The sequence below is a fragment of the Aulostomus chinensis genome, chromosome 5 (genome assembly GCF_037954235.1).
Source record: "Aulostomus chinensis isolate RoL2024-O1b breed Wild chromosome 5, RoL_Achi_v1.0, whole genome shotgun sequence".
Taxonomy (NCBI): Eukaryota; Metazoa; Chordata; class Actinopteri; order Syngnathiformes; family Aulostomidae; genus Aulostomus; species Aulostomus chinensis.
In genome coordinates this window covers 29,762,145-29,884,040 of record NC_141324.1, presented here as the reverse complement: position 1 = coordinate 29,884,040, position 121,896 = coordinate 29,762,145, and the positions used below count along the sequence as shown (strand labels likewise).

Sequence of the window (121,896 nt, the reverse complement as noted above, 5' to 3'; positions counted from 1 at the left end):
CCACATACGGAGTCCTGAATGCACCACGCAGGGAACGCAAGTGACTTGCATGTGCAGTGTCTTTAGTCTCAGGGCGGCCTGGAAAAGAAACGAAAGTGTGAACCACCGGAGTTCATGATCCTGTTGTCTCTGTGTGACTGCTTGGGTTCTCTTGATGACGTTCCACACACACAGACCTTTACACTCCAAACTCTTTGTCTCTCGTGATGTGGGTCTGTTAGTCCTGGTGCTCCGCGTGGATGTGGAACCGAGAGAGCAGCAGAACTTGAGGCTCAAATGTCGCCCCCCCCCTGGACTGAGGCTCGTTCTCCTGGACCCTTGCTCCCTCCTGCAGCTCCGCCCTCCGGGTCCTTGCTGCCTCTGCCTCCCTGGACTGCTGCTCGGCCTCCAAGGCCCTCGCTCCCTCTGCCCCTGGGTCTCCATGACTCAGGACCCTCTCTGTCTCCTTGGCCCTCCAGGACCCTCCCTGCTGCAGAGCCATGATACTGACCCCCCCCCCCACACACACACACACACACACACACGCACACGCATGCACACTGCGGGATGGTCTTTGCTGTCTCCAGCTCATCCTTCCACTCGAGATTCAGAAATTAAAGACTGAACCCGGAGATCAGTCGGATCAAAGTGAAACCAGGGGTCAGAGATTAAAGAGAGAGCCCAGAGATCAAAGTGAGACATGTAAGACCACACCAGCATCACAAAAAGCCATGGCCACGCCCCTAAAAACTGATCCTGTGGGTGAAAAAATAATCAATGGGCAGCACAGTTGCTGCTGATGTTCCATCATAGTTTTGTATATTATTGTTATGATGATTATTATTATTTTGTGTAGCCTCTACATTCACCACGTCAAGGTCTCATCTCAGTCTGTTCAAAGAGGAAGTTGAACATCTTTGAGGAAGTGAACCAAATCACGTGATGTAGTCGTCCTGTCGATTAAAAAAAACCAAAAACCTTTGAAATAAGGACTGAGTTCTCAGCCGGTCCGGCTCGCGGGCCCAGGCTGGGACGAGCCCTCCGCTCCATGTGAGCGTCGTCAGCGGTGGCAGGAGGGACGAAGCTGCCGAGCAGGAGTGGAAACCAGCAGGTTCGCTCCCACTTTTCTCTGTTTGATTTGCCTAATTGTGCTCCTCATTGGGGGTTCAGATAAATGTGCTGTAATCGAGTACAAATACTCAGTTACCAGCAGCCACTGGTGACGCGGGTGTCAGTCACGCCTCCTCTGACGGGTCCAGGCTGCCCGGTACCGAGCGGAACCGGACGGATCGCCTAAGTGGAATCTTACCAACACCACGTTGGGTCGGATGTGTCTGACACTGACGGGGTGAGAGGACGAGAGGGAGGGGGTGCATGTGACAGCGTAGCCCCCCCTCACTCTCTCCCTCCCTCACTCTCTCCCTCCCTCTCTCCCCCTCTCCCTCCCTCACTCTCTCTCTCTTCCTCACTCCCGCTCTCTCTCACTCTCATTCTCTCTCCCTCACTCTCTCTCTCTTCCTCACTCCCGCTCTCTCTCACTCTCATTCTCTCTCCCTCTCTCTCTCTCTCTCTCTCTCTCTCTCCCTCACTCTCTCTCACACACACACACACCCTCCCTCCCTCCTCCCGTCGTTCCCTCGCTCAGTCCGTGTGGCTTCCTCTCGGAGCTGGAGAGAGGAGAGTTGCCCGTCCCTCTCCTCCGTGCTCCTGCCGGGCTTCCCTCCAGCTCCCCGTCGCTTCATCATGGATCCGGGGACTAACAGACTCGCTGGGATTATCGCTCAAGTCGCGCTGCTTCTCTCCAGTTCGTGCGGGACGACCGGGGAAGGTGAGCGGGCTGCGCGCTTGTCATTCTTACCGGAGGAGACGGAGCCCCGGAGAGGCTGCGGGTTTAATTCTCCTGTTTTACCGAGATGAATTCACGGGTTCTGTCAGAGTGAGCGGAGCTGTTCCGGTGCTTCCCTCCGTGACTTGGGAAGCGCAGCCCGCCGTGATGCGGGGTTTTTACGCGCCTGAGTTGCGCACCAGCGGTCGGTTGCAGAGGACGAGGGAGAGTTGACGGAGGTCTTCAGTTCCCTCAACGAGCACCTCGTTGAGGATAAGCTTGTAAGAGCGGGTCCGGTGTGGTCAGGGTGACTGGATTGTCAGAGCTTCATTCATGTCTCCAGGTTGGTGATGCGCAGGTTTCATGGGACCTGAGTTCACTTTGGAGCTTTGCGGAACGCAGCTGCGCAAAAAGCAGCAGTTAGCGGCTCGGCCGAGAACGTGCGGCAGTAAATGATTGTTTTTATCATTGGAGGACTTCCGCTGCGCTCGTGAGACAGGGGCCACGTCTGTGCTGTGTGTGTGTGTGTGTGTGTGTGTGTGTGTGTGTGTGTGTGTGTGTGCGCGCGCGCGCGCATCCACCGCGCACGCCGGAGTGCAGGTGTGTGTGTGTGTGTGTTGCTCTGTGACTTGTGAGTGGAGCCGCTGCAGGAGAAACGGATCTACCTTCAGGTGTGTTGCTGCGCATCACCGCTGGGTTTGTTTCCAGGTCTGAACTGTGTGTCAGTGTGAAGCAGCGTTGCTATTGTTTGTGTGTGTGTGTGGGTGTGTGTGTGCGTGTGTGTGTGTGTGTGAGAGAGAGAGACAGAGAGAGAGAGAGAGAGAGAGAAGTGCAAGTGGAGAGATGGACAGAAGCAGGGTGAAGGGAGGAGAGGAATTGGCTGACGTCTGTTACTGTAGCAGATGGCTGTAAAAGTCTTCCATCCCTCCGCTGTGTCGTTCACTTGTGCACCTGCTTCTTGTCCTCATTTTCTTTATTGGATCGCCCCCCCCCCCCGTAATGACGTAACTGTGCAGAATTTCTTCTCCATGCTCCCTCCTGACAGCCATCAAACCCTGAAGACCCAAACCAGCCTACAAACTCCTCACAGGTCTTTGAGTTTTGTAGTTGGGTTGAGGTCACCACATCAGAACCACCCAGAGATGCTCGTCGCTGGCCAGTCAGGACGTTAGCGCCTCCACCGCTGGGGTTGTCGCGTTGCTATGGAAAATCAGCTCAGACGAACGTTTCTGAGACTCCTGCATTTTGTTCACTAACAACGTTTTCATGAACAAACACAACTTTAAAAAAAAAATTGGAAGCATAAATGCACTTCTTAGAACTACAAAGCTAACGTTAGCCTACAAAAGGACTACAACAGGGATGCAGGATTCATGGTCACCACAGCTGATGTTCCCGCCCCTTCCATTTGTGACACTTGTTACTCTTGTAACTGCCAAGTCAAAGAGGCATCAAGAGCTGAAACGGCCAAACGTGGCGTTCAGTGACATGTTTCATGCTGCACAACAGAACTCTCATGTATCTCAACCCTGCGTGAACCACAGACTCCATTTGGTCCCCCTGGCTGAGACCAGGCCCCTGGGCGCTCACCTGCGCTAACTCACGTCCAGGTTTCAGGACTCCCTCAGGACTTGTAGAGTTTGTCAACTGATGTTTTGGACAGTTTTGCTGTTGCTTGTGTTCACTCTCCATTAGCGTCACGCTAGTAAATGACTGTCGCTGTCTGACTCCTGCAGACTCCCAGAAGTCACGCATGGGGAGTGAAACACGGAACTGAACTTGAGAGGCAAATGACGCCTTCTGAGTGAAGCAACGCTTTAGGAACCTGGGAAATTATTCACACTGCAGGGCGACCCGATGGTGTGAGCGCTGCTCAGTGAGGGTCATGGCGGTGGCGCATAATGTGCTAAAATAATGTTTTGGCACCTCAGCAACAGTTTCAGCTGGAGTGCCACTGCTCGCTTCAGCTGAATGAAGACACCGAGGGCAGTGAGAGATGTTGGTGCTGTCCCTCATCCGTCCTTCCCTTCTTCTCCTTCTCGAACATTTCTTCCCTCCTGTTTTTCTTCTGCTTTTCCTCTTTCCCTCTGTTCCAGACTCTGTTCTGCAGCAGATATTCTTTCTGCTCCTTGCACTTCTCCCTCGGTCTTGGCTTGCTGTTTTCCATCAGCTTTCCTCTGTTTTTTTTCCCCTCTCATCTCTCGCTCCCAGTCCTTCCCCTCCTTTTGTTTCGCTCCTCACTTCCCCACCTCTCTCCCTGGATTTCTGCCCTGCTGCTTTATCTGAATCAGAGAGCTACCGCTGTGTCGCTGACTCTTTCTTCCTGATTTTCCCTCTTTACATTCCTCCCTGTGCCTTTCTAGTCTCCCTCTCTCTCTTGCCTCAACCTGTTTCTGCCTCTTTCATGTCCACATTTCTTCATCCTTCTCGCTCTCCGGGGTCTTTCTCCTGCTGTTCCCTCCTTTCCTACAGTGCAGTTTTGCATGTATATAGTATTTGAACATGCTAGTATCCATGTTCCCTTTAATCCTAAAAGTGCATCTTGTCATCGCGGCTTTGTTTACGTGGACGGCAATAAACACACGAGTTTCTTCTGGGATGCTGAATTCCTCCTCCTGTTGACAAGCTAGAGCAGCACCACCCGGCGGTGTTCCCTCTGATACCTGGCATGAAACCGTCTCTGTCGCTCTGTGGCTGTGAGAAACTCTATTTAGAGTGTTTTCTTGCTAATAGTGCAGGACACTGAGCTTCCAGTTGAGTTTTCACACTTGATGGAAGCTGGATTGTGGGTTGTGAAGTCGTTGGATTGCTGCTGAAAAGAAAATGCTGCGAAAACTCTTGTGGGACTTGTAGGAGTGAGTGTATGTGAAGAAGATCCGAATGCTCCACACGTCCTGATCCAATCATTGCTGACAGCGCCACCTGAGGAGGGCTGAGGCGGTTGGAGGAATCTGCAGCTCATTCAGTTTCATGTCTTAATCAGGTCAATATCAGAATGTTGCCTTGTAAACAACATAGTCTGATGTTCTTTATCAGACTATGAGAAAAACCCAAAGTTATTTATTTGACATATTTAGTTTTTTAAATCTGTGCATATGTGGACACGCTGCCAGAAACCCAGAAGAAGAAGAAGAAGAAGCAGAAGAGGAAGAAAGCAAATGTTGTTCAAACGGAATCATTTTGGGAGCAAAGCAGAGACAGAGTTCATGTTCAGTGCTCCAGCAAGCAGCGTTTGCTGACAGTGAGTCAGAATGTTATCGTTTCAGTATCAACTTAAACATTTCAGTTCTACTTTGTGCACTAAAGCTGGACCACTGAGATCGACTATCAGCAGAGGGAACCCTCGCTTCAGTCATTTCAAGTCTGCTTGTAAAATTAGGAGTTGCTGCAGGGCCACGCGTGTGGGAAACACATGAAGTCAGGAACAAAAGCTGTGACCCCATTTACCCCGAGTTTGTCTGCCTCTGTGTTTATCTCGCCCAGTCTGACTCACCAGCACACCCATCATCCACGGCCCATAAACCACAGCCATATAATAAGATCCGACGAGGAGGGATCCCAGCGGCGGCGGCCTCGCGTCTCCTGCACAAACACTTCACGGCTCCTTATGGAGGTAGTACTGAATCACAGCGGGCGCACAGATACATATTTCAACAGCCACAGATGGCGCTCCAATGTCTTGTTAGCTGGAGCAGCAAATGAGTAAATCACTGGTGATGAGATTGAGGGAAGTCGGCGACGCAGCAACCCGCAGGGCTGCGAAGTCCCTGTGTGTTTAATGGCCCTCCGATGCTACGACACGTGTGTTGTGTGTGTCATCGGCTGGCAGCCAAACGACTCAGACGTCCATGTAAATGAGCTTTTCAACTGCAGGAGAAACAGATTTGCAGGTTTGTTTTGTTTGGCATTGAAGCTGAAGAAAGAAAACATATTTATTTTACCGATTTTCTAGAGAAACCCTATTAGCAGTGTGTCTTGTGTTGCACTCCTGTGTCGTTTCTGCGTTGCAGTAAAAAAATGATTTATTTTTCCAGTAAATGAAAAAATCCATTTTGCACGAACATATTAATACAAAATATAAGAGGCAATAAAATGCAAGAAAAAAGTCGAGCGTCCAATATTTCCAGTGTAGCTGTAAAATATGGTCCTAATTTTTCTGGCCCCTGGTCACATGATGTGGATACGATTGGGGGAAAAAGACGTATTCAGTATAAGAAAATGAATGAGAATGTTGAACTAAAATATTCATATAAAATATATGAGGCAATAAAAAGAGGTGGGTCTCATGTTTCCAGGCTAGCATGATCACCCGGCACTGTTTGCAGTCCCCAGATCACATGATGTTATTAAGAAAGGGAAAAAAAAAACATTTAATTTGACAATATCTGAAAAGAATATCTGTTTTTAAAATTAGAATCACGCAGGAGGAGATGAAAACGAACGTGTTAGAATATCTGCGCCGCTTCATTTCCACATGAAAGTGAGGCTGTTGTCTGCTTTATGTCTCCGTGTTCTCTGACTGAACAGCAAGACAGAAGCGCTTTCCGACGCAGATATCCTCTCCAAACCCTAATGAAATGAAATGTTTGTTCCAACAGTTTAAGTTCTCCGTCTCCTCTCATCCGCCGTCTCTGACATTATGAGAAACCTTGAGTGTCGAAAGGCTTTGTACTGTAAATATCTCGCTTGTGATTGTGTGGATTTGATGCAAATTTATGCTGAAAAACAGCAAAAGTGTTTAGCGAAGCTTCCCTGAATAACATTAACTCCATTCGAGCCTTTGTTCTGTCGTCCTCTCACAGAGACGCTGCTACTGACGTGTTCCTTCTTTATTTTATCGTGTATTTGTTGTTTCTCTAATTGTGCCCTGAGGACGTTTTGTCCCATGACTTGTTTTGTTTAGATACAATAGATTCACTGTTCAGCACAGTTTGGATACTGCAGTGTTGGGAATCTATTTCTTTATTAATTACTGGATTTAATTAGTTTCACTGTATGCTTGGATGGTGGCTTTCCTCCGCTGAATTAATGGCATTGATTCTTTGATTACGCTGCTTTATCCTTCTGGATAGTTCACCATATGAACGTATAAATGATGTCAGCTTTGGCTGTGCTTCTTCAAAGCCTGAGGCATCGCAGATTTGGAGAGCAAAATAAATCAGGCCGTCCTCGCCGGGAGAACCAGCGGAGGAAGCAGGTACATCCATGTACAGGTGGTGAGAACAACCGGCAGTCATGTGACCACATGAACGTCGGAAGTGGTGTGGAGTGAATTGGATGAAGTGTACCTCCGTATCAGGAGGTGGAGGGAGCTGCTCTGACAGCTGCTGCTGTTTACTGCGGCTCCGGCTCTTTCCTGACTCTCTTGATGAAAGCTGATGCTGTTTTGACGTGTTGTGACTGTTCAGACGGAATCTAAGGCTGTTTCGTGACTGTTTAGACGGAATTTTAAACCTTGTTTCGAGGCTGTTTTGACAGGATGTGTGGGTACTGCAACAGTGGACACAGTGAACACCGTGTTTTGACACAAGTACGGGGACATGGCTGTTTGAGCACCGAGCAGCTGCAGTGGTTGATTGACTTACAACCGAACCGTGCAAAATATCAGAGTATTGGAACACGCGACACAGAGCACACGGTACACACGGACCTTTTTGTAAAATGCCTGACCGCTTAATGCATCTTTGAACTCACGTAACCCAGCGATAGGCGTGCGTGCTTGCGTGTGTGTGTGTGTTGGTTTTATCCTTACACTTCCATACTGGCTTTCACGGGAGCCTCAGCTAGTTGTCAGTGGTCGTCTTGCGCAGGTGGGCGGCGTGATTGCTGCGAGATAGCGGGTTTCCAGAGGGGAGACGGTGTGAGCTGCTTTAGGAGAGAACAAGGTGGTAGCACGCTGTTCCTGCCAGTGAAAACCCTAAAAGCCTTTTTAAGAGGCAACTTTTCATTGGTAATTGGTCTCCCGCTTCTTCTTCGATGAATATCGATCTGCTTTGTATCATTTTCGTGCAGTGGTGCAAATTGATCCCCGGGAATGAGCTCTTGCTGTTTAATTGTTGAGCACAACATCACAAGCTGATGGTTGTTGATTGCGGAATCATTTTCCACTCTAAAAGCCATCGCTGAAGCACATTGCAACACGCTGAGTCAGAAATTCCAACTTTCATACTTCAGGAGCTCGTGTCAGATTGACACTGCTTATGTATGTGACGTTTTACAGATTTCTATGCTGCGTCTTTATATTTTGACGCAAGGATGAGATAAGTTGAACTCCAAATGTTACTGTCACTGTAGATGGAAAGTGGATAAATGCATTGCAGATGTAGTGCAACAGAAACCAAGAACAAAAAGATGATGTGTATTTGTTATTGAAGTCGAAGGTTACGGCTCTCGAAACTGCAGTTATACATGCAGGTTCAGTAAATAATGGCTGACCACATTCCCGTGTGTCCCAGCGGGTCACGTTTGTGTTCCTGTCACCAAAATCTTTCCAAATCATCTTTGAGGCCTCGTGGATGTTTTCACCCAATCTGAAGATGTTTCCTGCAGGCGCTCAAGGCCTCAAGGTCGAGATCAACTTTATTATCCCCAGAAGAGGACATTCAGCCAGCTGAGGATGAAGGAGAGCAGCAGCAGTCTCTCTCTCTCCCTCTCTGTCTCTCACACTCACACACACACAAAACTAGACAGTGCAAATTCAGACATGAAAACTACATGAAGCCATTTATGAGGCCTACATTTATGAGATGCAGTGTTCCTGTGTGGTGACCTTGACCTCTGACCACCAAAGACGACGCCAGGCCCGCTGTGGCCACCGGTGGCAGAGGGAAGGTCCTGACGGTGGTTCTGTGGGCGATGATGAGCTGTGGTTAAAACAAAAAAGCGACCGTCGTTGCCAGTTGAACCCTGACGACTCATCCTATGTGGGTCTGAGACCAGAACCAGAAGCCTGATGGGGGGTTAGACTCTGTGCGTGCAGCCGTGTAATCATGCTGTAATTACGGCTGAGACGGCTGGAAATGAAGAGAGTGAGCGCAGGGCAGGTGAACGTTTAGAAAGATGAGGGCGCTGATGGACTTTTATTGACGCTACGCAAAGGAGAAGCCATTTACAGTTGGATTGGATTGAGAGTGGAGGAGCAGTGACAGCTGGGAGGAGACGAGTGCAGTCATCAGACGCAGCGGTGAGCCAAATTAAAACCAAATACCTCATCGCCTGGATGCAAACGCTTTACCTGGCAGGAGTGGCAGCCATTTAAAAGCCATAACCCAAAACAAATAAACCACAGCGCCCTGAAAACAGCATATTGTCCTTCAGCCATTGAGCCCTCAGAGAGCCCACCTATAACCATCATTTATTTAATCATCCACGCCGACGTCGCTCCACATTGTTCCAGTGCGGCGCCGCCGGCAAGGTCTGGCTCCAGCTCTTCATCTGAGTGAGTTTAATGAGCTGAGGCAAGTCCCACGTATTTTCACTTTAAGTCGGCATCTGTTTGGATGATGGTGGAAATCTCCTTTATTACAATTACGTTGAAAATGTGCAAGAATTACTCAGTACACACCCCCCCACGATAAACTTAAATTGAACGATTAAAACAACAAGCGGCAGCAAAGCCAGCGTTCTAGCAGGAAGACCCACAAACAGAAATTCAAATTCTACATGAGCTATGAGTTTATCAATATTAGATTTTGTATTAAATGGCTGCTGAGTGCTCAGAGGACCGGCTCCAGAACTCCGTTGATTACGAAGTTCCTCTGATGGCGGAGGTTTTTCCGTGATGTCACCTTGGGCGTCTCCCACGGAAGGTTTTTCCAGGCGCGCCACGCTGGGCCGCGGCCGCGGGGCAGACTGAGGACCAGCTGGACCGATTACGTCTCCACGCTGCCACGTCCCCCCCCCCCCCCCCCCCCTTCAATCTGACAACATTTCTACTGAAGTCAGAAATATTACTGAACAGCTCGTCCTTAAAACTGAACACATTAAACAGTCTTTAACCACAATTTTACCAAAACTGTAAAAAGTAAATTACGAGCATTGAAATTTCCCACATAGGACCTTCACTACTGTTAAATACATTTCATGATGCATTTGAAAATGCAGAGTGGCCTGAAAATGATGTCATGTTGCGGAACGTGACCAACACTTGACGTAGAGAGACAGAGGGAAGCGACAGGTGCCGGCCATTCTGAGCAACATTCAAGCATTTATTTTATTTTTTGAGCTGATTTGAGGATTTCATTATTGAACAAGTGCATTTCATGTTCTAGTATATTAGTTTTACATCAAATAATATACAATAGTAACTGTGTTGCAACCTCCTGTATATTAATAAAGCTAATATGGCCCAAGAAAGGGGAGTCTGGGGCCCCCTGCTGGATGGACGTGGACTCCATTCAGAGGTGGCAGGTGTAGTTTTGGTCTCCTCCATGTTTCTGAGTATCATTTTGGCCGCGTGAGGAACCACTGACTTCACATCAGCAGCTCTCATTCTCCGTGTTGTAGTTTTCATCTGAACTCTCCGTCTGTGTCGTTCTGTTCCATCTGAGCGGATTTACAGCCGGTCCAGTGTTTTATAATCACAGCCTAATGGCAGATGATGCCTCCTGTTGCCTCGGCACACCTCTGCTGATCCCCGTGTTCCCCTCATCCCTGAAGGCTCGGGCTCCGGTGACTCACTGGTTCCCTGAAGAAGAAGAAGAAGAAGAAGAAGAAGAAGGAAAGCCCTGCGCTCCCTTTTCCCTTCTCTTTCTTCTGGTGTCCATGTTGCGGTCAAGCATCAGCAGGAAGGGTTCAAATGTTTTCGTCCAGGAAGTGACATCATGGCCTCTCTACTCCACAATCAGAGTGGAGGAAAAAAAGAAGAGAGGAAAAAACAAATTCATCAGATTGAAGTAAAATAGAGATCATATTATCATATTTTCCATGATAGAAGCTATGCCATGATGTCACTTCCTGCAGCACGGGGGACAGTTGTTTGGTGGTGGAACAGGAAACTGTGCTGCAGTTTTAAACAGTGATTGGGTCGCTGAAAATCATCCCCCTTGTTTCAGGAAGTGACATCACGGCATCTAATCACGAAAGAAGAAAAAAGAGGAGGGGAGCGGGAAAGAGAGACATAAATACATAAATAGTTCTAAAAAAAAAAAGGAAAGCAAATTTTGTAAATATTAAATAAAAAATTATTGTTTTATTTTTTTTCCCCTCTGATTACGGCAGTCGTGTCGTGATGTCACTTCCTGAGCCGAGGGGTGTTTCTTTTGATGAGGGTTCACACCAAAATACAGAGGTGATGATATGGATGATAGAAAGGATAAAAATAAGCCTCGGGGCAGTTTATTGTGGCCCCAGACGGGCAGACCTGCTGACTGAAGCGTGAGTCAAACCGCTGAGGGGCTGAAGGCGGAACTCATTAACATCCCCGCAAATTCTCACCAGTTGCCGTGCAAGGGCAGACTTGATGGACAGGTGTTCACTTCGCCTCGAATCAACCAGTGTCTCCTCTAATTCGGCTCCTCTCACGCTCGGTGTTGAAGGGAGAGTTTGATTATCCAGTGGCTGCAGGCTGTGGACGGATTCTTATGAGTTACCATAAATTATTGAGATGCTGGAGGCTGAATGGTGAATTCGGGGCTGTTATTACTCACCCAACGAGGGCTACAGGGTTCCCTCTCCCAGGGTTGGAGCTGTGGAGCTGCTGGGGGAACATTAGGAGCGCTTGATTAAATCTCCGAGCTCATGAAGGAACCCTGCGCTCTTCAAGGACTGAACTAGGAAAGTGTGAACTCAGCAGCCTACTTCAGGTGAGCTGCAGCTCTGCCTCATGGGACTTGATGGTTTTTCACTCAGCTGGTTGTTTGCATTGAAGAACATAAACCTTTGAATATAAACTATAGAACGTGGCGAGGCTCCTTTACGATTCATGAGACGGCAGCATTAGTGAGAGCCAGGATGAGGGAAAAAGGGACGTAGCGGAGGATAAATGCCCTCCATATTTCTTCTTTAGTGTCATTTATGGAAATATGTGAAGGCAAAGTAGAGGCATGATGGGAGCCATGGGGTCTGATGAAGTCAAGGTGACAGGATTAATGTGGAGCCACCAGTCATGAATCTGGGTTTATTAACCCAGGAACAGTTTACGTGAATGTGGAACACATTTGATATCAGGACCTGCTGGACTTCTGTATGTTCAAGGCTGCTCCCAGAGGAAACCTGCCCCCCCCCCCCCCCCCAAAAAAAGAATTCATCCAATGGAGTAGGCGTCATTAAAGATGACTTGTTGTCGCCTCAAATATCCGCTACCACGAGCTGAGGTGGAGACACTCCATCACTCTGAGACAGCTTCGATAAATGGATTTTGCTCTTTACAACCTAATTTGTAGGCGTGGATACGAGCAGCGACTGTAACTGACATTGTATCCGGGGGGGGGGGGGGGGTGTTTAAATATGTCAAGCGTAAAAGCAGCAGCGCTGTGCTCTCCTTTGTTGGTCCAAACTCAAGAAGATTTGAATGAAAACAATACAACCGACACAAACACTCCTCTGAGTGCCACTTTTCACTGAGTTTATCAGATTTTACCCAAAATGTAACGGTTTCCTCCTCGACTCACACTCCTACTACCGACCCTGCCAGGTGAAAACTGTCCTGATAGTTTGTGTGTAGTCCTGCTCACAGTACTGAGTAAACAGTAGTAGTAGTAGTAGTAGTACTAGTAATGGTAAATGGAGCAGAAAAGACCATTGAGAGAATCACGGGTCGTCTCTGGGGAACCCCGCAGGAGTTCTGGTTGAACTGTTGACCTTATTTATTGACCTCAGTTGTACTACAAGAACAGGCAACACTTTCAATATCCTTATAAGTTTAAAATGTTAAACGTAAACCCCAGATGTGGTCCTTTTAAACCTGCAACACGAGCAACATGGAGCGGGAAGGCTGATAAAGAAGCACCTGCAGGGAGCTTTCGTCCATGTCTGGTTTTGACGGGCTCCGATTATTCCTGCCTGGTAACATCTCGGAAAAGATCCCTCCAGAAATAGACGTGTGTTGAACATAAAACAGAAGTCAGGAGGGAGAAGTCTCGCCGTGAAAGTTTGGGGCGGTGATTTGTCAGGAAGTCAGGAGTGTAAATGTGAGATAGAGAGCCGTCTGGGGAAGAGCGGAGAACAGAGTTGAAGTACTGAAAGTGTCGTGTGCTCTCATTTTAAAGGGTGAAAATGAACAATTGTTTGTTTTGGGGTTAGACTGGAAAAAAAAACACGAGGAGGGAGGGAGGGAATCCTAAAACCAGGAATGAAGGGAGCATTGACAGCGGATTTTTGAACGGGCTTTTGGTTTAAATGCTTGAAATAAAATCCATGATTCCTGCAGTTCCAAGTTTACTTCCTTGGTGTTTTGCAAAAATATGTCATCCCCGCGGTACCCGTCTATACTGCCTCCACTCCAACCAACGCCAATCATTTTTGTCTCTATTAATCAACCCTCAACATATCAGATAAAAATACCAGATTTGAACTTTAACTCTGTGTCACACGTGTACACGCCAAACACGTGTAGTCAGCAAACTGATAATCTGCAGTCCGGTTTTCTCCTCACCATGGAAGCTGCAGTTCGGTCTTATGTCCTCCGCGGTGTAGTTCTCTTTGAACCGTGTGGCCACGAACGGCCGCTCTGATATTCGGCGGGGATTCCTGATGAGAAGGAGCAGGGCCAGTCAACTCGTGTTAGAGCGGAGCACACGGCTCAGTCAGAGGCTATTAACCAATGAGGCGGACGGCTGAACCCCAACACAAGGCGACAGAGCTAACTGAGCTACTTGGAGGCAGGAGGAGGAGGAGGAGGAGGGTTGAAAGAAGAGGAGCAATATAAATTATGAGATGATCATCTTCGGGGGTCCGCAGGCTGTCTGGCAGCAGAATTCCCTCTCCGCTCCTCACAACTGCAGTGACATTTTCTATTGTCTGTCCCATTTTACCCCCCGTTGGTTTTGCTGCATGTGTATGGGCCGCCATCTGCTTTCTGGCTGCACCGCCACACATTTTAGAGATAATTTGATGTATAAGATGAAGCAGGGGCCGTTGGAGGAAGTGGAGGAGGAGGTGTAGAAGAAATAAGGCAGGGAGAGAAATCAGCTGAACAAAAGAGTGTAGCAAAGAGAGGAGGAAGAAAAGTAAGGACGATTAAGGTGAGGAGGATAAGAAAGTGTGTCGAGCTAATAATTTCCCCGTCAGTCCCCCTGCAGTGGTGACACTCTCAACTGCCTCTACAATTTCAGCCCCGCTGGCGTTTCGGAGTGCACGTTTATCTCAGTTCTGCTGAGTCCCAACAGCGCTGAGGTTCTGACCGACGGCCCCGGTGTCAATATGACAGTTAAAGGTGCAGCTTGTCGCTTTCACTTTTAAACATTCGTTAACCAAATGATCTCCAGCTCAAACGCGCTCTTTTTTTCCTTGGGTCAGACGCCAGATAAAATGTTGCGAACTGCCAACACGTTTCAGAAGAAGCAGCGTGTCAGGTCATGAGTGGTGACTCAGCCTCGTGTGGGACAACTGGGAACGCCACCAACAAACAATCCTCACACTTCGGCCCACGGACGTGTTCGTGTGTTGGGGTGAGAGGTGAATTTTGTCTGTTTTTTGGCACCGTAATGTGAGGAAAATCCTCATGCACCTCAGGGGTAGCGGACGCCTGTTATTTAGCTCCCTTGTAGCCTGTTAGCTCGTTTAGGCTGGTGCACGGTCAATATGATATCGACAAATGGAAAGAGTTCTCCATGGGCTTGAGTGGGCTGCTGATCCAAAACACTGCACTGGCTTGCATGTGATCGCCGGAGGTCAGAGGTCACAGGGTCGCTTTGTGAAAAACAGGCCTGGTCACCGCCCATCCTCGGCCTGCCGGCCTCCATCTCCATGAAGAACTTGACCCGATGGCTTCAAATGTAGTTCTGTCGGGGGCTCGGTCCTGAACTCTCAAAATAATCCTGCGCTATCTTGTATTTTTGCCATTTTCTGCCATATTTTCCCATTTCATTGTTCAACAAATGAAATATTTCATGGTCGCGATTCATTTGCTTTCTAATTTGTTTGTTGCCTGGATGAAAACTCGTTCTATCGGGGTTTTCTGAAATGTCAACAGAGGAAATTAATCAGAGCTGCTGTTGTCACTGTTGAATTCTGTTGCCTTGTTATCTCTGAGCTGTTTAGTTTATTCACAACCTGAGTATCAATCAAGTTTGACAGGAAACAATGCTGTATTAACGGTGCTGGCAATGGAGACGAGTCCTCCTCCTAATAATCAGCAGTTAGAAAATAGAGGGGGAGAGAAAAACATGTTGTTATTATGGTGACAGGGAAATAAGTGTAAGAAAATGTGAAGGCCTGGGGACCTGACACGACTCACTGTGAGCTGGTTGTTAAAGACCTTTGGGGTGGAGGGAGGGCGCTCCAGGATATGTCACCTTTTCAACGTGATGCGCCACTGACGCTCAGCGGGATGTGAGATGGAAATCCATGAAATGGGAAGTTCTCCCAGCTCGTCGGTGAAGGCGGTTCTGGACGAGCAGCCGAAAGGAGCTGCAGGAGGTTTGAAGGCCTCGACCCGGACGTATCCCAACAACGTGATCAACCCCGGCAAACAAACAACCCAAAAAACAATGAATTTCCACGAAGCGCACGAACAAGATGGACCACGCCGAGCTACAGGGGGAGATTAAATTTGTAGCCGGCGGAGAACAAATGGGTGTAATGGAGGTCTGGAGTGCTGCTTTGGCGCTGGAGTCTTTGTGCATGGGAGGTGGAGGGTCTCTCAGGTGTGAAGAGGCTGGCTGGTCAGTGGTTCCACATCTGCTGCAGAGGTTATGAGCCTCTTTTTCACAAGAGCTTTCTGTCCTGCTTTTATATCAGCCTTCCTGTTCCATCAAACTCTCAGGGAAGCATGTGACTGAATGACAGATTACTCACCACCGTGTCCTTCAATTCTGCAGTGCCCTAATTGGGGTGCCAGAACTTTTCTGCCGGCTACCCCCCAATTATGCCGTCCTGTGAAGGTCTGGCAGTCAGGGTAGAAGTTCTGTGTCGAGGACAGAAACTCACTCCTGTTAGCTGAAGTCATCTAAGTGATGTTTGTGTTTCCAGCAGCGAGCAGCATGGGCAGATGGAGAACATCAAATTATCTGCAGAGAACTTTTTTAAGGAGCACTTATCCGCTAATGTCTCTTGAGGGAGGGGAGCTATAAAACAAAGTGTAACTGCAGCTCCTATTGTGGTTTTGTGAATCTGTTAAAGAGGCCGCACACACAGATAGATCCAGCTCCATAGATGCCTTCAGTCACGACATCCAATTTCTCTCTTTTGGCCCTAATATAAAATGTGTTATTGCAGTGCCAGTGCAAAGTGTTCGGATCCCGAGAGAGCGGCTGTTATAGTGCAGGTTTAGAGGGGCTGTCTGTGGTGTGATCTTCATAATGTAGCTGTTCCAGGCGCTTCAGCTCCCCACACCTCAACAATACACTCCAGATAAATCTCTCTTTCTCTGCCCGGCAGCTCCCCAGTGGTCCAGCGTGGTGCCGCCTGTGCTGTATCTTCACAGGTTAGCGATGCATATGAAAGCTTTTAAGTAGCAGAAGTAAAGACGGGCAGTACGGCCTTGTGTTGTTAGGATGGTTACCGCTCTAATTTATATTCTACCCTAGAGCAAAAAAAAAAACCTCTGCTACTTTTAGTGTTCTTCTACTGCAGAACTGACATAGATCCAAATTAATATCAAAGTACAACTTCTAAAATATTTAAGAGGCACTCGACAAGTTCCACCTGGGGACGACCTGTCCCCTACAGGTGCAGTCACTGCATGTTCATTAGAGGCTTTATAAATTGCTTTCCTCCATTTGTTGTGGCCCGTAAGCTAATTTCCGGGATTCCAATAATTATTGTCTATTTAAATTAAGATGAAAATACATTTCCCTGCACTCATGGGATGGTTTTCCTGCTCAGAGGACCCACAGGGACATGCCATACACACACACACACATATATATATATATATATATATATATATATATATATATACTCACTCACTCACACACACACACACACACACACACACACACACACACACACACACGCCTCTGGCTCCCTTCACCAGACAATGGGAATGAATCTAACCGCTGCCAACATCGTACAATCAGACGCCACTATGATGCGTTTAAGGAAAAAACAACTCGGTCGCCATTTTAATGTAATATTATCACGTCAAACCCTGGAGATTCAAAAAGCTTTGAACGCCCAGTCAGCACTGAGTCCATCTGGACTGTCGTCCACTAGAGGGCTCAGCAGCTGCAGGACGCCAGGATGAGGAAGGTGAAGATGGCAACGACGCGTTTTAGCGAGGGGACGCGGGGTTCGTCAGGCCTGCAGGCCTGCGATGCATTAACACGGCTCTCGTCTCCATCTGCACCAGCTCAACTCCGCTTTCCCATCATTTTCCGATGGGTTTGGACAGAACTGCCTTGGAATCGTTTCCCTTTAATGTTGCAGGTTTTCATGACAACTTGAAAAAGACCTGATCTCACACCAGATACACTGACGAGCGCATTTGTCTGTGTTCAGCGGTGACGACACATCCTGGCGTAGCGAGTCATTCTCGACTTAAAACTCTCTCGTCGGATCCCCACTGCCTCTTCACTGCCCCCTACAGTCCATGTGAGTATTGCAGCTTGAATCTGTGTAGCGTTCATTCTCAAAGGGGTCACCCGGATGCTGGCATGAAACATTTGATGTATTTTAGTGGTGTTTACTTTAAGATAACCTCAAAAAACTAAGAAAATAAATCAAAATTTCCATTTCAAACATGAATGTCTCATAACAGCAAACCTGCTTGATCAAATCAGGCATTTGTGGATGTGAAATCCACCTGAAACTCGTAGCTCAAAGATTAAACTGTGGAAAAGAGGCTTGGCTGCCTGAGAAACGGGGCCGTTCCCCAGGAGCTGCTGTGGGGATCGATGGCCAGCGTAAAAAGCATTTGGGTGGTCGGGTACCTGCTCCTCATTAACAAAAACCAAACAGAAGACATACTGCGCTGTTCAGGCACCAATTTGCATAAAAATAGTTTGTGGTATTAACTCAATAATGCAGTGCAGAGTTTTTCAATTTTCTGTGTCCCGTGTGTCCAATTCACTGTTTCATTTCTGGAATGAATTGGATTTGCTGAGACGCTCGGATGATGTGAATATCCTGTGTGTTTTATTTGAATGACAGGACGAAATTACATTTTCATTTTTCCCCATTGAGACCTGTTGGTTTGAGACATTTACAGGCAAATATATTCCGATTATTTACTTAGTGCAGCAGGTGAATTAGTAGATATTCCATTATACATATCTCCCCGCTGAGCCATTAGTGCAAGTGATGTAGCCTGCAGCATTCCCTCTAAATCTGCATAATTCAGGCATAATAATTCACAGTGAATGTTTGGGGTTTACAGTCTCATTTCTGCAGCGTTTGAACTGAACTCATCATCGGCTTGGAGTTAAACCTGGCAGTTTAAAGATGAAGGGGTTTTAAATGCTGCAGCGATGTGACTCGTCCCTGTTTGGATCCCTTCATTGAGCTCCCACAAAACCTCCCACATTGTTGCTCAGTGTGATGAGCCACAAAGAGGATGATTGTTCCCGTCTTTGAAATGCAGCGGTAGACGGCTGCAGGGGTGTGTGGGCCGGAGGCACGCGCGCACAGATGCTCCACGTAATAAGCTAATGATGTGGCGTTTCCTGGCTGGATGAGGCCCGGATGCCAACTGGAACATGTTCTTGCAGCTGGACGAAGAAATAAGGAACAAATATTCTTCGTGTTGTCAGCAGCCAGACACATCAGGTGCCTGCGCATCTGCTCGGTAGCTGTCAGACTGATTTCTAGCCAGAGGCATCTGCCGAGAGGGCGGGCGGTGGGGAAGGGGAGGAAGTTGCAACTGAAGTGATCTTCAAAACTCTGGAAGAGACGTAGTTTGAGGTGTTTGTGTGCTGTACTGTCAAGATGACAGCCTCAATACTTTCTGCACTGAAGCTTATCTTCGTATCAGGGAAGTCCCTTTCACCAACGTGGGGGTCGTCTTGAAAGCAGCACGAAGAACTTTCGCCAAAGGAAAACAAACGAGCAAAAAAATGAAATCGGTGAATTTTGTTTTCAACTTTGACACTGGAGGAAGCAGCAGCATTCAAGACGATGCAACCATGGGAGACCTCGTAGTCACGGCTGAGACTTCATCTGCAGTTTGGTTCGGTTTCTTTTGCGCTGCAACGCACAAATGCCTGTCGCTGACGACGCCACTCCGCCTTCATGCTCGTTTCCATCCCGTATGCACACACGTGACCGCTCGTGGTTCTGTGAGATGAAGTCCCTGGAATCGCCTGGCTGTGTGTGCGTGTGTGTGTGTGTCTTCGTGTGTTAAACATGCTGAAAGACTCTTCAATCAACAAGACTACTGATTATTTTCATTTCTGATTATTCTGCTGATTATTTTTTAATGCTTGATTGGTGGAAAAATATAAAAAATAAACCCAGCAAAATTCTGAGAGCCCAAAGTGAAAAAGTTGTTTCTTTTGTCCTTCCAATGGTCCAAAATCTTGATTTTGTTTCATCAGTAATTAAGAAAAAAGTTGCTTGAAAAAAACAATGGAGTTCTGAATTGATTGTCAAAATAATTGGTGATTAATTTTCTTTTGATTTTAAATACAAATTCCGTCAAATTTCTCATTCTGTCAGAGGTTTTTCACTTTTTAAAAAAACCACATCTTTCAAAAGGAGAAAATCTTCAGTTGAGCCCGACCTTGGACTTGGTTTCTTCTTCTACCGGGGGGTCAGCCTGGATATCCGGACCTGGAGGCTCCATCAGGCTGAGACTTCATCTCATTCTGTTTCCAAGCTTTCATTGTTTGTGTATTTCTCCAGCACGTCAGGCCGGATGCCTCTGGGTCAAACTGGAGGGAAAAGTCGAGCGCATTAGTGAAATGAAAATTGATGTTTTCTGCTTGAGGATGATTGTTAGTGTTCGGCAGTGAAGAAAAGCATCAGTGGAGCCTCATTATCCTGCACGCTGTGAATGGCTAAGCAGGTCAGCTCAGCTGGTATTGAGTAGCCCTGAACTCTGGGGCCGTGGGCCTTGCTGAGCTCTGAAGTGCAGGACCTTCTGTTCGCCGCTGTTTGTTGAGGTGATGGATGGAGCTCATCTGTATTCAGGGTCTCCAGCTCTGTCACCGACTCTCTGGACACTTGGTTTTTCAGGAAGAAGAAAAAAAAAAAACAGTAAAGATGCAAACAATGCAGGTAAATGAGACGTGCTCTCCTTCACGCATCGGTCAAGTGGCCGGTGATTAAATATGTTTGACAGGGGGAGAAAGCCTCCATCATCCATAGGTTTTTCCCACTGTCAGAAAATTGATATCTGTCATTTAAGAAAAAGGATAAAATTGAAGGCTGAGTGATGGGTGTCCAGGAGGAGGATGGTTGGACGAAACTCTATGTCCATCACTCAATGTCTTCCCTCTCCTCTCTGCTTCCATTATTTTATTTTGTTTCACCTGCAGCAGAACCCACTTATATAAGTCCATTCATCTGAATCAGTCGATCCTCTCTACAATCTACGCTTCTGGTTTTGCGTTTTTCCAAAGTAAACAAACAAACTTGTTATGCGTTACGCCTCCGTGATGTGAGCCTGTCACAGTGACCCTGACCTGTCGACCACCAGCATCTTTCCAGTTCATCCTTGAGTCCCAGTGGACATTGAAAGCAAATTCGAAGCGATTTCTTCCAGGCGCTGCAGAGATATTGTGTTAACAAGAAAATTATGGGCAGACGCACAACCAACCAGCATTTTATGACTTTGAAATGTGAGAAACTGGGAGCATAAGGAGTCAAACTGGGGCCCCGCTGAGGACACTTGTGCCCCCGTGTTTGCACCCTAACTGAGGAAACTCCTCCCTGTTGTACTTTTGAACCCTCGAGCTCCTCCAAGCCTCTTTCAGCCGTTTAGCTGGACGCCTCAAACCAAGATGCCTGCGGAGGGTTTTTGTAAGTTTACCTTCACGCTAACGCAAAGTGAAAGGAGGTGCATTTGTTTTCGAGCAGTATTCGTGTGCGTCGGGGAGGGAGGTGCGGTAGTTTAATATTCCAGGAAGCTCTCTGTCAAACACGGCCAGGTCAGCGTCCAGGTTCACGGCTGCAGGTATTCAACATTTTGCTCTATTTTCCTGCGGGCCGTCGGGGTTTATGCTCCACTAGACCCGTGGCCAAGGACGGCCACTCTTAAATGCCAAAGCTCTGCTGAGGAAAAGTGACCCGATGTTTTCACGTTCCTCTGCTCTCTCTCTCTCTTCATGTGAGCGTTTTCCTCAGCGAGGCTTTGCTCTGACCACACACTCTCTCCCCGGGGATTACAGCACTCTGCATTGGAGAGCCGTCCCTCTAAATCGGACCTGGGCATTTTACAGCCGTCATACATCAGACATAAACACAAAGGAAGTGTTGATGCTGTGCATGCACTACAACTGTGTTGCCTCTATTCTGAAAAGCCTTGTGTTTTCATAATTGTCGTCTCAACGCACGTATCTGTGTCTGTCTGCACGGCGACAGGGGACGCTAGCCAGCGACCCCTGGCCCCCTTAAAATGTCGTCTCACATTAAAAAAAGAAAAGTTGATTCTGAATGCCGCGTTTTTTTCCCCAAGACACGGACTGCTAGATATTTCTTTACAGAGGTCAAAGGTCAGCAGGTCAATCTGAACCGCCGCTATGCCACAGACTGGATTTTTCTCACTGAACAAGTAAACAGAACTGAAAGCTTCGAACGCACTCATTGCTTTTGGATGATGTTGATCACCTGCTTGTCTTTAACTGCAAAACTCCTTTTCATTATTTGTGAAAATTAACAAGTTAAAAGTGAAATGAAATGGTGACGTAACGATTGTTCTCGTTCAGAACTGTTGGTTTCTTGAAAAGTATTCTTTTCCTCTTGGACCGACAACAGAATTCACAAATTTGCTGAAACATGTACAGAATATTCTTGTACTTCTGATTACCAGGAGCAGCTAATCTAAGTATGTCATTTACAGCTGTTTCACAATTGGAGAAAATTAATATTGAGAAGAATGAAGTTCTGCTTTACATTCACCTCTTCAGACCACTGTCCCCCCTCCCACCACCACCACCCAACGATGGCTCAGAGAGCTGGACCGGGTTTAAACCCACCGGCTGTCTCACTGGATAATCAGGTGGAACCTGCTCTCTCACTAGCAGACCGAACGTTACCTTTAACCAGTAAAAGTCTGTGTCACACAGAGAAACAGTGACCGGCAAATGAGTCAGTAATTTCACGTCATTCACATCTGAAGCCTTCCTCTCTACTGGCCCACGTCGTTCTCGTCTCCTCTTTTAAGCAGCTTCCTCCACATCTGACCCACCTCCATCCAGACTCCATCCAAACTCCTTCTCCGCGAGCCCGTGGCCTGGACATGGAGGGGAAGGTGCTGTAGCTGCCAGGGCACAGCCACACTGGATTCAACTGAATGCGATGGCGATTAAGATTTCCTTTTGACAAAGTGGCCCTGACTGAACTTTATTTACAGCTCACCTCAGGCTCGTACTGCAAAATGTATGAGCTGCAGTAATTATGCCTTCTCAGCCATGACATTCTCCTCAGTTATTATTTTCCTGCCTCCGTGCCGGCGTTAGCTGGGGTTATTATGTTCTCAGGTTGTTCCTCTGTCGGTCCTGTTCTGGTTAAACAGACATCTTAACTACAACTCCAGGGAATTCAAATTTGACACAAATGCTCAATGGGACTCGAGAAGGGAATTCAGATGGGGGGGGGTCAAAGGTCATTGTTGCTGTAGCAAGAGCACATGCAGTATTTTATTATACTTATAAAACGTAGCGTTCAAGCCAAAAATCAATGATTTACAATTAATTTACAATAACATGAGCAGACAGTCGTCCATTACAGGTTGTGCTCACTTGGATCGGTGCAGGTTTCTGGGCCAGACTGGTTGGCCCTGTTGAAGGTCATGTGACTGGAAACTCTGCCTTCTATGAAAGGACCCTGCACTTGGTTCCAAGGGTACCCAACATAGCAAAACAGCTGATGACGACAGTCAGCCCTGATGTTTGTTTAATGCCGGGTTTTGCTCTCCTGAGGTTCTGGGAGATCTCGCGTCCCAGCACTCTGAGGCCGTGTCAGCCGGGCGCATGATCCCAGGTCCAGGATTTAAAACCCCTCTTGAGTGCAGCGGTTAGATTATCTAAATCAGTGAGAGAAGATTAGATCATTTTTGAAATCACATGTTGCAAAGCCCCATGACAGAAATCCTGAAGTCAACGTGGATCTGTAATTACCAGGTTACAAGTGAGAGACAATTAAATGAGGGATTTTCCTGGCTGACCGGCAGCTATCCTGTTCTTTCTCTCTAAATGTTGAGTGGGCAGCGATCTTGACATCCTTAAACACTGTAATTACACCAGAGTACCTCATTTCTGCTGGTTAATCCATAATAGTGATTAAAAAGGGAAAGGTTGCAGCGCTAATTTCATGCCTATTATGGACACGTGATTGGCAGCCTGAGATGGAGTCGAACTCGCCTGACAGAATTCAACACACCAGCCTGCAGAAGTTACCGAGGCAGAGGGAGACCTTGTGCATACCAACACTGACAGAGCGCATGACGCTGACGCCATGTTGTCAGGGCGGCGATGGGCCTGCACCCGACTGCAGCGTGAATCATAATAATTGGCTCTGGTCTGAGTGGTGGAGAGCGTTAACAGAGCGGCTTGAGATGGAGGCAGCGTTAGTCTGGCTTTAGCTTAGTTTGAGGGGAAACTACGAATATTCTTTGAGTGAAATGTGTGTTTTTCTGTGCCGATCAAACGGCTGACCACAGACCAACCCATGAAACAAATATAACTGCCTCCTCTGTTTACCACTTGATATGATAGTGCTCCAAAACATGCAGTGAAAAAAAATAGGATCGAAAAAATGTGCATCAATTTATGTTGCGTGTTTACGAGTGAGAGACAGAGGCCAATTAAAACGAGCCCAATTACTGTTATTGATCACATCATGCATTACGCATGATGTTTTTATTGCAGCCAATCACTGATAAAGCATGTGGAACTTGTTTCATCTGACAACACGCATTCATTTTCACGAGTATCCAGGATGCCATTCATCCCTGCAAAACTGTCACACCTCCAGCTACATTCCAGCTGAAACATTAACCCTGCTTCTGGATGACGGGACGTCACTGTGCCGCTCATCTTCTAACATGAAACTCACCATTGATTGTCACTTGCGCATGGTAAAAGCTGAAGCCTCTGTGGGGAACTGGACAGTGAGAGACATTTGAGGCTTGTTAGCATCCGTTAGCTCTCGTCTCGCTGTTTCCTTTCATGCCTCCTCACAGGTATCAGCTGATATGCCTGGAATGCTGTCATATTTGCTGGGGGAGGATGGACCCAAACGCACAGCAGAGGAAGCAGGGCAGGACTTAAAAAAATTGATGATGTTTAACAGCAAAATAACATGAACTTTAAAGAACTGAAAAGCTAACCTGAGAGCTAACGTTATAATGAGCTGTTAATATAACTGAAAAGATAAGATTGTTGCAATAGCAACATTTTAATCAGACAAAAAATAGAATTACACAGAAAAGTCCTACTCTAGAAGGTTCATGGGCTCTGCCGTTTTTTTGAAAATGCCATCAAACGACATCACAACTCTTGAATGTGTTAAACTCGCGTAGCAAAGTTGTGTACAGGAAAAGCCTGGCGAAGCGGCAACTGCATAAAAACACCAAAGGATGGCTTTATATTGGTGACATATTTTATATGTGAGGCCACTTTTCTGAGAGTCCCCTGTCCCCGTTTTCTTTCTTTCACTTTGAAGAAGAGAAGAAAGATGTTTTCATTTTCAGTTCAAAATTCTGTCGGTCCTCCGATGTGGGAGTTGTTGTTGCGAGTTGTGTTTGGCTGTAACAGTAAAGGTTGCAACAGATGGTTAAAATATTTGCTGCCTGAAATCAATACTGGGTCTGAATGTGTCCTCTGTGGACAGTTAGATTATTGAGATCTGCTCACCATGTCCACACTTGATGCCCACCGACGGGGCTCGTTGGTGCATGAAGCTGGAGGAAACGTCACAGTGTTTCAGCTCCTTCTGCACCAGTTCAGGAGGATTCTGCTGCTGCTCAAACATCGTAATGACTTAATGATATTTTGCTCCAGTGCGTCACATCCTGGAAGTTGTAATTGATGTGATGAAGGAAGGTTAATGTTTATTTGAGGACTGCATTAAGTTTCGGTGGACCAAATGTGACGGCAGTCCACACGACACGTCACTCAAACACACAAAGGTGAATAATTGCTGGAGGAGGAAATGACAACAAGTCACCAAAGTCAGAGGGACTCCCTTGGGAATAATTAATACCTGGGCCAAATTTTATGGCAGTCTATTTGAAACTGTAGTGGAACATGACACTGGAACGTAGATCGCTGAAGGCTGCTCTGTTGTGACAGATTTACCCATCAAAATAGCAGATTAATTGCACTGCGTGACACGTACCTGGCAGAATGACTCGTTTTCAATATTGGAATTTGTTCCGTTTGGTCTGATATTATTTGGGAAATCTTTAAGTGATGCATGACTATATTATTTATCCTCATTCAAGTTAGTAGCAGGCTAACGGCTGTTAGCTGGCGCCGGACCAGCACACAGCACGTGACCACATGACAAAAGCGGAAGACCAAACAGACCAACGTTCCCTTTCAACATCGGGATATAAGGACTGTGAAACCTTACCTCTTTGGTTGTGTTCATTCCAAACCAGAAAGACATCAAAGGTGTTTTTTTCTGCTTTGTGATTGGTTGACAGATGTGTGTGACAGCGCTTTGGTGTCCAGTCTGCCGCCATCGGCCTTCAGAAGCTCCTCCCAGCTGTCCAGCAGTCACGGGCCGGGCTTCGCCAAACTCAACAGGAGAGAAGGTGAGGTGGTGTTTCTTCTATTGTTTACTCTGCATGCTGCTCCTCTATTGGAGAGCGAGAGAGACGACAGGAAGCGATGCGGATCAAAGGTCCCATGTGAACCCGGAACGTCTGGGTTAAACTTCCAGGGGGGAGGTTTAATATCAGAGCTCACAATTGTTTGCTAACTCGTATTCACTTTATGGCGAGGTGTCGGGCGGTAGTGGAGATTTGCCGCGTTACCTGACCACCTGCCTTCCTTTTTTTCCGACACATGCCGTGCCTGGTTACCATAGCAACAGGGACAGGCAGCAGAGGTGACATGAATTTTGAAATAACTTTGCGTAGGAGAGGGTGAATCATCGTAATCTAGAATTTAGATCACATCGATGTGGGAAGTGAGAAAGGGATTTTTTTGTTGTTGTTGTTGTTTTTGCCATCGATCCTGCAGCCCTCGCACCAACCAGACAGTGGGCTTGACTTCATTGCTGTCGTATTAATTGTATAAGAATGGCGTGTTGTGTAATCAGACGCTTCTCCATCAGCCGGGCTAAATGGAAGATTTATCAGATTTGAAGAGGTGCAGCAGTTTTCTAAATTACTTAGTAGCTCTGCGGCAGTGTAGCTAAGAGACTTTTGTTGTGCCGTGGACACCGAGGACAATACGCCACCCTTTCTTTTTTACTGGATTCACAAAGACTGACCGATAGCTGACCAGTGACTGAGAGGCAGACCTGAAGGGTCAGAATTATCTCTGACGGTTGAGATAAAATAACCGAGAGGAGAAGCAGTAGGTGACCTGTCGCGTCTTTATTCTCTTTGAGTGCTTTTGTGTTGAAGGTTTATGGAAAAGAGATAAGAGTGAGTTGTGTTGGTTGGTTCAGCCTAATCACTCAGGGAGTCCTGTCCTGGAGGCTTTGACAAAATGAAGATTAGGGTTGGGTTTTTTTTGTCAAGCTTTCTGCAGGGAACGGACTTCCCTGCTTTATCCAGACATCAAAGCCCAAAATCAGCTGGGAGGGCGAGATGAGTTTAATCTGATGGATTTTCACCACCTGGGAACTTCAAGATATTGGAGTCTTCGGAATGTTGCTCTGCAGGGACGGAGCCAGACGTTGAAAACCTCTGCGATACCATGTGAAACGATGGATATTGCAATACTGTGTATAATTTACTGAGAACTTCACAGTAGAGATGGACTTGCTATGTGCCAGTCTAATAATACCCACGTCACATATTGATAACTCAACAGAGGGAAACTGTTACAGTCAAAATTCCCATCCAAATTCACTACAATTTGCAAAGTTGAATACTTTGACCGACGGCGCGGAAATATATCTGTCATAACGATATACTGCAATACGCTGCAGTATCAGTCGCAGGAACTGGAAAATCGAGGCAGCATTGAAAGAAAAACAACAACAATTTATATTGATTTTTAGATTTTACCCCTCAGCCTCACAGCCCAAACTCAGTATTCGACTCTTGGTGGGGGTTTGGTAGCTGAGCAGCAAAGATGGCACACAGGATGGATCCCAGCATCCCAATGACCTCCCGGAAGGTTCTGGACAACGGCTGATGATGCACGCTGGGACTGCACATCAGCTTTTTGCCTCCACAGCAAAAAAAAAAGGTTCAACAAATAGCTGCATTAGAGCGGTCACACTCATGCATTTGTGTACTGCCAGTGTGTGTTTGGTAGATTAGGGAAAGCTGTGTGTCACATTTGGCCCTCAGCAACATTCATGATACACAATCCCATAGAGCGATCCCAGGTACTCGCGGAGGAAATCGATGAATAAATAAATGTGCCTCATTTCCATCTCTGGCTGCCGCTGCTCCTCTCCACGCCTCCTCCAGTTGTTCTCCCAGGACCAGCCTCAGTCTCACTTCATTTACCCGCTAAATGACCAGAGATTATCAGAGTCTTGGAACGCCACCTACACAATGTACCTTTACAATTGATTTAATCAGTCCACCCTGCACATATTTAACCTCGTTGTTGTTGATATCCAGAATAAATATGCTTCCGTTAGCTGAAAAACTGATGTGGATGTGTAGTACAGCAAAGTTTACCTCCGACAAGCCAAACTCAGACGGAAGCATTAAGACGCTAGTCCAGCTTTAGCGACGCAATGAACAAACAGCACGGAGAGTGCGAGTTGTCACGGAAAACAATAAACAGCTAATCTCTTTGGCAAATTGAAAAAGGCTTCTCGCACATAATTGCATCGTCACACAAACTCTGTGTGTGTGTGTGTGTGTGTGTGTGTGTGCGCGCGCGCTTTAGTAGAATCTGATGCTACCCCCCCCCCCCCCGTCTTACCATACAGAAATGGCGCGGAAGCCAAATCCTGAGGGCATAGACAGACATGGCCAAGAAACCAAGGTATGAGCTTCTCAAGACACTCCATGGCAGCGACATCGGCTGCTTGGAAAATATTCTGTTCCTTCTCCCGTTTACTTGCTATGCAGCAGCCTGAATGGTGAATGAAGCCACGCCCACGTTCCCCCCGTTTATGACCTCCACCTGCTTCCGCCATGGTGCTCCTGAGTGTTTTCTTGCTAATGTTAAAAAAAACCTTTTGCTCCGGGGCAGGTTTGAAACGCGGTGGACATCATCGTGGAGCGGTTCGACTGCTGCAGGTGTTGTAAAACGCTGCAAATATTCATACTATGTACTATGAGTACAACACACCTCAACTGTACGAAGACGACCAGAACCTTCCACCTGAAGCTCAGCGGATCTGTGACCTCACTGGAGTTGTCGCCTGATGGTGCTGACTTCCACTGAACTTGTGTGAGGGACTGAGAAATCAAACACAACTTCTTTTTTTTTTTTAAATTTGGTTGGTTTCCTCTGCCAAGGAGGTCATGTGATCACCTGCCTTGATTTTTTAGTTAGCAGCATGACGCTAAAAGTTGAGGATGGATTTTGGTTGACGCTGGTTAGGTTGAGCTACCAAGGAGAGGACGGGACCCCTCATGAATGAGACTCCTCATGGACAGGGACTCCTCATGGACAGGGACTCCTCATGAAGAGACTCGTCATGGACAGGGACTCGTCATGGACAGGGACTCCTCATGGACAGGGACTCCTCGTGGACGGGGACTCCTCATGGACAGGGACTCCTCATGGACGGGGACTCCTCATGGACGGGGACTCCTCATGGACAGGGACTTGTCATGGACAGGGACTCGTCATGGACAGGGACTCCTCATGAAGAGACTCGTCATGGACAGGGACTCGTCATGGACAGGGACTCCTCATGGACAGGGACTCCTCATGGACGGGGATTCTGTCGAGCAAAAGCAACAACCTTTTTTAAGCTCTTTTCTCTCGGCTCACTTTTCTGAACTCGGACGTTTCCCACCGTGGTTGTGTAACTGAGGCCAGAGGTGGACAGGAGGTCTTGATGCTACTGGTGGGATCGTCTCCTCATCTCTTCCCCTTCCTCACACTCTAGCAGTCTTCTCTGCTTTCTCCCTCCGTCATTGTCTTGCCTCCATCTCCGTCTCGCCTCCACTCCTCCTCCTCCTCTCCACCTCCACCATCTTCATTAATGGTAATTATACCTGTCTGTCTCCTGTCCACATGTTCCGTCTGTATTCTGTTGTCATCATTAGTTCCACTCAGTCTTCCGTCACATTTTCATTTTCATGGGGAAAAACTAATTTAGCCGAGTCTATCTTCTTGCCAAATATCTTCATGTTTAAACATTTTCTTTCTGCAGTTGGCGACGCTGACAGTTATCAGTGACGCTGCTGCAATTATGCCAGAGCAGACTTAAAAAGAACGATTGTGCTGAAGCAAGAATTTTTCCAAAGAGTGCGATTTGAAGGTGGAATTAAACTTTAATTGGAGTGTCTAGGTTTGGACCGGCCGTGTAAGAAAATCGCAGGTATTGATCTTCACATTCGTCTGAACCTCCCAGATAGTTCCACTGGTTTCCACAAGCATTACACTGAGAAATCAAGGGACTCATTTCTCTTGTGCAAAGTTTTAGGACTTTGTTAGATTTTAGGGTGTGAAATGGTCACATGACTCAAGTCAAAATAACTGCTGGGAATCTTCCAAAAACCCCCCCCCCCAAAAAAAACAAACCTAATTTGCAAAAACCTCATGAGTCAAAAAAGAAGGTCTTAGAAATTCCGTCCACTCTCATATTTTTGCCTTCAGCTTCTTCTACCAAGGGAAGTTTTTGGGTTGTTTTATTGTTTCTGTTCAGAACCCGACTCATCCTCATCTGGTGCTCCACCAGTCCTTCTGCTTGTTGAAATGTTAAATTTAATGACAAAGCGACGCTGGAGTCAAGTAAACAAACCGGCGTGTGCTTGGTTGTAGTTTTTTTTGGCTGATTTCTGTGTTAAAGGTGAATCTGTTGGGTTTTTCAACCTTGATCCTATTTTCTTCACTGTTTTAGACCAAGTGAGTGATGGAAACAACCATTTTTTAAATCGCTCCAGTACCAAGCAAAGGCCCCCCGAGGGCACTATAATAGAAACCAATGGGTCAACTGGCTCCCGTCAAATTGCACCCACTTAAAGTGCATTTTTTTCTTTTTGACAGGCTCAGATTGTTGTTAGAATTGTCTGACAACATGATCAACAGGTCTGTACTTTTAGCTTGATGCATCGCTTTTGTGTCCAACGCTCACTCGGGGAGCATGAAGTAGAGCCCATTCGTGGCACAGAAGCACTCAAGTTGTGCGGCGCAACGATGCTAACGCCCCTGCTGGTACGCTGCACCTCGCCATTCTCAGGTTTCTCGGAATGTCTGCTGCCAGTCAAAGGTGAGAACAAAACCTCTGCACCTTTTCCTAAAGCAAAATGTTGCTCTGAGAGGCGAGAGCCGTGCTGCAGACACTAATTTCTCCTTTCCATTAAGTTGTCGGACAATTATGATACCAATCTGCACACGTAGTGTTGTAACATGGGGAAAGGGATATTTTGACCTGCTTGAATTGCCCCCTTTTCAAAGTGTGGCGTTTGGAGAAATGAAACTGTGCTGCCTCACCTGTAGAGAACTTTCTCCAGCCTGCTGTCAGCGCTGCCTTGAGCCCATTAGCTTCCTGTTGGACTGGTTGTCCGACTGACATGTTATCAGGCTGCTGAAATTACCCTCCATACTCTGCATTATCATGCAAATGACCAGCGCTCATTGTGGGCCTCACATTAACCAGAGTGTCTGTCACTTTTCTTCCAAGTGCCTGTCTAGCCCTTAAAGCTGCCCGTCTAACCGCCTTTACTTCCTGTTTGCCTTTCAAATTGTCTGTTTCTGTGCTACCTGGTATCCTTCCTGCCTGCCTCTTTCTTCACCTCCTTTCTCTTATTTCTATGGAGCTGCCCACAGGTCATACTGTAGACAAGAAATCCCACAGTAGACCGTGCACAGTGTGTTTGATCAGACCGACAGACCCGCAGTGAACCCTCCGGGTTTGACGACTGAGTTTCCTTGTTCATCCTCCATTTTGGCCTGACAGTGCGGCGTTTCTGGATGCATCTCTTAAGACTCTCGTCCTTTTTTATAAAACCTGAACTTAAAGCAATAGAGCACCCAAAAAGTGTATTTTGCCCTTTTAAGTAATCAAAAATACACATGTTGAACTCACAAAGATATTTTCACCCGCCCCGTCGCTTCTTTGCTACTCCAGAATACAGGAAGAACCAGCCACGCATGTTGCTTGAAGCTAATAGCTGCCAACTATTAACACAAGTGAAACTGTCCAAAAATGTCCGTTTACAAACTCAAGTGCTTCCTCTGCTATAATCCTCGTTCTGCTGTATGTCCAGTAATCTACACTTGGAGCTAAAAACAGAGCAGGTACGTATGGACGGGCGCGAGGATGCTTCTTGTCCATCCAACAAGCGCTCCAGTTGTTTATGTCTTTATATATTCGGGTGAATTGTATCCCTGACTCATTTTACAGCGTGTGGTGCTTTGCTTTTACACTCCTACGCTTCCTTCTGCTGTTGGGTCTCAGTGTCCCCGAGGCCAGATTACTAATTTCATCCTCTGTTTGACCATCAGAGCAGCGATGTCGCGCTCCTGACCTCCATTAACCTGGAATTTTCCCCATGTGTGTTGGATCTGCCGGCGTGACAGACAGCGAGGGAGAGATTACAGGGAGATCCCTTTGATTCTGAATGACAATCGTGACAAAAAAATCAGCCGTCATTTCACCTCAGTTATATTCGTTTCACTTAGTCTTGACAGGATGGAGTCTTTGTACCACCTACTGGTCTTTGAGTTCTTTCCCTCTAATCTCTCTCCTCTCCTCGCTGGTTTAATATTCATGAGTAAGGGTCAGTTTGTCTGCTCTTTTCTAATCTGCTGTCACAGGACGCGTCTGTTAGTCAAGTGCTTATTAGCTTTGGTTCTGTGCTCTTTAAAGATCAGCCTCCGTCTGATTTTCAGATCGATATTGATTCATTTTTTTTCCTCTGACAGCCACCAGACATTGTTTGACTGCTGTACAAAATAAAAAAGTAGATAACGTTCTCACTGTTGAGGTTCGGCGCTTATATCGAATGATCCATAACACGAACAGTGTGACGACACCAGACATCCCTCCCATGCGCCGTGTCAGCACAGGAGAGACCTCAGGCTTAACCTGCTGCTTGAAAATAGCTGCAGACGAGGCAAGTAAACGCCTTAGCATGCTAGCTTGTTTTAGCTAGCAGAGAGTCAACGGTCTGTCCCAACTCTGCGGCAAATACTGAGCGGAAGGAGTGGAAGGAGTTTGGAAATGGGAGGTTTCCCGCGGAAAGGAATGGATTCCTTAGTGTGTCACTGGCCCAAAGGTCCATGAAGGGAAAGGAGGCAGATAAAAAAATTTTAAAAAGCACAATCAATCTATCGTGAGTGACGCTAAGCTGGGGATGCAGAAACAGTGTAAAATAAGATGGGGTTTAAACTGCATCGTATTGAAGAAGCTTGTTCATACGTTCATATTCTTCAAGAAGCGAGAGGTTCTGCTTTATTGCATGAGCCACATCTTTGTCAAAACTTGCCACTGTCAGCGTGCAGGTCGCTACTAGCTGGCTAGCTCAGACCTTGTTGTCATTAATGATGTTAGCCAAATCATCAGCTGGTTATCTTGATTTTAAATAACCAGTGTGTCCACAGAGTTAATATTTCAGCTTAAAGGGTGGAATTAAATTACTTTCTTGGGTGGCACGAGTTTGTTTAGTAGATTTAATTGCTAATTAGTCATTTCAGTTGATATTTTGTTGAAGTATAAAAAGCCTGAGGCATGAATGACAGCTATGTTGACATTTAAAGAAGTAAAGAGTTTGTCCTTATCATCTTTGTAGCCTGATTATCTATGGCAAATAACAATGGGGGCGAAAAACAATTAGTGGAGTAATTGCTGAGATAATCAACAGCAATTATAATTGATTTAAGCTGTTTAACTATCATAAGCATTTGCCGGCTCCAGTAAAGTGAGGATTTGTTTCATAGCTCTGTTTTGTATCAAAGTAAATTCTAATATCCTCTAGTTTCTAATGGCTGACGCCACAGTATATGAATAAACATTACAATTTGAAGTCATTCAGGTTCAGTAGGGAACTGCGATGGATGTTTTCCAGAGGTTCTTGGGTAGACATGAAATTAATATCCACAGCAAATTTCATGAGTGAGGAGACGATCGGGGGTCTGGGAGTGTGCGACTCCAGAATGCAGGAGTGATAGTGCTAAAAAAAAGTACTCACAGCAGCAGAAACGTCCAGGAAAACTTTGATTTTGATTAAAAACCAGCCGTCAGCTTTGGGGTTCACTGCTGTTCACCCAGTATTGGAGGGGTCTTAATTTGTCATACTTAACAAATCCTGTGTGTTTCTGGATTACTGAGCATGCGGCTGTGGATTTTACTGCACTATGAGCTTGAGAGTTTGTCAACGGGTGCCGTTGGACAGGTTTGACGTTGTTAGCCGCCAGTCTCCATTAGCTTCAACGTGCCCGGCCCTTTCTGCTTTCTGGAGTCACACAGAAATGATGCAGGAGGGGAAAACACATCCTCAGAACCAAAGATACCTACTTTGAAAAGGGAAAACACACTTCTGAGGTAAAGTACTGCTTTAATAGGACACCCTGTTGATGTCGCCCACTCACCACACACACCTCCTCCAGTGCATAAATATGCAAAAACCAAGAGCTTTCATCGGTGGGCTGCAGGCTCATTCTGTTACCTCATGCAGCGATAGTGACTTAAAGACTTTATTTAAATGAAAATTATGACTTTAAAGTCAAGTGGCATTTAAGATGCCTTACAGTGTTTTTGTTCTGCAAAGAGCTCCCACTGCCTGTGTGTGCTTGCGCGCGCACACACACGCGAGCAGTTGGAGACTGGTCGACAGCCTCCTCCTTCAGAATCCGTCCATCTGTTGTTTGAGCTCTGAGGCATCGTTTTGGCCTGACAAAGCGTTTTCTCTCTCTTACACACCGCCTGTCTCTTCGCTATCTGAGGCATCATTACCACGTAGCAGCCCGCTCTGCCGACCCCAGTTTATCTGCCCAGGCTGGTATACTCAAAACCCTCCACATTGGAAACATATGATGTTCAGTCTTGGCAGTGTGTATGGTCTCACTCACACACACATTCACACACGCACACACACTCTGTTGTTTGTCCGTCTGATCCAGCTAATGCTGTGACCTTGGATGACTTTAATCTGAGGAAATCAGGTAATAGTGTTCCTCCTTGGGTGTCCCAGCCGCGTCCGCGTGTATTTGACAGTTCTGCAAATTTCCATTTCAAAATGAGAACTGTAAAATGCTGGTGTTTCTCCTAATTATGAAAAGACACATATTCATGATGCCTGCGAGTCACAGAGCAATCTGTTTAATTTAAATTCCCCAGGAAAGTTCCTGAAGTGAGATTTATATCCCATTATAGCCTCGCTGGTGGATTTCAAAGTGTTTGCTGTTAACAGAGAAGTGTGATTTAGTTCAGATTGAAAGGTCAAGCAATGCAATTCATTTTCCTGCCTCTACCAAAGCTTGTTTCATCCCCCGCCAGACGGACGGAGATGAAATCAATCTCATATATGCGTTTATTTATTTCTCTCTGCAGGAGCTGGAGGTTGGTCCCCGCTCACCTCAGACAGGTATCAGTGGTTGGAGGTTGACCTGGGCGAGCGAACCAAGATCACAGCCGTCGCCACGCAGGGTCGCTACGGAAGCTCCGATTGGCTGACGTCCTACCTCCTGATGTTCAGCGACACGGGACACAACTGGAAGCAGTACCGGCAGGAGGACAGCATCGGGGTGAGCCCACGCGACCCTCAACCGTCCTGACTCTCATACTCGAGTCAGCTTAGTAGCACAGAACCTAACGTGGCTAAATACAAGTTAAAACAAGCGACAGAGGAAATCCCACATCGTGGTTGTTTGTCACAGTGACCTTGACCTTTGACCACCAAAATCTTTTCACTCCATCCTGAAATTCCAGTGGAGGTTTGTGGCGAATTTGAAGAAATCCCCCTTTTCCTGAAACCCCGCGTTCATGAGAACAAAGCATGAAAACGTGGGGGTCGAAGCACGGTGACATCATTCTGACTGTGTAAAAGGCAGGTGACTGTGAGAGTGACTGCTGCTGGATCCACGTCTGGCCGAAGGAACCTTCCCTTCAGTTCCACACTTGATAAACAGTGGTTATATGATTCCAATAACTCCCATCCTGGGCACGGCGCCCGGATCTTCATTTTGGATTGGCCCAAGTAATTTTGGCTGGGTTGTCACTGGGCTTAATACTGTTTGCATTCCTTTGATGTATTCCATCTGCTAGTCTCAATACAATTAAAATGATTGACGTGCTGTGGCAACTGGTGCTTCTGGTTCACTCTGACACTTTAAAATCTTTTTAAAACCTGAGACAGCTTCTTATTTACCCATGATGGTATTTGTTTATTGCAAAGTGACACACGTGGGTTCATTCCTCAGACTGTGTGACAGTGAAATATGGGATTCATCTGTCATGATCAGTTCTTGCTGTGGGTTTTGTCAACCAACACATTAATCAATTTAGACCACATTCCAAAAAAACCAACGAACAAACAAAAAACATTGTTTGGATGACGTGGGTGAGTTTTTAATTGGCTGAGTTGATTGCAGGGTGCAAGTACAAACAAGAGTCATGTGTGTTTCCCTGCAGACTGCGTGATCAAACCATCAACATTTTTAGACAACAGAGGCAGAATTACAGCAAAGCTGCACCACCTCGTCATCATCATGACTAAAAAAAAAAAGCTTGTCAGTGCCATACAGATGTTGCAGTCAGGCAGATGTTGCTGCTGCAGTTTCAGTGCAGATGGAAGGGGGAAGTCTTTGTCTCCTCCTCTGTGAGAACTGCTGTGAGTCTTGACTGCTCCGCCTTCTTTGTGAGCATCGACTCTTCGTTTGCCTCCATCAGCCGCATTCGCCATCTCGTAGTTTTTGCAGAGTGTAAGTTGAAAGTTAAGTCAGTATTCCAGAGGTGACACAGGATGGATAGAAAAACCCGGGCACGGTTCACTGTCACCTCACCTCACAAGCACGATATCCCGCCCTCTCTGATAACACAATACGTCAGTAGCAACGTAGGGAATTCCCGCAGATTTGCCGAAGATGAGCACTGGGACTCGCACAAAATCGGTCAGAGGTCAAGGTTGCTGTGACAGCTTCACATCATCTTGATAAATGGGCCTTTGTCTTTTTCAGTGAAAGTGCCTGGCTTTGACTGCAACCTCCAGCTGTCCCGCGCAGCAGAAATCTCTCCAGTGAAGGGACTGTCCCGGGTTCAAACGTCTTAGCTTCACGTTAAGACAAGTCCCAGACGTGCGCCTGCTAGCTTTAGCAAGGACGTTAAAAACAATCACAGAGCGTCATGGGTCCCACCAACTGAGCAGGTTTAATACGAAGCTTTAAAAAAATGTGACATGAGGACGCTGATGCAGTGACCAGCAAAGTTTCTCTGACGCCTCTTTTCCCTCACGGCGACTCTGAAGTGACACGACTCCTCAAATACGGGAGGATTCTGAATCACGATGTTCCGATGGCAGTGACGACATCGACCCCTGGCCCCACCCTTCCCCTCAGCTCTGATAGCCCTCAGTATCGACTTGTGTGGAGAGTTGCATCCTTCAAATTTAAGACACGCTAATCACTGTGAGTCACTACTGCCCCATAAGCAACTCAGATGATGTGTGTGTCACGTAACGCTACGGTTCTTTGGATTGTCATGACAGCTATAAACAACCTTTATGTGAATATTTTACTGGTTAGATGGACGTGATTCAGTAAATCCCCCAGCACGTGTGATTCCACATTAGTGGGATATTTGTGCCGTCATTCCACCGCTAAGCTCAAGCGGAAGCACGGTCGATCCGCGCTACACCTGAGTCCGACTTTGACGAAGCTCCGCTGGCCCCTGCTGCGCTGATGGATGAAGGACTCAGTCAGATGGACAGCAGAGGCAGCCGCGCGTCACCTCTAACCTCCCGGTAAACACAGTAAACATAACTCTCCCCCTCAGTGATTTCCCATCGCAAAAGTGTTGTGTTGGACTCGTGCTTGTCCCACTGTGGTGCTGTTGCACGCTTCAGTATACAGCCACTGGAATACTAAGCAGTTTTAATCTTGTTTGAGAAGGCAGCAAACAGTGTTGAATCCCGTCAGCTGGTTCAATGTGTGTTTATCACCTGCACGCCTCTCGTGAGTCCAACACCGCATCAAATAGGCCTGCAAACATTAAAAAGTGTAATATTCTCCCCGTGTAAGTGTGGACGTTTATCCAGAGTGAGAGCGCGTTTGTTACAGAGCAGCTTGTGATTACAAGTTGAGGCGAGGAAATTTCCTCATGCAGAGGGAATCCAGCTAATCGCAGCGCTGAGGATCGCCTCTGAGGGCTCAGAGAACAGCTTCCCACAGCTTAAAAGATGGTGATGTGACTCCTCATAAACTGTGCACGATCCCAGTCACATTTCAGAGCGTTTCACGTGTATTATGCTGTCGGGATTACAGAGTTTGTCAGAGGGGAAAGTTCAAGCCTCTCAAACCTCTTCCTGCTTTCTGTTAGAGGGCGGTGGATGAGGGCGGTGGATGAGGGCGGTGGATGAGGACGCTGGTGCAACGGAACCCAGTGAAAGAGCTACGCTCAGTTTGGGGTTCATCTTGCTACAAATTTCCCAGATTGTTGTTGTAACGATCTCATTTTACAACGCTTGTTTCCCAACATTTCTGAGGTGAGAAATAGAAAAAAGTGGTAACAAAATCATTATATAATTCTGTTTTATAACTATTATAGATAATATTTAAGTCTCCTGAGCAGCCACACTGTATTCATTCGGTGCGTTGATACCTGATGGCATCGGCCACCAACAATCAGGGATTTCAGCTACTTGGCTACTTGGCGCCCACCTCCCACTTAGCATGCAATAGGATAGTTTGACAGTGACTTCTGTGGTTAAAGCAATACTTTAATAAGGTGTTTTACCTCTCAAGTACTCACAAAAAGGTATCATGAGTTCATGAAGATGTTTTCCCTCGCCCCGGCGTCGTGTCTTTATTCTGTCAGAATGATCAAAAAGCCCATCACGAGTGTTTAGCTTGAGGCAACCACTAACAACAGCAAAAACATCCGTTTGCAAACTCTCAAGCGCATCGTCCGGTGTCGTCCACGTCGTCTTTAACCAGCCGTATGCTCCGCAAGCCACAAATGCACTGAGCCGAGCTAAACACAAACCATAGCACGTCCAGTTTGTGCTACCATGGTCAATCGGGAGCGAGTTGGCGAAACTGAACGTGCCAGCTGGTCACACTCCGGTGAACGAGCGTGAAACCAAGTAACAGTTGGTTATTTTTACTCCAAATCCAAGTGCTGGTGGATTACTGGGCATGCAGGTGGACCAAGAAGTGTCGGTCGCACTGGATGGTGCAGTGTAGTTGGTAAAGGGACATTTTTGGCTTTGTTTTGCTCGTGGCTGACTCTCTGTGGAGACAAGAAGTGATGCAGGAGGGGAAAGAAAAAGGAAAACACACATACTGCTTGAAAGTTTGGTTAAAGAAAAAGATGAACAATGGCTGAAAACACCAGAAACGCGGCTGCAAATTTCCCAACCATCCCACGAAACACGAGGCTGTAAATTCCCCACCGTCCCGCTCCTTCTCCCTCTGCCCCACAATGACACGGGCATGGTACCAGTGATTTTGCAGTGCTTCTCATAAGAGCGAATGTTTCCTCCTCTTCCTCTCTCTCTCTGTCCTTTATTCCGTCTCCTGCCAGGAGGCCTGTGGCTACTTGGAAATGTTGCCATCCATCTTTTCTTTAGTGTTGCTCTCCCCTTTATCTGTTTGTTTCCTCCTGCCTGGAGGTCTGACGATGAGGAGCTGCCCTTTTTGCTTGTGAAATTTTGCTGTCTCATTTTCCTTCTGTACTATTTATCTGCTTCGTTCTTCTAACTATGTAAATTTCTTTCCACTTTTTGTCCGTCTGTCATTTCCCTTTGATGCTCTTTCTCGTTCTCGCTCTCCCTCCTCTCTCTGTTCTTTTCTGCTTTTACGTTTCTTTTTTTTTCTTTTCAGTTAATCTTGCCGTCCATGTCTCTTTCATTGCCTGTCGAAGGCTGATGTTGAAGAATCATCTTTCATACAGTTAATGAGATTCTGTCCTCACCATAACCTTAACCAAAGCTACAGAGATTAAAGTCCTCAGCCGACAGACAAGCATGTAAACTCTCTAAGCAATAACAATCACGGCTGGAGACTTTACAAGGTTGTCGTACTCTTCCACACCTCCCCTCCTCTGCAGTTCAAAACAAGATCTCGCTTCATTACACAAGGAGCTCTAACTCAACTCTCTTATGATTACACAGAAATTAATAAGTTAATTATGTGTCTAAGCTTTTATTAAGTGGTGGGAGTGCCAGTTAACCCTCATGTCAACTTCAAGGAAGGGATGTAATTAGGATGGATTGCCAGATGGAAAAGATGGCAAGGGATCCATGGAGCGATCCATCAGGCATTCAGCCCGGAGTCCAGGAGAAACTGAGGAGCGATTCTCTGTTCCTACGCCAGAGCGGGACGTTCCGTTAGGACACTCTGAAACCCTCCGGCGGGTTTGAAACGCAACTTCCCCCCTCAACCATTTTCCAGCATTTTGGACTGAACTCAAGACTCACTGCAACACAAGAGAACAAAAGAATAGGGGATGATTTACAGTGAGAAGCTGCATCCCCCACAGGCCCAACTTCAAACTTAGCTCAAACGTTCACAGGGACCTGAGGATTTGGCGCTCAAAGGTCAGAGGTTACCCTCCCCTTCATTTGTTCACTGAGGTCACTGTAACAGGCATCCTTTGTGGAGACACACTTCTGAAATGCAGTACTTCAGTACTGCAACACCTGCTCCTGCTGTCTGTGTCTGTGTACAAATAATGTCTTTGATATTGAAGGGCCTGACTGACATTTTTGAGAGGAATGACATTGAATCAGAAAGTGGACAAAGCTGGACAATTAGAATGGGCTGTTAATTACTGCTGTTATTTTTACAATGAGGACACATTTTTGTCAAACATATTCAGTAGTTTGTATTGTATTTGTACAGTAGTTGAGCTGAAGTGGAGCGTAGCCTTGGTTCAGGCAGGGAGAGCAGTGGCGCGTGTTGACATGTTCATGGAAGAGGTGGCGCTCCTCGAACAGCCACACTGCCAAACTGAACGTTTTCGCATGGAAATGAAGCTCTCTTTGACAGAAGTGCTCATGGCTGACCTGTCTATGATGGTGACAGGATGCAACGGTGAGGACGGCACTTTAACTGGGCCCGTGTGTGTCTTCAGTCTTTTCCAGGTAACAGTAATGCCGACAGCGTGGTTCAGTACAAGCTGCAGCAGCCAGCGGTCGCTCGCTTCCTCCGCCTCATTCCTCTGGGCTGGAATCCCAACGGACGGATCGGACTCCGGCTGGAGACCTACGGCTGCCCCCACAGTGAGTCCCTCCTCCTTCTGCATGGGCCAGGCTGGACTGATGCAACAACGTCCCCAGAATATTCACTTCTTTCCAGAGGAGATAAGAAATCTGTCAAGCAAGAGCACAGAGCCTCTAGTTGATACGCAGAAACATTTTCTTAAACATTCATCTGTTCCTTTGGCTCCCAAGGCTAAGACTTGAAACGAGAGCAGAATATCAACTCCATCGTTGTAGTTTTTTAGCATGTTTGCCAGCTTGTAACATTATGACGACCATCCATGTCCTGGCCGCAGGGGACGTCCTCATCCCAGCCACGGCAGCATTTGTCCTGGTCAGATGGTGTGTAACAACGCCCCTCGTCAATGTTACCGTGACAACACTGATTAGTGGAGAACCTCAGTTAAAGGGCAGGGAAGGTCACATTTTCAAGGAGGTTTGTAAATGCTCGTAAGCAACTGAGAATATCACAACAGGTTTGTGTGTTTGTTTGTTTTTAAATTAAAGGCACATTCACATCTCCTTCGGTGAAACCATCACAGATAAATACGAACGTTCCATGACGGATTTTACCTGGAAATATTTTCGTATTTTACAGTCGGTGTGAAATCTCACCTCTTTTAATTTGAGTGTGAACGACAGCCCCAGTGTGAATCTTGCTGTTGTTTTATTCACACCAATGACACTGTGTTAACTAATTTCTCTTTGTTGCTTGAAAAGCACATCACTTATTGGCGTTATCAGCCCTGGCACAAGCGCCATGCCACCCAGCCAACAGCTCGTTCTTTCCCTGAGAATCACAATCTGGAGCAGCATCCAAATTAATATTGAAGAAAATGGGAGGTTGCTTTAGATGAGGGCAAAATCCACAACCAAGAAGGCATTTAGTTCATTACGGAGGACTTTTATGGACAGAATTAGTGAGCCTAGAACGTCCTCTCACTTATTCATGCCGTTCGTCCCCGAGCTGGAACGATGACGTATGATGAAAAGCCTTCATTGCACCTTAAAACTGCATTTTTTTTCCCCTGCTAGAAGTCGATGGATTAGAAACATTAAATGCTGACTTTGATGAACAGCCTGGAGTAGTTTGGAAATATTTCCGAGTTATTTAAGGACACAGTAGATATACTTGTTTACTGCGTTTATCAGTCGGTATGACATTTGGCAGGGGAAGCTTTTGCTGTTCCACCAAACTAATGCAATGTAGTGTGAGGAGCTGAAATATAGCTCTCCGTAGTAAATAGTTTACTGCACGCATCAAGTATTACAGCGGTTTGGGTGTTAACCTGATAGCCTGGCAACACCATAACTCATTCCAGACATGAAAATATCAGCATTGTTCACTTGTAAAATGTGAATTTACCCGAGGCAACACTTCCGACCTTAAGACCTCATGCAGCATCGACACCATTTCAAGTGTAAGTTTAATTATCTACTGAACAGTCGAGAAAAGGCAGGGCGCTGTAACGCAGAAGCCAAAGTTCTGACCTTTTCTGTTTTTAATTCCAAATGTCTTTCTGCTACAGAGGAGGAGAAAAAAAAAGGGAACAGTTCTACCAAGTTTCTCAGGAGGTCTTCAGGAATTTGATATGGAGACGAGGGAGCCAGCCATTCGGCCGTGCTAGCGTCAGAGATATCAGAGATATCAGAACTGGAGAATACTTCAAGAGTGGCTAATCCAGTCACCTGCCAAGAGTCGTCTGCCCTTTCCCAAATGGTTTCTATGGGCAACTTCTGAGATCGTTCAATGAAACCAACCAACCGTGTGACATGTGAGGTTAATGAGCTGGAAAAAAGCGCAGATGGAGTCTAGGGATTCTAGCAGGGCTCACTACAACTCCTCAGGAGGTAATATTTAAAGACTGGAAGCTGGATGTCCTCCTTGCAAGGAGGTGCTACTGTAAATCACAGTGAAATTGTCACTGCTAGTTTCCCATAGATTCAGTTGTCAAATTCCTGTCCGGTGTCTGTTTTCAGCAAATACACACTGGCACCCATCCATGTGCGTCATTGCAAGCTGCCTGTTCCATGCGCCTAAGTTTGCGCCCGGGTTATGCATCATTTAACTAATTTAAATGGATGGGACACGCCCCACATGCACTTCAGACCAGGAGCTACAGCTCGTTTAAACAGAGCCATTAAGTTTAGTGGGCTGATAGTATAGCAGATATAGACTAATGTGTAAGACTCTGCTCTGGAGCTCCGCTGCTCTGTAATCAGCAAGAAATTTACTGCTCAATGCAATAGGTGCGTAAGTGTAAGCAAAGTGGCTGGTGATTGTGTGAGTCGTGGGATTCAGGAGCCAAAAGACTCACAGAGTTCATTAAAAAACGTTCAGTGAGAGAAAACACAGCACAGCTTCTCCTGAGAGGGGATTGTTGCCGAACTCAGCTGGAGGAGCTCTAAACAATTCAGGATCCGCAGTCCATTCTTTACCGCCAGCTACACACACACACACACACACACACACACACACACACACACACACACACACACACAGGTTACCTCACTTCACCGCAGTCCAAATCCCCAAATGAACATCGAGCTCTAAGATGAAATGTATTGATTAAAAAGTGATGATCAAAGTAGAGATTCTGGCTTCATCGTCTACCGTTTTAACACAAAGGTCAGGTGGTTGTTGAGGTGTTGTGGGGACCTGATTTAAAGACTGTTACTTTGACCGCAGTCCTATTTGATGTAAGGTAGATTGAGTCGTCTGGTCGGGGGACCTCACGCTCCTGGCTAAGCTGTCTTCATAATCCTTGAGGTGTAGATGCTTCACTTCTCTGGAACGGCACCTCGCTGGCCAACTGTGTCCATTCTGAGTAAAGTCTTTAGGGTTATTGGCCTTTAGGTCCAACTTCCTGTCTCCCCGTTCTGATTTTCAGCCTCTGATGTGATGAGTTTCGACGGCAGCAGCAGCAGTCTGGTGTATCAGTCGAGTGCCGGGTCGAGGCGGACGTCCAGAGAGGTCATCTCCCTGACGTTTAAAACCCTGAGGAATTCTGGGACACTGCTGCATGCGGAGGGACAGAAGGGACTCCGCCTGAGCCTGGAGTTGGACCGAGGGAAGCTGCTGCTGCTGCTCACACGAGGTACAGCACCACACGTAGTGCTTGAACTTGTGTGTATTTTTATCAATCACATGCAAACAACCAGTTTAAATCAGATGCTTTTTGTGGAGCGACATTAGGGGCATAGAATTGGTATTCAGCTGATGATCTTCAGAGAGGAGTGTCACTTCTACAGGACAGACATTTCAAAATTACCCACAGCATCTTTTTTTTCTGCTAACATAAATGCTACTGCTAGAATAGCTGTCAAGGCTCAATATGGGTGACTAAAATCGTCCAGACAATGCACCGGTCATACGTTGCAGCAAAGGCACATTAAGTGACTCTGTTCTCGCTCTGCTACTGAACATCCGGTGAAGCTCTTTGTTGTTTTAAAGCTCTCAGATTGGTTTTGGTTGGCTGAGACGGACGATTGGTTCAAATCTTGGCTGGCGCTCTGCTGGTGCATCTTTTTGTGGTTGCACACTTGATGGATGGGACCTGTTAACTGTAGCATGTGTTAGGGCTGGACTCTTGCTCTTGATGTATGGCCTAGTAGAGTGTTTGCGTGCGTGCGTGTGTGTGTGTGTACGGGGTTTAACCAGAGGTTGCAGGGGTTATCACCCTGCCATGTTGAATCATCACCATATGGTTTGGATTTCTCCAGGCTATCAAGTGTCTGTTTCTAACGCACGCGTGCTTGCTACAAACCCCTCGTGAACCACGACGAGATGCACGCCAAACGTTTCAGTAACGAACACAAAAGAACAGTGATGGCGGTGGGCTTGTGCGTTGATGCAACCGCTAGCATGAGGCGCATCTTTTATAGTGTGAGTAACGTAAAAGACAGGCGGGATGATGATGGATCATTTCACCAGCTGAGGAGAACGCCTGACCTGCACCCAGTCGGGACCTGAACCGGTCAGGACCACAACGATAAACCCAAGTTTTATTGTTTGTTTTTACCTCCAATCAGAGTCTTTGTGGGTTACTGCGCATCTGACTGGAGGAAGAAGGCGTGAATTTATACCAGACGACGCATCTGACACAGTTTTGCTTTTGTTATGGGCTGTTAGCTTCAGGCTAACAGATGGCTGGTTCTTTCTACATTCTGGAGTGTCAAAGAAGCGATGCAGGATGTAAATAAAAACCTCTTTGTTAGCTCGAGACGATCTGTGAGCGCTGGAAAGGCAAAACGCACATTTCTGTGAGGGATCAGTTAAAAGGAAACTGTCTCCGTCAGAGACGCCCTGAAAAAAACCACGTGATTAAAGTGGCGATCTTTTAACAGAGTTGTCTTATAGGACGGCAGTTCCGTCATCTTAAAGAGAGGTTATATCACCATAAATACAGGCTAGTGCCCAGTGAGGGGAAATTCAAACTGTCCTTTGAAATGAGAACAGAGAATGGGAGGAGCTCTGCTTCCTCTGCAACAGACCGACTGCAAAAACATCGGGCAGTCTTTCTTCCTCCTCTCTTTCATCTTCATCTCCATGTCTGCCTCCCTCTGCTGCTCCGTTTTCCCAGCGTGATTCTTTGCTTCTTCAGTTTTCCTCCTTTTCCCTCGTAATTGATGTTGTTTGTCTCCTCTGATTTCCCGGTCTTTTATTTTCATGTATCAGAGGAGACAATTTGTGTTGTTTTTTTTTCCTGCTGTACCTCTCATTTCTCTGTCTCCTCTCTGTTTCTGACTCAAGCACCATTAGACATTCCCCTCAGCCGTCGTTTTTATTTCTCTCTCTCTCTACGTTGTTATGTACCGCAGCCTTTCGGAGATGACTCTTATGTTTTTGTCAAAGACAGCCATAAGCCTTTTTTAAGCTCAGCGACCTTCAACTTTTTCCTCTCCTTTTTTCTTTCTTACCCTCTCTGTCTCTTTGTGCATTTTAATTGTTACTCATTGTGTAATTTAGGTCATCTGCCTTGCGCACTGACCCTGAGCTCTCGCACGCTCCGCTCAGCTGCGCTAACTCAACACATCCAGGTCAGTACCCCGGGCAGATGTAGTTCGCTTTATGAGGCAACTCGGAGCAACAACAACACTGTCCTGGATATCAGAGGAACCAGAACCCTCCCAGGAGGAGACTTGAGAGGGTAGACATCATCATCCACCGTCGTCGACTGAATGAGTGACGCCGCTCATCAGTTTGTGGATTTGAATCCTCTGGTTTGGCATTGTGGCGGCCGCCATCTTGTTTTTCTGCAGTTGGAGATGATCATATTTGGATTTGTCCTGTTTCGGCTTCTCCTCCCCTGTAGCGGTCCCTCTGAACCAAACCCTGCTCTGTCGGCAACCTTCCTCGGGAGGGGACAGTGTTCTACAGAAACTACTGGCACTGAATGATGGGGACAACAAGACTTTCTGTTCCCGCACCACATACGTTTGACAGCAATGGACGCAGAAACACTAGAGGAGGTAGAGCTTCAACAATTATGTCCTCTTGATGATTAGAGGAAGGAGTGAAGTGTACTTCTACCAACCAACACGCAGGTCTGCCTGCCGCCCTCACAGTGGGGCGGTTCTGGAGCGAGGAAACCACAGAGTCTGCAGGAGATGGAGCAAACTGATGGAGATCCAGCAAGAACTTCATGAAGGCCTGGTGGAATGCAGGGCAGCTGCTCTAAAGTGGCTACAGAAGACCAGGAACATCATCAAGTGGAGGCGTGAAGCTCGGTGCATCCGCAACTATTTGTGCGTCGGCTTTGTCCTTCCATCGATTCCATTTATGCTTCAGATATTGAGTGTGGAAACCCCACTGGCTTCTGGTCAAGGGAACCCGTGGAGACGAGTCCGTCCTCCAGCACTCCATTCTTATATCTTTGTTGCATGCGGACCTGCTCAGGCACCACATGGGCTCGACTGGCTCCTGCTGCCTCCCTCAGATAGGGAGACGCCAACGGACGCGGTCGTGGCGCTGGCGCATATGGCCGATTCTTTTCTAGTGAGTTGAGGGTGGGGGGCACTTTGAAATGATCCACCTGTTACTGGTGCTCCGCTTGTCTTTAGCACTGAAGAACTCACTGCTTCCTTTGAAATGATGGAGGAGTTGACGATGTCATCAGAAGGAGGCCTGACCACACCTCCCAGCTACGGCTGCGGTGAACTATCGCCAGACCAACTTCTCCCTCTCTGACCAAAGTTGTGAATCACCGCACGGCCTCTGCTTTGGGTTGATTATGTGACAGCACTTTGTGAGATCGAATTGCTGAAATAATTAAACCAGTCTGTTCTGTAATAGGAGCTGTCAGAATATAATCAGATTTTTAGCTGCGCCGGTAGAAGAGCAGATAAGATACAATGAGGTGTCGTGAGGACATGGCGGGAATGATAACAAGAAAACGAGTCGGGCCTGAGCTGGGGATGTGGTGTTGAGACCAGCGCACGCAGGTCGAAGCGGCGCGACCAGATGGACGTGGCTGGAGACGGTTGTTAGCGATTAGCTGGAGTCGTTAGCAACTTGTTTTAAGTTTTCAAAGCTTTTTTGTAACGTTTGTGACAAACATTTGTCACGATGTCAATCATGGCGTGAGGTCGCATGGTGGAACCGGAACAAAACACAGGAAGCAGGCAGGACTTGGAGAAAACCTGAAGCTTATTAATAGCAAATGAATAAAAAGCACTACATGGCTAACTAAGTCCCTCCCACACAATGAATAGGGTTCGTTTTAGGTAAAAAATGTAACAAGAAGTTGTTTAAATGTTTTAAAAATCATATAATCCATCCACGATGAACACTTAGGTTCTACAGAATGTGCTCTTACGTGATGTTACCTTTCGTCACTGCATCGACCTTTAGCTTTGTTTTTCTTTTCTTTTTTCTTTATTTGAAATGAATTTCATCTACTTCTCAAGACACACATTTTATTTGATCAATTTATCCACCTTTTGAATGTGCACAACAACACAGCACTCAGGGTAATGAGCCGAAAACCTACTTTGAAACTCGGTAAGATATGAATGTTTAACAAACTCTTTAAAGAAAGGGGGAAATATAATTCATTTTATATAGACACCTTTTTTATTTTTCATGTTTCTATCTGCTTCAGAGGAAGACTGTTAAATGTTTAAGTGGAAGTTTGCCAATTTTCTTAATTTTTTTCAGGTTATTTATAGAATTTCCAATATTTTAAGGGTTTATTTTTTCAAGGCGCTGTTTTTTTAAAAAAAAAAACTTTCATTTCTAAACCGAAGAATTTCATTGCACATGTTTTATTCAAGGAACCCCCAAAGGTTGAAAATCAGATGATACTGTGTAAATGTTTGAAGAAATCAAAACTCCATCCGCTTTGATGCTGTGAGTCCAAACTGTCACTGCTGAAGAAGCGGAGATGAGGAGACGAGGGACTGTCCTGCAGGTTAGTTTTAAAAAAGAGGGCTGCTCTGTTTGTAGCGTCTCTCTCTCTCTCTCTCTCTCTCTCTCTCTCTCTCTCTCTCTCTCTCTCTCTCTCGTCAGAGCACCCACCCATGACACACTCGGTCATGCGGCCCTCTCCCTCTCTCCTCCACCTCCCACCAGGTAATAATTGTCCCAGTAATCAATGCCAATAAAGCCATCTTGCTGTCGCGTCTCTGATATTGATCGCTGTCTCTTCTCACTCCGGCTGTAATATCACACGTCAGCCGACAGGACAAACTCCTCTGCTCATGACACCCGCAACGTTCTCTCTCTCTGGACAAAGTTGTTTCATCTAACCAAAGATATGTGTCCATCAAGTCCACCCCCCCCTCCTCCTCCTCCTCCTCTCTGTCTCCATTTCCCTCTCTGAAGTTGGAATTGTCTCTCCCTAAGGAATTTATGATACATTTTTAATGACTGACTGTATTTAGCTATTTCTGCAGTTCCTTGTCTCAGCAGAAACACAGCACTTTTGGGGATGGACCCACTTATTTGGACTCTAAATCATTAATGATGTCTCACTGTTTCCTCAGCGCCGTTTCATTACCACATACAGTATTTGCCTTCAGTTATCCAGCAGTACATATTGAAATGAGCGAGGATGACCTCGCCGCTCTCCTCACAGCAGGATAATGAGAATATTCAGACACAATATGGAGGCCGGTGTGTCGGAGCTGTCGTCAGGCTGGCATCGCCGAGCGCCGGGTCAAAAGAACCAGACTGGCAGGTCAGATAATGAGGAGACAAACTAACAGGTAGAAAAGGAGAAAACAGACTGACAGAAATGGCAAATCTGCTGTAAGACTGAGAAATTCTGCATATCAAACCACGAGAAGGTGATAAACACAAAGACTAGCTTGAGGAAAACTTTGGTCATGTTGTGCGAGGTTTCCCTCCATCTTCTCTCGTTTATGCCCGAGAATCCATCTTCATTTTGTTTCATTTCAAGTTTAATTACAGTGGAGATTTGTTGATTAAAAATCTGTAATATCAATTTCTCACGATGTGATTAGTCTTCAGTAATTGTCTATTTGTGTTTCTCCTCCTTTGCTGTCTCTCCATCCTCTTTCTTGGTATCCAATCTTGCCTCATCTTCTATTCCGCCTTATTTTCTAATTTTTTCATCTTTGTCCTCGCTTTTTTATTTAACTTTTCTGCTCTTCATACTGGAAACTGACTCCTCTTTATCTTTCACCTTTCTCTTCTTCCTTTTATCCTTCCCTATTATTATCTCAAATGTCTGTCCTCCTCCTCCTACGACCTCCAATCTGATCCTTTTCCCCACCCCTTCTCTGTTCCAGGTCGGACTTGGTCTCCTGAAGCCCAGCGTCTGGCCTCCCTCGGCAGCCTGTTGGATGACCAGCACTGGCACCAAGTCGCAGTGGAGCGGCGCGGCGCTCACCTCAACCTCACCGTGGACAAACACACCGAGAGAGTTCAGATTCCTGCAGAGTTCAACCACTGGGACATGGAGAAGGTGGGAGGAAGCACACCAGTCTGGCACAGACGCACACACACACACACACACACACACACACACACACACACACACACACACACACACACACACACATACATATTTAAACATGTCTGCATGTATATGTTTGTCTCCCTGCAGTTGACTGCTGGTGCTGTCCACACTCAGAAACTAGTCGGGACCCAGAGGAACTTCCATGGCTGCCTGGAGAACCTGCTGTTTAATGGAGTCAACCTGATAGAACTAGCAAAACACAACGACCACCGAGTTACAGCAATGGTAAGTTTGCCCTTCATATATACAGTATATATTTATATATATATGAACTGAAAATAAGTTACATTATTATCAGAAACAATATAAACTCTGTTGCTCTATCTCAGCCTCTCTTCGTTTTCTTCTTCTTCTACTTTTAGCTTAATGGTAGGTTGCAACTATGACTCAGCCTTTCTGTTCCGCATGCTAGCAGCTAAGTTCCCTCAGCTTCTCTACAGTGTATTGCACTTGCCCTATTACTTTCTTTCATTTTTTCCTGCAGAAAACAATAATATGACACAAATCTTCATGCCAGTTTGTTCATTTCTGTTAAATTTAATAAATTGTTTGATTTTGTTACGTGTACCACCAATAATGATGGTGTAACTGTTAGCTTTGCAGCACAAGTTAGTATGATACTAAGTAGCTTACTAAGTAGCTAAATATCCAGCACCCTACCATGTTATACACATTGTTCCAAAAGGATAAAGTGAAGAAGCAGTTGTAAAAATAATTACTAATAAAACAAACAAAAAAATGTAACTATGTTGTAACGTTAGCTCACTGGTCATGATGTAGCTATACAGTAATGCTAACCAGCGTTCCGTTAATGCCAGTGGCCACCTCCTGAGACTAGCTGCACCTGAACCTGCCAGTGTTTTGCCCACTGGAGGAGACAGGCTGTGGTTTGAAAAGCAAACAGTTGCTTAGTTACACATCCAGCAGTTAAAGGACAACATCAGCATTCATTTTGAGTTATACTTCTTTTGTCTGGTGAGTGCCAAAGCCCCATTCCCACCGACCAAAAAAACCTGCAAACGCTTGCTCACGTCTCTTTTTGTTTTTCTTTTTTCAGTAGAGTTAACAGGTTTAATCTTCATTTACTCCGGGATCAAATGACCCGCCGGTAGAGTCGAGTATTTGTCAGGTCAGGTCAGCATCAATGGGCACACACATCACGGCTGAACCTGGCAACTCGCATCCCACGTTTGTGTCCCCTCACAGAAACGTCTGTGACTTTTTTCATCCATGTCCAACCTGTCTGCACTGAAGCAGCTCCCAGTCAGTGTCCAGTTAAAACAACCAGACCTTTCACTTCTTTCCAGCGTGCTGTGTGTTTGCCACATAAAATGTGATGCACCAGAGAGAAAAATCAGAAGGCAACTCCTCGTCTACTGACTATAGTGCCAGGGTCATCCTGCTTTTTAAAGCTGGTTTACGAGGGTTCAAAAAAACCTGCGTGTACGTGGGTGTGTGCAGCGGGAAAGTGATTTCTAAGCATCAACTATTGCCGCTTTAAAGTCATATTAATGATTTTATAATTAAATTCCCAATGTAATGTGAAAAGGGTCATTTGAAGCAACAAAACGCAGAGACATTTATCACCGTCTCGCTTGACTTGATGGTTTCTGGCATCGGTTAGTCATAAACCAGGTCCAGACCCTCATCATTCTAATAGAGACAGCTCAGTAGCCGGGGGGAAGATGTTTTGAACCACTGACTCTTCTGACTTTCATGAAACTGCGTGGAAAAAAAAGCTCGTGCTCTATCTGTGTTTGCTCTACATCTCCTTCCTGATCCTGTCTGTCTGGTTTGAGCTGCTAGTTGGCGGATGCTCAGAAAGCCTTTCATCCTCGTATTAGCCTGCATTAAACATCTCAAAGAATTGTTTTTTTCTTAGATGACAGATTACGTAAATCATTTGGGGGAAGTAAAGAGCTTTGATGTTCCTCTGCTCCAACTGTCTGGGCTCTGGGCTTTTATATGTGAGAGAGAATACATGATCAATAGATGGACCCGGGCCACCTAGAATAAAAACTGCAGGTTTAACTCGTCCTCCAAAAAAAGTGATAAAACAATTGACTTTTCTGAGACTACAGGCCTATTAAGGAGGGTCCTAACAAAGACCAGGAGGACACGAGGCAGTCACTGCACGCGTTTCCATATGAACCAATCGTTCGGCTCAGTGCAACGATAAACAACCAGGGGTCAACGTGTGGAGTCCATGTGGGTGTTTGTACATGCACCTACACGCGTGTGTGTACATTTATATGTATATTGACATCCATGTGGAACCACTGGGAATCATCCGGCTCCTGCCAGTGCTGCTAATGAGCTGCTAGCTGTTTAATGACGCTAACAAGGTCATTAGAACTTGTCATTAGTAGCTAACAAGAACAGTGAGTAATAAGAGAACAGGCAAGTGCAGACAGTGGTGAGACTTTCAATAGCGCTTCTTTGTCTTTCGCACCATTTTTTTTTTTCCCCCGTCGATGACACAATGACCGGAGCGAGCCGAGCCGAGCTGAGAGAGGAGTTTAAAAAAAAAGCTTTCTCATTACAGTAAAGAACCGGAGAGCAAAATGAGTCATAATGCGGCTCAAAGATTCCCATGCATGGCTGAAGATGTAATAGAGACTGTTTTACAAGAGGGCTTCAGGTAGCATTAGGAAAGTTATAGTCTGTTTTAATATACTTGTGGCCACACTTGGAACCATGATAACAAAATTAAGTGGAGCCTTCAGAGATGTGTAGGTGTATGAGGTTTTTATGGTTGTGTACTGGTGAGTGGCGCTTTGGGGATTTTATAGCTCACTGCTCATTTTTTGCAGAGGTGCTACATCCACCAGCGAGCACGCCGGTGTATATTTTAACGGCTCTACAAAGGGCTTTCTAGATGTCGTCTGTGTTTCTGCTGCATTGTAAAGTTAGCGGGCCGATATTCCCAGCAGAAAGCCGCGACTCCACCGGAGTGACCATTTGTCACAACCACGACTCAACACAATGGACCACAGCAGAGACATCTACAGTTAGCACGACTGTTCTCACACGTAAGCCGCGTCTCTTCACTCCACCAAGCTGACATTAACATTCCGGTTCGTGGCTTTTATTCTCAAGGAGACTTGCTGATGAGATCACTGCGACATGAGGTCGCGTCGACACGCCCTCTGCTGCTAATTAATATTCATGTTTTCTGTTGCTTTATCTCTCTGGTGATCATATTTCCTCTCTGTCTCAGGGCAATGTCACCTTTTCTTGTGCTGAGCCAGTTTCCGCCGCCGTGACGTTCCCCGGCCTCCAGAGCTTCCTCCAGTTGCCAGGGGCGACTGCTTCCACCTTAGGGGGTGTGTCCGTGGGGTTTCAGTTCAGGACGTGGAACAAGGCGGGGCTGCTGCTCACCTTTGACCTTCCTCAGCAAGCGGGTGTGGTCTGGATGTACCTGAGCGAGGCCAGGCTCCGGCTACAGATTCACAAAGGTGGCAGGGTGATGCTGGAGCTCAGCACAGGTCAGTGTCACAGCCTGTAGAATCAATTTCTGACCTGCCCCTGGCCTTTAAAACTAATTACCAAGGTTGGCTAAAAGCACCACAGTCCCGTAGCTTTAGCTGGAAGCTAATAATCACTGACAACAGCAAAAATGTCCAAGAACGTGCGTCAGTGGTCCACAATGCTGGGGTTCAGCTCTCCACTGGACAATAAAGGTCAAGCTCAACAGATGGCGAGGAGATTCTTATTCAGAAATAAAAAGCTGAGATGATTCTGATAAAACTTGATTCCTCTTTCCACTTTTCATGCACTTCTTTTTTTCCAATACCTCATATGTTTGTTTTACGCGCCCCCCCCCCCCCCCCCCTCAAAAATACATCCAAATACTGGTATTTTAATCTTGTGATTAATCAGGACTGGGATATTATTTTGATCAACCCACTCGTGTTTTCACAGCCCTATAATAATCAGTCAATTATTATAATAATTATAATCTACAGATGTGCAACATCTGCTGTATTTTCCCAGGCTCTAATCTCAGTGACGGTCAGTGGCACGCAGTGGAGCTGAACTCCAGGAGAGGTCGTCTGACCATCGCTGTAGATAAAGAAGAAGGCGGCGTCGCTCATGGCAGCCCTTCATTTCCTGTCGCGGTGGGAAGTCAGCTCTTTTTCGGTGGTAAGACTGCAGCATGTGTGTTATCAACAGCGTCCCCGTAAACAATTCAGTTGTGTCATCAATCACCGAAGATGGTGATCGCCTTGTGCTGCACTGAAAAGGTCCCTCAATATCAGCATTCAGACATAGTTTTTGCACGTACAAATACTGCAACTAGTGCAGTAGCTGGGCCCTCGTTAACGGGTCTGAGACAAGCGAGTTTTCGTAGAGGCTGAATTTAATTTCCCTCATCTTTCCTGAATAGAACTCCTCATTAGAACATTTATATTTCCAATCAAAAATTCTGTTTAAATCGTGTCTTTTTGCGAAAGGGTGAATATTTTCTTTACCCTGAAACTGTAGTCCAGAGCTGCAGTGTGTGGCTTTGACACTGGACATGTGAATGAACAGCCTGTGACTACGGAGCACTGAAGGGGACAAAAAAGGGGGAACTTTTTCCGGCAGAAACCCTCTTTAGCTGTAGGTTTCAGTTTAAAACACCGTGATTTCTGTTTCAGTGGTTTAAAAGAACCTGTCAACATTCTCCTTTTTTTTCTTTCCACTCTTGGTGCTTCTTTTTATTCTTACTTCCTTCTCCACTCTGCTTCCCTGCTGCCTTTTCTTAAATATCATCTGCTTTGTCCTTTCTCTGCTCAGCAGTATTGCAGTGCTGGCATGTTCTGTAACTGCCTGAGGCTTTTTATTATCCACATATGTATTATATAGTGCAAATTACATTGTGCTCTACCGCACAGCGAGTGGAGGCTCCCTGGCACATTTACCACAGCTCTGCCCTCCACGCTGACCCTGAGAAAAGCTCTTTACTGCTGTACATCGCTGTTTCATGAATTAAGACAAAACAATCGGGTTAAGTTAGCTGTGCACTTGTGAAGATGACAGTCGTGTCGGGCTTGGTCACTGAGCCTGTCACTGAGCCTGTCACTGTGCCCTCTCTCTCTCCTCCATGTCGTTCTACTGTTTAAGGGCTCTTTTCCTTCTCGTTCAGGTTGCCCTCCTGAGGAAGACGGTCAGGAATGCAAGAATCCCTTCGACATCTTCCAGGGCTGCATGCGTCTCCTAATTGTGGAAAACCAGCCGGTGAACCTGATCATGGTGCAGCAAAGACTGCTGGGAAACTACAGTCAGCTGCAGATCGACATGTGTGGCATCATTGACAGGTCAGTCTACCCATTCACCTGGTCGGAAAGCTGCAGGCCAGATGTAGGCCCCCCGCAGGCTCCTTTGACCAGAAGGCGATGGGATTTTTGCATTGGATTTTCGATGAGATGAACACCTAATGTTAAGCATCGGTGCAGTCAACAGGAGTAAAAAACAAAGGTTAGGCTGTGAAGAAACTACGTCTCTGAAACACGATTAACTGCAACTATGACGAAGTTTCACACTGCTTCTTTCTTCTTCTCCGTTTCTTTGCAAGGACACATTTGGTGTCCACGACGACCTCTGCAGTCTTGTGTCACGGATTGTTATCAACTGCAATTTTGAAGCTTTAAGATCCACAGGAGTGGTACCTGATGACATATTTTATCTTGTAGAACGAAACTTGTGTGAACGACAGACTTTATGTCAGCCATTGAAATCCTCCGGTGTTTGAATCCAGGGAAGTAGAACTTCAACAATGCTTATTTCTGGGTTTATGTCTCAATTCTGTGCAACTTTACAAACCTCTGAGAAGCGTTAGTGTGACTAAATAGAGGATTTGGAAAAGTACACCTTTTACTCAGGGTGGTGTTTCTGTCTGAGAGGGCAGGCATTGAACCCACGTGGCCACAGTTACATCTGCAGTTCATCTTTGAGTCTCACACACACACACACACACACACACACACACACACACACACACACACACACACACACAGTAAAGATGGTAATGTGATGTGAGCAGCAGCCATATCCTCCTTGAGAAAAACTCTCTGAAAAACTCAAAAGGCTGGTATGCAGCTTTATAAAACCCAGAATCCCAGACTGACCTGATATCTCAGTGGCAACCATGGCAGTGGAACAACATCGTGGCTGTCAGCTGACTTCAATCCCCAAAGAAGGAAAAAAAAAACACAAGAAAAACAGGCCAACGTTTCTCTTTACCCCTCATATTCTCCAGACCTTCAGTCACTCTAATGTCTTTGAGCAATTCTCAGTGAGAGCGGAACTGCTGGGAACACAAAGCTGTGAAGCTGCAGACGTACAGGAGTGAGGAGAGACAGAGAAATGTTGACCGTCTTAAATTGCAGTGTGGTGAACCTTGTGTGGTCTTGGCATCGCCGGCTACACCGCAGAACAAAAGCCAGAGCCATCAGTCAGCAGATAGTTGCATTTTTGTATTTCCATTCTGAGTTGTCTTGATTGTTTTGTCATTCAGCTTTATGCAGTATGACACGCAACCTTTGTTGAAGTGAAATGTAATTTTTCTGTTTTCTGATTTTTTGACAGAGTAATTTATTTGTGAGATGAAACTGTATTAGTTCAAGGAAAGACACAGCAAGTACACACAAAGATTCAAAAGTACGTGTGTGTGCTTACTCGCAGTGCGTAAGGACAATCACTTCAGACAGGCTTCCCCGTTTGCTTGAGTCTCCTACAAATCAAGTTTTCCCCCTCATCATTTGTTTATTTCCTCCCAAAATGATGTTTAGATTTTCACTGTTTGAGATTCTGCCTTTTTTTCAAGGCGGTTTTTAGTTGAAACCTCAGCAAGCAAGCCTTGGTCAGTCTAGTCTCGTTACTACTTTGCTCCTCAAGAGGTGACATTGAGTCACTTCACCGTGAGGCAGCTGCACCAGAGGGACGCAGCCCGCCGATGCAACTCGAGGTTATGATGCTCTGCTCGGAGGTCGACTGGAAAAGTTTCATCCTCAGCTCACACTAAGGAAGTGTTTTTCTTTCTAACAATCGGTGCGAGCACCCCAACTTCCTGGTCACATGCATCCCCCCTCTTGATTCGGAGTTTGAAATAAGATGTGCCCGCTTGTTCAGTTCACCTACAAATTGCAGCTGTAAAGTGTGAATCATGAGCCGTGAGTTGTGTCATTTGACACTGATATTTTTGTTGTCATCTCTCTCCCGCTGTCAGACGCTGGTGGTAAGAGAGCTAAAAAAAACAGATTTGTTGCAGTGAAACAAACATGCTCTGAAGCTACAGCAGTGCCAACTGTAACACACACACACACACACACACACACGCGCGCGCGCGCGCATATCTTCACGAGAGACACAGAATCTGCTTCAGCGGGTTTAATTGAATATCCTCCTCCTTATCAGATTATTATTTATTTGAACGCACTTTCTGCTCAGATCTGACTTCTCGCTGGAACAAAGCAAGAGAAAAATCATAGCTCCCTCTGCACTTCGCCTCGCTGAAACTCTGTTGATTAAATTTTGGGTCCTTGGGATACAGTTGGAAAGAAAATGGAGTTACTGACACATTTTCCCTTCACCACATCGTCTGCTTCAGAGCAGTTTAGCGCATCTTCTTCGCCTGTGGTGTAGCAAGGACCAAGAAGAACCTCCTGAGTTATGATGTAGAACACTTCAACACAGCCTGAGCGCAGATTTAATCTGCTTAATTTACTGTCGTTATTTTATCAGCTGAGCTTCTCTTCAAACCGATATTCAAAAGTCAACTGTATGAAGGTAGTTTTGTAGGTCATTTTTCTCTTGATGTGGGCAAACTGCTACTCTTCTCGGACGTTTTCATCTCTGTGGGCCCGTCTGCTTCGGTCTCAGCCGGTGTGCTGTTCTGAAAACGTGATGTCAGAGCTTCAGACTTCAGGGACACTGCGGCGTACCGGAGTTTGGCTTTGGGTGCCAGCCAGCTGGCATCCCGTGGGCTCCCTGACTTTGATATCAGGCTCTGGCCTTGATCTTGGTGGGGGTGTGGGAGCCCGATGTTGTCTGGGGGGTGTTCCAGGAGCTTGCTGACTCAGAGTGACTCAGTCGATCCCCTGGTGCGTTTCTGGGCCTGTTCTGGTTCCTGGGGCTGCAGGGGGATCAGAGCAACTCAGTAGTATTAGTACGATCCCACCAGGGGTGATGAATGGATTCAGAGCCACTGAAGTTCCATTTAAAAGCCCTTGTAATGTAAAGTCTTAGGCTTCTTCCTCTGTCTGCTGCTCCTGCTGGGGGGTCGCCACAGCTGATCATTGATCAGTATTATTTCACCCTCCCTATTTTCTGGGCATTAAAGCTGCGCTCACTTGTGTGTTCCCTGTGGTTAGGGATGGAGGCAATTAAGGGTTCCCTGTCTTGGTCAAGGACTCTTCAGTGCAGTCACCAGTGACCCTTTGGTTATTAGACGGCCACTCTCCCACTCTCCGAGCCGCCCCCCACCGATGTCAGGAGCAAGAGGTCAGAAACGGGCTAAAAAAAAGTTTTCCCTCGCCTCTTTCATTTCAGAGGAGAAAAGGGCAACTGAACATAGTCCAGTGTGTTTTCTTCTTTCTCCTCTTATACAGTTATAGGTTGCAGTTGTCAAGACACTGAGATTTCGGATACTTCACTCGTTCGTACTGCCTGTGGTTAATATCTCTAATGTTCTTAATCCGGTGCAGTGACCCTCACTGGTCTTTGAGAACCCAGAGGTGAAAACTGCAGCGACTTTGTTAGGGTTTTGTTGTGAACTTATTCCACCCTGAGTAATTGGATTACTCATTACAGCACAATAAACTAGTTATTTGGACTGAACAGGCAGAATAATCAGACACTGAATTTATTCATAAAAACTCTGTTAAATCCTTTGAATTTTGCTCACGTGACACTAATGCGTGCATTTAAATAAAAAAGCAGATATTTTAGTGTCTAGCTTGTGTGGTAATTTGAATGTAAATTGAATGTAAGTGTTTTATCTCGAGAGTTCAGCTTACTTTCGATTCAAGCAGCATCGAGATAAATGGAGGTGGACTCCCACTGTAGCAGCCTGGCGGACGTCTGACTCAGTAGTTTTATCCAAATAAACAGGAGGTTGCAGATCTCTACAGTCATCGGCCTCTTTGACTCTCCTGCCAGGGGTCGGCCCAACACTCTCAAAACAACGCAAGTGGAAATCAAAATGTGCATTTATAAATGCAGCGTGGCTGGGAGAGCCAATGGTTGTGTGTCTCTATGTGTCCAGGGTGAACCCCGCCTCTCACCTGAAGGCTGCTGGGATAGGCTCCACCCCCCACCCCTTAACAGGATAAGAAGTGGAAAACGGATGGACTGTTACCAGCTCTGCGGTTCACTGGCTTTATGACATTTTATTCTACATCATCAAATACATCAGTCAGCGCTGAACAAGAGCAGAGACTCTGTTGAAGTCATGTGCCTGTGGTTTGGTTTGCTCAGCAGTTTAACGTTAGCTTTGAAACGCTAACAGCTCTGTTTCTGCTTCGAAAATCTTTTAAACGGTGTTTGCTGGTGACGATATCCTGCTGGGCAAAATCAGTCTCCCCATTTTTCCGTCCGCCACACAGCTTCTTTTCTGTAAAAATCTGAAGATTCCGCTGGCTGCTGGCTTTTCCCAGGGTGATGCTAACTTCCGGGTTGGACTACAAAACGGCCTCTTCCCTTTAAGCACTCGTGCCTTGATTTGCTGCGCCTAAAGAGGCATCGCGATTGTTGACCATTTTAATGGTGCAGAAACAACAAGCAAGCAAACTTAAGCAGAAACCAATGAAATACACCAATGTGTTTATTAGTTGACAAACTAATACAATTTCATAGATTTACATGAATGCTGGGGCATTTATAACAAAACTCATTACACCAAATCAAGCAATACTTGATGGGCACCAGCTGAGCGTAGGGTTCCATCAAGGCACTCGCGGGGATCAATGAAGGATTAAGTGGGAAAACGGATGGATAGAGATAGAAGACGACAAACTGTGAGTGCGTGTTCTCCTTCCTCTGTATCAAGTATATGTCCAGCTATGCAGATAAAGAAAAACATACATTGGAATCTCTTGTCATAGGTCACCTCTACTGTCCATGTCAGAATTGCTTTGTCCCAGTGTCAGCATCCCTCCCTCCCTCCTCCCCCACAGGACCGGCGGTGTGCAGGTTAGCACCACCTGATAGTTTCCTATAAATGACAGGGAGAGCTTCAGTGGCGTCTTCTGGGAGAAGGATTCATTTAAAGAACTTCGTCAAACAGTCTGGAAGCACTTAAGAAGAGCAGCTCAGTTCAGAGGACTTCTTTCTTTTATATAAAATGAAAGAAAATGCAAAGAAAGACATCTGTGAAGTCATGAAAGCATTCTTTTGATCTTTCTAAGGAAGGGTGAATGGTGCAATGAATAGTCATATTCCCCGTCAACACAAGGTTTCTTTCATATTTTTAAACCACGATCTTCCGCAGTTTGAGCTAAGTACGACCCAATATTCAAATGAAAGATGTTCTATTTGGAGTCCTTGTCACCTGCACTTCTTTCCAGCCGTGTATTTAGGCGAACTAATGGCCATCAGATACAAAACCTTGAAGTTCTTTGACTAAAAGCATCCAAAGCAAATGTAGAAAGATGCCATGAAGTAAGAAGTCTTTTATTTTAATGAAAATATTTTCTTTCTGGAGTTTGAAAGCATGTTTCCGCCATTCATCTCACTTCTACAGATGCCGCTTGATTGCCTCGTCCTTTTAGATTATTGATGAACTGAGCTAATCGTGGTTAATGGAAGATCCTGAAGGAGGCAGTGGCGGTCAAACTTATCATATGTCATATTATTTTGTGATGAAGGCAAACTCAACATCGGCAAGTTTGAGCTGGAACTGAAGAATCTCAGTCGACCCGGCATGCACACGGTTAATGCTGAGCCCAGAGCTTTCTGTGCAGCCGCCATGATTGTGCAACTGCAGATTTATCTCAGGTCTGCAGTTGCACACAAATCTATGGTTTGTCTGTGCATAATGTGACATATTCCCTATTAGAAGTCCAAATAATAGTTTTGTGTCCGAACTCCAAATCAATCAGTGCACTCGAGTCTTTTCTCTACAGCTAAAGCTGATTTAATAATAAGGATTTATTCGCTATCCTATAGGCTATGATTCATTAATCTTTGAAATTACCCCAGAGGTTGGAGTATGTAGCAGGAATGCTTTCTTTTCCACTCCAGATTCTATTATCTCAGCTGAGGGTTTCTGCCATAAAACTGTAAAAGATAACACAGTCATTACACAGTCGATGGAATCAGCCGGTGCATATTTCTGGTTTGATGCTGGCGCTCCCTTTTCCCTGCGCCTGCTGCATACTGGAGGATTACTGCCACGGTGTTCCAGCAGGAAGTCAGCAGGTTCAACCAGAGGAGATGGTTTATTGGCCCAAAAGCTTGAAAACCTGGAAACTTAAGCCGAATGTGCCCTGAGAGCAACTGTCACTGTAATGAATGGGAGCAAATTTGGCTCCTTTTACAACACAAAAAGTGCTCTTAAGCCGAACGCAGATTCAGCTAAATATTTCATGTAAATGTTCTCTCTTTGCCACGTTACAAACGAGCAGTGTTTGCAGATGACGAGCTCCTTAGTAATGTTTGTAAAATTGGGTTCCCCTTCCTCCCTCCCTCTCTCTCTCTCTCTCTCTCTCCCTCTCTCTCTCGCTCGCTCAGGTGTTCTCCCAGTCGATGTGAACATGGCGGCAGCTGCAGTCAGTCCTGGACCATCTTCCACTGCAACTGTACCGGCAGCGGCTACAGCGGAGCGACCTGCCACAGCTGTAAGTCAAACACAGGAACTTGAAAGGGGGGGAGTAAAGCTGAAGACTGTTGCTGCGGTTACAGCCCACCGCCGGTTTAAAGGTGTAAAGCGAGGCAGCAACTGCGAGCTGAGATGGAGATTTACGAGTTTCTGTGCCCTTTTCCCTTAAGACCAAAATACTTCTCCACACAGTTTATCTCCACTAAATCTGTTTTATCTTGGCTGAGGAAACGTCTCAGGGCTTCTGGTCTGTTCGCAGGATTATGCAAAACAAGTCAACGTTTCTTGAACCTCGCTGGGAGGATGGGATACGGTCCAAGAAAGAGCCACTTCAAGTTTGGAGTTGATCAAAGATTTTCTCCTTGTTTGAGTGATATTCAAATCAGGTTTTTGTGTTTGATGGCAGGATATCTCTCAAAATGATGGAGGGATTTTGATCAGAATTGGCAGTAAGATAGTAAATATTACAAAAAAATTGTCTGTTCTAGGCCACTGGCAGGATATTACTCTGACAGTGGTACGTTTCTTCCTGGTGGAGGTCAAGTTTTCAGGGGAGCTTTTCCCTCTCTCAGCAGTTTGAAGGAAACATTTTCATCACACTCGGTGGAGGGCTGTCGTATGAGCCAAGGAAGACTCCACCACATTTTGAGCCAGATTGGTCGTAGCGCCACCGCGTCGAGACATAAACTAGTATGCTATTGATTACTCTTGACCGCCCCCCTCAGAGGGGTCAACACGATCATCTCTAGTATGACCAGAAGCACCCGAAGAACTTGATGAAGGGTTGATGCTGAAGGGAAGTCATAGCGCCCCCTTGAAGTTACAGGAAGAACGGCTGATGTAGCAAACATTTCATTTCCCTCATGGAAAATCTAAATATGATCAGGTTTCACGTCCTTCAACGGAACATCCACACACTCCAACATGCGTGGGTGCGCGAGGGTCCACACACACCACTTGCAAATTTGATTAGGGCCCGAGCTTGAAAGTTTGCCTCGTGGAGGTACGCGGTGCCCTGTCAGTGCCTCCTACTTCCTGATGTTTCTAACCGCACCGAGGGAATATGATGAATTAAAGGCCTTTGGCTGTGGAGAAGAAGAAAGATAAACAGTTGAGCAGAGAGTGTAAACCTTCAGATATGGATTTGACTGGAAGGGCTTGATTCTGTGACTGTAGAGGCTGGAGGAACAGAGGGAGAGAGAAACTGATAGAGATGGAGGTCCAAAGTTTTAGTTACTGGTTCTTGTTTTTCCATCTGTCGTTACTGTCCTGGCTGATCTTTGCTGCTGCAAAAACACAATCCCTCATGATTTCTCCGGCGCGGTTATGAGACGGTGATTCAGTGCTGTCAGACCCCCATGAAGCAGCGACCGTGGTCCTCCTCCAGCCACGGCCGCGTGATCGCCATCGCCACCTCCTTCCTGTGTCCTCCAGTGTTGTCGCTGCGATTCATGTCGATTCAAGCTGGTCTGGTTATTTTCCTCTCAGCTGTGTACCAACAGTCCTGCGAGGCGTACAAACACAACGGCAACACGTCGGGGCAGTTCTACATCGACGTGGACGGCAGCGGACCAATCAAACCACAGCTGGTTTACTGCAACATGACAGGTGACGCACTCTCCGTCATCCTCCTGCATCACTCCGCGTTTTCTGTGATTATCTTTGACATAATTGCAAAAGATGAAACTCTGAACCAATTATCTATTATTCATTTTCCTGCGAGACAACCTCCCCCATCCTCCTGTGTCTTAGTCCTTCATGTCACTGCTCCAATCATATAAACATGCATATCCACGACACTCACTGCCTCATACAATATTTACAGCCTCTGTTTTTCTCGCTCATTTGTTAATTGACAATCAAATATCTGTCGCTTTAGTCATTCATTCATAAAACAGGTCTTTACAGTCTTGCTAGTAGTAAAATAAAAGAAACTTAGAACATAAAATTATTGATTTTTGAACAAAATCCTCTCAGCACAACTAATGCAGGTATGGTTACTTCCTGTGCTGGTGATGTGTGACCTGTGGTGACTCGATCCACAAGACAAACAGAGAGAGACAATGATTTGTGGTGCTGCTTCACAATCAGGAGGAGTCATGAACAAGTCGTTGTGATACCAACAACCAACCTGTGTCTCTCACCCCACACCAGCGGAGAACACATGGATGGTCATCCAGCACAACAACACGGAGCTGACCAGAGTCCGACCGTCTCCCGGAGGAGACGCTACTCCGGTCCAGTTTGACTACTTGACTGAGGAGGAGCAGCTGCTGGCTGTCATCAGCCAATCAGAACACTGCGAACAAGAACTGTCCTACCAATGCAGGAAGTCCCGCCTCCTCAATACGCCAGGTGAGGCCTGTTCATTTATCAAGAAAGGTGTGCTGCTTGCATTAGTTATCAGGCTGTTCCCTAATTATACCATCAGACACTAAAATGCTGGGATTCAAAGTCAATGCAGCTTTTAAAAAGAGTAAGAATATAATGACTCGCTTTCCTTCATCAACCTTATGAAGGTGGGGATTTTTAAAAGCCACAATGAGATATTTCTTACATATTCGCCCCTGAATAGGTTAGACCTTAATATGTCCTCTGTAAATGGGAAGAATCAGCAAATCGGTTCACAAACCAAAGCATAACAAGACGAAGACTCATCCCCTGTGCTTGCAGCTCCTTTATGGAGGCGTGATGGTGCGATCTGCCTCCCTGCTGAGAACTGCAGCACCCGCAGGAGCTGGAAGGCTTTGTTGTCATGTTTTTTAAAGAAAAGTAAAGCTTACAGATGATACAAATGTCTTCATGATGTTCATGGATGATGGTAAAAGTATCAGCTTATCACCTACTTCGGTTACTTTTTCCTGTGCTGTGCTGTTCATCATCGTGCTGTTGTTCACCTCTACGGCATTCATGCTCTCTGGAGAGCCTGTGCAGTGGATTATGGGTCCAGCATGGCGATGAATCTCCATTCAAATGATCCATCGATGTTATGTGGCAGTGCGACTCGACTATTTGTCACCTCAGATGTCCTCAGAAACACGCTTAAATCCACTAAATGAGAGTGTTGCCACCATAACGGGTCCGCAGTGGCATCAGCGCTGTGAATACGAGGCTCCACACCCTGACCACTGACCGATGTTGCTCCTGTGATCGCCCAGATGGTCACGAGCCAGGCTTGAGCCTCCTGCCTCCCCAGAAATAGTCCAGCGCTTTCCAGGTGCCGGTCGGCTGCTAGCAAGAGATTTAGAACGAGAAACTAACAAACAGGTACGATGTCTTGGCCTGGACTTTCTCCTGGTTGCCTCACAGCTCCTCAGAGCCAAGAAACAGCCCAGCACCTGACTCCTGTATACAGTAGGAGGCTTGCTGCAGGCTGGGTGGACACGGACCGTCCGCCAGGAACACGTCCCATACCAGACTGTTCCTCCAAGCTCTCCTCCCAACATGAAGTCATCTCTGCTCTGATCTCATCTCCGCCGGCTGGGAGTCTCTGAGCAGGAACTGTGTTATGGTTCACTGTGGCATTTAAATCTACAAAGACAACTTTACCACTGGAACCAAAGTAGGATTTTATTTAGTTTGTGATGATACGTTTATAATTAAAAAGTAGATTTCACTTTATTAAATCTTATCTCAACTTAATCCTTTTAATCTTTTAATCCCATTTAAGCTTTTGGTGGGGATAAAACTAGACATTTATTTATACAATCCTCCTCAAAGCCCCCATTAAAGCACTTTAGACTCAGAAACTTGTTCTTGATTGACTTGTTGGGTTAAATAAATGCTAATGAAAGCTCGGTTAAGCGCATCTATTCACATCTTATTGTATTTCCCAGCCACCAGCAACAAAAATCATTATACTCCGTGTTCCAAACTTATTGAGCCGGCAGGAGTTTTCTCCCCTGTTACAAATGACTCAGACCCATTGATTGGTTAGGATTACCTCATCCTGGTGTGTTGAGTCATTCAGTGTTTTCTCTGTTCGCGATGCTGGGGACATGAATGATAACCACCGAGTTGCGTAAGACGTGTTTCCGTAGCGGCGGATGCAGCCGATTATGGTGTCTGGTAACAGAACGGAGCATCGTTTTTGGATTGCATCATTTGCAGCGTGCGTGGTTTTATGAGGGATCCTGATGGAGTCTGAACAGAATGTTGATGGCTTTTATTTTCAGGGCTTTGGTTCACTTGTTAATGACGGTACTTGAACGACACATGGCAGGTGTGAGATGAGATGAACAGAAGAATCTATGAACTATTAGATGTGTATTAATCTTTTCCTTGCCAGTTATTAGGTTTTATTGAGACGTGTCCAGAGTTTCTACTTCCTGTGGAACCACCGAGGCGGTACGAGAGAGGTTTACCGGGCGTATAAAAGCCACAGCTATGAGTGGTGACAACTTTTTTGGGGGGACTGAGGCTAATAAAATGATGGATGAAAGTAATGAAAGTAGTAGAAAAGGATGAATGGGTAGAAAAATAGAAGTACCACTTTACACTCTGGGAAAATAAAGTGCTGACTCAGCAGAGACCTTTCCAATTACCTTCTCTCATTTTTCTCCACCTATGCACTCTCACAATGTGAGATGTATTTCTGGCTGTACAGAACCATTGCCCTGCATCCAAAAACAGTATATTCAGTGTTATGGTATTATAGTAGGAGCTGGCAAGATTCCCTCGCTTTCATCATGGGTGGCTGAAAGATGCAGACTCCTTAAAAAAAGATAACTTTCTCCACAGCAGCCCCCCCACCCCCACCCCACGGTAAAGTTCCCCTCAGGACACCATGGCATGACGCACAAAGAGACTGAATCCAGATGCTCTGCAGAAGTAACATGTAGGAATCAGGAAAGTTCCTTTTCAAGGCTGCCTAACGATCGGATGCTGCGTTCGTGTGACGTCGGAATGTCTGAGTTTCTGCGTGGGGGTGGGGTCTGACGTCCTCATGAGCTTTGTGGCTCAGCTGTACCGCCGTTTGTAAGGTGTCATCATCTTGACTTTAGGAGACTTTGGTGTTGCAGTGTAACAGTTTCGTCTTGTCGTAATCTGCTGTTACAGCTACAGGTCGGTACCATGTGTAACGATGTGACTTGACGTCGTCACAACATTATGCTTTTATTCATTTATGAACTATTATTTAAATGAGCTCCTGAGATGAAATGATGTCAAATTAACACCTCAACCTCTCTTTGTCTGTCGTCCGACAGATGAGACGGAATGTCAGCGAGTTCGATTAGCACAATGAACAGTTGTGGATGCTAAGTGGTAGCATACCTCCATCAAAGGACCTCATATTTATCTTCCACGATTAGTGGCAGCAGTTCAAGTCATCAACCAAGGTTTATGTGTCTGATTCTGAATAAGAACTTGATAATCTGAAATTAATGCAACGGTACCTTTGGAGAAAAGTACATTTGATAACTTTAGATGGAGGCATGCTAACCCTTCACATCCTCAGATATTCTAAGCAAGGCCTGGGATGTTGGAAAATGTGTGTATTTAAAAAAAGTTGATTTGTTCCTAAAGCTAAACCAAGGTGCTGTGTGTGTGTGTGTGTGTGTGTGTGTGTGTGTGTGTGTGTGTGTGTGTGTGTTCCAGAGGGTTCTCCGTTCAGCTGGTGGCTTGGTGGTCCCGGTCCCGGTCACCTCCAGACTTACTGGGGCGGCGCTCATCCAGGCAGCCAGCAGTGTGCCTGCGGCCTGCAGGGCGACTGTGTGGACCCCCAGCACTACTGCAACTGTGACGCCGACCGCGTGGAGTGGTACTGACCCGACACATGCTGAACACAACAGCTTCTCAGTGGCGCCGTAGCTCTTCTCCAACTGTGGTGGTTGTGGCTTTGGTATTTGAAGGTTGTGCGTGCTCGGACGCTGACGCACTCTCATTGGCATTGGCAGGTTTTGTTTTGACTTTTTTAAGTTTATACAGTTTTCGCCGCCCTTCAATTACAATGAATCGAAGTGATGCCTTAAGTGCAGGTGGGTTTTCTGAGAGCTAAGAGAGCGTTTGTCCACGCTGTCAGAAATCAAGCGTTAATCGCTGTTCTGAATGGCTACACTTTTAGGTGGATTGAAAAGCCACTAGTGTCATGAGCTAAATTTGAGATTAACGACATGTATTTTTAGACTCTGCTGGTAGTGTTGCACGTGGTTGTTCATGTGAAAAGTGACAGAAATAGTTGTGTCAAGAATGAAAAAAAAGCTAGTTAGAAAGAGAGAGGGAGAACAGGCTGTGGGTGGGGTTTTTTTTTTCCTCACCTCTGCACGCCTCGGCAATCACTGCAAGGAGGGATTGGACAGAAAAGTGTAGGAGTGTGTGCGTGTGTTTGTGAGTCTGTGTGTGCGTGCGTGCGTGCGTGCATGCGTGTGTGTGTGTCTTGGGGGGTGAAACGACCTTCAGAAGCAGTTCTAAGTAAGAATACTGGCCCCTTCAAGAAAAAAGACAACGTGTTCTGGATAAAATAAACTGAGTGGAATGGAATATAATCCACAAGACGAAACAGGAAGCTGCTCTCGTGATGAATTCCAACATAATGAGAAGCAACACAATACGTGATTGTGAGGCAGGAGGGGAACGGCGTAAGACTTAGGAGGGTTCCAGCGAATCTCTCAATGTTCAAGCCACGTAGGGACGTTATTGTCATGATTCAGCGGAAGAAAGTGAATGTGCAAGACGATCGGGACATTTTCAGGCGTGTCTCTGGAGACAAGACGGAGTGTTTAGGGAGAGATGTCACGTCATTTTGAGCCCTTAACGCGACCTTTACGTCAGTGTTGTCAAGGGTTCGCCTCTGATGATGTCTTTGCAGAGGAGCAGATGATCCCTGCGATCTACAGCCAGCCTGTCGTGCTCTGTTCTCACGGTCTCTCCATCCAAGCGAGAGGCGAGTGTGCGACCATGAAGACCGGCTAGCAGCTTTTGCTCTTCATCTTTGTAGGCTGTTCTGAACAATCTAACTGTGCAGCGCTGAGCAATGTTGAAATGTCTTCAGAAACATAGGTGTAGAGTTCTGCTGGCTTGTAAAATGAGACTGTGTGTTAGATGGGCGCCGTGTTGGAAACCAGGGCAGTGCCCAATAGTGTAGGACGCCAACAATGACATCATCTGCTCTTTGAATATGCTCAGATTTACTGGATGTAATAATTTTTAAGAAATCCTGCCAATGTTTCCTGAGAATACGTTGAACTGACGTGACCCCCGGTCACCCTCTTGCAGGACTGAGGACTCGGGCTTGCTCACCCACAAGGAGAGCCTCCCTGTGAGGTCTCTGCTTCTCGGTGACATCCAGAGGCCGGGGTCGGAGGCCGCCTACAGGGTGGGACCCCTTCGTTGTCATGGAGACAGTAAGTCCTGCTGCGGTTGCTTGGTTACATTTGATGGTGACACACAGGAAACGCAACTCCAAGGGTTGTTTTTGAGAAACAAATTTGTAAATGAGTCAGTATTTCTGGGAGACTAATTCTCTCAGGTCTACTGCTGATATGGAAATACAAGAAAATATGTTCCTCCCGTCTCACGTCCACGCAAAACACAAACTGTTTAATGAACAATAAGTCAGTATTGGGTTGCTAATTATCAGTAGCATTTAAGTCATTTTTCCTTGTCAGTTTTCACACCTCTTCTCATTAACAGCAGGAGTCGATACATCAGAGTAGCGCCACTTTTTCTTCCGTCAGTTATTTAAAGTTGCAGCCTTTTAATAACTAAACGTGCTTCATAACAAGTTTGGAAGTTTGTTTACGCCAGGATTTCCCTCTGAAAATCTCCATTTTTCTCTTTCTCAGAGAGTTTCTGGAACGCCGCGTTTTTCGACAAGGAGACGTCGTACCTTCACTTTCCCACCTTCCACGGAGAGCTTAGCGCAGATGTTTCCTTCCTGTTCAAAACCACAGCTTCGTCTGGTGTGTTCCTGGAAAACCTGGGGATCAAAGATTTCATCCGTATCGAACTGAGCTGTGAGTAAGAGCCGCAGGGTGAAGATTTAATCCGGATTAAAGGGATGTGTCAGTGAAACCTGGGAGTCAACGTCTTAAAGCGTTTCTGTGTAAAACCCAAAGGTTGCAGACTTTCTCTCTATCAATCCATCCTGAAGGGGAAATTATTTATTTAAAGTTGAACTTGCCTGCCTTGACTTAAGTTGTGAATGTCACAAAAACAGAGCCACTCCAACTAAACGAAAGGTGTTAATCTGCCTCTGCAATGGGTTGAAACAGAAAAGGGCTTTTTACAAGCTGTTGCTCCTCAGCTGCACATTGCAGTCTAAAAGCCTCTGCATTATATTTTGTTCTACGAGGCTTTGCCATGATTTGAGTGAGGAACTTAATGTGTTTACAGTATATTTGGACAGCTATTGAACGATGTGTAACAGAAGATGTGAGTGTTATGAAATGAAAAACTGCTCTCCCAGTTACAATTCTGTGTTAACTGTCCTTTTGCCTCTTGACGGATGCCAAATCTAATATGTGAAATGAATAAAAATCAATCACAAAGTCTTTTGCTGACTCATCCTGCTCTCCGGGGGCGTGTGCTATTTGGGCGTCCAGTCCCCGCCTCTTTCATCTGTCAGCCTCTAACTCGCTCCTAATTTTATCATCCGCGGCTCTCTGTTGACCTGAACTCTTAAGATAATCATTCAGCATCCAGTGCTCAGTGAGTCCTCCCTCCGTTTGAGTGCTAAGAACAGAGCTGGTTGAGTTCAGCTTAGTTTAGCATAAAAACAGGAAGCAGGAGAGCAAAAGCTCACCTGGTACTGTCCAGACTGAGTAGTTAACCATTTTTTAATCTTGCACGTGTAAGCAGAACACAAAAGGAAATTAAAAAATTGACACGTTGCATCTTTTCAGGAATCTGAAAGGCCCGTGGAGCATTTAGTTGGAGGTGGTTGTGGAAGTGAGAGCGGAGGAGACTGAAATGGTTCGCTTCGATGCTGGAGTCTTCTTTCATTACTGCGCTGTGATAGTATGTAGTACTTTTCAGTGTAGTTACCGAGCAGTCATTTTGAGTTTGATGTTGTTAACTTTTTTGCAACAACGTGGCTGGAGTTTTAATGTCGTATCTTCACAACTTAAAACGCAGTCTTATCCACGTGGCTCTTGAAGCTCCCTCAGCCCACTTCCCCTGTTTGGTTTGCTGTTTTTGTTTTTGTTCTATATTTTGCCTTTTTCCCAGAGATGGGATTTGAAGGGACACGGAGAAGCTGATACAGGGACACAGCTGCACCTCGGGGGAAATCATAGTCATTGTGGTTGTTCCAGCTCTGAATACTGCTGCTCTGTTGTCTCAGATCGCAAGTTACTGTCGGAAGCCGAGATATTGTTTCATCTTGGTCTGTGCTCACAGTAATACGTCTGCTCCGACCAAAGCATGAAGAACGAGGGTTTGTTTTGGAGAAGCCTAAACCAACCAAAATCCTCCTCTTCTGTTGGAATGAACATAATGAACATAAACAGGAATTTTATGAGCTGAGGTGACCTTTTTAGTAAAGGTTTAACGATCTGTAGTGTAGTGACATGTGGGAGGGTTGCTGTTGGCGATGCTTTTTATTCAGTGCTGGTATTGTGATATTAATTTATTATCCTTCCTCTCAACCCCCTCAGCCTCCACTCAGGTGGTCTTCTCCTTCGATGTTGGTAACGGGCCTCTGGAGGTTGGCGTGGAATCGAGCGTCCCGCTGAACGACAACCGGTGGCATCGAGTCCGAGCTGAGCGCAACGTCAAGGAGGCGTCGCTACGATTGGACGAACTTCCTGCCGCCACTCAGGAGGCTCCAGCTGACGGACACTTCCACCTGCAGCTCAACAGCCAGCTGTTCATAGGTGAGGAGGTGACCAAGGTGTTGGGTTGACACCTAATTCGTCTCTGCATGAGTTATGTGTGCGTTTTGGCTGTGGCATGAGCGTAACCTTTCCCAGCCAGCTGATACTTTAAATGGTGTATCCAGCAAAGTTTGAGAAACAAATGTTTTTCTGCTCTTTTCTTGTTTGTCTGTCTAAAAGATAATAGAACTCTTTTCCCCCTGTGAGTCTCCTCATAACCGAGAGTCTTAACTCTGTCTGACACACCGTAAAAACAACAGCAGTTATTACTGCAAGGAGCATTATTACTTTTGTGCACAAAAAGGGTTGTAATGAGGTTTAATTGCGAAATCGGAGAGGCTATAGTTAAAGTGACTGCATGTTTGGTTTTAAAGAGATTATAAACAAATCACTACAGTTTGATGGCACGAAAAGCTGCATTACAAAATGCTTGTAAATGTAGTAGTCTGATGCATTTCATGGAGAGAGAACCCACTGCACGTTCCCTCCACCAAACCCATAAGAACATATCATGTTTGGGGATTAGTAGCCGGCTGTATCGTGGCTCGTGGTCCTCCAGACTTGGATGAAATCTTCAGAAAAGGGATCCTTTTATTCCCATGCTAATCTGCTATTGGCAAAATCCTGCTGTCTGATCAGCAGTATTGGACACGAGGAATCCTGAGTCTACACATTCATTGTTCAGGGCTTTGACTACCTCTTTATCCACACTATAAACACTTGGTAAACTGGCAGTGAAGCACCGCGACGGCACATTGAGCAGCTCTGACCTCAGACACCGTTGCAGGGAATTCTGAAGTGCTAAATGACAGCAGCTGCTCAGCACTTCTTGGTATAAAAGCACTGAGTTGATGGTTTTTGATCAGTAAATAAGAATCTTTGAACAAATAAGCACCCAGCAGGGAACGGTGATATGTGAACACACACAGCACAGAGAAATGTTTCAACTCAACCACCAACGTTTTCCACCAGTTTGATAACTTCAGCTAAAATTAACTTCAACCAACAAACTAGTTTTGTCCCCTCTATAATCAAAGATATGTCAGTTACATCCTACCACGAAATACAAAAACTCGTTCAACTTTAGTTCTTCCAACCAGTTTTTTTCCGTATTGTTTTATAAATTAAGCGTTTGATTACAGCACCTTTAATTTGTTGTCTTACAACTCCTTCTGCAAGTGCATGACAGAAGAAAAAGTGAGCGTTCAGCCAACAAAGAAAGAGTTCTCCTGCACTCCTCACTTATTTGGATCAAAAAATAACTCTTCTACAGGTTCATCAATCTACGTGAATTCAAATGTGTCCGTGAAATAATCTCTACATGTAGATGAATAAACAATAACGGAGGTTTTTACCCTCCGCTGAACAAATTAAACGGCCTCCCTGGAAAACCTATTGTTCTTATTCGCTGCTGTTCTCAGGAGTATGAGGACTACACTACTTCTAGATACGACCGGCGGCGTGCCGCGATACAACATCCCAACCTCCGCTACTGGTCACAACACAGTCGAGAATAAATCCAACGCTTCGAGTTTATTTAATATTCTCGGTGTAAAGGTCCCTTTTATTGTATTTGCTCATCTTACAGGTACTCAAATACACTTCCCCTTACTGTCTGATTTATTTTCCAAGCGTGTTATGTGAGTAGGGAAGGTGATTCAAAATCCTGAACCAAGGTGGAGGAAAATTGAGTTGTCAAGCCAAATTTATTAAAGTTACTCCAACTTCAATTTAGTTTCAAATCAGCCAAAGCATTAAAACCTCTGGCAGGTTTTGTACTGAGTAAGAGCCCTGCAATAAATCCCCCTTCATGAGCTTTAGGGTATATAATTGTGTATTTTTTCTTTTTAACGTGTCCTTTTGGAGGCTGTAGTTTGTGGTACTGGCTTATACTGGGAGGGGTTCTTAATATTTGACAGTTAAACCCAGTACAGTTCAACAACACGCCGTCTAAATGACCATCAGAATACATCAACACGTCTCTCAAACAGAGCTGAACTTGAACTGCATGATGTGATTGATTCCTGTACATCGGAGAGTGAAGCAGAAGGTCAGTCGCGTGGTCGTCCGTCAACCTTCCCAGACTCTTCCAAACAAACTTCATCGGTTCTGCAGACCCGCTTACCTCCACCCCATCACCTCCATTCTCATTGCTCTCTCTGTTTTTACATCTGTCAGGATTGAAAAAACTAAATCCAGTCATTTTCAAGCTTTATTGTTTTCTGAATATTATGTGTTTCACCACATATCAGTAAACACACACGGTGGAGTGAAAACAAACCAGCCAGCAGTGATGAGATTGGAAGGCGGCGGCGGCGGCTGGGAACCGAGGTGCATATTGATCGGCCGAATATACTCGATCGATAACAGCAGCCGGTTACAGAACAGCCAGCAGGTGTCCAGCATCAGAATGAATATAAATATCGTCACCTTCTTAAAATAACTGCCTAAGTCGTTTTTGACAAAACTAACATTTGTTTTTTGCCCAAAACAACTTCTCATAATGTTTTGTCTCCAGTTTTTTTGTGTTTTCTGAAAAACTTGAATGAAACGACTTATTAGGGATTATTTTAAGAGGAAGATGATGTGTTTTCCCGTGATGAGCAGCACAGCACGCTGGAACAAGGCTGAGGACTTGCATGTGTTGGAATGGAAATGTGCTGCTATTCATCCCAGGGTTGTTTCCTGTGACTGTACACCTCCGTCCCTCAGCAGCGCCGCGCTGTCTTACAGTGCCCTTGAGGAACCAGTAAACCCGAGTGAGCAAAACCTGTCGGTTAGAATGACTCCATTGATGAGTGAAAATCTTTACTAAAGTCATAACTAGAGGTTTCTAACCTCAGAGATTAAGAATGAAAAAGTAAACCCAACACCAGAATGATCCTTTAAACGCAGACTGAGGAAATGTTTGGAATTCAACGGATAGAAGTCGAGTTGTAAAAGAAACGGGACGCCGCAGAGGCTGGAGTATCTCGACTCATTGTCAAGCTTGACAGCGAAACCTTGACATATCTTTTAAAGCTCTTAGTTACTAAAGCAGCCTCTCTCTTTCAAAATGTGCTCAAACCAGAACAGGGTACCTGAGCGATGCCTCGAACCTGATCCGACTCCCTGCAGACTCTCACCAGATGATGCAACTGTTCTTGCAGTATCCCTGGAGGGGCTGCAGGGAAACCAGAGTGCTGTTACATCTCATTTCTGTGTTCCAGGCTTGTTGTGCATCTGACCAGCTGCACAAATTGATTATTACTATACACACTTTCCCTGCTTATTTGCGAGCACACAATCCCTCCCTCTACACACACACACACACACGCGCCGCTGACTTGTGTGGACTCACAAGCTTTAGCAGAGACTTGTTTAAATTCAAATAATCTCATTGTATTTGTGTCTTGTGAAGCAAACTGTTCCACTGTTTGAATTCTAAGCCACTGTGTTGCTGTGTATAAATTCTTAAGCCATATTTCAATGTACACTATTTATGAGCTTTAATCCTACCTTTATTTATAAGGCAGTTAATTCCGTTGTTTTAATAAGCCTTGCATGGATTTCCACGGCGTCGGTTCATCCTCCAGCTGCTTTATGGCGGTGAATATTGCATGTGTTATTGTCCACGTGCAGCAGTTTTGCTGGAGATTGCAGTGAATGCAGAAATCACTTCCTTTGTGAAGGGTTATCACAATCAGGTTTCTTTTCCCCCTGGTTTGCAGTCTTTCTTCATTGGTGCTGCTGTTTAATGATGGATGTGCTCCTTCCGCTCCGCCTCGGCGTGCAGACAAAGCCCTTGCCCCTGTACAGTAGCTGGATTATGATGATTTCCTTTGTCTTGGCTGCTCATATATCTATATATCCCTGGAAGAGTCGATGTGTGATGATTCGGCAGGATCCAGGCGAGTCAGGGCTAGCTGGTTATCCGTGTTGACTGATGTGTTCTCTCCTCCTGCCGTCTTTGCTTTGCTACTAAACACATGTTTACACAGTTTTTGTGGAAATTGGCTGTCAGTAGCCTACATGTGAGCTTCCTTTTGGATTTTATACAAAACAAACCCTTCAAATCAGAGAGAACCTGGTACTGGTGCACTGGAACCAGCGTGATTGAAGTACTGATATTTTCTTGGTGTGTGTGTGCAGCATCAGAACCTGACCGCTGGTTGATCAGATGATCTGCCCGTCAGGATGTTATCGACGTGGCCGAGGCTCTCGATGCTTCCGATTCTCTAATTTTGCCCTGTTTTCTTTCTTCGAATGCATTCAGAATTAAAACACATTTTCTTCTCAGCGACTGTCGCAGAAAGAAACATGAAACAAAGAGATTTAAAAAAAAAAACACTTCACATCTTTGTCTCTGTCCTTGGGTTCATCAAATGCTTTCTTTCTTTTTAATCAATAAAAAGGGTCTGAAAAAAAACAAACTCCTTAACCGCCATCCGGTCTTAAAGGAAGGAGAATCCGTACGCCACATCAGGGCAGGACTACTTTGTATGCGCAGTCACGTAAGCTCCAACACACAAACAGTACTACTCAGTACACACTTCTCATGTTGGGAGTACAAACTGAGCTGGTGGGTTCTCTAATGCTGCTGCCCCGCTGGTGTTCCTCCGGTCAGAGGAGGAGTTCCTCTGTATTGGGATTCTTTGATGTATTCTTTCATCTCCACATAACAAGTGTGATTAAATATTCACATGATAATGTACTTCTCCACAGAAGATACGAGTACTATGTACATACACACTACATAGAACCGATAGAAGTCGCAATGGTGGGAAGAAAGTTATTCTTGGACAGCAGGAACGCTTTTTCCCTTCAATGTGTGTCTAATGGATGAGGTTTGAAGAAGCTGTTCTCCTCGTTCCTTCTTGGGTTCTGTGCAGGTTCTACGGCTTCCTCCCACAGATGATAGTGGGACTGGAAACCTGTCCAGGGTGTCCCACTTCACTAGACTGTGTCCTGAACACAATCTAGTACATAGAGAATCAAGTATTCCATGAGGCTCACACCGTACAGACGGCTGCAATTAAAGACTTGTTTAAGGAGGGAACTGAAGAATGAGGTGGAATAAAAACAAAAGTGTGGATTTGTATTTATTCATTGAACCTACAATGAACGAGGTTCGTTCCAGCCAGATTACAAGATCTCCAGATGAGGGCTGTCGGCGTGTCACCTCCATCAAACACGATTAATTCAAAGAGTCCCAGAATCTGCACCCCGATGTTAACACCTGCTTGCTTTCAGTGGGCTTCAGAAAATCACTCCTGGTCCTGTTGTGTCAGAGGAAATTTCATATCTTGTGTTGCCATACTGGCTCATTAATTTAAATTAATCCAATCAAAGCCGAGAGAGGAGGCCTAGAGGAGGGTTTAACAGCGCTCGGTGATTTATGGTTGGGAAAAAGCTGCTGCTGCTCTGCTGCTGCTGAACCACAGCAAGTGTGTCAGCTTCAAACTTGGAGAACAAAGAGCTGCCAAGTTTGTTCTCTGAGCACAATAAGAGGCTCAATCTATGATCTGCTACAGAAAGATGAGGTTGTCATCCCTGAACAAAGCAAACAATACTGGCTGTGCTTCCTCTTAGCGAGTGTGTACCATGTCGGACATCGACATTTGTGGTTGAAGTACTGAGAAATAAGCATATAGCAGAATGAGTGCTGGACGGGCTGACAGACGTACAGGTACCAGCCAGCAGCCAGCGTGGCATTATCTGACAGATAGCTGATGAAAGTCCTGTCCCCAAAAATGATTCCACCCACAGCCTGCCGTCTCACTGCTCTTTCATTGTGTTATTTCAAGAGAAGTGTTGACAGTTTCAAGCTTCTGGAGAAGCAGAGGCGGCGTGAGGATCTTCTGCAGATACTGGGAGGAGAAATGAGAAAGGGAGGGAAGCAAATATACGATGCAGAACAAAAAGAAATGAGAGGAAGCCTGTGACAAAGAGGACACAGTCAGCTATGGAACACTTGATGCTTCTTGGTTGGACAAATATTTACATCCTGTAAATGCATGCGATGGTTGTGTGTTGTAGGAGGCACGGCGTCCAGGCAGAAGGGCTTCCGGGGTTGTATTCGCTCTCTGCAGCTGAACGGCGTGACCCTGGACCTGGAGGAGAGGGCCAAGATCACACCGGGCGTCCAGCCCGGCTGCCCGGGTCACTGCAGCAGCTACGGCTCGCTCTGCCAGAACCGCGGCCGCTGTGTGGAGAGAGAGAACGGCTTCGACTGTGACTGCAGCCTGTCAGCCTACACCGGAGTCTTCTGTCACACAGGTACGCCCGCATGTCCATCCTGCACAGAGGGACAGACTGTGGTTTTGCTGGTAATTAAATCTGCAGCCATTCTGACAAGACTACTAATAACAGGGAAGTTAACAATTCATGTGCACACAAATAGTCTTGTCTAAAGCTCCCAGATGTGTTTGTTCCTCCCGCGTTACTTCTCTGGGACTCCAGAATGCAGAAAGAGCCAGCCACGTGTATCCAGCTTGGAGATAATGGCAGCAGAACTGCGAAGAAATGTCAGTGTACAAACCCTCAATAACATCGTCCGCTATAATTCACGTCTTCTTTAAGCTCTGTAACCTGGAGCTCAGCTAAAAACGAGCTAACTAGAACACCTTTGGTTGGGTCCTAGCATAAACTAGCGACCACCTGACGCATTCAGCAGAACCAAGTCACTCGTGCTAGTCCACGTCTTTTATGTTAGCGCCCAACTGTGATTGTTGTAGTTCTTTGTTTAGTCAAATGGATTATACCAGACAATTAGTCTGAAAGTTTGGAAAAAGACATTGCTGGATAGTTTTTCGGTTGTTAGCCAACAGTCTTAACTCATATTTAGCCTCAAGCTAAACATACATGGCTGTCTCTTTCTGCATTGTGGAGTCACAAGGCGGTAATGCAGGAGGGAAAAAAGGACTTTGTAAGCTCACAAGACCTATTTGTGAGTACACAATATACTTTTTGGGTGAAGTATGGCTGTAAGGCTCGTCTCTAAATGGAACAGAACCTTTATGAATGCCATTAGCGCCCGAGTTTACCTGTTAATGGCCGCGGTGAAAAAGGTCGGTTGGGTTTTTGGCCGCTTGACAGCAGAGTAACTGCTTCCCATTTGTAGGCCCAGTAGAAGATCATTAGCAGTAAAGTGCGCTTTTCTTTTTGTCTATTTGGCAAATGTATCCAATATTAACTCTAAAGATATTTTGGTCTCCACCAACTCTCTTTAGCTGCTAGTTGCTCGATGCACCTTCCTCACTAACTAATTGCCGACTTTATCATACTGTTGCTGGTGGTCAGGTAGCACACGGGGGGGGGGGGTATCAAAGCTTGTTGTCTGAAATCAGATGAAAGGTGATTGATAGCAGCTGCAGGCGAAAGAGAAACGAGCTCAAATGGCTTGTTGTGACAGAGGATGAACTTAGGGGCTGCATAAAGGGCCAGTATCGGCATAGAGGGATAATTTTACACTGTCACCTTAGATCCGTCTTGCCTCTAATTACATTTTCTGGCCATCTACCTGCAGTAGATGGCGCTACTGAGCCCCTTGTGAGAGAGAACTGCATCTCTAGGTCCAACAACAAGGCAGACTTAGGAGCACTGTAGTCAGGTAGAGGAGGAGGAGGGTGAGCTGGTCACCTGATCGAGTATTTTTTTTTATCGTATGCAGTAAAAGTAATAATATGGGGCGAGTGAAATATGCAGAAATTAGATTCACCTGATAATGAGCTTATGGTGTTAAACATGTATTTTAACAAGCTGAGTCAATCACCCAAGAAAAAAATGGTCTCCAAGTGTTGACATGCAGTTTGACGCTCCGTCACCTCAATGAAACGTCATGTCTGATCCGCGGTGTTCCTCCTCCAGAGGTGTCGGCCAGCTTCAGCTCAGAAACCTCCGTCAGCTACACCTTCAAGGAGCCCTACGAGCTGAGCAGGAACAGCAGCGCCCTGCCGTCCTCCATCTTCTCCGACACGACCCTGAGGGGGGAGAACGTCTCGCTGAGCTTCAGGACCAACCAGAGTCCCACCCTGCTGCTCTACGTCAGCTCCTACTACAGGGAGTACCTGGCCCTGCTCATCAACAAGCACGGTGAGGAGGAAGCTCACAAGGCTTTCACTTTGAGGGACTTTGTTTGTGGCTGTTGAGGCTTGAAGTGGACTCTTCAACTTCTTTGTCGGCTCCCTGCTCTGTTTTGTTCCTCTTGCTGGTAGTTGTTCGACGGAAGATTAATGCTCTGGCGTGTGGAGTTTCCTGCTCCTCCTCCTCTCCTCCTCAATCTTTCACCTTTCACAACTCCCACAGTTTTCCTGTGTCTCTCCTCACTTTGCCTTGTTGTTTTCTCCTCTCAGTTTTGCCCTTTTTGTTGGTGAATTACTCCATAATACACAAATAAAACCAAACCATGTATATGACTAACACCAGGAGGCAAACATGTACAAACGTAACGATACAAGTTGCAACTCACATATTACATGGTATGTACACACAGCTATACAAGCATGCATACAAGAACATACATGACAAATACTATCGATAATTGCAATACAAAAATGACAGAAAATTTTCGTGATTATTTAAATTTAATATTTCATCCTTTAGCGGAAAATATAGAGGACTTTTAAACTACGATATTACAGCTTAATCACATCTCAGGAGCCCAACTTCCCTGCAGGTTCAACTCCATTTTTTATCTAAATGTGTTTAAATAATCATGTTTAAATAAATAAACTCCAAACCGACTTATCCGAAGAACCAGTCTGCGCATCTTAAAGTAGTCTGGAAAGTGTCGTTTTTCCCTCAAATTTTTTTATTTATTTATAGGCTCCTCCTCCGCTATGCTCCCCGGGTTTACCAGATCCATACGGATCCCTGAGATCCTTCTTCTCCCCAGGTTCACGCCGTCAGCCTCTACTGCTTTTTAATCTGTCCACCTTGGCCAGCCATTATGTTTTATCTCTGGCTGACTACAGAAAAGCTCTCCGGCCTTATGGTGGAGACCTGATGAGCGATACTGTGGGGGTGGTCTGTTAATGTAATACTGCAGAATAAAACAGCTGAAAACTTGCTTATGTGTTCTAGTAGCTTTTGTATTCAATGATTATGCCCGGCTTTTAGGAGAAGAAGGAGGCACTTTGAATTTAAATTTACATTTTCAGCATTTGGGACTCTAATAAAACTGGCACTTTGCAGCTAGATTAGCTGTAAATTGATTTTTTTTTCTTCCTGGTGTTAATGGCTCGGAGAACGCTGATGGACAGCGAGGCATTAAGGTTTCATGCTGACCGTGAAGTCATCAGGTAAAGGCACTTGTCCTGAAGTGTCCAATTAAATCCCTGAGAGCTTGTTCTTGTTTGTCCTAAGATGGCTCATTTTGTTTTAAACCCCACAGCAGTTGCACCTCCTCCCCAACGCAACCTCTTAAAGCCCCTTCTCAAGAACTGTTATCAGAGCAGCAGCAGGTAGCCAAGGGTCCTCTCACAATAGACAATTAATTCTCTCTACCTTTGTAGGAAAAGCAGGCGTTATTGTGCACATAATACCTGCTATAAAAAGCCACTTTCGAACAATCCGTATTCCTTATCCTCAGACACGACCGGGCTTTTGTTCAATCTGCCATTAATACGTAACACTTAATGAGTTGGATTCAATCAGATTAGCGGTGTTATCTTCATTGTCAAATCTTAGTACATCCACATCTTTAGAGTATTCAGATTTATCTTCGAAGGATTAAAAAGTGTTTAGATGAATCACAGCAGATATAAACCAAATTTGTGCTTCGCCAAACATGCTTCAAATGCTTTTGTTTGGGACTGAAATCTTGCGTATTAGTTCAAAATGTTTGTAACCTTGGTGAGTCTGGAACATTTGTTGAATTTAAAAATGATAATGCCCAGAACAGAAAAGATTTTGATAAACAAAATAAGCCTGAAAATGTTGGAAAAGTCCTTGAAATGTCCTTCATCTTGAATATTAGCGGAGTAAAGTGTTTTTGGCTCAGTTATGACCAACAGGGAGGTTGGGTTTATTTTTTTGGGCAATATTTTCTTACTTCAATACACGTCGATGTATCCAACCACGTAGCTTGTCATTAATTTTAGTTAAACATAGGTTTTGTTTTAGAAAAAATACATAAGACGTCTTTATTGTTTGTGTGAAGATGAGCTGGAGGTGAGATACAAGTTGGACAGCAGCAGAGAGGCCGAAGTGTTGCGGAGCAGAGTGAGGAGCCTAGCTAACGGACAGCTACACACCGTTAGCATCAGGAGACTGGCCGACTCTGTATCTGTTCAGGTAACACACACACACACACACACACACACACACACGGTTCTAATTAAATATGAAGACACTCACCAGTCTTTGCAAGTACTTGTCCGTGACAGTTTCTGCTATTATAAGTGGTAAAAAAGGAGACGCTGGTGCCTTCAAAACTGTTCATCTGGCGTTAAACTGTCCTGGTAGCTCATCATAGGAGGGGCCGAGATTGGAACGGTGTTCACCTTGGTTTTGCGTTCCTATCGATGTTGATCAGAACCGACAAATAGGCTCGTCTGCTGCCCAGGAGAGAATGCTGATTAACTCCTTCCCATTCCAGACAAAAGCACGTTGTTAGTGGAGCTAATGTGGCGCAATTCTCCTTATCACAAGTCAGTACATAATAACCACAATGATTAGCAGTTAATTTAAGCTGAAAATTGATTTATAATGTTGCTCTAAGTATTTGAGTCATAAACAGATGTTGTTGACTTTCTAGTACAGACAGTTTTTTTCCCCTTTTGTCCAGAAAATACAAAACACACGCTTCAGTTGCTTTAGAGAGTCCAAGCATGAGAAACATCCGCTACTTCTCAAGGGCGCACATTATATTCTTTCCTGATAAATGAATGGCACTGGAACAGATGTAGAGTCCAGGCCCAGCAGTTCATCGCCTCCGAGTGTGTTGTGGAACCGTCATATTCATCTCTGTAATAAATCCCCAGTCAGCACTTTGTTCAGCCACCAACAGCTGCTGACCTGAGTTCAGCTGCAGCAGGGCAGCGGAGACAAACTGCACATTTAAAGAGTCAGAGATATATGAAGCATCTTCATCATATCTCGATCTACCCAATCGCTTCATCTTGTTTCCAGCAGCCTTAGGTGATATATGGAGTAAACCGCCGCTAACCAGGCCTCCATAGCACGAATGTGTTTATAATCGTCCGCAGCGCGGGATGGAACGCAAGGTGACCCGGTGCGTTTGCAGCCACCTGATTCACCGAGTGGAGATGCTACAGTGAAATATGAGGCGCCGCTCAGCTTATCAGTTCCTCATCATACTGAATCATTACATTGTTAGTACCTCATAGCGGGGAGGTCAGTCTGGAACAAGATCTTTCTGCTGCTGCACGGCCAGATTTAGATCAAATAGTTTAGCTCTCAACCTCTCAACTTTTTGTTTTTTTTTCGGAAGCCCTCAATGAGCTTCCTTCCCGCTCTACTTGTTATTCTTGCGTGATTAACAACAATCTTATTAAAAGCAAAGACTTGAGAGTTGTTGTTTTTTTTTTTTGTCAGATTATCTTAGACCAATTGTTGTCTGCTGTTTCTCAACAGGAACACGCAGTACAGGCAGATGGTGTTGATTGTTTTTTTTGTCTTTGGTTCACAAATACAGTTTTTCACATGATGGCATCAATCGTCCCACATCGTAAATGGATCCATCATAATGTTGTAGTGTGTGTGTGTGTGTGTGTGTGTGTTGGCAGGCTAATGTGTCCTGTGCAAAACCCAAAACAAAAGGTTTAGTTTTTTTCCCAAGTCAACAAAACACTACAGGAGTTTAACAGTAAGAGGAGTCGCTTGGATCTCCCTCACAACTGAAGTCAATGAAGACCAGTATTTTAAAGATTAAAAAAAAAAATCTATATAAAACCACAAAACTGCTCGGTACTGCTGATCTGACTCGGCCGTGTCATAACACAAAAGGGGTTTGTGAGATGTTTGAAGTTTTCAACAAAATACCAACTTTGCTCTGCCTCATTGGAATGAGCCTATTTGCACAGCTTCTCACACGCTGCACTGGGCACCAAAATACCACAAAGCCAAGAAAAGCAAGCTTGTCACCGCCAGGAAACGCCAAGCTGCCGGAGCGCTGTTTGCACTGTATTGTTGTGCAGCCCCAGCCTCCACTCACACCACACAGACTATAATTTCAAAACCCACTGGTACAATTGCCATGAAATTTGCTGAGCAACTTTGTCCTCTGCAGCGATGGAACTTGTTCTAGCATCACCCCATGAGCCTTTTCCTTTGTGTCGGCTCATTGCTAGAAATCCTATCTAAAGGTGCAACAGGAAACAAGGTTTGCTAAAATCAATTTTAAATAATTACCTCCTTACAGATCGACCAAAATGCCAGAGAAGACTTCAATCTGACGTCCGACAGAGACTTCGGCGGCATCAAGTCTTTGGTGATGGGCAGAGTTCACGGTAAGTGTGGAGGAATAAAAGCAGATTCCAGCCTTTATAGCTACGGAGCAATCAGACTCACACTCGTTTTTACAGCAGCTCTGAGCCGCACCGCCTCGTCTCCTACACGGCTCGGGAATATTTGGAGAACTAAATGTAGCTGCAGCTGTGTGAGATGAAAATATTATGCAAATCGTATAAAAGAGAAGTCGGAGGCAAACTAATAGGAAAGTGAATCCTCCCACTGAAGTTGCCTATATTGTGTATAATTGCTTTAAAAAAAAAAAGCACATGATCAAGTGACTGAAGCTTTAGTGGGTTACTGTGAATATTGTGAAGCTGAATCAAGTCACAACTGCTAAATCTGTCACTTACCGACCTGATGACACCCCAAAAATGCCATCCGTTTGTGGACTATTTTGAAGTTAAGAGGGATAATTCACCCTAGAATGAAATATTCTGTCATTGTCTGCTCACTCTCCCGCTGATGGAGGTTCTGGTGAAGTACTTGAATCCAGTAATACTGCTGTTTGCAGTGTCACAGGAAAATGTGTTGCAATAATGTCCGGAAGAGGTGAGTGGCGCATTTACCAAACGTGAAAATTATTCCAAAACAAAACCACAATGGCAGGGAGCTCCGGTGACAAGTGAGGCTGCTTCATGGTCTAATTTTTCGGTGGCTTTGGTGCCAGAGAGCAACAAAGAGGGAAGAGGTCGGCTGGATTCTGTCCTGTAGCCCGTCTGCTGTGATCGGCTGGTGCGTACTCTCGTGAAACACTCGTAGACGTTCACTCGACTCCGCCCTCCCACCTGAAACTGATGACCTGAGTAACTGAAACTGGCAAATAGAAAAGGAAATCTGAATATCGCCCTGGCTGCACCTGACACCTTTTCAATGGTATCCTGAAAGATATGTGTTGAAAAAGCTGCTAATATTTCAAAAAAATAAAAACTGCAGGGCTCCAAACAGACGAATTGCTGCTTGTTTACTGGATTTATTCTTGTAGAAATGAGCCTGGGTGTTCCTGCCGTGTGGTGGTTTGAGTGTTGTGAACATCACGTACGGTAAACAACCCTGTGTAGTAACAGAGCGAGGAAGGAAAAAAAAATGCGCGGTTGCTAAGCAGGGAATGTCGGTGTTGAAGTGTGAAGACGCTTCACTGTGAAGCACCTGAGGAGATTTTCCTCTCCCCGTCGGAGGGTTAAACCGCTGCTTCGTGGTGAGTCCTGGAGAGCGACTTGTAACAGAGTGGAGTGATACAGTAATTGGTTCTGTCATGACTTATTCATATTCTCTTTGAGCGGATCCACCGCGGACGGGCTCAGATATCAGCCGCTAATAAGATGAGGTGCTGAGGGTCTGCAGGCCTCTGAGAAGACATCGAGTACAGCAGTCAGGGACAGGCTGGTCACCAGGGTCACATGACCACAGAAAGACCAGGATTTTAAGACTGAAATGGAAAAACAGTTCTTGGAATTTTGAGGTTTTACTCAGGTTGGTACTTCCAGAGAACCTCTTAGTCGTTTAACGATTCATTCATGTAATGACAATTTCAATTTGTGTAATTAAAAAGATTTTAAATGAAATCCAAACATTTTTTTCCTCTTTTTGTCAAACAATATTGCACAAGCTTAATTAGTTTAATCAGAAAATGTTATCTGGTAAATTCAGACCCTGTATATGATTGAAAACTGCATTTCCAATTCCTACCTAAGCTGTTTCCTCACCTGAACGTTTGTAGTGACAGGTGACAGGCAGGTGATTTTCATCGTCGTTCTACCTCAGCAGCGCTCAAAACGCTTCCCAGTGTTGCCTCATTCTTCCGTTCCCACGAATGCTGCCACAGAAGGTACCAACCAGGACTGAACCAGCAACCCTTCGGTTACTCGACACTCACTGTTCTTCAGTGAAAGTAGGCTAAGCTAAACTAGCTAGCTACTCAAGTGAAACACTGCTGACAAACTTGAACCCTGAAAGCACTGATTTGTTTTGCTCATGAAATGAAATATGAATAATTTTAGCCACAAAATTTGAATAGAAACGGAAAAAAAAAAAGATTAGTGGTAGAAAATAATCACATTCAAACATTTTCTGAGTTCAAATCTTGACCATTTAGGCCAGTTTGTTGTCCTTGCTGAGAGCCGTAGACAGCCGTCCTAAACAAACAGCTCTGCCGAGCCCAGAAGCAGACTTGAATCACGTTCCCTCCCTTTAATTGAGCCATCCAAACACACGCAGAGACACAAAGTGATGGATACCTCTCCCTTTCTCATCGCATTACTCTAGAGAAACATCAGTCACTGCTGAAAGTGTAAAACATAATGAAAAAACAATGTTTTAGTATACAGCGGAACATAAACTGAACTTTATTGTGAAAGAGCAGCATTATTTGTCATGATAAGACTGCAGATGGCAGGAAATGGCACTTTTAGATGTTTGCTAAATTGAAATGTACCTGCTTTCCTCCCCATGCCTGTCAATAATCTTGCAACTTCATTCTTGATAATAACCAGGCGTTTGTGCTTGCGGCGTAACCTCTCCAGATTCCCCTTTACGTTCTTACTCAGCTCCATGTGTCTTAACCCCGTCATGTCAACATGTGACCGCACCTCCCATCTGCCAGATGAGAATCAGAAAAGCAGCAGGAAAGTGGATATTCTGTCGCATCCTGCCAGTGCCGTCATCCATCAGCCTAGTTAATGGACCTGGAAGGAATACAGCGGGGGGGAGGTGGAGGAGTTGGTGGGGGGGTGATGGAGTGAAGTGCTGTAGCCGCGTGTTGCCTCTCGCTCTGCTGCTGCTGCTTGATTCAGCCGATCTCATCAACATGCAGATGTGTCCTGGTAGAAGCGCCGTCGCCTATCAGTCATGTGAGCAGACACTGATGCAGCTGGTTACAGTGGTGATGTCGACTTCCCCGGCTGCTGTTGAGGAGGAGTGGGGGTGAATAATGAATGAATTTAAGTCAATAAAATGAGCAGACAGGCGCCAGTGTACACATCTGACTTGTGGAGTGATAAAGTGCTGAATCATTGATAATCTGTCTACTGTAATATGGGTGTATATGAGGTTATGTGCGAGTACTAATCGTTAAAATCAATAAACTGCCACTTTTGCACATCAGTATTACAAGGAAAGGAGCAGCAGTCAATGAAGCTGTCTGTGATTCACAAAGGAGGTGACGCGCCATCACTGGAGAATTCACTGTGACTCCATACTAAAGAACCTGGCGTCGAACGGGTTTTGGGTTCTAAACTTGGTCCCTTATCGTGCTATAAGACCATGTCCCTACACATATTTAGAGAACAGCGCCTCCGAAATATTGCTGCCGTTCTGTGACATTCAAGGTTTCCATTTAATTAACCTGGGCTCCTTCCTTCCTCGTTACTGGATTAATCTACAAATGAGTGTCGCTGTCTCGAGACAGATTCCTGCTTTTGTTGTTACGGTTCAGCATTTTGGGAAATTGGCTTTTAAACTCACAAGTGTCTTTATTGCCCTGTACATGGAAATTAGCTGCAGCACGGATACACACAAAACTTAAAAATATACAAAGTGCACAAAACCCTAATGGACCACTACATCCTGAGTAGGCAGAATTGTAGGAGTTTGTCAAAGTACAGTAGTCATATAGTAGAGTACTGCAAGGATGACGGGTTTTTTGACGGATTGCCATGACTTCCCTCCACCAACAATCAAACACTTATGAGACTTTCAAACTTTGCTCAGCAGGGTTCTAAACAAACACCACACTGATATTTTTTAAGTGTTATTGCAATTGTTGAAAGTGAAAAGCCAACATTACGCTACCAACAAATTACATCACGGACGCAGGACTTCATCGTCACTGTAATTAGCCTAATGCCAACTAGCATTTTAGCATTGTCATTGCAACACAGTCACGCCAGCACAGGAGTATAAATGCCCGTAATGATGTAGTCGGCGTTCTGATGATCCATCCATCCATCCATTGTCTTCCGCTTATTCCTGTTAAGGGTCGTGGGGGGTGGAGCCTATCCCAGCGGCTATGGGCGAGAGGCGGGGTTCACCCTGGACAGGTCACCAGTCCATGGCAGGGCCAACACATAGAGACAGACAACCATTGGCTCTCCCAGCCACGCCTACGGTCAATTTAGAGTCTGGATTAACCTGGTCCCTCTTGATGTCTTTGGACTGTGGAGGAAGCTGGAGTACCAGAGAGAACCCAGCAGGAACAGGGAGAACATGGAGACTCACTCAGAAAGATCCCGTGCCCGAGCCGGGACTCGGACCCGGAACCTTCTTGCTGTGAGGCGACAGTGCTGACCACTGCACCACCGTGCTGCCCCGTTCTGATGATAACAATCTGTCTGTCTGAGACGTCAGCTTTCTGGCCAAATTATCGTGCCAGAGTTGTCGCGCCTGAAGCTTGTTGTTGAGAACAATAGCTGAATATTTATGGCTCTCTGTTAGCCCAATGCTAGCAGGTTTGCTACCGCTGGTTCACACAGGAAGAGGAATATTAAAACTGATTTTAATATCTTTAGTTTTAGACACATTTAACAACACCACGATAGAAAATTGTCAACCTCAGGCCCTTTCCAGAGTGAGAACAAAGCCACTTTGATGTCCACGCAGTTTTTCAGGTTAAGCTGACAAGATATAATTAGCTAACAATCAGAAGTTGTTTATTTTGGAAAGAGGCTATTAGTTCTTTTCTTTTTTTTGCACTTCAGATTCTGATGACCTGGATCCAGATTTGGCCCAACTGGCCTCCCTCGGTTTCACCGGATGTCTGTCTGTGGTTCACTTCAACTCCCTCACCCCTCTGAAAGCGGCTCTGTTCCACCGGGACGCCGGCCCCGTCGTCATCACCGGACCACTGGTCCAGTCCAACTGCGGCTCTCCAGCCTCAGCCAATCACTACGCATCGGAGAACACACACACCCTGTCAGGTAAGATGGACAAGTACTGCAGTTAATTAAGAACAAGATGATCAATTTCCAGGTGCAGAGAGAGTCGATGTGTTTGGGGTTCCTAAAGGGGGGAACAATTTCAGAAACAGTGGGCTTGTTCTGTGGATGTGGGCTGGAGAGACTAGGATCTAAATGTAAGAGAGATTATGGGAACAAAAACCTGATAGGGTTTTGATACGAGGATGTCATATTTTACTGTCCGGGTTCAATTTTCTGCCCTGTGGTTTTAATATCTTCCATCACAGCACACAGGTCGGATTCTTCTTGTTTGTTTTTGTTGATGCAATGATTAGAGTTGGAGCCGTCTGTGCTGCACCAGCAGGCTGTCATCGATCTGGTCTTGAATGTGATAATGAAGCGGCCTTATGTGTTCTCACTCTGAGACGGGAGTGCGTGAGGGTGGGCCTCAGTGGTGTGAGTATTTTTCAAACTGGACCCTTCATTGTTTGACAGCACAGTTTAACAAGGTTTCCATTTAATTAACCTGTGCAGCTTCTGTCCTTGTGAGAGGATTAATCTACAAATGAGTGTCAAAAGTCCTGCATTCGTATCAGAAGTTCAGCATTTTGTAAAATTAGCTTATTTGCTCTCAAAGTTCAAGGTGTCTCTAATAGTGTTGAAAGGGAAATTAGTTTGCTGCCAAAATTTACACAAAACTTAATGGATTATTTTCATCCGTGCTTTGGTCAAAAAAGCTAATAGGAAATACAAAAGAAAATGTCTGTGCTTAGCAAGCATGGCAGCCACCTGCATGAGAGTCTGAGAGAGAGAGAGAGCTTGTTGTTGTCGGCGAGCTGCTCCGATCGTTATCAGCGTCTGGTGATGTCTTTCAAGGATCCGACATCGATGGATGTTGTCACATGGTCCCTTTGGTCTGAAGAACATCTGCAGCACAGCGATGTCGAGCAGTGAGGCAAAATCTACTGACAGTGTGCCGTCCATGCTGGTGGTCGGTTTTAGGGACCCGGGCCTGGTCCTGCGTACACTTGACACCAAAGTCCAGTTCATTTGATTAGCGTGAAAGCTACATGCACAAAAGAACCGTAACTGACGTGCAACCAACCTCCAACTCCTCCGTTTCCCCGCTTCAGTTTAATCTGGCTCAAAGAAATACAGGTGCCATGACAAGCCAAGACCTCGTCGACACCCAAATCATCATTTCCAGCAGTTCCTCAAAGTTGCAGTGGACTAAATGCGAATGTCAAGCGAATGATGAAAATAATCTGAGGCTTTCAGTGACAAACTGGGACAAACTTATTTAGGAGCAAGGGGCGGGTCAGGAGGCTGTCTTCTCTCTGCTCCTTTCCACCCAGGGCTTTGTGAACTGCTCAGCGCTCGATACGTGAATGATCCTCGGACTGTGACTCCCACAGTTGCCCCATGTCACTGCATCACGGCCGTTTGTTGGTATTTGCCCGTAGCGCTCTGGCTGTAGTGGAACGATAGGAATTATTTTGGTCCATATTGATCCTTTGGGCCCAGGATGAAAACACTGGATGGTTGTGGAATTTAATCCGCCCAGTTGGTCTTCCTTTAAGCAGCTAATCATTAAGTTTCACAATAAATGCAGCCATGTGGCAGCAGTCTGACTGGGCGGGCCTGCTCCAGGGGAAGTGATGCAATGATTAGCAGCTTCTCATTTTCTTTTCTTACATACAGTGAGCTGATAGGCTACCTTGTTGAGGTGACTAATGACGATGTGCTTGATGAGCTAATCAGTTTGGACCACAGACGGGAGTTTCCAGACATGTCTCTCCTCTGGTCTTGTTGCTGTCATGGAGACCCAGCGCCTGTGGGCGCCGCCATCCTGCTTGGCAACGCCTCTTCATCTGTCAGCTCTTGGTTCTTCGGATTTTCATTTCTTTCTGCTTCCTTTTCTGTCTCCTTGTCTCCTACTGTCTCTCTGCTGTAGACCAGTCGGGGTCAGTGGGTTCAGGTCAACCTCTAGTCAATGCCATCCGGACCGACTCGGCTCTGATCGGAGGTACTGAACTGTCCCACCATCTCACACTCTACTGGAACATGTTTGTTAATGAAGGTAAAGTCATAGATGACGCGCCGCTGCTTCGTTAATGACAGACATTCCACTGAAAGCAAGCAAAGGTAACGAACGAGGTGGACCCCCCCAAAAAAATCCATCAAAAATAAATTAGATTTTTTTTGCACCTGTGTGAGGTCAGACTGATTGAGAGTGAAGATAGCGGGGCTGCTGTAAACATGCAGATAGGAAGTGAAAGAGTCGAAATTCATTCAAAACAGTCCATTAAATCAGTCGGGCTGTGTGTCGCAGTCACAAAGGACAGCCGAACTAATTACAGCTCTGCTGAAATGACTCGGCTGAGGGAGAAACTTTATCTTCAAATGCATGTTTTAAAACCAAAGTCATATATTGCAAAATTAATTCAAGCTATATTTTAGAATTCCAATTATATGAAACTTTCTCTGAATAATGAAATGAGCTGAACGGAAGAGTCCAAATGTGTGAAATTGGGTTCAGTGTGTGTTAAAGTTAGATTAGCGGAATGACCCGTGGGAGGGGCTCAACAGTGACCCGCCCAGGGAGGAGGCGACGGGCTCCTCGCCTGAAGAAGGTCCTCGACCCGGGTGACTGCAGACCCCTGTGGTGGATTAATTGGACAGAGATTTAGCGGGTCAGCAAGCAGTTTAATCCAGGCTAGCCCAGCAACCATCAGGTCCGCATACCTGATCTGGGACTCGATGGGAGGGTGAGACTTCAGAATATTCTCCTGGTGTCACTGACACCGTCATCATGTCTGAGTCTCTGGTGATGAAGCAAATGAAATCTGATTTTCATCCAACAGTGGAGAGACGCGTGCTAGCAATGATCTGATCTGCATTAATACCACTGAACCCATCAGGACTTCCTGGACTAGAACTGGACCGCATCGGATAGGAACACAACAAGGCACATAGATTGTAGGAGGGTTGAAGTGAGGACAGGACCAGGAGGTCAGGCCCGTGTATCTGGACCCGTGGTGGGTGCTTTGCTCGTGGTCATAAAGACGCTTGCGTTGTTTCACCAGGACAATAAAGTTGATTATTTACTATTTGAGTGAAGATTTTCCCGCACGTTCAATCGTCGATTTCAAGTCTTGTTCAGCGCGGCGCGATGTAGCTGAGTGAACTCTGGTCCCGGTGAGAGTGAGAGTGGGGGGGGGGGGAATCCTTTCAATTATCTGTTCTTTAAATGATCTAAAAAAGAGAGTTCTACTAATTTAGAGGTATAGTTAATTAATTAAGGTTTGCATCCAGAGTCAATCTGGGATGTGTGGTTATAAGAATTAAAAGTTTCAGAACTTCTTAAGACTGCATATGGTGTCTCATCCATGAACGCCTGGAGTAAAACTGCTGGTTTTACTCCAGGCGTTCAACCCGCACAGACTCTGAATGGTGGGAAAGAATCAACCCTGGCAAATATTTCCCTTCTGCTCGGAGTGTCTGTGGCGAGCGAAGGCGGGGTGGAGCCTAATCACTGGAGGGACTTGCAGGGATGAGGCTGGAGCGCTGCACCACGACCACAGGTGTGAACGTGTTTGTCTCCGGTGCAGGTGTCATAGCGGTGGTCATCTTTGTGATTGTGGCCGGCCTGGCGGTAACGGCCAGATTCCTCTACCGGAGAAAAGAGACGTATCGAAACCAGGAAGTGAAGGGGGTCAAACAGGAGGACAGCCAAGATTTGCCTTTCAACAACCAGACGGACTCCCAGAACGCCTCCGGCGAAAACCCCAAGGAGTATTTCATTTAGAGGTCGGGACCTCCTGACCACAGCGGCGTTGAAGCTGAGGACTTGACACTGTGCTCAGAGCCACACGGACATTTATCTACTGACAGCGGCTCCACCGTTTCCATGGAGAGCAGAGAACAGTAGAGTTTGGTCTCCTCTGTCTATAGTGTACATAGGACAAGCGGGCCGGAGGTGTTGATATTCTTGTTTGCACATATTAAAAGATGTAAATGTGGAAGCAACGTCAACAGTAACGTCTTGCTAATGTCATATTGAAAGGATGTTGTTTTTTTTTGTCTTTTTCTTCTGATCCAGATTATTCAAATCCAACTTTATTCCAGTGAAACAGGGTGCTCGTTATCGTGGCGGGAGTCATATTGCTGATGCACCTCTTTTTTTTCTTTTCTTTCTTACAAGCATGACGATAATTGGAAGTGAAAATGCTCGACCCACAGTGTATTTGGGTCGAGGTTCTTTATTTATTGGATTGTACTTGTGGTGATGTTGTTTCTGTTGAGGGCAGTGATTTGGAGGAATATCAGGATGCACTATTTACAGGCTGCTGAAGCCTGGACAGGCGTCAACCTTAGCTCACGTGTCAGGAGTTTTGAGTGCTTCCTAGTCAGCACATGAATGACTGTACACAATCAGAGATTTTCTCCCAGCAGCACTGTGCTACCACGTATCGATTAACGCCGCCGCCACGAGCAGAAAGATAAAATGACACTCACATTTACTTTTGATCAATATTCAGATCGCGGTTATTCATTGGAAGAAGGGACACAATATATTTGTTGCACTAAGATTTACAATAAAAAAGTGTACTGCTTTCATGTTGTAATACAAAGAGACTGCTCTTTATTCTTAGTCAGTGGTGCCTGTGGCTTGGCTTGGCTAGGCTAGGCTAGCAGCGCTAGCATTGATGCTAGCTCTACCAGACACGGTGATGCCCACGGTTTGGCTGAGGTGAAAAACCTTTCACCCATATTTTCGCAGGTTAGCCAGCTGGCTGCTACGCTCCCTGCTGTTTCGATGGAGGAGCTGCATCTCTTTAAGAGTGGACAGGACTGCCACCTGCTAACCAGCAGGCTGACAGGAATTAGAACATATCTGGCACATATTCCAGAGCTTTGGGGATCCTGGAGGACCTCAGAAGAATGACTCCTATACGTACACGGAACTGCGTGGACACACGCCGGAAGGTTCCTTGTTTTTGCCGACTGAGGAAGAAATGGTCATCGGCCTACCGAGTGTGCATCCCCTGCTCGGACTCTGATTGGTGAGAGTTTGGGGCCTGTGGGTGGATCAGGGCCAGAGCCAATCAGGATTTCAGAGGATTCCACGTAGGTTTACCCCCTGATGCTACTGTGCTCGCTCTTGGTGGTTCACGTACCCCAGTCTGGGAATTATTGGTCAAGATGGTTCTGTGCAATTAAAGTAGGGTTTAGAATAAATTCCCTCCTCTCAGAAGGACGTTTCCAGATCAAAACGGTGGTAGCAGCTTCTCTTTCACAGTTTGTTGGCAGTGGTTCTTGGTGTGTGGGACTCTTCAGGAAAACACTTCACGTCTCCTCACATTTGAAGTTAAAGACGAGTGGGTGCCCACTCAGTCAGAGCGCCCCGGCTCCTGTCGATGTGTAACGTTGAGTATGAGGGCGCCGAGTACCTCCGCTGTCTGTGGCCTGTGGTGTCAAGTCCGTCTCACACGTACAGTTGCTCAGCCTCGCCGTCATCAACTGAAGCTGCCACGTGTGATGAGCTGGGTCATCGAGGTCGAATTCTTTTTATCATAATTGAAACAAGACACACTCCTCAGCCACACACACACACACACACACACACACACACACAGTGACTGTTTGGTTGATTCGCTGGAAGTGTGCGACCAATCACGTAACGTCAGATACCAGTAGGTAGCAGGTGGGAGGCGGTGCTGTGACGCCCCGTTAGAGACAACTGCAGACGAGAGCTCAACATCGTCAAACATCAGAAAAAGGAAGGGTTTTCATTTAGTGGTTTTGGTTTTGTCTGTCTTTGCTGTGGTGTTGCTCTTCTGCAGGCTGCAGATGCAGTGAACCGACAGCTCAGTGACGACGGTGAAGCCAGAGCACCGATGGCGGACTCTTGATTTGGTATCTTAGTGTTGTAGTTGATCGTGATTATTAAATTGTCGGAGGCCAAGATACTAATCACGATGTCAGATTGATGGAAAAGGTGATTATTAGCCATCCTCCCCAGAGCCAGACAGGAAGATAGAGTCCCTCGCCAGTTAGCTTAGCACAATGAATGATAGTCTGTGAGAAGTGTTAGCATACCTCTGCCAAAAGTCACCAGCTACATCAGGCTCAGGGTGGTGGTTTGTCCAGCAGTAATCCTCCTCTTCCTCGCTCACACAGTCACCATTAGGAGCAGTAGCCGCTCTTGTAGTCGCTGGAAACAGTGACATTTTTAGGTGCTGCGTCAAATCCCTCCCCCAGAAAGTAGTTCCAACCATGTCTTGTCGTTTTAAATTGCTATTTCGCTGTTACACCCAGTCTGAGTTATGTTATTGTAGGCAAATGGACAACTGGTGGAGGCTGCTGTGCAAGGTGCCAACCTGCTCACCAGGAGCTCAAGGACACTTTGGCACCGTCACCGGGAGAAGTGAGGCTCAAACCAGCAACCCTTCAGCTGCTAGATGGCCGCTCTACCGCCGGGCCATGCTGCCCTGATGCCTGACCAATAAGAGAATTTCCCCAAAAGTTGAGAGTTCCTTCAATATTGGAATAATTTCCAGCCCGGTGTTGCACGCCGGTGCTGTTTCACACTCCTGTGCGGCAGCTATTGAGTGAGGTGCCTGTTACAGAGGGGGAATCGATTTTTCCGCTTTATTTTCTGAACTTGTCTTCCATATATTTTAGGTCTCCTCAGTTCTTTTCATCTAAAGCATAAAAGATCAAGAAAATGAGAACAAAAATGTCCGAGAGCATTGAAGTTGTCTATTGAACAAGCTTCTCTGAAGCAACTTGTACAGGTTGTTCACTTTGTTCCAGAAGTTCTCTCCTCCCTGTATGTTTTCTCCACCAGCCTCCTCAAACGTCTCTTAACTGTAAATCTTTTAACACTGACAGCGGCACAGACTCTATAACATCGTTCGCTGCGCACACAGACAGTTAATGTGTTTTTGAAATGCTAATCTGCCTCCGTCTGACAGGTGGATTGTGACTCCTAAAGCAAAGACATGATCAGAATGAGTCGGGGACATAATCCGAGAGACGTCTGAAGCAGACATGAAAGTAATGAAAACTCATTCCCGTATTAACACTTGAAAATGAGGCAAATCCCTCCACGTGTTGGCTCAGCTCATGTGTAAAGAGTGATGCTGATGGCGGGAGGATGAGAAGCAGAGAGAGGATCGACAGCAGCTGTTTATCAAAACACCCGGTCTCTCTGCGAGACCCCAACGCACAGATGGGATTTTAATGACAAAAGTTGCTAAAACTTCAAAGTGCATTATTCATTTCATCTGGTTGTTTGTGTGTTTCTTTTTCCCCCACCTTGCAACAGCGGACGCCTCACATTTGTTGTTGAGCAAGTCGTGACTGCCCCCCCCCCCCCCCCCCCGCCCCGCCCCGTCCTGCAGCAGATTGCTGAGTGGAAGTCGACAGGTAACCATGACAGTTTCTAGACAAAGTTCAGCCAGAGGACGAGGCGAAGCCCTCATCAAGACTGACAGAGATGTTTTCAACTTTTTAGATTCTATTCACTGGGAAAGCAGGATGAAGTTAGCGGCCAGACCCTGAGCACAAAGAGACCAGCGAGGAAACGTGCTTGACCCTTAGCCTTGAGTTGGCAACATTCGACCGCAAGTTTCAGGCGTTAGCAGCCATCAAATCACACAAAAATTATCTTACAGTTAAGGCCAAACACCACCCGAAAATCAAAGCTTCAGCAAGCTGCTTCAACGGGATGCGCCAGCTGGTCACACTCGTTCACCGCAGCGCCGGCCGGGATGCGTCTTTGCTTTGAGCTCAAATCAAATCTGCTTTGTGACGCCGTTGCGTTCTGGGGACTCCAGTCACACGCGTGGCCCCTGCTAGCCAGCTATGAGATGTTAGCTCAAGAAACTTTCCTTCCTCTTCGGTTTGTCCAGTTTACTCCTCGCAGGCGTTTCACTTTCAGGATTGCACATCGGCTCATCCGTTCATTTCATCATTTCAATCAAGATGGCCAAAACTGTGACGTCACTAGCTTGGCTCACTGTTTGCTAACCCAGTGAGCTTGTTGGACGCGTGATTCACGGGCGCTTATGCTATTATGTGTCTCTGCCCCCCCATCGTAGCTGCAGGGTTTCTGTTTTACAAAGGACTCATCAAATCAGGGGACACTGTAATTTTGCAGTCTTTGAAACCTGTTTTTTGCTCGTATTTACATGATCCAAGGACAGCTGACGGGTTTCTCTACAACAAAATGAAACCCAATTTTCCATTCATCAAAGTAAAATTTGTTTTTTAATAGAAGTGGAAACAACAGCGCTCTTGGGTTTCTTTGTTAAAAGAAACTGGCAAACAGCAAAGAATTTTCCAAACAAGAACAATCTGCATGCATCAGCTTCGAGCCCTGGTGTCGGCAGATTCACATCTGATATCGATGCGCATCTTTCTGAAGAGATGAAGGGAAGTTGGGAAGAATCCAGCAAAAGATGATGTAACTTAAAGCCTGTTTAAACTCTCTCCGGCCCGAGGTTAGCAGCTGATTCAGATGCTCCAGATCAGGGATTCCTTCATCAAATCTCGTCTTATTGGTTTATTGGTTGTGATCAGAGACGACGCGAAGCATCAGCAGCGATCAGAGTCAAAGAATCACTGAAGGAAAAGCAAATATCACAAGACTCAACTGCTCTCTCTGGCCGGTTTTACATCTTAAATGTGATAAAAGATTCAGTCTCATCTTTAAGCATGGTGGCATCGAGCTAATACGTTTAATTAGTGTGAAATTCCACTGGGCAGCCCCCCCCCCCTTGTTGTCAGCCACTGAGCTTCAGTACTGTTGAGCTGTGAATACAAAACAGCAGCAATAAATCCTGATGCTCACCACTCAAGAATGTGAATGCAAAAACTAATCAGATCTCAGGCAAATTGTTGGTGTGTTAAATTAACTTTTTTAAGCTTAGACGGCTGTCAGCAGGCTCACCGGGTTTCATATCAACTCTCACAACTTGAGACCCATTCCTTATTTTCTTTTCAGACAAAAAAAAAGAAAGAAGAAAAGACACCGAATGGAAAAGTGGAGCCGGATCTCACTGATTAATGGAAATGACCACAACATCTTAAGTACGTTACGGTGGCACAACTTCTGTGTCAGCGTAGAAACGGCGCCATTAGAGAGTCAGTGGGCCTCGTTTCCACATACAGCTGACAGGTGTCGACCTTTTGTACCATGTACAGAGCATGTTCAAGTCCCTCTGGGGCGAGAAGTTAATTTTGTCTGGTATTCAATACTGAGATGTGCGTAATATCTGCTGGAAACAGCTGAGATAACTTTTTAGCTCACTGGTAGCTTGTTAGCTTGTTTTAGCTTGCGCCGTTTACAGAGTACCTGCAGCTGCAGTATAAAGTCGTTAATGTGCTGGAATTAAAAAATGAGATGCTTCACAAATACATGGGAGGTAAACAAAGTTTACATCGAAAAAAAATGGCTGTCCCATGTCTCACAGGGAGTGCTGGACTCCAAATGTGGCAACAAGCCGTCAGGATCATTTCGTAGCTTCGTATCTTCGGGTTGTCCCTATGTCCCATTCCTGTTGACGTGATATGTCAGGGACACAAATGTCAGATGCTCGAATGTCAACTGGGACTCAAAGATGAGCTGAAGACGTTCCTCTTGCCCCTCCTCTTTTATCCATCATCCGTCTCCGAGCACCACGCTGGTTCTGCCAAACGTGACGCGGTTCCACGCCTGGCTGGCTGCCGCGTTTCCATTGCTGTTGTCCGTATTCGTTCCAGCATGCAGCGTCCGCCCCCAAATGTTTATTGAACTGCAGCGTGTGGGTGTGGACCCTTTATCTATCCAGATAAATGCAGCAGGATGTGTTTTGCCAACTTGTCTAAGAGCGGTGCCACAGACATCGATCGAAACCCCACCAACCTGCCGGCAGATGAAGAGTTACTGCAGCGCCGCCGCCTCCTTGCATATGAATAATTGAAGCACCGTTGGAGTCTGTTCGCCTTTGTTTACCTTTGTTTTGTACATGCACTGAGAGAGTGGGACACGTTGGCTCATTAATACGACATCTCTATAAGCCACACAACCAGAAGCCAAAGACACCAACAACAATGAAGCAGAGTGAACTAAAACTGAGGACCCCTGCCGAGATCAGAAACCTCCTCCTCCATTCATCACAGATTTATTCTGCTTCTGTTTCTCCTCCTGCTGACATGATGAGCTGTTGCGTTGTTGACTTTAATATCTTCATTGTTCCACTCAAGTCCTCGTCAGTGGTGTAAAGAGCAGTTTAAAAAGCTGTTGGTCACATGACGGAAAGGAGAGATTAGCGGGAGCAGGATGACGGGCGCCAGCTCCCCATGTTCTCGGTGACGATGCAAGGCTTTACTGTACGGTGGACAGTAGAACGGTGATTAAAATATCATTCAAATTTCACCTTTTGAAGTTGACGTCGCTTGAAGTTGAGACTCGTTTGATTTCCACTGGGTGTAAATCGCTTTCATGTGGGCCGAGAAAAACTTGACTAAAACCCATCCCAGAAAATCAAGACGAGTGGGAGAGAAAGTGAAATGAGTCCTAGTAGGCAGCCCCCAATTTCTTCTTCATCTGTAAAGGTGGCGCACGTATCCCAGCATGCAGCACAGCATGACGTGACTACACATTCTTTATAGAATCCTATGAACTTGAAACTGCAGTATTTAGTGAGTTCAAACTTCAAATCAAACCAACGAATGAGCGTGAGTGAAAGCGCCGAACAGGTTTGGCAACATTTGACCTTCGAAGCAGGAGAGCAAGACTGCAGTCAGAAGACAAAGAAGTTCTTAGGGTTTGCTCCGGATCTCACGGCCGCGGTCCAAGAGCGCCCGGACTCGTCCCGGCCTCCCCTCATAACAGGAGATAACTGGTTTAATCTCTAATGGAAAAAGAAGAGGACCAGGAGAAGCAGAGCTAATCTGTGACAGAGACATAACAGCGGGGAGGACAGACTTAACCAGGTCTGCCTCAACATGTACTTAAGGATTGTCCTCACACTCGTCGCCTTCTCTCTCCAAAACGTCTCCAGCTTCCCTTCCACACAGAGGAGAGAACCTGATACCTATCAGTTATCGTGCCAGAGCCGCCTATACAGGCAGCACTAAATTGATTTTCAGCAAACATTCCTCAGGTTCTTATCAGGCAGGTGGGGAGCTGAGAGGAAAAGTTGCAGAGCTTAGATGAATCAAAACGATCTCAACTATCAATGAATTATTTCATGTCCAACCCTTAAAGTTTTAAATCCCTCAGATAAGAGAATTCAGACTCCGAGGCTACGACGGTGTTAATTCAGCCTCACATGCAGAAGATATTCATCCCTCCATGAGGGGGGGCCATCAGTCTCCACTTTTTCTGTTGTATCTGTAACATCCTGCCCCTCATGTTCTGACATACAGAGTATATATATATGTATGTATATATATATATATATATATATATGTATATATATATATATGTATATATATATATACATATATACATACACATATATACACATATGTATGTATGTCTATGTATGTATAGAAACATAGACAAAGACCTGAATAATGAGGTAAATGTATGTAAATATAATCCGTGTAAACAAAGAACTCAGGCTGCTCTAAAAACTGTTTCCAACTTTTTTTTCTGCTTTGTGTCTTAAATCGCATTCTTTCTGTTGACCAGCAGGGGGTGACCTCAGCAGTTTACCCCCATTCTTACCTGTCACCTCCCTCCTTTCCGCCATCACATCCTGGATTTAAAAGCTCAGCGTTACGACCGCTAATTCATGGAACAAGAGGCCACAAACTATTGTTTTACACAGTAAAAGAGTAGAAAAACCCCAAAACCTATCGATCATGAAAAGCTCCTGTGAATACAAATGCAGAGCTGGAAATGAGCACTAAAGGCCCCGCTGACAGAGAGCCTGCGACAAGCTTGTTGCCTGTTTGACGTTTTCCCAGCAAGCGACGTCTTGCTGTAGAAAAAAAGTCCCAAGAGAAAAATAACAGCGACGTTTCTGTAGCGACAGCTGTAGACCAGAGGCATGGTGAGTCTGGGTTGTCCGTATCAACCGACAGCACGCTAAAGGTCAAAGGGCAAGGTGACTGTCACATCACACGCATACTGTTCATTAACTCATATAAATGCTACAGCAAGCGTATTCGTGCCACGGTCCACTGGGACTGGAAGAATAAAAAGGTTGTGAAGGTCAAAGGTTACCTCACATCAACATGCTCTCACCTTGAGGAAATTCGTTCAAATGTAGCACAAACACACGCTGGGCCTTAGATACGACCTGAGGACCTTTTGGTGGTCGAAGGTCAAGGTCGCTGTGGCAGGCGCAGGCTCACGGCGCCATGCAGCATTTCTGGTTACTGTCAGTAAAGTGGCAATTGTTGTGATGTTGTGAGTTGGCCTTTGAGGTTGGTAACGTGATGTCAGGGGTGCGGGACCGTGAGGCTAATTGATTGTAATGAGCTGTTTATTCAAAGTTACTGTGTCAAATGTGTGATTTTCTCAATTAACGAGCCCACGTTGACTGAAGTGAAGCGGAGGGAAGGGGCCTGATAGTGGACCGCGTCTCTCCTCCGTCCTGCAGGTGGGCTGGTAATTACCTGGACACACTCCGCCATCTAAGTACTCATCCGACTGAATTCAAACTCTACAGTGAGAAACATCTCCACAGCCGCTCAGATTATAAACTGTAGGTGGGCTGGATAATTACCAGCAGCCTGCTAGGAGAGAAGAGATCTTTTCTCTCCTGCAGAGCGTCGTGACAAACATCCAAAGCTCTGAGCGAAAGCTGAGAGAAGTTCGACGGTTTCTCTGACTGCTCCATAATGAGCTCCTCTTTTCATCTCCCTGGACCACCACCATCAGGGGGTCGTGAAAAACTACAAGTCTTAATGGTGACCCTTGACTGTACACCACTGATCCACACAACTGGAGAAGTAGAGGCTCGACACCTTCACGGCAGCCAGACGCGGCGCGGTGTTAACGTCACATAACACATCACTTAACAAAAGCGACATTTACCGGGAAATGTTTCCTCACCAGCTGAAGAAATATAGAGCAAGCAGCTGAGAAATCAAAAATGTAATGAAAGTTCGAAGAAAAGAATTAAAATAATCAGATAATAAGAAAATACATTTAAAGTCAACGCAAAGATACAAAATAAACCTGAATTTGCTTGGTCTGTTCCGGCTTCCGCCCGTCACTGGAAGCTGGGAGATGCTAACGGTCTACTCTACCAACAGCTAGCGTCATGTTGAGTAGAATTATGTCGATGTTTGGTGCTGGCCCGCATGTCTCACGTGGTTAAACAGGAGATGATGTCAGAGATGTGAGCTGGCGGGGAATTTTGTGATGATTTGTGGACACGGGGGCTGTATTTTTGCTAACTGTAGCTAGCCTGCCCCTCGCCTTGCTAGCTGGGTCGCGTGGTCGCGGTTAGCATGGCTGAGAATTTGAGGGCAAATCTTACTGAGGTTTGTTGCTGGCTTGAATGTCCCTCTAGTGGGTCAACATGAGATGTGAGTCCCTCCAAGCAGGGACAGCTCGGCTAATTCGCATGCTTCGGGACTCGTCTGCAGCCTCGTGCGCGATCCACGGTTCAACATAAAGGCAACGCATTGTGTGGGTCATGTACATAAAATGACTGCCATATCTTAACACCTACACTCTTGCCAAAAAATAAGCCTGAAATGTACATCAACAGTTATAGTGCAGCAGCAGCAGTTTTGCCTTCCTTGTGGAGGAGCTGCTAGCAGACGACTGTTGGTGACGGACTGCCTCTCACGAGGGTCAAATAAACACATCGTGCATCCAAGCTTGCTCGAATGATGCAAATAAAAACTAAATAATTCAGCAGCCAAACTCCTGTGAATGAAGCCACATGATAATTTACCTCATGTCTGCTACAGCGCAGCTTTAATGTGGAGGTTAAACCAAACTACGCCCCTCAGTACATTGTCCCAACGTCTGCTCTGTCTGTTGTCTCCTTTTCAGCATAAATGACTCGGGCAGCCTTGAAGTGATGTGGAATGATCCTGGCTGAGTGACAATCGTTGCGGATGGTTATGAAAATGGTGTGAATCATGTGTAATTATCTCCAGAAGCCTCCGGCGTTGAGCTGCCCCATTATAGTCAATATCTGGAGGCTTTCTTCAGCTTAAGTTTCCCGTTTACCCCCATGACACACCTTCCATTACAGCCGCCCACAGGTGACATTTACAGAAGCCTCCTATTTGTTGTTCTCCGAGGAGGTGAGCTATTTTCTGCTCAGCGGGGACCTTCGTCTCATTCTCTCTCAAAAATCACCATCTCTGGTTTTCTTTCTCTCCCTTTTTTCCGTCTTCCTTTTTTCAGTTTGCTGCTGTATTTCTCCATCGCTGCACAACTTTGTAAACTCTACTTTTTGTCTGCACTGCAACTTGTGAAAAGAAAGAAAGTTGGGTATTTTGTTCAATTATAGCCTCGGTGTCGCTGTAATCCAGGTGACAGGCAGAGGGACAAAGATGCTTTGACAGTCGCCTGGCTGGGTTCATGACATCGCTCAGGCAGCTGCTGTGTGTTTTACTGCCTGATAAAACACCCATCAAACACTTTTTTATTAATCCGAGCCACCCAGGAAATCCCCCCTAATATGGCAGCAGATTAAGTTGTTGCAGGTAAACATATTTCACAGGATGAGATGAATCCAACCACCTGCGTGATAAGGTCTCCTGCTGCAGCCCCCCAGACACTTGAAAAGGCCGGTGTGTTCAGCAGGGATGGCTGTGAGTGATCGATTGCTCGCCGTTATGAAAAAACTCCGTGTGTGTGTGTTTTTTTTATTTTTTTATCCATCTTGTGGTCTATGATTCTGGATCAGTTATGTACAGAAATCCCCTCCAGTGCGGGGGGGTCTTGTCCTCAGAGTTAAAGCTGTTGCTGGCTTGTTGCTAGCAGCTAAGCTAGCATCCCTCACTGTCATCGTCTGTATATTTTCACCTCTTCCACTTCCACTTCCACCCTCTGATCGCAGGTTTCTAATCTGTTGAATCCATAAACCGACTGACTCGTTGGTAAATGCATGCAATGTGTCAGGTGAAGGGGACAGCGGGGACGTGGGACACAGCGGGGACCTGGGACACAGCGGGGACCAACAACGGTCTCTAGTTTCCAGACTCAGGTTTTATGTGGGCGGCCATCGGCCTCGACCAGCCAGGGTGAAACAGAGGCAGACAGAGACAGGCAGTAAAACAACATGCTCAGATAAACATGAGCATTAATGCAGAATTAGTACTGATACTACAAATAGTACTAATAACTGTGCTGGCAGCAGTTCTCTGACTGTCTGATACGCTTCGGTTGTATTCACTGTGCGTTTAGATGAGTTCTACAAATAGATTTCCCTCCGCCAGGAATCGCCCCCCCCCCCCCCCCCAGTGCTTCATGCTATGACTTGATCAGGGGGACTCTGACTGCTGCCCATCCCTAGAATTCACCCAGTAACGAGGCAGGAGCACGGCTCCATTATTTAAAACCAGTTTAAATCCCACTGAGGGATTTTGAATAATGCAGATCTGTTTACCCTGAGATGTGTTTGCTGTTTGTTTGTTTGTTTGTGTGCTGACATGCTGAGCGCTGACAGCTACAGTCTAATTTCCCCTACGGGCAGAATTTGATTGTAGTAAACATCACAAATTGAATTTATTGTTTCACAACGTTGGTTCTGTGAATGTCTGTGAGACTGCAACCTTGATTAAAGGCTGTACAAATGCAATGGACTTTAGGGAAACATGATTAAAGCGGTACCAGGCCCAAAAAAGAAACCGGCCTATTTCTCAGTTTGCTGCAGCACTCAAGAGCATCCTGGCCGCTCCAAGTGAAGCCAATACGTTTACCTCGACTGTATCATAGAAATTCAGGACTTGTGCAGCTGCTGGTGAGAAATACTCTCCACATACAAAGTGACAAATTGAAACTTGCAAGAGAAATACAAAACAGCCCTGACCGAGCGCTCTGTCGGGGGGGATCGATATCACCAGTCCTTGTTTTAATCTCTGGTCTGCCTTTAATAAAATTTGGAATAAAGCTGGTAAACATGAGGCCGACGATGGGAAAGGAGAGTTTCTGCGAACTCCCTGAATGCTCTCATGGTAGCGCGAGAAACGGCAACGACTTCACCTGAACGCAGCACAAGGCTGTGGCGCTCATTCACAGCTCCATGGCGTCGATTTTATTGAAACTCTTTTTTTTTTTTGCCGCTCTGACAACAAACCTGTAGTTTGGTTTAATTTGAGGAATATTTCACCTATCATCTGTTGATCTCCAACACCTGACCTGCGTCCGTGTTCCTGCTGGTTCATGGGGTTGTAAGCCAGTCAGGCCGGGTGTGAAAGGTCATCCGCAGGCTCGGTGTCATCACTCACGCTGTATCTCCAACCCATCCGTGAGGTGGAGCTCGGTGATGGATTGCGAGTTTACCAGGCTCTGGCCTGCAGCAGACGGTGACGGATCTCAGTAAGTCAGGGAACAGCCGTTTGTCTCTGAGAACCTCCCAACTCGGAGTGACTGAGAGATAAACGACGTCCTGAGTGGGACGACGAGCTGCAGCCGGAATCCCTCCGATCACCGCGCCGCCGCTGCCAACGTAGGGGGGTGCGTCGTGCTGACACCGCGGGTTCATGATGAAGAACAATAAATGTTCGTCAGACAAATATTGTCAGATGTGTTGGTTTACTGACAATAGCAACGGAACTCCAACACGTCAGAGGACAGAAGGGGAGGTGCTGGACGTGCTGATGTCATCGCTGTATTTGCAGTCAATCGTCCATTTAACAAAGTATAAATGTACTACAGTAAAACTAGGTTGGCCCAGCACGTGGAGACGGATCACTCAAACGTGTTCTACTTTTTATTCCAAGCAAAAAAACTAAATATTTACCACATTTAGTGTTGATGTCATTCAGTTCGTGTTTAGTTTTTACAAAATAGCTCAAAATCATAGTGGGGGGGGGGGGGGGGGGCAGATTCACCTGGGAAGGAAATCACGTCCCGGTTTTGCCGTGAGCTTTTCATGTTCAGCCTCAGCTGGGCTCAGCACGCCCCTCCACCCTGGAGGAGCCGTTACATCAACCTCCAGCGTGCTCGCTGCCGCTCAGCCCTGCTGCAGTCTGACTGCTGTCTGCGGCTCCTCGTCTCAGGGGTTTTGATAAGGATGGCAAGGCTCAAAGTTCCTTCGGGCTTTCAGAGCGAGAATCCTTTCATCTGAACGGAGAGATGGGTGCCAGATCAGGGATGGAGGAAGAGGAGCTTCTAGGAGGAACCTTGTAATATCACCAGAGACGAGCTCTTCCCTTCAGCTTCCATAAAACCTGACATACAGAGCAAAACAGCCTCAGCAGGCTGGGATACCCAGCGAGTCCAGGGTCTCGCCGGGTAGATGACGCAGAGAGGTGACATTCAAGAATCATCATCTGCTTCATTCTTTTTATCTGTCATCTGTATCAAACCCGGCCCGGCCCATTAGGTAACACAAGCAGCTGTTGGAGGCTACACCTGCTGCTAAAGCGCCTCGCTGAAAGATGCATCATGATTCAGATGATGAGCTTCTCTGGCCTCATGCTGCACACATCCGAGGCATCACCTGTTCCCTCTTCTGTGCATCACCTGTTCCCTCTTCTGTGTACCTGCAGGAAGAAGGGAAACTCATCAGTGGTCGGAGGGTGAGAGGAGCTTTAGTGGATTAATCATGCAAGAAATTGTCTTCTACCCGGCAGCCTGCGCCGTGGCTCAGACACCGGCGCAGGCTGTGAGTCAGGTGTCTTTTTTTTTTTAGCATCAGCTCGTCGATTTTGATAATTAACGAAACCTCGGACCTTTAAAACAGCGTACGTGGGGCTGTCCCACTGCTACTGAGGCAAAGGTGTCAGCCGGCACTCTGACGCCTGCCTTCTGCTCCCATTAGTGTTCATCTTCCAGGAAATCTCTGCATTTGTAGTGTCTCTTCCCGTGAACCCTCTGATCGTGTCAAAGCTGCGTCTGGGTGCGTCTCACAGCCCCCGCCTCTTCCTCGGTGTTTGTCACCAGGCTTGTGCTTCTCTCAGTGGGTGGTGTGTTGGCTGCCTGACTGTGGCTGTTGGTGGAGGGGAAATTATTTCAGGCTCCCAAAAAAACAGAAGAATAGAAACAAAACAAGCTTGTGTTTGCTGTCTTTTGACATGTGCACCTCACTATGTAGTCAAAGTTAGGATAGGTGTGTATTGTAGTACAAAAAGAAAAGAATACCGACATATGAGATATTTAAATCACTTAAACATCAGGAGGTTTTCATCATCAGTGTTCAGGTGGAAACAGAAAAGCTGACGGTGATCGGAACGCTTCGGCTCATCGCTGAGATCGAGACTGAGCTGTAGGAGTGGTCGGATTTGATCCTGCCTGGAATTTGTCTTTGAGTTCTACGATGTTCACGATGAAATGCAACACCTCTCACAAAAAAGGTTTTTTCAAGTAGAAGTCGGCTGATCGTTTGAGATCATCAGCATCAGCTGATACCTGCACACAGGAGGGTCTGCAGGCGGCCCCTCAGTGTGGCTGCCTGTGGAGTAAAGTTAGTGCTCCCCCTTGTGTCCATGTCACCCTGCTACATTCAGGTGACTTCAGGTGCGACTGGATCCATCCATTCATTAAGGGTCGCAGGGGGTGGAGCCTATCCCAGCGTCAACAGGCGAGAGGCGGGGTTCATCCTGGACAGGTCACCAGTCCGTGGCAGGGCCAACACATAGAGACAGACAACCATTGGCTCTCCCAGCCACGCCTACGGTCAATTTAGAGTCTGGATTAACCTGGTCCCTCTTGATGTCTTTGGACTGTGGAGGAAGCTGGAGTACCAGAGAGAACCCAGCAGGAACAGGGAGAACATGGAGACTCAACCAGAAAGACCCCGTGCTGCAGCCGGGGCTCCACCCACAACCTTCTTGCTGGGGGGCCACAGCGCTGACCACTGCACCACCGTGCACCGTATCATAAATGTAGAGCGCATGTACTCAAGAAAACAATCCACATGTTTTTTGTTTTTTTTTTAAACTGTATTAAAGTGAATGATACATCAGTCTGCTGCCACGTGTATTTAGCTTGAAGCTAACGGAGGCTTCATGGCAGCTACAACAGAAAAACTGCCTCAGAACATTTGTTTAAAAACTTCTCAAGCACATCGTCCAGTATAATCCGGGAGTAATCTGGGTATAATCCAGCCGTACGCTCAGTATTTCCCACTTTGATTTGATGTATAACAAACTAACACCTCCCAGTGCGGCGCTATGGCGAGCAGGAACAGACTTGGTTGGGCTGAGTACCAGCGGGTGGCGCTCGGTGTGCCTGTGAGCGTAATAAAGAGTCCAGCAACATCCAGCACTGAGACAGTTTCAGCACATTGTTACCTGCAGTCCCAGGAAGCCCCCAGCAGCTCTCTGTGTTTATCTTCTCGGCTGCTCAAGATGTTTACAACTCTTTACACGTCATTTATCTTGTTTATCTCCCCTTCTGAGAAAAGTAGGTATTTCTGCAGGCCTGAAACTGAATTCATTCCCAGAAGATAAAAGGCAAACACACGCAGCGCTCACACATGCATCCGCTCGCTGGCTGCAGTCAAACCACGGTTGCTGCTGCTGCATCTTTCATCCGGCAGCCGGGTTCATTCTGCCCGGTCTCATCCATTAAGAACAGCGGCGCCGCACAAGCAGATGGCAGCGCTGTGGACGCGCGTCGTTTCATGATCACATTCAGCAGGAATACCAGCCGTTTGACACCCAGCCACAATCCCAGCCCAGATGAGGAGTGTCATGTCCTTAACATCTAGTTGAAATCACCTCTCATCTCACACACACACACACACACGGCTAATTAGAGGACAAAAACATGCATGGATGAAAGGAAACACCTGCTGTCATAATGAGGTCTGATCCATTCACTTCATTTCAACATCATTTGGTTGTTTACTCACTCGCTGCAGTGGCAGAGCGGAGGAGAGACATTCCATTACCTGGAGATTAGATTTGAGCCGTATGTACACACACACACACACACACACACACACACACACACACACACACAGAGGCATGTTCTGGTGTTGGTTTTGGTCACTTTAATGTCAGCGGGTGACATTAGTCTCCACTACATTATCTGCTGCTGTCCAACGTCTCCCTGAGGGTCAGTCTGAGTCACATGATTCCAGTTTGACCTCTGCTGGACATCTGTTTTAGCAGAGCTAGCAGCGTGGCGCTAGCAGCGTGGCGCTAGCAGCGTGGCGCTAGCAGCGTGGCGCTAGCAGCGTGGCTGCGACGCTGCGGCCTCCTTGGTTGGTTTGTTGGTCCTCCACTTTTGTCTTGCGGACGCTGACATTTGCAGTTGAGCGTGAGGCATCCTGGCGTCTGTTTGATGGACTGCTGTGACATTTACTACAGATATTAAAGGTCTTTGGAGCAAAACTTATGAAGACTTTAGCGATCCTCCGCCTCCTCCTCTGGCGCAGGTCGAACTTTTAGCTTCCTCGGTTGTATACTGACGTTCATGATCTTTTCACAGTCCTTGTGCCAACAAGAGGATCTGAGTGAACTATTGCAACAACTACTGGATGGATTTCTGCTTTTATGTTTTAGCATCAGGTCAAAATGTGTGACTATGATCCATTAACTTGCAACTTAATCAGCTCTTCAGAGTAAAATTCAAGCATTGTTATGGAACTTGAACTGAAAAAATGTCAAGTCATATGTGGGGATGTTGGTGACAACCGTGAAGACAGTCAGAGGAGGATTCTGGCGACTGGACGTCATTCCTCATGTGCTCTTACACGCTGAACAACCTTGTTAGCCCTCGATTTAGTCTTGCGGGCATGAAGCAAAGCCTGACAACTATTGTTACCTCCTTCCTCCTGACATCTGTTGAGGTTATCTTGTAACTAACAAGCAATCACACAGACTTTCAAACCAGAGATACGAACCCAAACCTGTCAGGGAAGATTGCCATTAAGTGCAGTTCAGAACAGAACTTGGATCTTCTCTAACTTCGCATCCCAAGGCCTGAATCAGGTCACAGGGCTCAGGTTGTTGATGTCAAGTGCGATGGAAGCAGGACATAAAGAGCTCAGATACTTTTTTCCAATATGAAATAAACAAAAATTCAACTCAGGTACTCAAATATAGCAAGTTGGAGAACATGAGAAGGGGACAAACTGAGACTCTGAACCAAGAGAATTGGAAACTCAGCGACTGACACAACAAGAAACAGTTGGAGTTGAAGAGGACTAACGAGAAAATGAGACACGGCTGATGACGCGGGTGGGAGGGGTTCAAAAATACTACGGGAACTGCAGCAAAACATTCTGCTGCTCCCTTTATTGTCATGTAGTTTTATGTCCCTCCTCTGCTTTGAAACCAACCGCAGCCATTCATCACAAGTCTGGGGGTTTCTTTCTCATTCAGCCAGCGGTCCGTCATGGCTGCCTCCTCCCAGAAGGCCACTGGCTCACAGCTTGTTACCATGTCAACTCGCTGACCACCCAACACTCCGTCTGCATGCCTTGGACCGGCGCCAGAGGCTCAAGGGTAATCTCTCATCCAGTGTCTGAGTAAACACAAGTGTCATTATCCATCATTTAATGTGTCAGCCTCACCGCCCGAGACCGAAAAGCCACTCCCGCTCAGTCCTAATTAACTGCTCCCAATCAGAGAACAACTTTTGATAAGTGGAATTAGTTCCCTTGTAGCTGTTAACGGGCTCAAAGCTGCAAGGATTCAAGTGGAGAAGCATCGTTCTCCTGATGTTCAGAGCGCAGGTGGAGGCAGGGAGGAAGACGAGTCGAGCCCCTTTAAAAGACAGAAAAGATCCCAAATTAGTGTCGGCTGATCTGTTCTGTTCTCGTCCACTTTAAATGACTGAGCAGTGAGTGATGCACTGGGTTTGAGCCTCCATGCTAGCACGTCTGCCGACGGTCCGAGAGGACCACTTCCTGTTATACAGGTGGGAGCCTTGAAACCAGGACCTGTGTTTGCAATAAAGATTTATATATTAAATAACTAAATGCAATAAGAAACCACCACATTGATGTTGTGGATGCTTCAGCAGTTTTTCCGTGAAATGCCACCTCCCCAGGCTAATGTTAGCCGTTAGCTCGCCTCAAATTGATGATGTGATTTGAAGATGGATCTTTAAAATGGATTATTTTCATGAACGTTATATTTTTAAACCATGTACCCACCGTCATAAGTTTAGACTCATGTTCTACGATACTGAGCTTCTACTTGAAAGCATTTCACAGCCCATGAGATGGCGCTCACGCTACACCCATGGGCCCCGGCGCCGTGGTTGAGAAACGCTGATGCTTGGCTAGCACACAGTTACTAGGATGTTGGACTTTCTACATTATTGAAGTGCTAAAGATGCTTTGGGACACCTCTACAGTGTGTGTGTGTGTGTGTGTGTGTGTGTGTGTGTGTGTGTGTGTGTGTGTGTGTGTGTGTTTGTTAAGTCTCGACTTTTGAAAGTCCCGTTAAATTTCAGGAGAGAATTTAATCACCTCCCTCCAATCTCAGTTTGATGTTTACATCGACTGATAAGATGTTCTGTAGTGTGCTGAGAGCAGATGAATCAGGGCTGCCTGAAGTGATCCAAGTCACCCCGGCGGAGTGTTTTCTGCACGCGCTTCGTTGTGGTGATTAAGATCAATGTAAACAGACACAACGGTGTTTTGGGAGGGGTAAAGGATCAAATCTCTCACAGTCCTGGAGAAATGTGGGCTGTCAGCTGTGATATGGAACGCAGGAAAGCAAATTCTCGTGATTGGCGTGGCAGAGACGGTGAATTCCAGCATCCTGGTTCCAGCTGAGAGCAGAACCCCCCCCCCCCCCCCCCCCCGGGTATGACAGGAGCCTTCAGCTGCTGTACGTCACCACCTTCTAATTCTGCGACGTCAAAAGTTGAGGTTCCATGTTCTGCAAACGTTCTGCCTGGGTTTCAAACCGAGACATAAGGCAGCCTTTCCTGGTTGAGAACACTTACGGGGGGCCGTTGGTTCGATCCCCAGGGTCGGGGAGGGTTGGATGGGCCACACAAACACTGGACGTGGCAGTGGGAGACGGATGTTTGACTCCTGTTGGGGAGTCCAGACTGTGGGGCAAATCCAGGTTCTCCAGGCTGTAAACTGTGGTTTAAAAGAAGATACTTTTGTTCCATTTCAGCTCTGTGGTTCCCTGGCTGAGGTCGCTGAGACGTGCATGATGTCGTTCGGCGGTGGCGTGAAGGAGGTTTTTAACCTGCCCCACCGTTTGTTCTGGCCGCAGACGTATTTACTGCAGGTCCGTGTAAACAGACACACACACACACACACACACACACCAGCTGGTGGTGGTGGTGGTGTTACTTCTACTGAGGTGAACATAAATCCCGCTGCATCTCACACAGAAGCAGAGGCGCCGCGCGTGTTGGTATCAGACACCAAAGGTCGCGCGTTGAAAACCTGGCCGAGAAGCAACGATGAGCCCAAACCACTGTGGTAACAGACCTTGAAGCCTCGCCGTTCTTGTGGATCACACCCAACGTTCTAGATGTCAACATCATGTAAAAGTTTACTGTAAAAGTCGAAACAAGAGTACACAGAGGAGGGATATGAGTACGTTCACCCAATATTTCTGTCTGTGACATTGTGTTACTGTAATAACTGTAAACAGAAAATCCTGCCACGTTTCACGGCGCTGCACACAGACACAGCAGCAGAGGCGGGAAGACAGGAGCTGAGACCTTCATGACTTCAAAGTAACAAAACCAGAGGGAAGCGAGCAGACGAGACTAGAAAGCACGCTCATCTGATGCTGTTTAAATATTGGATGCTGATGGGAAGGTAAGTGACGCCGCTTGGAGACGGTCGTGATGTGGTGGTGATGCGTGGCATGTGTGAGGCGGTCGGGAATCCATCACGAATCCCTCCTCCAGAACGCCGTAAAAACCTTCAAGTAGAAACACGGGAGCCCCCAAGTCGTGTTTCCATCACGACGACTCTTTAGTTCTTGATCATTCGCTCGCTGGTACCTTGGTGCAGCAGAAGCTGATCAAGACTCCTCCATATTTGATCTTTTTTGTAGTTTTTTTGCTCTTCTTCTTCTTCTTCTTCTTCTGTGTTACAGCCTTGTGTCATGTTGCACCTCCTCTGGAGGTCGTGAGACTCTGAAGCCTTTATTTTGGGGTTCCTGAGTTTTTGTGAGAACCTTCATACCAGAGAGGCGCATCAGAACGCCACGGTTACGGCGGCGCCAGCAGTGGTCAGAATCCCGTCTGCAGCGTCTCTGACTTTAATAAGACTGACTGGAACACGTCTGAATGGAAACACGACTTTTCATTTACATCATTTGTTTGGTTATTAAAGAGCATGAAAATCCCTCACACGTGTTGGCTGGGAGTCCTAGTTAGAAATGTAAATCATCTTAAAAATGAAAACACTCTGATGAATATTCATCACTTTGATTTACAATATTTCTCCCGTGAAGTCTGTAGATTTCTGTTTGACCTTTTCGGCATTTCAGACATTTTCGTTGCGACGTAATGAAAGCAGAACAATGAGCTAACAGATGCGGCAGGAATTAAATGCAGCCCCCTATTATAAGGTTATATTTGAATAATATATACAGTACAAAGCCGCTTTGTTTGCTTTAAGCAACTATTGATTCTAATGAGCTCGTCGTTGCTGCCGCAGCCTCACTGAGGGAGGAAGATAAAACGCCTGTTATTTGTTTATGAGTGGAAATGTGTTTAACCTTGAGCCAGTTTTCATTCTGCCGTTTAACAAACCAACAGAAATTGCGGCATTCCTACATTTCCCTCCTGTAAATGTGGAACGTAGCGGCAGAGAAGGAAAGACTTGTGCGAGCGCGTGATCGATGGTGGTCGCAGGGAGACGTGTTGCTCGTCTGATTGTCTGACCTTGCTGCTCCTCGCCAACCTGAAATGGATCATCTCAATGCCCAGAGAGGCCATGAAATAGAAATTAGATGTGCAGAATGGAGGCATTTTAACGCTGCAATCTGCATAATTATGCTGCTGAGCGCGACTGCCACTCTCTCTCTCTCTCTCTCTCTCTCTCTCTCTCTCGCTTCCTCCATGTTTCTTTTTTCTTTCCATCATGGCAGGCTGCAGCCGGCTGATAGCAGGGGCTTCAGTCAGGGAGCACGCAGCTGTGATGGTTCTATCAGCTGACAGACGAGTGAGTGAACTTGTGAGCCTCCCTCCTCCTCCTCCTCCTCCTCCTCCTCCTCCTCACCCCCTGCCCTCTCACCTCCTCGTCCCTGCTGCTGTCAGACATTCCCTTTGTCTTGTTTTGTCTTCCACTTTCTGACTTCTTCTTATATAAACCCAGAATATTCCTCCGTCGTCCACCTCTAACTCTGTGTTCATGGAGCTGTGAAACATTTTCAGAGCAGTGGGTCATTAATCATGTCGGAGTCGATGGTTCTGTTCAGGTATTGGCTCCAGACCGGCTGAACGGGTCTGGGTTCTGGTGGTGTTTGGGCATGAGCGTGGCGCTGCTGTTGAAGCTGAGAACAGCTGCTGCTCAGCAGCCTGAAGCCGTTTGTCTGATCATTCGCTCACCAGATGTCCGTTGTCACTGAACACAGGAAATAGCGCCAGTGAAAAATACAAAAGCACCCCAATATGAGCGGTAATTGATTGTTGATGTGATGTCAGAGCCACAGGCATCAATCTGCTGAGGCAGCAGCCTCCGATCCGCCTGCAGCTTAAAGTGACGGTGGAACTCAGATTCCCATCACTCTGAGCTGCAGGCGACTCTTGGTAGAGAGGCGGGCGTGGCGGCGCCTCAGAGACGGCTGTTCCACTCAGGAATATCTACTCCAGGTGTGTCCAGGTAGGAATGCATGTTCCAGAACTTCCCTGATGGCGACCGTGACACCACAGGAGAAAAAACACTGCAGGGGAATTTGTCTCCTGATCATTTAAGCAGGGTTGTTACGTTAATCTACAAACGCAAGAAGACTCGGCTCATTAGCGCAGTTATTATTTTCCTATATATTATATTATTATTTTCCAATTGACAAGTCATTACCACAGCAACCCATCTGTGTCTCCGCCCCTCCCCTCCCACCCCAATACCTCCTCCATATATGGTCACATCAGGTAGCAACAGACCCACACAATGATGTCAAGAATTCAAGATGGAAGTCAAAGGGAAGCCGGTCTGGTTTTGTCCCCTGTAGCGCCTCATTGCCTCCTTCGGCATTCACATCAGTGGGTTTTTGTTTGTTTGTTTGTTTGTTTCTTCAGTTTTCCCCTGAGAGGTGGAGAAATGTGCACCAGTTCAGGGTGAGAGGCGTAAAATAACTGCTCGTTGTCGGATGAACTCTGCCATATGACAGCTTTTTCAGGAAAGGTTATTTTTGAGGCATAAAGGGAAAATATTTCCGCTTTAACCGAATTCGCCCGGTGAACATGGTTCCAGTTTCTTACACAACACCGGTGTTATGGAGACATTTGAAGAAACCGTGCAAACACTAAAGAAATGCAGTCCTGGGACGTCTCGCTCTCCGTGTTGTCTCTTGTGTTATTTGAGGTAAAGCTTCATGACAGCAAGTGGACATCAGAGAGGGAGGGAGAAAGAAAACGCCAGAAAGGCTGTCAAGGTGAAGGAGGCAAAGAGCTTTGCCGTTTCCTTTGTGAAGCTCCCTAGAGGATCTACCTTTATCTCTCCTCCTCTCTCTATTTTCCTGGAATCAAATAGTCACTCCCTGGAGACATCCCCACCTCCAAGTCATTTGGCATTTATTTTAAACCGGAGGAAAAACCTTTACTTTCACTTAACCCCAGGCGGAGAGTGAATGTGCTGCTGCTTCCTCTCTGTTTGTGTTTCCTGTCATTACCTCTTTCTCTCTCGTCTTTACGTCCCTTCTGTCCCTTTCAGGCTTTTTTTCCCTCTCTCTCTCTCTCTCTCTTTCATCTCCTGCATGCTGACGATCCAATCAGAGGCACCATTCTGCAAACTTAAGCCCAATACGCCCACAGCCAGATGCATCGATCTCTCTCATTCTTCCTACTCCTCATCCTTCCCTCCTGTGGATTTGGATTCAGAAACGGAGCGTCCCCTGTGACACAAACGTCCCCGAGCAGCGGGACAAACCTGTCCATCATGAGGAAGCTTTAAACATCAGCAAAAAGACCAGGTTATTACCTGGCGCCACCTGTTATTGCTGCGAATCAGAGTCAGGCCGACTGAAACAACGATTTGTTCTGCATCAAGATCTCTCCCATCAAGGTTTCCCTCACAAAAATGTTCAATTTCCTTGTTAGGAGCGATTCGATGTCAGCGATTGCGCTGAGAAATAGTGACATTCATTTGAAATCTAACGGCAGGATGTCTCCTTTATGGTCCATTCTCAGTGTTTGTGCACCGCCGGCTTCGCGTCTCTGCATCTCATGAGTTGTTTACTGGCCTGCGATTGGCTCCCAACGATAATTGTCAGTCTTGTCTTAGACTTTTTACATCTGAGGCTCTTTTATTGATATGAAAGCTGCACTTGATAGATGAAGATGTCAAGGCAGGTGAAATATTTATAGCACAGACAAAGAGAGAGTTGGATTCTGAACTCAGTGGAACTACATAACTTCTTTCCTTCTCCTTTTTTTTTTTTTTTTAGAAAGCAGACTTTACTGTATTTTTCCTATCACACCCACTCGTCAAAGAATGCAGTTAAACTCTTCTCCCTGGAAGTTCTGTTATTTCCCAGGAACACGCAGCAAGGAACGGCTCTGTCGTCAGTGTCTGATGGCCTGCGTGCAACAAAGGACGCCAACAAAGAAGAAGAGTTTCCCCAACGTCGCCGTAGTACCGTACGCCGACTCCTGCGAGTTTTACTGCCCAGCTGTCGTCGGCTCAGGTGGCTGGAGCTGGTGTGACTCCGATCAGCCTGCTGTGTATCCGGAGTGTCACTGACCTTCTGGGCTGACATCACAACACCTCCCACATGGCGTTCAAGCACTAATTTTCCTCTTATCGAAACCTACGAGCGAGCAGGGAAACACAGCTAAAGCTAAACTTTACGAACAGATGTGAACACGTCGGGAGCCTAAAAGAATGACAACACACAAATTACAGCCTGACTCCAGATCTCAGTGCCGCTGCCGCATTCTGGGTTCTATCAGGAAAGAACAGCCGCGTTTCTTGACTCCACCTCTGAGCTGGCAGGATTCTCTGGCTGTGACACATTCAGACCCTGAAGTGAGACACATAAAAGACGTTCTGCTGCAGCGATGCAGCGGACAGACAGTCAGTACAGCTTTGTGTTCGGCAGAATCTTTTCTTGATTATAGATATAATTATAAATACGCTCCTCTTGGAAAGCCTCCACTAACGAGTAAAAAGACAGGATTGAGGACTGGGACTACAGAGGTGGGAGCTGCTGAGGCGAGACAACGAGTCCTGAGATATCTGGCTGTTGCTTCCCTCGTTCTCCCTCTCTCTCTGTCAAATGAAGACGTTTACCGAGGTTGAATCCTCCATCTGAGACAATCACACCGCTCTCATCCTGCTTCACCAAATAGACTCCGAAAGTTTAAATTTGGGTTTTCAGGGAGCCGAAAGACATCAGAGAACAATTCAGCACATTTCATATGCAAATAAAAGAGGCACATGCTGCTAAAGGAAATTAGGAGTTTCAAAGGGGTCATTTGAGTTTGGTCTCGTCTCAATTTAAGAAGCTCACACAAACTCTGCTGGTAATTTGGCTGTGATTGTTACATTCTCTCCAGGACTTGTAAATTAAGTCATTAACCGCAGAAAAATGCTTTCTGGGTGAAGACAAAGACTCCAAAGAGCCTTTCTGGAAGCACCAACACATCTGGGGACAGATATCCTGCTGCGCCTCCTCTCTGCCTGACCCCTGCTCATGTAACCTGGGCTGTGTTGGCGTGCTAGCAATGTGGCTAAGAACTACATTAACCAGCATCTGTGTCCAGGGAGGTTCCCTTGCCGCACAGCACTGAATCCACCGGCCATCGTCACACAGGTCACTGGGTGGTTTTGTGGGGAAGAAGCTAAGAGCGGCTCTGCGTGCAGGCCGAGCGCGGCGGCGGCTGCAGGTGATGGTGGGTTGGGAGGTCTGAGGCCGGGTTTCAGCTTGGTTAGCTTCTACGTCGACTCACGATGAAGGCAGATGGCGAACTCCTCCACTGCTGCCGACTTCTTTAAAAGCACCTCAGCAACACTGGCTTTTCAGCTGGGTGCCACAGACGCGTTCCTGCTGCGCATCATTGTGGTGTTTCCTTTGTTTGCACCCCCTCCCGCCTCCTGATACCAGACGTCAGAGACGGCTGACATTGTTTATTTTGGATTAATGCAGAAAATGTCCCCCCGTGAAGACTCTTTCTGGTCCACTGGAGAAACGTTGCTCACCCTTACAGGGAAGGTCAGTCCTTTGGGGAGAGACATCTTCTGTCCAACTCTCTTTGCTAAGTTTGTCTTTTCCTTTGAGCTCTAATTAACACACTTTGATTCAATGAGTGCAACATCATTGTTCAGCTGGAAAACAGGACAACTTCTTCTGCTTGGGGGAACAAACTGCAGCAATTCCACATGCGACTGGACTACAAACGCTGCCTCCGGTCACGAGTCACAGGACAGTGAAGATCTCAATAATCTGATATTGCAGCTGGAGTTGAGAACGTGAGGACTGCAGTGCTGAAAGTCTCTTCAAAGTGCAGCACAGATGGCGAATTTAGGAAAACCTTAGAACAACTCCGAGTCCCCTGAGGCCACACGAGCCACTGAGAACGTTGGAATATTGGATCAATTTTTCCTCAAATAAAATGAGGAGTGTAGCTTGAGCGATGCATCTGCAACAGCCAACTGCTTTAGCGGAATGACACGCGATGGAGGCGGGCCAACACGTTGTCACGCCGCTGGAGGAAATGTGGCATCGCCATGGCGAGGAGGCAGCAGAGGGACACCAGGACGCGGCAGAGGCAGCGTGTGAATGAGGGATGAAGAGGAAGCTCTGACCACCTGGCAAGTATTTGATAAAACTGCAAAAAAAAAAGTAAGTTCCATGTTCAGGTGCCATTTTACAAAGTCGTTCTTATCGAATCTGCTGCTTGTGGATGTCAAATCTTTATGACCAGCAAAGTTCCCCAGACAATGACAGAACTCCCCCAAGGTTCTGCAAATATCGGTGGAGCCTCCCTCCACTTACTAAATGCATTGAGGTGATCATTGAGGTCACCACAAGCTCTCCATCTAACGGCTGCTCTTCGTTCCTGCAGAGCCCCAGAGGGCCGCTGGCACCTTGGTCGTGTTTACCGGGCCAGGGCTGCTCAGAGGTCAAGGGTCAAGATCCTCATCACCTTCTTCACGCTGACTCTTGACTCCTGACACCAGTGAGTTAGTTTTTGTTTTTTTTACAGTTGTTGTTTTTTTTAAAACCCGTATTACACTTTTAGGACCTTCGGGTTGTTTCAGTCGGACACATTTCCGAACCGTTTTAATGAAAGCTGGTGATGCAATCCCTCCGGTTTGGTGCAGCCTCACCGGCTACTTGCACTAAAGTCAGGTTTTGTCACAGCGCTCGTGCACGTCTTTGACAGGCTGATATTGTTGTTGACAACTTAATATGAAGAGAAACAGACGTCTATCTCCCGTCAGCGGGATCCGGCCCTGTCGGTGGCGGTGTGTGTCTGCTCACGTCAGTCTCGCTTTGACTGTTGATGCGAACGCGCAAGGACGCTAGCGCTCCTGCTGACACGCCGCAGCTCGCCGCTCTGAACACTTCCACCAGGGAGTCGTCTGCCAGTCAAAAATGAGAACGAACCCCACATACTTTTCTCTGAACCTCAATGTTGCCCGGCTGCAGAGGTGCATTTCTACTTTCCATCAACTTGTTAGACAATTATAACAACAGTCTGAAACCTGTCAGTGTGGGGAAGATGAACCGTTAGCGGGTGTAACTTGACAGCAGCCAGTTGCCCATTGGATGTGATGGCTCTCGCTGGAGTCGCCCTTTTGGTTTCATCCTGCAGACTAAAAAAGTTTGGAAAACAGGCTGGAAACAAAGCTCCCCTTTGAGTGTCCTTTATTTCTATTGATGACATCTACTGTTTGTGTATTTATTGTATTACGTATTGCTGGTTGTGTTGAGTACTGCTGCAAATCAAACTGCCCCTCTGGGACAACAACCACTAATCTAATCTAATCTGAACTCCTACTGTCTCGCTTGTTTCCTCCACAAACTGATTTTCTGCTGCTGTCGCTGTGCTGCTATTCATCACGTTGCACTTTCTTGAGAGTTTTCTCTTCTCTCTGACTAATGAATACTTTGAATCTGAGATTTTTTAACTTCAAGCATTAAACTTTACTACAGCCAGGCCTGATACATCACAGTAAAAATCCATTAAATATGTGCTGAGGCCATCCTTCTCTACAACAACTTTTATTACCGGCCTGTCTCCTTGCCTTGCTTAATCCTTCCTTCTGCAACACATCCTTTTTTCTCCTTCTTCCTCTTGTGCTTCTCTGATAACATTTAGAGGGAAATAAGCAGTTTGCAGCAACACAGACTCTTAGGATTCACATTTGAAGACGCTTCGAGTCATCTTCAAGCGTCCACACCGTCTCCTTTCAACTCTTCGCTGTCCCGGTTCAAGGGTATTTGTAGACAGTTGATCAAGGACAATCCAGCAACTGTGGCACAACAGATACAACATGTTTGTTTTTTTAAACTATTTTGCAATGTAAAAATACCTCCCGACGTCCTTGGCAAGGACAAAGACGAGCCCAGGCTGACAGCGGCTCCTGTGATGGTTGCGTAATTGCAAAGTTGCAGTTTTTCTCCAGCAACCGCCGCTTCCCCCGCCTCCTCGTCCATCCACAACACTGCAACCTTGATGGCTCTGACAATGGATTGCAGTTTTTGTGTTGTTAGGGACAAAACGATCCGCCATTGTTTTTCATTGCCCAGCTGCAATTGATTTTAGACCGTCGAGCAACAATACAGAAGCGAGCGAGCAGGCGGGGGGTTGATGAGCCTCCTGCCACAGCAGACAGGCTCCCAACATCCATTTGTGACAGGGACGACCGTTTCATTACAGGTGTGCGGCAGGGCCGACGTAGGAGCCCAGACGGAAGTGAAGAGGCTGCACCCAGACTGGCCTGTCCAGCAATGATCTGGATTTACTGGGAAGGAGTGGTCTGGAGGGCTGGGAGGTTCTGATAGGGGAATATCACACACACATATCTGATTTCAAAACACAGACTTTGGACATTCTAAAGACTGAAATGGGACGATGGAATTGTTTTGCTGGACAATGTGTCACATGTCCATGAACCTGAACTTCTCTCCTCAGTGACCCTTTGTGAAGCCCCGCCTCCCCCTGCCTTCTTGCTTCGACTTTTATCTGCTTCTGGCCTCGTTTCACTGTTGTTGTTTTTCTCTGTACCACGTCGCTGATTTTGTGTTATTTTGTCTGTTTTAGATGTTGTCAATTTGGCTCGGAAAAGAGATCACCTGATCTCAAGTGACTACCTGGTAAAGTAAAGGTTAAATAAATAAATAAACACACAAATACTCTCACACACACACACACACACACACTCACACACAAAACAACACAGGAACTAATGCATAAACATGTATATGTATATATACATATGTATAAAATTATATATGTATGCGCATACGTATATACGTACATGTGTGTGTGTGTGTGTGTGTATATATATATATATATACACATATTTACATATATATATATATATATGCATATTTATGTATACATGTATCTGTATATGTAAATATGTTTATTCATACATCTGAATCAGAAAACTAATTGTCGCTGTGGGGGAGGGGTGCAGTGAAAATCGTGAAGAAGAGTGCTCTTCCAGAGCCACCATGCACCACAAAAGGCATATACAACAGAAAAGATACAATAAATAACAATAAACAATGTAAGAACCATAAACATGTATACATGTATACAAATATGTATAGACATAAACATATCGGCTCTATGTATCTATATATACAGGTACATATACATGTAGGTATATATATATATATATATGTGAATATATGTATATATATATATTTATACATTTATGTGTATATATACATGTTATATATACATACATATATTTATATATGTTCATGTGTCTAACATGTGTATACATA

The 121,896-nt window shown here is 46.1% G+C and overlaps 1 protein-coding gene and 2 long non-coding RNA genes across 3 annotated transcripts in view; 2 read left to right on the top strand and 1 right to left on the bottom strand.

Annotated features, from left to right (window-relative positions):
- Positions 1 to 1,613: 1,613 nt before the first annotated feature.
- Positions 1,614 to 93,308, top strand: LOC147262115 (contactin-associated protein-like 4). The gene is made up of 24 exons (XM_086204519.1): positions 1,614 to 1,807; positions 25,713 to 25,823; positions 34,880 to 35,073; positions 40,619 to 40,766; positions 43,637 to 43,843; positions 49,500 to 49,675; positions 49,817 to 49,954; positions 52,950 to 53,217; positions 53,726 to 53,875; positions 54,861 to 55,032; positions 61,445 to 61,551; positions 63,021 to 63,140; positions 63,687 to 63,887; positions 67,131 to 67,293; positions 68,748 to 68,875; positions 69,317 to 69,487; positions 71,129 to 71,347; positions 77,366 to 77,605; positions 79,196 to 79,420; positions 81,489 to 81,622; positions 83,712 to 83,799; positions 88,495 to 88,713; positions 90,647 to 90,718; positions 92,304 to 93,308. The coding sequence occupies exons 1-24, from the start codon at positions 1,723 to 1,725 to the stop codon at positions 92,498 to 92,500; spliced, it is 3,933 nt and encodes a 1,310-aa protein (XP_086060645.1). The 5' UTR covers positions 1,614 to 1,722; the 3' UTR covers positions 92,501 to 93,308.
- On the bottom strand, positions 76,498 to 82,051 carry LOC147262116 (uncharacterized). Its single transcript, XR_015115967.1, has 3 exons — positions 81,686 to 82,051; positions 79,153 to 79,308; positions 76,498 to 77,624 (listed from the first exon to the last, which is right to left on the bottom strand). It is a non-coding gene; the product is annotated as an uncharacterized LOC147262116 (long non-coding RNA).
- A 21,597-nt stretch (positions 93,309 to 114,905) lies between the features above and the next one.
- Positions 114,906 to 121,896, top strand: part of LOC147262114 (uncharacterized) — a 10,220-nt gene continuing 3,229 nt past the window's right edge. The window contains exons 1-2 of the long non-coding RNA XR_015116139.1: positions 114,906 to 119,110; positions 121,202 to 121,254. This is a non-coding gene — a long non-coding RNA (uncharacterized LOC147262114). The remainder of the gene's footprint in view (positions 119,111 to 121,201; positions 121,255 to 121,896) is intronic.

Excerpts from the sequence above, each read along its gene's own strand:
- LOC147262115 (XM_086204519.1), top strand. The coding sequence starts at position 1,723 with ATGGATCCGGGGACTAACAGACTCGCTGGGATTATCGCTCAAGTCGCG. Across the intron at positions 49,676-49,816 it reads ACCACTGGGACATGGAGAAG|TTGACTGCTGGTGCTGTCCA; the intron begins GTGGGAGGAAGC and ends GTCTCCCTGCAG. Across the intron at positions 53,218-53,725 it reads GATGCTGGAGCTCAGCACAG|GCTCTAATCTCAGTGACGGT; the intron begins GTCAGTGTCACA and ends GTATTTTCCCAG.